The following is a 128989-nucleotide window of genomic DNA, read 5'->3' on the forward strand; positions in this document are numbered from 1 at the left end:
CTCCTCGGGAGGGTTAGGGACTCGTAACGAATCTTAAATAACATGCCCGTATTAACAAAGGATCCCAAAACCGCCAACATGCGGTGAGCCAGGGTAGGTGGTATCGGGAGTATCTGTGCAAAATGGGGGATACGGGACGCCAAATAGACGTTAGCATATCGGGTCCGTTGCAGGAGGTCTAGATATCTCAGACGGTGGTCACTTATTCCTACTCTCATCTGATTCAATAAACGCCTGTAGTTAAGGTCTGTTGAACGCTTCATGTCAGATGTGAAATCAATGCCAAGACAGCGGATTGTGTCACTGATTCATAGCGGTGCGACGCTCTCGTCGGGTAGGCCGCTGCCTATAGACAGGGCGTGTGATTTGTGGTGATTGAGATGGCTCCCCGATGCAGCGCCGTAGGTCGCCACTCACGCCAGTGCTGCACGAACATCGTCATTATTGCGAAGAAGGAGTACCAGATCATCCGCATAGGTAGTGCAGCAAAAAGTGTGTCCACCAAGGGACATACCAGTCAGGCGTTGTCGGAGGCCGCAGAGGAGTGGTTCCAAGACGAGGGCGTACAATATCGCCGAAAGAGGGCAGCCTTGTCGCACTGAACGCTGGATCTGTATCGGCGGCGTGAGACGGCCATTATATAACACCTTGGACGTCGCGCCGCGTAGGAGACGCATCAGTACATTAACTATGACGTCCGGATACCCCATGTGTCGCAGTACCTCCATCAAAAATGTGTGGTCGACTCTGTCAAAGGCCTGGCTAAAGTCAAGTGAGGCCAAAACTCCTGGCAGTTGGCGAGCTTTGGCTAGCGCGATCATATCTCTATATCGGCACAATGCTGTGCGAATATTATGGTCACCACCTAACGATGCCTGGTCCTGCGACACAACACATCGTACTGACCGCTTTAGGCGTGCCGCCAGAAGCCGGGTCACTTTGCAAAGGTCAAAGGTCCCGAGTTCGAGTCTCAGTCGGGCACACAGTTTTAATCTGCCAGGAAGTTTCATATCAGCGCACACTCCGCTGCAGAGTGAAAATCTCATTCTGGAAACATCCCTCAGGGTGTGGCTAAGCCATGTCTCCGCAGTATCCTTTCTTTCATGAGTGCTAGTTCTGCAAGGTTCGCAGGAGAGCTTCTGTAAAGTTTGGAAGGTAGGAGACGAGATACTGGCAGAAGTAAAGCTGTGAGACCGGGCGTGAGTCGTGCTTCGGTAGCTCAGATGGTAGAGCACTTGCCCGCGAAAGGCAAAGGTCCCGAGTTCGAGTCTCGGTCGGGTACACAGTTTTAATCTGCCAGGAAGTTTCATTCATCGTACTGTTCATACTAAATGTCCACCTACCTCAGTATGGCCTCCGCTCGACGTCCCTTCATTTCGCAATCGTAGGTACTTACTAGACGGCGAAAAATCAGTGTTGAAGAAAACATCACCTAATACCTACCCAGCAGAGCCCGCGTAACTAGTGGTGGAAACACTTCCTGAAAGTTCCTATTTATCAAGATTTCGGGTGGTAAGATGGTGTATTTGTTTGATTGAAATAAGGTTCCTAAAATTTCAAGACCAGCAATGTTTATTGCTTAATAACACACGTTTATGGCTATCAAGTCCACATTTAGTGAGGTACTATTCTATCATACTAAGCTTTCAGTCAAACAACAAATTTCACACCCAAAGCAGTCAGAAATCTACACAAGTCTGACCCGTTCATGTTTGCAATCTCACAGTCTCTGATTCACCACTGTTTGCGAGTTCTACATTCGGTCTCATTCAGTGGTCTTACATAAAAGACATGCTCGCCAGATACTCCATAAAAAGTAGTATACCAAGTTTCAAAACAATTGGTTGATATTTACTATGAATTATTTAGATTCATAGGAGGTACGAATACATGCTCATACTAGGTGACAATGTAGCCTGTTCGCACGGCCACATAGTGCGGCGATTCATAGCTGAGGCGTCTTACTGCAGCTTCCTCACAGCCATCAGCTCCACTGCAATGAATGTTATCCTGTAATAACTTGCGACGTCAAATCCCCCCCCCCCCCCACAAGAACCTAAAATTGCTCTTGAGTATATTTTACGGTTCTTATCACGGCAAAGTTATTATTAATGATCTCGTTAACTACACTGACACTTTTAACTATGGGATGTTCCAATGAAAATTGGTTTTAACGCAAAATTTTCAAAATAAAGAAAACATCTAAAATTACATGACAACATTATATAAGGTCACATCACATGTCAAAGGCTAGGACTTGATAGCATACAATATTAATTTACATAAAAAAAATTTCTTTTCTCCAAAAGCATATCTTCCTCACAACATTTTTCACTTGAACATTTTTCTCAAAATTTGAATTAACAAATTAATTACATTAGTCAGTATTTAAATTTTTTCTTGAAACTACAATTTTTTAACAAAATTATTTTTGAAACTTCCACATTGAATTGTAGCAGAAAAAAATATTTATCACCTCGCTTAGTCAGCGTCCAAGAACTCCACTAAACTATGGTTTATGCACTATGGGGGGTGTCCATTCTAATCTACTAATTACTTCATACAATATCACATTTTTTCAATTCGCTGTGAATGGCGTCCATGAACTCTAACAAATTATTTAATTCGCTATGTGTGGCATCTTTATATCTAACACAATTCTGACGATACTTAGGGGTTCTGACAACTTTCTCTGATGAAACACATGGGTTCTGACTACTTTCGTTCACTACTTACATATGAGTTGCATTATAGGCTCGTCACTGGGATTCATTGCCCTGCTCTCAGTCACAGACAGGGTTTCTCTTCTCTTTCATACACTCCTGGAAATTGAAATAAGAACACCGTGAATTCATTGTCCCAGGAAGGGGAAACTTTATTGACACATTCCTGGGGTCAGATACATCACATGATCACACTGACAGAACCACAGGCACATAGACACAGGCAACAGAGCATGCACAATGTCGGCACTAGTACAGTGTATATCCACCTTTCGCAGCAATGCAGGCTGCTATTCTCCCATGGAGACGATCGTAGAGATGCTGGATGTAGTCCTGTGGAACGGCTTGCCATGCCATTTCCACCTGGCGCCTCAGTTGGACCAGCGTTCGTGCTGGACGTGCAGACCGCGTGAGACGACGCTTCATCCAGTCCCAAACATGCTCAATGGGGGACAGATCCGGAGATCTTGCTGGCCAGGGTAGTTGACTTACACCTTCTAGAGCACGTTGGGTGGCACGGGGTACATGCGGACGTGCATTGTCCTGCTGGAACAGCAAGTTCCCTTGCCGGTCTAGGAATGGTAGAACGATGGGTTCGATGACGGTTTGGATGTACCGTGCACTATTCAGTGTCCCCTCGACGATCACCAGTGGTGTACGGCCAGTGTAGGAGATCGCTCCCCACACCATGATGCCGGGTGTTGGCCCTGTGTGCCTCGGTCGTATGCAGTCCTGATTGTGGCGCTCACCTGCACGGCGCCAAACACGCATACGACCATCATTGGCACCAAGGCAGAAGCGACTCTCATCGCTGAAGACGACACGTCTCCATTCGTCCCTCCATTCACGCCTATCGCGACACCACTGGAGGCGGGCTGCACGATGTTGGGGCGTGAGCGGAAGACGGCCTAACGGTGTGCGGGACCGTAGCCCAGCTTCATGGAGACGGTTGCGAATGGTCCTCGCCGATACCCCAGGAGCAACAGTGTCCCTAATTTGCTGGGAAGTGGCGGTGCGGTCCCCTACGGCACTGCGTAGGATCCTACGGTCTTGGCGTGCATCCGTGCGTCACTGCGGTCCGGTCCCAGGTCGACAGGCACGTGCACCTTCCGCCGACCACTGGCGACAACATCGATGTACTGTGGAGACCTCACGCCCCACGTGTTGAGCAATTCGGCGGTACGTCCACCCGGCCTCCCGCATGCCCACTATACGCCCTCGCTCAAAGTCCGTCAACTGCACATACGGTTCACGTCCACGCTGTCGCGGCATGCTACCTGTGTTAAAGACTGCGATGTAGCTCCGTATGCCACGGCAAACTGGCTGACACTGACGGCGGCGGTGCACAAATGCTGCGCAGCTAGCGCCATTCGACGGCCAACACCGCGGTTCCTGGTGTGTCCGCTGTGCCGTGTGTGTGATCATTGCTTGTACAGCCCTCTCGCAGTGTCCGGAGCAAGTATGGTGGGTCTGACACACCGGTGTCAATGTGTTCTTTTTTCCATTTCCAGGAGTGTATTTTCGTACCTGTAAAATACAGTATGTCTAAGTTTCCATTCTCAATACTTACATCCTAACTTAACATACATATATTTACTCTAGTCAATAATTCTTGGCTCTCAGATTCAAAAGCATAACTTTACTAAGAATTTTCAAAATCTTACTGTCCTAAAATTTTTCTTCTTATTTACAAAAAAACATATTTTCCCAGACAAATTCATATTCATTGAAATTCAATGTTTTCTTAACAGTAGTTACATATGGCATTAACTATTTGAGCAAAGAACGAATTAACATTTTTGAAAAAATACCAATAGCACCAAAATTGGCACTACAACATTACCCTATTTTCCAAAATTTATCCTACGCCTCAAGCAAGTCCCTGTTGAAAGCATTGCTCATTTTGGAAAATTTACACACATCTTCTCTATCAATTTTTCCTCTTAGCAAAAATATTTCCTCTACAGTTACTATTTAAGCATTATAGGTTGCATTATAGGCTCGTCACTGGGATTCATTGTCCAGCTCTCAGTCACAGACAGGGTTTCTCTTAGTCTGAATAGAATACAATAGAAATAGAATAGAAATAGAATAGAATAATCTGTTACATACAATGAGAATGAAAAATTATTAAACAGACTAAAAATCATTTCTTCCAACTTCTGCGGCACTCCAAGAACATCATATACATATTACACAGAGAGTACAAAAATTGTTGAAATTAGTGAAAATACTTGTTCCTACTCCAGAGGCTCTCAAACACATCATATACATATTATACAAAGCAAAAGCCGTAACATTGAAAATCCTGACAATTACTTAGCCAATTTCTATGGCTTTCAATTATACATCTTATAGAAAATTCCTTTACGTATTTAGCAGACAACTTTCTTCTGCCCCTAACACAAACATCTTACCACAACATTTTCACCTGTTTCAAAAAAACTTCTGAAAACTAGTCACATTACTGTTTTCCTTTTCGTACCACTTCCATTCCACATCCATTCTGGTTAGTCCCCTTTTAGTCATTTTCCTCACACCCATTACTATTTACAAAAAAACTCGTCTTCCTTTACTAACTCTACTCTAACACTATGTACATTATTTACAAGAGCAGGGAAGAAGGAAAGACGATAGCAAAAGTTCTGAATGATGAAGAGTGAGGTTGACAACACGAAATGAAAAGGAAGTAGTATTGCCAACATCTCTGGATGCTTGGTGTTAGTCAAACACCTGAAGACGCAAAGAATGTGCGTCCCCTGAGGCCTCCTAATTACTACTATGTGCGTCTTTCTTCAGCATGTTTTTCGTCGAAATTTGGTCAAACACCTGAAGACGCAAAGAATGTGCGTCCCCTGAGGCCTCCTAATTACTACTATGTGCGTCTTTCTTCAGCATGTTTTTCGTCAAAATTTGGTCAAACACCTGAAGACGCAAAGAATGTGCGTCCCCTGAGGCCTCCTAATTACTACTATGTGCCTCTTTCTTCAGCATGTTTTTCGTCAAAATTTGTGCATTATGCCACCCCCTTTTCTCAGAAGGACCTACTTCCTTACTTTCTCCATATCCATTCTCCTCCTCAGTATATTCTGTCGTTCGGCAATGTCATATTGGAATGTCATTTTTCTCCCGGGATACATACTGTCTTTTGCCAACAAACTGGATAGCTATTAACCTTTCATTTACTCTAATAACCACTTCATTAGTTCCAAAATTTACCCATCCTTCGTATTTTTGTAAGAAATATGCACCTAACAGCATCTCTACACTTAGCTCATTAAGCATCAAGAAGTTTTGTTCTACCTATATCCCTTCTACACAGGCAACATTATTTCCTGTTTTACAACCTTTTTAATTTTCCCAGTGGCCATAATGATATTCAATCCACTCACTCGAATTATAACTACTTCTTTACTTTCAGGGAGAGCATTTGCAAAATTTTGGGACACTGCGCGCACATCTGAACCACTATCTAATAGACAAGAAATCTTTTCCTTAAACACCGTTACTTCAGTTATGGATTTTTCTGGATATCTTTCTTTAAATTCAGACTCAGGCTCTTCTAATAAATCCTGCACCACATCTCATCCGTCGAAACCTACCCCTCCTGTGGAAATTACACACACATTTGCTGGGTCTTCTTTCACTTATTAGTAGTGGCAGCTTTAACTAGCCTGTCCACTATTGACAAATTAAAATATTTCTCTAACTTCTCACCCCCTATAATAACCTCTGGTTCTGCAATCTTTTCCAAGGTGTTGCCAGAATATTCTCTACTGACCCTTCTTCCTCACTGTCTGAAATTACTCCCCTTAATTTATTCAAAACCTCCTCTGCTCTATTATAATCTTCCTCTGGTACCTCCAAAACTTTTTCCCATATAACTGTGCTAATCCCACTGTCTCTGGTAAGCGTTTCATCTGTTTTATAGTGCTGATTCACCCCCACCTTCTGTTCTGAATCTTCACTTTCTGTATCTGGTTTCTCACCAAGATGGTTCCTAAGATCTCTATTCTGACTTCTCCTTTTACAAAATGACACTTCGTTTCGTGGAAAGACAAACTTTGTTACAGTGTCCCTCTCCCTGTATTCTTGTATTCTATGTCACCCCCATGCTGTTCATTTGGGGCACTTTTCTACAAAGGGTTTCGCTAGCAGGTTTAACTGTTGCTGTTTCAGTCTGTAAACGCTAGCGCCATTACAGACGGCAATCAGTTTCCCTCCTCCTGTACGCAGTCATTGCCCCCGAAATTCCTATCACCTGGCAGCGTCCGCCAATCTATTCCGTCAGCTGATTGCTGTGGTCGGTATTGATTGTTATTGTCTCTATCATTGAATCTGTTTTCTACGGTACACCCTCGTCCTCTGTACCTGCCTCTATAATTATTAGATCTTTGTAACCCTATCCTGTTTACTTGCACCTCGGCTCTGTTTTCCATCTGCCTAACAGGAAGCCTATAATCTCTTCTCGTACTGTCCTCCTCTTTTAAAAATATGTTTTCCACCCACTCAAGATAATGGATAATTCGGTCCATATCATCTCTGGGAGCCGATATTATTTTATTTCTCCAATATAAGGGCAATTTGTTCTCTATTCCCATAATAATCAACTCTGTTTCTACCTTTGAATTTAAATACGATAAAGTCGCTACCCCACTCTCCTTCTTGGGATCATATTTCTCCCCAGACCATTTGTTTCCTTTTTCTTCAGTAATCTTCGAAAAATGCCTGCTTGAACTCCACTAATCTGTCATATTTATCTGAGGCCAAATTTCCCAAAATTAGAGCTTCTCCCATCAAATTAGAAGTAATAAATCCTATCTTTTGCTTGTCATTCCAGGATTTTGGCAAAACCTCTTCAAAGTCACTCCAAAATTCTTTAGGGTGAACTTTTTACTAGGATCAAATCTCAAAACTTGTCTGTGTTCTACATAAGCAATTTCTGAAGAATATAGCACACCATTAGAGACAATACATCCACTGCTGTTGTTAACACTCTGATCAACTTTGGTTAGTCTAACTTCATGGTTACGCAATTGGTCATTTACATTGGTACTGAATTGTTAGATGTTAGTATCTATGTTAGTAATTTTATTTGCAACTTGCACACCAAACTTTGCACATACATATTTTCCTTCTTTAATTTGACTTTCAGACAAAGTGTGACTATCTTCACAGTATTTTCTTACATTATGGACATGTTCACGAATTTTATCCAATTCTGAATTTACTTGTTCTTTGAACTGTTTGCTATCCTCAGCAACTTGCTTAACCTGTGAAGTTAATTCACCTTTCACTGTTACAATATCACGATTACAATCTTGTTTCACTTGACTAATTTCACTTTTCACATTGTTACTGAACAATGTCATATCATTCTTCCAAGAATATCTTAATTCAGAAATTTTATTTTCCATTTTGGATTCCAACTCTACTGACAAGTGATTAAACCCTTGATTAACTTCCGCATGCAATGCACTCACTTTAGAGTCCATATCAGAGCCTAATGAAGTTTTAATATCTAAACCCATTTCCTTCATTTTTAGCATTAATATCAAATCCCATTTCCTTCATATTAACATTCATTTGATCCATTTTTTTAGATATTTACTAACATATGTGACATTCTATCTTTTTGCTCACTCGCAACTGACACTGGTTTCTGCTTCAGCTCAGTAAGAGTAACCGGTACATACTTGACATTGGGTTCTAACATATTCTGTTCATCAGCTATACTGAGCAAGGTGGCGCAGTGGTTAGCACACTAGACTCGCATTTGGGAGGACGACGGTTCAATCCCGTCTCCAGCCATCCTGATTTAGGTTTTCCGTGATTTCCCTAAATCGTTTCAGGCAAATGCCGGGATGGTTCCTTTGAAAGGGCACGGCCGATTTCCTTCCCAATCCTTCCCTAACCCGAGCTTGCGTTCCGTCTCTAATGACCTCATTGTCGGCGGGACGTTAAACACTAACCACCACCAACCACCACCAACCACCACCATCAGCTATCTCGTAGTTAGAACACATTGACTCAAGTAAACCACTGTCATCTGTTTGTGATACATCAAAACTAAAGTTACCAATCATTGAGTCATCTACATATTTTTCTTTCCCGAATTCTACCCCCAGTCTCTCCTTTACTACCTATTGATTCTTATTTTCTGCCATGTCGCACTGTTTCTTGGACATGTTCACACACAACGAAGTACATCTACATCTACATGGATACTCTGCAAATCACATTTAAGTGCCTGGCAGAGGGTTCACCGAACCACCTTCACCATTCTCTATTATTCCAATCTCGTACAGTGCACAGAAAGAATGAACACCTATATCTTTCCGTACGAGCTCTTATTTCCCGTATTTTATCGTGGTGATCGTTCCTCCCTATGTAGGTGGGTGTCAACAAACTATTTTCGCAGAACACCGCTTATCTTTTTTCTTGTGTTGTCGGCACAGTAAGATGGTACAGCGGATCCGTTCACAAAGCTCTGCCCCTGCAGGTAAATGCGACCATGGCTGCCAACTGTTACGAACTCCCCGCTGCTGCTGTAGTGTGCCGCCTCTCGAAGTTCAGCTGTCGCCGACGTCGTCTGCCACCTTGTTCCACCAGTCGTTCTCACTGCTGTTTTCGACTAAAGTTCGTTTGCACATGTGCGAATCTTTCACTTATCGGGTTCACTTTACACTGCTGCTTTTTTTAAAGTTCCTACACACCTGAACTTTCTGGTTGTTACTCCCGGACGCTAATGCACCAATTGCAGCAGGGCGGGCTAAAATATATTCCTCGAACATTCGTCCTACTGTTTATATTAAATGTCCACCTACCTCAGTATGTCCTCTGCTCGACGTTCCTGCACTTTGCAATCGTAGGTACTTACTAGACGGCGAGAAAGCAGCGCTGAAGAAAACGTCGACCAATACCTACCCAGCAGAGTCCGGGTAACTCTAGTGGTGGAAACAGTTCCTGAAAGTTCCTATTTATCAAGATGTCTGGTGGTAATACGGTGTATTTTCTTTTTTACCGAAATAAGCGTCCTGAAATTTCAAGACCAGTAATGTTTATTTCTTAATAACACATGTTTATGGCTGTTTAGTGAGGTACTATTCCATCACTCTCAGTTCACAGTCGAACAACAAATTTCACACGCAAAGCAGCCAGAAATCTATATAAGTCGTACCCATTGATGATTGCAATCTCCATACATGAATACAGAATATGCCATGCGGAATTTTCACTAAGGCCGAAAGTTCACACGTTAGTAACTTTCCAACAAAACAATCTAGAAATTTCAAACTTTCATCAAAATGTTCGTAACTGCGACAGCTTTAGTCACGCCTTGTACTAAATGCGAGAACTCAATATTTCTTTATTCTACACGTAATGAGCACCGTCACATTTACCACGACCTTTCGCATCCGATAGCTGGAGATCAACTCTCTCAATGCTACTCCACTCTCTGCATATCTAACTTTTGGTGCCCAGGAACATCTTAATTCTGACTGGCTGATCGGTCTAACTGACCAATCAGAATGATATTTCAACATCATTCTCGCGCTAGAACTTGCTAAGCCAATCACTCTTCAGAGAGTAATTTACGTAATTCTAAAGTGCCAATATTAATATAGTGTTTAAGAAAAAGTTCAAAAAGAAAAATAATCTTGAAATTAATTTAGATACAAATTACACTTCAAACTGATATTCTGGCTGCCTTCTTACAAAAACAACCACAGCTTGACATACGTCAGCAGCAATGTGGGTACAATACAGCTTTCCCACGATACGATTGCGTAATGTTTTACAAAAAAGTAGTTTAGACAAGAAGGGAATAGAGGCTTTCGAAATGTGGTGCTATAGAAGAATGCTGAAGATTAGATGGGTAGATCACATAACTAATGAGGAGGCATTGAACACAATTGGAGAGAAGAGAAATTAGTGGCACAACTTGACTAGAAGAAAGGATCGGTTGGTAGGGCATATTCTGAGGCATCAAGGGATCACCAATTTAGTATTGGAGGGCAGCGTGGAGGGTAAAAATCGTAGAGGGAGACCAAGAGATGAATACACTAAACAGACTCAGAAGGATGTAGGATGCAGTAGCTACTGGGAGATGCAGAAGCTTGCACATGATAGAGTAGCATGGAGAGCTGCATGAAACCAGTCTCTGGACGGAAGACCACAACAACAACAATACAAAATTTTACGTATATCCCACATACACACTCTCATTCATTTCCATTTATTCCCACAACAACATAATAAACAAATATTAACTTTTCATGAATTTCATACTACGAAATGCGAAATAATTAAAATTTCTGAAAATAAAAATCCCATTTAAATGATTCTACAAATTGAGAACTTTGCTTATGATTTCAGTTGATAACAAAAGAAAAACCGTTGTTGTTCCTAACTGAATTTTATAACCTAAGTGTCGGTTTTATGGTTTTTAGTTAATATTCCCACTCTCCAAAACTAGAATAGTTAAAAAGCTGTAATTCTTATGAGATCTTCTAGTGAATAACAAAAAGTAGTATACCAAGTTTGCAAACAATTGGTTAATATTTACTATGAGTTATTTAGATTCGTAGGGGGTATTAATATACTCCTGGAAATGGAAAAAAGAACACATTGACACCGGTGTGTCAGACCCACCATACTTGCTCCGGACACTGCGAGAGGGCTGTACAAGCAATGATCACACGCACGGCACAGCGGACACACCAGGAACCGCGGTGTTGGCCGTCGAATGGCGCTAGCTGCGCAGCATTTGTGCACCGCCGCCGTCAGTGTCAGCCAGTTTGCCGTGGCATACGGAGCTCCATCGCAGTCTTTAACGCTGGTAGCATGCCGCGACAGCGTGGACGTGAACCGTATGTGCAGTTGACGGACTTTGAGCGAGGGCGTATAGTGGGCATGCGGGAGGCCGGGTGGACGTACCGCCGAATTGCTCAACACGTGGGGCGTGAGGTCTCCACAGTACATCGATGTTGTCGCCAGTGGTCGGCGGAAGGTGCACGTGCCCGTCGACCTGGGACCGGACCGCAGCGACGCACGGATGCACGCCAAGACCGTAGGATCCTACGCAGTCCCGTAGGGGACCGCACCGCCACTTCCCAGCAAATTAGGGACACTGTTGCTCCTGGGGTATCGGCGAGGACCATTCGCAACCGTCTCCATGAAGCTGGGCTACGGTCCCGCACACCGTTAGGCCGTCTTCCGCTCACGCCCCAACATCGTGCAGCCCACCTCCAGTGGTGTCGCGACAGGCGTGAATGGAGGGACGAATGGAGACGTGTCGTCTTCAGCGATGAGAGTCGCTTCTGCCTTGGTGCCAATGATTGTCGTATGCGTGTTTGGCGCCGTGCAGGTGAGCGCCACAATCAGGACTGCATACGACCGAGGCACACAGGTCCAACACCCGGCATCATGGTGTGGGGAGCGATCTCCTACACTGGCCGTACACCACTGGTGATCGTCGAGGGGACACTGAATAGTGCACGGTACACCCAAACCGTCATCGAACCCATCGTTCTACCATTCCTAGACCGGCAAGGGAACTTGCTGTTCCAACAGGACAATGCACGTCCGCATGTATCCCGTGCCACCCAACGTGCTCTAGAAGGTGTAAGTCAACTACCCTGGCCAGCAAGATCTCCGGATCTGTCCCCCATTGAGCATGTTTGGGACTGGATGAAGCGTCGTCTCACGCGGTCTGCACGTCCAGCACGAACGCTGGTCCAACTGAGGCGCCAGGTGGAAACGGCATGGCAAGCCGTTCCACAGGACTACATCCAGCATCTCTACGATCGTCTCCATGGCAGAATAGCAGCCTACATTGCTGCGAAAGGTGGATATACACTGTACTAGTGCCGACATTGTGCATGCTCTGTTGCCTGTGTCTATGTGCCTGTGGTTCTGTCAGTGTGATCATGTGATGTATCTGACCCCAGGAATGTGTCAATAAAGTTTCCCCTTCCTGGGACAATGAATTCACAGTGTTCTTATTTCAATTTCCAGGAGTGTATATGGTCGTACTAGGTGACACGGTAGCCCAATTCACATGGCCACATAGTGTCAGCTGTGTGCTGATTCATAGCTGGGGCGTCTACCTGCATCTTCCTCACAGCCACCAGCTCCACATCTACATATCTTATTGCAATAAATGTTATCCCATAATAACTTGCGATGTCACAAGTGCTTCTGAATTTATCACAGCTTATTGTTTTTCATTTGAGCAGCCAAAATAAATTGATACTGTAAACAAAATTTTACAAGAAGAAGACATCGCCATTAATCAATCTGTTAACCATATCTACAAACTTATCCAGGATCAGTGTTTTTACATGGAGCTCAGCTGTAGACATTAAGGGATGATGACACTGAAATCCAGGCAATGCAGTTACCTGATATTTGTAATAATAACCTTAATAAAGATGAATTAATGATAGAACTGCAGATTTGTAAATACCATGCACTTAATTTAATACAAATTATGCCAACAAAAACCCTGAAAATTTTTTACCTTAATTTGTCAAAATGGACTACAGGTGGCAAATCTGAATGTGACAACAGCACTTAGGGATTTTGGAACAATATAAGTTCCAGTTTCATCAAATGAAAGGAGATTTAGTAAGCTGAAACAAATAAAAACATTTTTTAAAAAACAGGATGGCATAACAATTGCTCACAAACTTGAGTACTACCAGCATTCATCATCAGTTAGCATCAAAGCTCTCATACAATGCTATTGTTAATACTTCTGCAGAAAGAAAAGCTCATAAAATTAAATGTTAGGTTACTATTTTTGTCATATTGCTTCTTCTTTTTTTAGTAAGTATCTCAATACTTTATTTCTCCTAATATTTTACTTAGAAGAATGTTAATAAAATTATGTTTTACTTTCTTTTAACTACTTCTTTGTTTTGCATTAGTGTAATTTTATTATTTTATGTCTTGTTGAATTGTCTATTCAAAGGAAATTTCTTACCATTTATTTTTCACAATTCAACTTACCTAAGACATTCTGTCTAACATTGGGCATTATTTATTTTTCCAATAAATGAATGCTGATTTTGAGAAAATTGTGGTATTTTAAAATTTGATTTGACTTTCTTACCAGTGTTTATTTTTTATTTTACAGTAAATATTTTGGGTTGTTTAAGGATATTTATTGGTAAAGTTGTTTTCTAAGTTAGGCCTAGGTGCCTTTAGAACTTTTTTTTTAATTTACATCTCTACCAGTGGATGAACAATTAAAAAGAAAAATCACAGAATTATATTAAAAAAACTCTCGTAAAACTCAGTTATATGAATGTATCACCAACTTTATTTTTCCTAATATTTTACTTAGAAGAATGTTATAAAATTATGTTTTACTTTCTTTTAACTACTTCTTTGTTTTGCATTGGTGTAATTTTATTATTTTATTTCTTGTTGAATTGTCTATTCAAAGGAAATTTCTTACCATTTATTTTTCACAATTCAATTTACCTAAGACATTCTGTCTAACATTGGGCATTATTTATTTTTCCAATAAATGAATGCCGATTTTGAGAAAATTGTGGTACTTCAAAATTTGATTTGACTTTCTTACCAGTGTTTATTTTTTATTTTACAGTAAATATTTTGGGTTGTTTAAGGATAGTTATTGGCAAAGTTGTTTTCTAAGTTAGGCCTAGGTGCCTTTACAACTTTTTTTTAATTTGCATCTCTACTAGTGGATGAACAATTTAAAAGAAAAATCACAGAATTATATTAAAAAAAAACTCTCGTAAAACTCAGTTATATGAATGTATCACCAACTTCTTTTTCTGAAAATTGGAAAGATATATAGTTTCTCAAAATTAAAACCCTCATCTAGATTTTATGGTGTTTTCAACAGATTAGTCCCTATATAATAAGCCCTGTTTTATCTGAAATATGTAATGCATCACTACCTCCTCAAGGGATTTTTGCAAAGAGATTGAAATATGACATTTTTAAACCCCTCTATAAGAAATTGATGGGAGAAATGTCGATAACTCCTGAGCTGTTTCACTACTGACATCACTCATCATCATCATCATCATCATCATCATCATTTAAGACTGATTATGCCTTTCAGCGTTCAGTCTGGAGCATAGCCCCCCTTATACAGTTGCTCCATGATCCCCTATTCAGTGCTAACATTGATGCCTCTTCTGATTTTAAACCTATAACTTCAAGATCATTCTTAACCGAATCCAGGTACCTTCTCCTCAGTCTGCCCCAACTCCTCCTACCCTCTACTGCTGAATCCACGAGTCTCTTGGGTAACCTTGCTTCTCCCATGCGTGTAACATGACCCCACCATCTAAGCCTGTTCGCCCTGACTGCTACATCTATAGAGTTCATTCCCAGTTTTTCTTTGATTTCCTCATTCTGGACACCCTCCTGCCATTGTTCCCATCTACTAGTACCTGCAATCATCCTAGTTACTTTCATGTCCATAACCTCAACCTTGTTGATAAGGTAAACTGAATCCACCCAGCTTTCAGTCCCATACAACAAAGTTGGTCGAAAGATTGAACGGTGCACAGATAACTTAGTCTTGGTACTGACTTCCTTCTTGCAGAAGAGAGTAGATCGCAGCTGAGCGCTCACTGCATTAGCTTTGCTACACCTCGTTTCCAGTTCTTTCACTATGTTGCCATCCTGTGAGAATATGCATCCTAAGTACTTGAAACCGTCCACCTGTTCTAACTTTGTTCCTCCTATTTGGCACTCAATCCGTTTATATTTCTTTCCTACTGACGTTACTTTCGTTTTGGAGATGCTAATCTTCATACCATAGTCCTTACATTTCTGATGTAGCTCTGAAATATTACTTTGCAAACTTTCAATCGAATCTGCCATCACAACTAAGTCATCCGCATATGCAAGACTGCTTATTTTGTGTTCACATATCTTAATCTCACCCCTCCAGTCTATTGTTTTCAACATATGATCCATAAATAATATGAACAACAGTGGAGACAGGTTGCAGCCTTGTCTTACCCCTGAAACTACTCTGAACTATGAACTCAATTTACCGTCAACTCTAACTGCTGCCTGACTATCCATGTAAAGACCTTTAATTGCTTGCAAAAGTTTGCCTCCTATTCCATAATCTTGTAAAACAGACAATAACTTCCTCCTAGGAACCTGGTCATATGCCTTTTCTAGATCTATAAAACATAGATACAATTCCCTGTTCCACTCATAACACTTCTCCATTATTTGCCGTAAGCTAAAGATCTGGTCCTGACAACCTCTAAGAGGCCTAAACCCACACTGATTTTCATCCAATTGGTCCTCAACTAATACTCGCACTTTCCTTTCAACTATACCTGCGTAGATTTTACCCCCTACGCTGATTAAAGAGATACCTCTGTAGTTGTTACAAACTTTTCTGTTTCCATGTTTAAAGATTGGTGTGATTACTGCTTTTGTCCAGTCTGAAGGAACCTGCCCAACTCCCAGGCCATTTCAATTATCCTGTGTAGCCATTTAAGTCCTGACATTCCACTGTATTTTATGAGTTCCGACTTAATTTCATCCACCCCAGCCGCTTTATTGCACTGCAATCTATTGACCATTTTTTCCACTTCCTCAAATGTGATCCTATTTCCACCATCATTCCTATCCCATTCTACCTCGAAATCTGAAACATTACTGATCGCATTTTCACCTACATTGCGCAACTCTTCAAAATATTCCCTCCATCTGCCCAAGGCATCCACAGGATTCACCAGCAGTTTTCCTGACCTGTCCAAAATACTTGTCATTTCCTTCTTACCTCCCTTTCGAAGACTGCTAATTACTCTCCAGAATGGTTTTCCAGCAGCTTGACCCATAGTCTCCAACCTGTTTCCAAAGTCTTCCCACGATTTCTTCTTCGATGCTGCAATTATCTGTTTGGCTTTGTTTCTTTCTTCAACATAACTTTCTCTGTCTACCTGGGTTCTGGTATGTAGCCATTTTTGATACGCCTTCTTTTTCCTTTTACAGGATGCCTTGACTGTATCATTCCACCAAGCTGTTTGCTTCATCCTACTTTTACACACTACTGTTCCAAGACATTCTTTAGCCACTTCTAGTACTGTGTCCCTGTACCTTGTCCATTCCTTTTCCAATGACAGTAATTGGCCACATTCAACTAACTGGTACCTTTCTGAGATCGCTGTTATGTACTTGTGCCTGATTTCCTTATCCTGAAGTTTCTCCACTCTTATCCTCCTACATATGGACCTGACCTCCTGCACTTTTTGCCTCACAATCCCAATTTCACTGCAGATTAAATAATGATCAGTGTCATCAAAGAATCCCCTTAATACACGTGTGTCCCTCACAGCCTTCCTGAATTCGTGATCTGTTATTATATAGTCAATGACAGATCTGGTTCCCCTGCCTTCTCAAGTATACCGGTGAATATTCTTATGTTTAAAAAAGGAGTTTGTGATTACTAAGCCCATACTGGCACAGAAATCCAAGAGTTGTTTCCCGTTCCTGTTGGCCTTCATATCCTCTCCAAATTTACCCATAACCTTTTCATACCCTTCTGTTCGATTTCCAATCCTGGCGTTAAAATCACCCATGAACAGAACACTGTCCTTGTCCTTTACTCTAACAACTACATCACTGAGTGCCTCATAAAAACTATCCATCTTATCTTGGTCTGTCCCTTCGAATGCGAATATACTGACACAATCCTAATTTTCTTGCTAGACACTGTCAAATCTATCCACATCAGTCGTTCGTTTACATACCTTATTGCAACTACGCTGGGTTCCATTTCTTTCCTGATGTAAAGCCCTACACCTCATTGTGCTATTCCTGGTTTGACTCCTGACAGGTAGACTTTGTATTCTCCCACTTCCTCTTCTTTCTCACCCCTTACCCGAATGTCACTAACAGCTAAAACGTCCAGCCCCATCTTACTTGCAGCCTCCGCCAGCTCTACCTTCTTCCCAGAGTAGCCCCCATTGATATTAATAGCTCCCCATCTCATTACCATTTGTTTGCCAAGTCGTATCTTAGGAGTCCCTGGTTTGTCAGTTACAGGTGGGACTCCGTCACCTCCAAAGGTCCAAGGCATTTTGCTCTGATTATTGCCAGCATCATATTTAAAGTACCAGGGAAGCAGGTTGCTAGCCTTACTTGCCCCGAGTCCCATTGGGTTTTACACCTAACGGCTGAGGGACTAACCGGTGGATTTGGTAGTCTTTGCCGTATGAGCACAAAGGTGACCACGACTCAGAATATGTCCGAGATGCCCAGCCTTATTCCAAAATAACTGGTATCCCGACTGTCGGGACCACTTACTTGGCCATTCATACGTTGCCCGTGGTTCATGAACTAGGACATGACTACAGGAACCCACACCATGAACCACACCATGAATCACTTACCAAAATTATTCAGAAGATTATGTATTCTAATTGTATCCCACCTGACTAACAACAATATCCTCAGTAAACCACAGTCTGGATTTCACAAGGCTTGCTCTACTCAGGATGCTATTTACAAGTTCACTCATCAAATTTTACAAGTATTAAATAATTAAATACCACCAGTTGGTGTTATCTGCAGCTTATATAAGGCATTTGACTGTCTGAGTCACAATATTCCCCTTGATAAACTGAGGTTTTATGGGATTGACTGTTCAGCCAACCAATGGATATTGTCATGTCCAACCAAAAAAAAAATGCATGAAGTTGTACTTAGTAGCCCAACCAATGCAACCAGGAAGAGCGTTCTGAATGGGGAGAAATCATATATAGGTTTCCCAAGGCTCAGCCTTATGACTCCTATTGTTCCTCATATATGTAAATGGTCTTCTGTGTAATGTACAAAGAGTAGAATTAGATATTTTTGCACATGGCACTAGTATTGTAATAAATCTAAGTGCAAATACAACAACAGAAGAAATGGTAAACATTGTTCTTAAAACTATCATTTTCTGCAATGGTCTCACTCTGAATTTTAAAAAGGCACAATATATTCAATTCTGCCATCTAGTGGTACTGCTCCCTCAGATAAGTGTAGCACATGGTGAGGAAATTATAAATGAGGTGGAAACTTCAAAATTCTTAGGTGACATAATGATGGTAATTTAAACAGGAGAAAGTACTTTTTGAAACTACTAAGACAGCTTACCTCAGCCACATTTGCACTTAGAGCCATTGCAAATCTTGTGGAAAGACAGATCAATAAGTTGACATATTTCCCCTATTTTCATTCAGTAATTTCATATAAAGTAATGTTTTGGTGTAACTTATCTTAAAGAAAGAACGTCATCATACTCAAAAAGGTGCTATAACTACAATATGGTCCAAAGACACAATCATCTTGCAGGCATCCATTGCAGGAATTACACATTTTGGCAACTGCTCCGCAGTATATTCATTCCCTTATGAAGTTTGTTGCAACTACTTCACTGCACTTCAAAAGGCCCAATGATGTACATAAATATAATATCAGAAGAAAAATGACTTTCATTTTGGCACATTAAGAGTGTCTTTAGCACAGAAAAGGTGTACAATACAGCAAACAAAATTTTTGGTCACTTACCCACTGACATAAAACGTTTGGCAGACAGCAAAGTGAAACATGAAAACAAGCTGAAAAAGTTTCTCCTTGACAAGTGCTACTCCATAGGGGAATTTCTATTACTGTAATGTGTAGATGGTGCTGGGTAGGAATTAATAACCAACATCTGTATACTTTTTTCTAAAAAAAGGAGACACATAAATGATTGGCATGTAACCATGTTCAGGGTGAGTCAGGAGGAAAGGTACATGGTTTCAGGAGTGGTAGTATTAGTGATTCTGAACAAAAAACTTCGTATGGGTGTATGCCCTATTCCGAATGATTTGTGTGATACAAGACATTTAAAATCACTTTTGTACATTTTTCTTGAATAACTCGAAAACCGCACCCTCCGGCGAAAACGTGTCGCATTACAAAATTAAACTATATTACATTTCCTACAAATAAGGTCCTATTCATTTCTTTCTCTAGAACTAATGGTTTGTGCGAGGAGAGCGCGAGAATGTTGAAAAACTCGCTCAACGCCCATGAGCTGTAGCCTACATAGTTTTTGTGGGCCAATCTGAGGTAGATAGACCACAAGTGTCCCATATCAAACTGTTCATCTAAACTTGCTCTGCACTGCTGTGGTACATTGTAAACAGTGACAATGTTTGATAGTACAGAAAATAAATAACAAGGAATATTAAATGTATACTATCTTAGAAACCATTCAAAGTAGGGCATATGAAGGTTTTTATTCAGTCTCACTAATACTATCACCCCTCAAAGCATTTACTTTTCCTCCTGACTCCCCCTGTATATAAAATACACTGAGGTGACAGACGCCATAGGAAAGCGATATGCACATATACAGATGGAAATAGTATCAAGTGTAAAGGGCAATGCTTTGACGGGGTTGTCATTTGCACTCAGGTTATCCATGCGAAAATATTTCCAACGTGATTCTAGCCACACGGCGGGAAGGCAGAATGGTAGTGGGAGCTAGACGCATGTGACGTTTTTATTTCGAAAATCGTTAGGGATTCAATAGTCCGAGATCCACAGTGTAAAGAGTGTGCTGAAAAGCTGGCTGGTGTGGCCGAGCTGTTCTAGGTGCTACAGTCTGGAGCCGCGCGACCGCTACAGTCGCAGGTTCGAATCCTGCCTCAGGCATGGATGTGTGTGACGTCCTTAGGTTAGTTAGGTTTAAGTAGTTCTAAGTTCTAGGGGACGGATGACCACAGACGTTAAGTTCCATAGTGCTCAGAGCCATTTCAACCAAATTTTTGTGCTGAGAAAAACAAATTCCGGGCATTACCTCTCATCACGAACAACACAGTGACCGACATCCTTAACTTAACGACCACGAGCAGTGGTGTTTGCATAGAGATTTCAGTGGTAACAGACAAGCAACACTGCCTGAAATAACCACAGTAATCAATGTAGGACGAACGACGAACGTTCCTTTTAGGACAGTGCGACAAAATTTGGCATTAATGGGCTATGGCAGGAGACGACCTACGCTAGTGCCTTTACTAATAGCACGAGATCGCCTTCGGCGCCTCTCTTGGGATCGTCACCACAACTGTTGGACCATAGATGACTGGGAAACCATGGCCTCCTCAGATGAGTCCTGATTTCAGCGCTTAAAAGCTGATGGTAAGGTTTGAGTGTCGCGAGACCCCACAAGCTATGATCCCAAGTTCTCAAAAAGGCACTGTGCAAGCAGGTAGTGGCTCCATAATGGTGTGGGCTGAAGACGGTTATGTTCAGCTACTTGGAGAGCATTTACAACCATTCATGGACTTCATGTTCCCAAACGACGATCGAATTTTTATGCACCATGCCCCCAGGCCACAACTGTTTGACAATGGTTTGAAGAACATTCTAAATAACTCGTGCAAGTGATTTGGCTTCCCAGATCGCCCAACATGAATCCTATCGAACATTTAAGGAAGATAATCAAGAGGTTAGTTCGTGCACAAAATCCTGGATCGGCAATACTTTCGCAATTATGGACGGCTATAGAGGCAGTATGGCTCAGTATTTCTGTAGGGGACTTCCAACGACTTGTTGAGTGCATGCCATGTTGAGTTGCAGCACATTATGGGGTATCTCATGACTTTTCTCGCCTCAGTATATTTGTGATCTGCATATAAAGTTGCTCATTTCACGTAATTATGATTTATCATGTAAATGATCCATAGATCATGGAACTAACAAACTAACTAACTTCTCAAAGATCCACCTTTCTGAGAGTTTCACGTGATTGCATGAACTTCTGTGTGCTGCACTGAAGTGGGGGAAGGCTGTGCAGAGCACCTGAGCATTAAGACCACTATCTTATCCAGTCTCAAAACTTTTAGTATTATGGGTTATTGGGACTACTGATGTAACTTCCACATTAAGGCACACTTGGCAATGACTGATGTTCAGTAAAATAGCACTTTGAAGAAATCAGAAATGATCTACATTACATTATCATAATAAGTAAAGATATGTTCTTTGCCAAAGTCTACCTGTGGTTTGATCTTTGTGCCAACTTATGCAAGGTACAGTGGACCCATAAATTAAATGTCACAATGTTAGTCACAAATTTAAATTTCCTGTATTATTTATCAAAAACTTGTTTTACTTCAATTAAAACCAATACAATACCTGCCAGAGTACTATGATCAGGGCACAGCATACGCAGCAATCAGAGCCTCTCTCCCTGATATTGGACTCAGTGTTTGTATAACAATCTCGTCCAGAGTTCGAATATATCAGAGTGCAGCATATTTGGTGATCAAAGCATGCTTTCCCAGTACTAGAACCTGCGCAAAGCTTGACACTTTGCTTGTGTACATCATGTACAACACTTCTCCAAGTTGAGGACATCCAGGAATTTTAATTTTTGCTTTTGCATAGTAATATTATTAAAACATTCAGCAACCTATTTTGTGTAAGGTGGCAACTTTTCCACATATTCTAGAGGAATCTGCGTGTAGAACTTTAAGTTTACACAAGTAGCAAACTTCGTAAATGGTTTTTCTGTTGCTCGACCCACAACATCAAGACTACCACATTTACATACAATGTAACCATCCTCTTAAGCAGATCCAAATGAAGATGGAGGATTATAAATACAGTTTTCATGTATTCTCATTATACAGCTCACATCACCAATCATCAAAAACAATGACACAAAACTGTTCTTGCATTTACATCACAGTAGTATGCAAATATAATCCTATATTGCGTTACAATGTCTCACACACACATTATGCAACTGAAATTGCGAACAGAATACAAATAAATCAAAGGTTAAAACAACACTACTTACAGTCAGATGGAAGGAAACAGTAGTGCAGATACCACAAACTTGGACACTGACACAAGATCCATATGGACTTATGAAACATATGAAAATGCAAACACTGCAGACAAAGACAATCCATAGAAATCGATGTTATGTATATTATTAGTAGACACAGAGTATCCCAAGCAAATAGTAACAACAGATATTGTTGTGGGTTGGCAGGAGAGCCAACCGGTATGAGAGGAAGCCGAAAGGCACGCGTTTTAGCTCACGTAGGCTGGCGTGAGGTCTGGAACAGGACAAGGAAATTAAACTGTAGAAAAAAACTGACCTAGCTGGTGGAATACTAAACTTTAATCCATAAATGGTGAACATCGCTCTTGACGATACATGTTTTACAGCATCAATAGTAACTGGTAATGGCGCCTTGCTAGGTCGTAGCAAATGACGTAGCTGAAGGCTATGCTAACTATCGTCTCGGCAAATGAGAGCGTATTCTGTCAGTGAACCATCGCTAGCAAAGTCGGTTGTACCACTGGGGCGAGTGCTAGGAAGTCTCTCTAGACCTGCCGTGTGGCGGCGCTCGGTCTGCAATCACTGATAGTGGCGACACGCGGGTCCGACGTATACTAACGGACCGCGGCCGATTTAAAGGCTACCACCCAGCAAGTATGGTGTCTGGCGGTGACACCACAGATATAGATTTCACAGACCAACTCATAACTAATAAAGAAAACCATCCAGATATATCACATACTATATCTAAGGAATAAGCCATATAGGGAGACTTGAAGTTTAAGTTCTAGGGCTTCCTTCCTGCTTGTGGTGGTCATCATGCACACAAACATACAACATAACAGCACACATACAACATGTAAACTACATCTCGTTATAGTAACACAAACTGTGCAATGGGTATGCCCTATTTAAACACTTAAAAGGTGTAATAAGTAATACTAGTTCATTAGACAGTAGAAACAAATACACACAAAGCCATTTATAATGTACATCATTTAGTAATGTAAGAAGATGTAATTTCGTACACTGCTTAAGGTGGGACAGACTCAATGTTTCTGTTGAGGCTCCCCCAGCTGGAGTAGCAACACGAAGCATAATTTATCTGTTATACCTTGTTCTAATGGTAAAAAAGTTGCTGGTCATCCGTTTCATATTTTTCTATTATTTTCTTCATTTATTATTTTAACACTCCATTTCCTACAAAAAAATTAATTCTCTTTCTAACTCATTATTATTATGCTCTTGTTTTGTTGCTCAAAACAATTTTTGCTAGTAAAATGGAACAATGTACTATTACATGTAAAACTGTATTATGTATGACTTGCTTTTTAAAATATCAGGCAGCATGTCCCAAAATATGCAATAAATGAAATGAAATTATTTAACACATCATTTGTCTCAAAGTGAATGGGAGCTACATTTATACCCAAATGTCAATTAGTGTTCCCCAAACAACGATTGATTCCTATAACACTTATTCCCTTATCTTCCCACATACACATGAGAATTAAAAAATATGTCTTTACATATATAACAGTACATAGATGACAATACAAAGACTAAATGCCCTGATGAATTACCAAGAGAATCCACATGTGAGTATGTGCTAGCTACAAAAAGAGATATAGGGTATGGTAACATTTCCTGCAACTATACGATTGTCGCAGATGTCCGTAAAAATCTGAAAATAGTTATACATCAATATATAATATGATAACGAAAACTGCTTTAAATTTCTATATTTCAGAAGCTATATATCAGTACAGATGAACCATAATCAAGAAATAGCATTCAACTTTGGTTGCATTTTTGCCTCAGATATTTCATAAACTTCAAGAAAAGTATCACTCCACAAAACAAATAGGAAGGAGGACAGTAACACATGAAGAGAAACAAATAACTATTACAGTTATTCTTTCTCATAACAATGTATAACTGAAAGCAATAATACAATCCTTTCTCTGCTTTCACCAAATTAAAATTTCTTTCTGCAACAGAGCGTCAATTTTTATTATTTACTGCCTGCAATTTCACAAATGGCTTATGCTTGCAGCATTTTGCATACTTCAACATCCACATATAATTCATATGTCACTTTCACACAAAAATATATCACATTCACCAGTTACACTATCAATTAATATAAAATGCTCTGCTGCTTCATCAGCATGTGAAATTAATCTCTCCTCCAAATTCAGATGGTGAGAGGAAAGCTGTTGAAAACACAGCACATAGACATAGACAGGCTATCAAAGTGTACATGAAGTTAATGTGCTAAAACTACAGACAAGATCAAGAGTAGTTGCATTATCAAAACTAAGTTGAATTCCAACAAGTCCTGCTATTGCTTACCTACTGTATATCTCTTTCCTTTGAAAATTAATATTAATGCTTACAAAACTCCAATTCCACATTAAGTTACATATAATCCTGCAGTTAGCATATTTTAGATAAGAGAAACTTTGTATAAACCAGAGACCTCACAAAGTTACTAAAAAGAGTTTCCTAACCTAAACCAGTTACTGAAATCTCAATGCAAGAACTTTTAGCCACATATGTCACAATTAATTGCAAAATTTGATTCACATCCTGTATTCATTGTTCTTGTCTAAACTTCTAGTTCAAACGATTAAGTAAACACTAACACAATTTATTAGTTTTGAATTAATGACAATAAGAGCAAGTATATATGTAAACTGACCTTTATGTACAACTTTTATAAATGTAAGCAGACTCACCAACTGTAACACCTATAGGTGTATTTGAAAATGGCGCTATAGCTGAAAGAATCTTGTAGTAAGCAAAAGGCACTACTACTTAAATTATTTGCAGCTTGCCTTGAATCATTCACTATAAAATGATAATAATTAATGAAAGCCAGTGTAGTATTATTAACGTTTTTCGATCTGTTCCCAACTCCTCACACTATTTTCTATCATACCAGTCATTTCAAGTTTGGGAATGATCGACCTACTCTCCAGGACACACCAGACATTTCCCTTGGACAGAAGACAAAATGGTAACTGAGCAGGGTAGCACAATGCTTAGCACACTTTACATGCATTTGGGAGGATGACTGTTCAGACACACATCCAGCCATCACTTACAGCAAATACTGGGATGGTTACTTCAAAAGGATCCAGCCACTTTCCTTCTCCATCCCTCCCTAATCCGAGCTTGTGCTCCATCTCTAATGGCCTCGTTGTCAATGGGACATTAAACACTCATCTCATCCTCCTCCAAAATAGCACATTCGGTATTTTCTGTGACCTATCTAAGGTCTTTTACTTTATGAATCACAATACTCCCTCAGATAAAATGAAATTTTAGGGAATTAATGGTATACCCAAACATATTAAACCAAAAAATGCAGAAAGTTGACTTAGTAACTCTACCAATGCGAACAGGGGAGACTCTTCAGAATAGAGAGGAATTGCTTATGGGGTTCCACAAAGCTCAATCTTAAGGCCACTATTGTTCCTCACATTTGTAAAAGACCTTCTGTCTAATACATAACAAGTAAAATTAGTTCTTTTAGCTTTTGTTGTAATCAATCCAAACATACATAAAGCAACAAAAAACTATAAATAATTTTCCTTAAAGTGTTATTGGGTGGTTTTCTGCAAATTGTCTTGCTCTCAGTTTCAAAAAACGCACAACATATTCAGTTCTGCACATCGAAGTGTCATGGTTAATACGAGAAGAAAGAATACTATATTAAGTAGTAATATTAACAACACACACTGTCGTAGATTTGAGAAGGCACAGTGCACATGACTGAGAAGTGAGGCAAACATAACAGTTTCCCCACACAGAGGCTAAAGCAGTACATCACAGTCACAGTCACTGTCAGAGAGCTGTGGCAAAAGAAGGAAGTGCCTGCAAGGCTGACACGTTTGAGATTCATTCCAACTAAACTTGGACCCTTTCAGATTGTTCAAGAACCTTCTGAAAGGTTCTGGAAAGATTTCGCTCGTTGGGAAGACCTTCGGTAGCAGCAGGGGAAAGCCAAGTTGTGAGAGAAACTTATCCAGATGTCCTTGAAAAATCAATATGTAAATGATGAGCCCACAGGGCCAAGTCAGTTGCAGTCACAGTCACAGTCACATCTGGAGTGAGAGTCACAGTCATTACCAGGGAGCAGCAGCCGAGTCGTTGAGAGCAGTTACTGCAGAGCGACAGTTCAAAGCTGCTGCAGTAAACTGCGAGGAGACTGCACACATTCAAGAGATGGCAAGGGAGTTTCGATAACTATCCAACAATAGCTTATGTTGAGTTTTCTAACTGTTAGTACAGAACAATCTCTGTGGAGTTTTGTCTAGTAACAGCAACGAGTAATAGTATTTTCTGTGTATCAGAATATACGGCGGAAAAAGTGCCATCTTATACTTGTCTCCTAGAGTGAATAACGTCTTTAACAGTGTGGGCTGCAACAAATAGGAACTGCCTCACACTTGTATGAGTCATAATTATGAGGCTTGTTCAGAAAGTAGGTGTCCTGTGACCTTAACGGGCTGTGGTTTTTTGTTTTTTGACGATTGGCAACACTTAGTAGTAGTGTGGGTCTCTGGACCACAACATGTATCACAGGAAACTCCATTCGAAAAATACATTTTGGAACTCCTAAACCAATTTAGTTCAGCCGCATTTGCATGTAGAATCATTTGAATTCTTGAGGAGAGGCAAATCAGTAAGTTAACATATTTTGCGTTTTTTCATCATGTAATGTCGTATGCAGTAACGTACTAGGGCAACTCATCTTTAGGAAAGATACCCTTCACTGGTCAAAAATGTGCTGTAACAATAATATGTTGTGCTCACCCACGACTCTCTTGTAAACATGTCTTTAAGGAATTCAACATTTAGGCTACTGCTTCACAGAATATTTATTCTTTCATGAAGTTTGTTGTAAATAACCTGCTACAGTTAAAAAGGAATACTGATGTACGAAATGACTATACCAGAAGAAAAAAAGGCATTCATTGTTCGGATTAAGGTTGTCTTTAGCACAAAAAGGGTGCACAATGCTGACACCAAAATTTTTGATCACTTACCCAATGATGCCAAATGTCAGACAGACCACAAAGCTAAATCTGAAAATAAGCTAGAAAAGTTCCTCCTTGTCATCTCATTCTGTTATGTAGAAGAATTTCTATTTTTGTAATGTGTAAAAAGGTGGTAGACAGGAATTACTTATTCACATCTGTATATGAAAAAAATAAAAAACATTTGTAAATAGTTATCATGTAGCCATATTTTCTCATGAATGTGTGATGTGAGTGTAAAATGACTCATTCCACATCATTACAACTAGTCATACAAAAGATACATATAAAACTAACTGGTTTCACACTGAGGATAATTTACATAAAACTATATGTTATCTCAATAAATTTCGTCAACATCTACATCTGTAGTTCACAAGTCTCCTTATGGTAAATAGCAGAGTGTACTTCTGGTATTATTATCTTTTCTCCCCTTCTGTGCAAATCCTGCATGGGAAGGATGACTATCACTAAGCCTCCATATGAGCTCTTACTCTGATTTTCTTATCATGGTCGTTTGATGAGATGTTTGTGAGAGGAAGTAACATCTTTCCAACTCCTCTATGTACGAGGGTGAGTCAAATGAAAACCTTACATTTGTAATAACAAATCGAAATTTATCCTGTAAGTTGGTAAGCGTGCTACTAACAGCGTGCAGAATGGCCTGTAGGTGGCAGCATAGTGCAGATGCACACATACCGTCGCAGTATCAGTTTGGCCGCCCCACTTGCAATTTGCACCAGGGAAGAACAGCGTTCTGTTATTAGGTTTTTGCGTAGTGAAGGTGTGAAACCTATTGAAATTCATCGACGAATGAAGGCTCAGTAGGGGATGCGTGTTTGTTACAGCAGCAAGTCTACGAATGGAGTAGGAAGTTCGCAAATGGTGTGACTTCAGTGGAAGATGCTCCTCATCCAGGTCAGGCACAACGAGTTGTGTTTCCACAGAACATTGCAGCAGTTGAAGCCATAGTGAAGGAAAACTGCCAAGTGACACTGAATGACATAGCAGCATGTTTATAGATTAGTCATGGGTCAGCACAGCACATTGTCCACGATGTGCTCTAGTTTCACAAAGTGTCTGCAAGATGGGTGCCACAGCAGCTGACTCCTGAAATGAGAGAACGACGTGTTGTTGCTTGTGAAGAACTTCTTCGGCGCTTTGAACGAGAAGGTGATGGCTTCCTTCCAAGAATCGTTACTGGGAACGAAACCTGGGTTCACTTTCACTAACCAGAAATGAAGAGAGCGAGCAAGGAATGGCGCCATTCCTCATCACCAAAACCAAAGGACCACTCAAAGACGCAATGGGAGGAAAGAAGTTCCGTTCTGATGAAGAGGTACGCCACACAGCGCATGAGTGGTTGCATGGACTACCAAAAGAATTTTTTCTAAAAGAATTTGTGCACTTTGTAAGCACCGGAGGACTTGCATTGAGCGTGGGGGAAATTTGTTGAAAAGTGATACAGCTTTGTACCACTTCTGCACAATAGATAATATTTTAAAAAATATTTCAGGCTTTCATTTGACTCACCCTCATATGTATACTTTCAGCATTTCACCAGCAGACCTGTCCATGATGCTCAATGCCTCACTTACAGAGATAATCCACCATGCCCAAGCCATTAAAACATTTAAATGTGTCCTTAAGATGATCTATGTGAAAACCTAATTTTTAACAGGAAGTTAGAGGCAAATCAGATGTCTACATCCATTTATCCACATATTATTCTAGGGATGACTCTCTAACAAAAGACTCACGGTGAGTATATAAACAAGAAAGTTGCTGCATAAAGTAATACTTTTAAAAATCAGACTTTTGGGAAAATGGTTGCAAATCCCTTTGTTCTGTAAGCATCCGTAAATGTCTCCCAGTAAATTAGTATGTTTATCATTCTGGGAAGAGATATCTTCTTTCATATTAAGAAGATGTTATTCTTGATATTGTTTAGTATGTCACACAAGAACCAACTATAAGGAATTCTACGAAAAGTTAAATTAACAAACATGTGTTTCTATTCTAAAGAGACACGCTGGTAATATGTACAATTCAAGAAAATCAACAACCAGAAATTTGCTTTCTGATAGATGCAATACTTGTCACAGTGCCTCATCGAAATGAACTTAGTTAGTTACATATTCCATAGATCGTTTGAACGATTCTTTTATCAAAATGTTGTGGAAGAAATCAGTTTATGCGATATTCACATATTATTCGTGTTAATATTAACGAGCACATTATTTTTTAGTCCTACTCGTGCAATTACACTTAAAAACAAGAACTTTTTATTTTATTTTTTATGGGTTGCCAGCTTTTAAATATAAATTCTTGCATGGAATAGAAAGAGGTGTTCAGGAGAAATTATTTTATGTTAGATTTACCAATCTAGCATACATTTTACGTTTTTGGGCAAATTATCAAAAAATTTTGTTACTGTGTATTCAACTCTTTTCTGAGCCAATAACAGCTTTAATTATGGTTAATAGAGGTAATTTTTTCCTCTAGTGTAAAGGGTATGGACATCAATGTCCTTCTCAAACTGTGGTGGATTATTTAGGACGAACTTCATTAGCAAGTATATGTATTCTGAATGTGCAGTTAAAATGCCTGATCCCTTTCCAGAGGTGCATAGATGACAACCACGACTGAACACTGCTCTCTTTTGTGCAATCAATACTTTTTTCTAAGTGATGAGTTTCCCCAGAAAATCATCCCATAAGACATTATCGATTGCAACTATGCAAAATATACCAGAAGGCTGATTCGTTTGTTTCCAAGACTAGCAACTATATGAAGAGCAAAAGAAGCTAAATATAACTGCTTGAGAAGTTCAGCAGTATGTTTCTTCCAATTTGTTTTCATCAATACGAAATCCAAAAATTTGAAGCAGTTTGTCCTATTTACTGACTGCTGTTCTATGTTTCAGCTGTTGGTATGTCTGTATATGTTGTACAGAAATGAACATAGTATGTTTTCTCAAAGTTAAAGGAGAGCCCATTTCACAGAACCAGTTAATAATTTTTTGAGAAATGTCACTAATAATTCCTTCTGTTGCTTTCTCATAGTGAGATTTACGTATTATAACACTAGTATTGTCTGCAAAAAGCAGCAATTCTGCTTAATGAATGTTAAGCTTAAAGTTTTTGTATATATGAGGAATAGGAGTGGACTAAAAATTGAACTCTGTGAGACTCCCTTTGTGATTTCTCCACATCACTAAAATTACTCTCACTTAAACATGGTTTGAATTACTCATCATAACTGTTTGCATTCTGTTTGTTAATTAATATTCAAACTTGTTATGTACAAAGTCATCAGATGCACAAAGCTTAACTATTTCTAAGAGAAGAACATGATCTAAGCAATCAAATGCCTAGGAAAGGTCACAAAAATACCCACTGGCTATATTTTATTATTTAAGATACCTAAAGTTTTTTGAGTTAAGTGCAAACAGCATTCTCAGCGTAGCAACCCTTCTGTAATACAAACTGTGATATGATAAGGAAATTATTTCTACTGAAATATGATACTACTCTTGAGTTCATTACTTTTTAAAATCTTCTGGAAAAAGATTTCAGTAAGGAAACTGAATATTATTCATTTAAGGCTTTCTTGTCAGCTTTCTTATGAAGTGATTTGATAACTGTGTATTTTAATTTGTCTAGAAAAATTCTCTGTGCCACTGGCGCATTACATGTATGTCACTAAGGATCTTACTTGCTAAATTGTAACAACTTTTAAGAATTCTGTCTGAAATTTCATCAACAGCATATGAGGTTTTATATTTTAGAATTTTTATAATTCTGTTCATTATATATGCTGGTGTTACTCTAGTTCCTTAAAGTTTTGTAGAACTACCTTTTAAATACATTCTCTTGCTTCTTAAACTGAATCGTTTAATCCTACTTTTGCTGTTACATTTAGAAACTGATTGTTAAAAATACGCACCACTTTTAAATTATCAGTTACAACATTGTCATTTAGTTTGTTATGATACCTTGCACGCTGATTGGCTGTGCTGTCTCCCATTTAACAATACCCCATAAGTTAATCTGCATTATTAATTTCTGTCAGGAAATACTTACTTCTGTGTATTTTAATAACTTTCCTTAAAACATTATAGTATTTTTTGTAGTAAGCAAGTAATGTTTTAGTTTTGTGTTGAATACTAACTCTCTCTAGCATTGCAGTAACGAATAATACTTGCAGTGCAGAAATGGCTGGTATGATGACCTCTTACACAAGTTTTTTCCTCAGCTTTTCCATTATTTCTGTGACTGACAATAAATTTGTACATATTTATACGGTGATTTGTTATATAATTTTTAAACTGGAGAGCTATTAAAAAGCTTTGTTATGGTCTATGTCTTTATTCTTCTGCTATAGTCAGACAGTATGTATCAAAATTCTTATAAGATGCACAACATAGATGGCACTGGTAGTAAAAAAGCGTAATCTGCCCAAGTAGAATGATTGTTAAGGTGTGGAATTTTTTTTTTGGGGGGGGGGGGGGAACTATCTTGGAAGTAGCAACTGCATTGTAATTCATAAAGTATTACTTGAATCTGAAATTACAACTTCCAGAAGCTCCTGCAAACCATTGTTTAAAAAAACTTAAACTTCTTAATTTCTCTTCCATATATTTTTTGAAGATGACTGTACTTATGAAGAAAATTATAGAGATTAGAAACCAGCTTATTCGAACAATTCAAGATATTCACACACACAATACTAAACAGAAGCTTTGGATCTATACATCATTTTGACGTGAAGCAAAATGAACCATTATGAGCAGGTATAAAACTTTGCAATAAAATTATCTGTTTATATTAATGCAGAACAATACATTACATATTTCAAATCAACTCCTGAAATGTATCATATAATGAGTGCTTTTACAGAGTATATCAATTGTTTGTGTGTTTAAGAGCTACATGTTGATGATCTTCTACTTGCTATTCTGCATAAAATTTTCAATACCTTGTAAATAGTTGTTGCATTGCTTGCTACATTGGAGTTCAGTTTTTTCCTTGTGTTCTTAAACTGCGAATTGATAATATTCAAGTACCTTCTTAGTTAACATAATGTTCTGTTACAGCTAAATTTGTTTAGATAATTCACTATATAGTATTTTAAAAACTGTTTTATTTTCAGTTTTAACTATAACACAAATGTATTTATAAAAGGAGCAGGAAAACTGTACTCATCAAGGCCAATTCACACTGACTGTCACCCCACATCATGTCACAGCACTGTCACAGGGTGGAGAAATTCATATTCTCCTTCATGTCACATCACACCAATTCACTTAGCCCAGTACCAAACAGTGAAAGTGAAGTTATGAGATACCATTCGTAATACAAACAGTCAGAGGGTGGTATTGGAATTGAAAAACAAATGATAAAGTTGATTAATAACCAATGCAAGCTTCATAATGTATGTTCTTGATAACTTTTTTGTCATGCAGAGCTGATTAGCGAAACAATATTTCAAAACGTAGACATTTATTTTCTTGCGAAAATATATACATAGAAATATATCAAACAATGTCTGAAGGGGGAAAAGTAGAGCCTGCTTACCTTAGACGTTACGAGTTTTTTCCTTATGTAACTAACAATGTCATAAATAACGCTATTTTTCTTCTTAATTAGTGCCAACTTCTTCACTTAAAACGTTATTTAATGAAAATTGCTTCGTAAACATATGTCCTTATTTATATTACAGTGTGGACACCAGCTTTGTTTCGTTGCTGTAAAACCTTAACAATTTTTCGCTTTCAGATATCTGACCTTGCTTGTGGAAGTTGCAAATATTTATATTGCAAATATTTAGTGCTTCTCAGGTTGCACTGCCTTCAGTAGAAGTGGCAGACTGGATTACAGGAAGTAGCAACAACTGATTCATTTAAAGAGCTCTTCCAGACCATTAAATCCACAGAAGACCTAAAACTGTCCTGTGAGCATGTCACAACACAGGCGAAGTTTAGTGGAAGAAAAACCATGGTATACTGGTGAAATGAACAAATTAAAACGCATTGTACTGCTGTTACATGATCGTTTCAAAACAGAAATAGATCTCAAAGCAGAAGAAATGTTTTTGCAGCAAATATTTACAGATAAAAAGACTTTAGAGAAAGGCTTCAGAAGAAGCTAAAAGAAAAGCAACGATAGGTTCATTGAAGGCGCTCACTACCCATGTAAGCCAGCCTAGGACCTGATCAATGAACACAATAAAAAATTCTATCTCATCCTTAAGCTTGTGCAGTACAGATCACTTCAATAATTATTTTATTGAGATTGTGGAAAACACTACACATGCAATATAGACTGCACAGCTGCTGCAAGAAATGACGAAAAGTGCCCCATAATGAAGTGGAAGAAATTACAAAAAAATAAACAACAAAGACTGTAAAATCTTGTAAGCCTTCTAATAGATATACACTTATTAGCCAGAACATTATGACCACCTACCTGATAGCCAGTATGTCCAGCTTTGGCACAGATAACAGTGGAGACGCATCGTGACATGGAAGCAGTGAGACCTTGATAGGTCGCTTGGGGGAGGGGGAGTTGGTACCACATCTGCACACACAAGTCTCCTGATTCCCATGAATTCCGGGGAGGGAGGCGATGAGCTCTGATGCCACATTCAATCACATCCCATGTGTGTTCGATTGTGTTCACATCTGGCGAGTTAGAGGCCAGCACATTAACTGGAACTCACCACTGTGTTCCTCAAACCACTCCATCATACTGCTGTCCTTGTGACATGACGCTTTTTCTTGCTGGAAAATGCCACTGCCATCTGGTAACATGGTCGTCATGAAGGGGTATGCATGATCTGGAACGAGTGTACAATACTGCTTGGCTTTCATTGTGCCTTGCACATGCTCCACTGGACCCATGGATGTCCATGTGAATGTTCCCCAGAGTATAATGGAGCCGCCACCAGCTTGTCTCCATCCCGCAGTACAAGTGTCAAGGAGTTGTTCCCCCTGGAAGACGACGGATTCGCGCTTTCCCATCAACATGATGAAGAAGATGTCAGGATTCATCAGACCACACAATGCTTTGCCACTGCACCAACGTCTGGTGGTGATTGTCACTTGCCCATTTCAGTCATAGTTGCCGATGTTGTGTTAACATTAGCACATGCATTGGTCATCGACTACGGAGGCCTATCATTAGGCATGTTGGGTGCACCATCTGTTCAGACACAAGTGTACTCTGCCCAGCATTAAATTCTGATGTCAGATCCACCACAATTTGCAGCCTGTTCAGTTTTACCAGTCTGCCCAGCCTACGGTGTCAAACATCTATAATGAGTGGTGGTCACCCAACCTCACAATGTATGGACGTGGTTTCACCTTGGTTTCGCCTCATATTAAAGACACTCACCACAGCGCTCCTTGAACACCCAACAAGTCATGCAGTTTCCGAAATGCTCATGTCAAACCTCCGGGCCATCACAATCTGCCGTCGGTCAAACTCATATAGATCGCGCCTGTTCCCCATTCTACACATGGACAACACACCCTCACAAAAGTCGTTGAGACTGCAATGAAAGATCAGATCCCTAATTCCATTTAAATTAAATAGCTATTCTCAAACGCACAGTATGGTTTCCAGAAAGGTAAATCTATAACAGCACCACTAGATCTGGTTGCTAAGACAGAGCACAGTTCTGAAAGAAAAAGAATCCTTAGCACTGACACTTTTTGCCCTTAGTATAGCATTTGACTGTACACCCCATAAGGTCCTTCTGAATATGCTCAGTCAGTATGGAGTTGGAAGCGCTGCTCTGGCAGACCTCAAATCTTATCTCTAAAAGAGATGGCAGATTGTGTCACTCAAAGGAACATTACCAAGTGAACTGAAGTTGAAATATGGCTTGCCACGGAAATCACTAATAGGCCCCTTCTATTCCTAGTTTTTATCAATGATTTAAGCTCTCATGGAGAGTTCCTGCAATTTGCAGATTACACAGCTTTGCACTCGAAAGCCATCAATGGCAGCAATACCCAAGGAGAATTGGACACTTCGTTTGAAGTGACAAAAGACAGGCTTCTTACAAGGTGTAGAAGTATGAAACCGCGATTTGGTTGCAATAATTACGCATCTGTTGTCTGAAACTGATGTTGTTGTGGTCTTCAGTCCAGAGACTGATTTGACGCTGCTCTCCATGTTACTCTATCCTGTGCAAGCTTCTTCATCTCCCAGTACTTACTGCAACCTACATCCTTCTGAATCTGCTTAGTGTATTCATCTCTTGGTCTCCCTCTACAATTTTTACCCTCCACACTGCCCTCCAATACTAAACTAGTGATCCCTTGATGCCTCAGGACAAGTCCTACCAACCGATCCCTTCTTCTAGTCAAGTTGTTCCATGATCTACCCATTTCCCATCTAATCTTCAGCATTCTTCCGTAGCACCATATCTCGAAAGCTTCTATTCCTTTCTTGTCTAAACTATCGCACATGTTTCACTTCCATACATGACTACTCTTATTTTCAGAAAAGACTTCCCAACACTTCAACCTGTGTTCGATGTTAACAAATTTTTCTTCTTCAGAAACGCTTTCCTTGCCATTGCCCGTCTACATTTTATATCCTCTTTACTTCGACCATCATCAGTTATTTTGCTCCCCAAATAGCAAAACTCATCTACTACTTTAAGTGTCTCATTTCCTAATCTAACTCCTTCAGCATTACCTGATTTAATTCAACTACATTCCATTATCTGCATTTTGCTTTTATTGATGTTCATCTTATATTCTCCTCTCAAGAAACTGTCCATTCCGTTCAGTTACACTTTCAAGTCCTTTGCTGTCTATGACAGAATTACAATGTCATTGGCAGACCTCAAAGTTTTTATTTCTTCTCCATGGATTTTAATTCCTACTCCAAAATTTTCTTTTGTTTCATTTACTGCTTGCTCAATTTACAGATTAAATAACATTGGCGATGGGCTACAACCCTTTTGTACTCCCCTCCCAACCACAGTTTCTCTTTCATGTCCCTCAACTCTTATCACTGCCATCTGATATCTGTACAAATTGTACTTCCTGTATTTGATCCCTACCACCTTCAGAATTTGAAAGAGAATATTCCAGTCAACATTATCAAAAGCTTTCTCTAAGTCTACAAATGCCAGAAACGTAGGTTTACCTTTCCTTAATCTATCTGCTAAAATAAGTAGTTGGTCAGTATTGCTTCACGTGTTCCAGCATTTCTGTGGAATCCAAACTGATGTTCCCCAAGGTCAGCTTCTACCAGTTCTTCCATTTGCCTGTAAAGAATTCATGTTAGTATTTTGCAGCTGTGACTTACTAAACTGATAGTTCGGTAATTTTCACTTCTGTCAACAACTGCTTTCTTTGGGATTCGAATCAGTATATTTTTTTGAAGTCTGAGGGTATTTCGCCTGTCTCATACACGTTGCTCACCAGATGGTAGAATTTTGCCAGGGTTGTCTCACTCAAGGCTATCAGTAGTTCTAATGGAATGTTGTCTACTCCCGGGGCCTTGTTTCGACTTACTTCTTTCAGTGCTCTGTCAAATTCATCACACAGTATCATATCTCCCATTTCATCTTCATCTACGTCCTCTTCCATTTCCATAATACTGCCCTCAAGTACATTGCTCTTGTATAGATCCTCTATATACTCCTTCCACTTTTCTACTTTCCCTTCTTTGCTTGGAACTGGTTTTCCATCTGAGCTCTTGATATTCATACAAGTGGTTCTCTTTTCTCCAAAGGTCTCTTTAATTTTCCTGTGGGTAGTATCTGTCTTACCCCTAGTGATATATGCCTCTACATCTCTACATTTGTCCTCTAGCCACCCTTGCTTAACCATTTTGCACATCCTGTCGATCTCATTTTTGAGACGTTTTTATTCCTTTTTGCGTACTTCATTTAGTGCATTTTTATATTTTCTCCTTTCATCGATTAAATTCAATACCTCTTCTGTCACTCAAGGGATTCTACTAGACCTAGTCTTTTTACCTTCCTGATCCTCTGCTGCCTTCACTATTTCATCTCTCAAAGCTACCCATTCTTCTTCTACTGTATTTCTTTCCCCTGTTCGTTTCCTAATGCTCTCTCTGAAACTCTCTACAACCTCTGGTTCTTTCAGTTATCCAGATCCCATCTCTTTAAATTCCCACCTTTTTTGGAGGTTCTTCAGTTTTAAACTGCAGACCGAGTGAGGTTGCACAGTGGTTAGCACACTGGACTCGCATTCGGTAGGATGATGGTTCAATCCAGGGTCTGGCCATCACGATTTAGGTTTTACATAATTTCCCTAAATCGCTTCTGGCAAATGCCAGGATGGTTCCTTTGACAGGACATGGCCGACTTCCTTCCCCATCCTTCCTAATCTGATGAGACTGATGACCTCGCCATTTGGTTTCTTCCCTCAAATCAACCCAACCCTTTAATCTGCAGTTCATAACCAGTGTTGAAAATAATAAACAATATTTTATTCAAAATAACATTCACTGCTATTTATACATTCCTCCCACCTCTCCTGCAGGCTATGAATGCCAGGCCAAAAAAACAGTTCTTCTTTTGAAGCAGACCAGTCAGTGAGCCATTTTCGTACATTTTCATAGGAACCGAAGCGTTATTCACAGAGAGTGTGTTCCATTGATGCAAATAGACGATAATCGGATGGAGCCAAATCTGAAGAATAAGCTGCATGCCCTAGTATTTCCCAACTGAATGCATCGATCACTTCCCTGACCCATTTCTCTGTGTGTGATGGGGCGTTATCATGGAGCAATATGACTTTGTGTTGCGTTTCGCCATATTCCGGTCGTTTTTCACGTAATGCTGGATTTAAATTGATCATTTAGTGTTGGTATCGATTAGTGTTAACGGTTTCACCACGTTTTAGCAGCTCATAATTGGTGATACCCTTCTGATCCCACCAAACACAGAGCATTGTCTTCTTTCCAAAGCGTTTCGGTCTTGAAGTGGATGTCTATGGTTTGCCTGGATTCATCTATGATTTACGACGGTTAAGATTCTCAAAATATATCCATTTTTCATTATCTGTCACCATTAGATGGAGAAAAAACTTTCTTTTGTATGTGGCGAGTAGCATTTCACGAGTGACCTTTCGATTTGCTTGCTGTCTTTCTTTCAGTTCATGTGGAACACATTTCCCCTCTTTCTGCACCTCTCCCATAGCTTTAAACATTCAGTTGTGCCGAGTTCCTGTTGAGTTTCGTCCGGCAGTCCTGATTAAGGTTTTCCATGATTTCCATTAATCGCTCCAGGCAAATCCTGGGATGGTTCCTTTGAAAGGGGACGGCCGACTTCCTTCCCCATCCTTCCCTAATCCGACGAGACCGATGACCTCGCTGTTTGGTCTCTTCCCCCAAACAATCCAATCCAATCCTGTTGAGTTTGAGTATCATCTTGATCCAATAAGGCCTGCAATTCGTTGTCTTCGAACTTCTTCGGTGGTTTCCCACGCTCGACGATTCTCATCTCAAAGTCACCACTTTTCAATTTTTTGAACCATTCGAAACACTGTGTTTTCTCAAGAGCGTGTTCGCTGAAAGCTTCGACAAGCATTCGATGCCATTTTCTTCAAATGATAACAGAAAACTAATGCTGTCGGCAAATCTTAGGCGCAAAATCAACATATTTACGGGTTTGAAACAGATATGATTTATGGAACTTGGGTTACTGTGGGTTGACATTCGTCGTCACCCATTAAAGGAAGCAGATGGCGCTGCAGATGTGGTCTCAAGCGCCCTACACTCACTGCTAGCATCATCGATAGGGAAATTCCGGTTTCATACTTCTACATCTGGTACAAACAAAATGAAAATCAATGAAGAAAAACCGCAAAAAGGATACCTGAACTTTGTAGGGTTAATGAAACTTCTAGGTTTCATGGTTGCAAAAAACTCATATGACGAGAACACACTGCACGTGTATCTAATAAACTGTCACAATTCGTCTACCTCCTGAGAAAACTGAAACATTTTGTAACTGATCAGTATCTGCTAATAGTATATTAATCAGTGTTTCCCAGCCATACCAGCTACGAGCTATTACTATGGGGTCACTCAACAGGCTGCTAAAATGTTACTACTACTTAAAAAAAGCAATACGCGTCATAACATCGAGTAGGAGACAGGACTACTGCAGGCTATTGTTCCCAAAATTGCGAATAATGATTGTTCACAGTCACTGTGCATTTTCGTATATATGGAAAATCTAGATTCCTTCAAAAACAGGCATGAGATACACCATCAAAACATCCACAATAAAGAAAACATAACTGTACCAACCTCTCGACTCTCCAGAAGACGAGACAGCTTTCCAGCAATTGCCCTGAGAATGTTCAGATCACTACCCATGGAGATGTTCAAGAAAAAAATTTCAAGAGACAAATCTACGTCCACTGCAGTCTGTCAGGAATTTTTTGACTGTGATGAAAGTAAATGGATTTACTGAACTTTCTCCTAAACTCGTGCCCTTTCAGAGGAACCATCCCGGCATTTGCCTGGAGTGATTTAGGGAAATCACAACATGAGGGAGGGTGTCGAAAATACGTTAACTTCCAATGTCAGCAAACGACGATACCATCAAAACTTTCTTCTTGAGAAACGTGTCGGCCTGAGTGAATGCCGCTATTTTAAATGCATTGTGGAATGTTTTGACGTAATGTGACCACCAGTGTGAAGTGGCAGTCATACCATTTCACTAAATTGTCCTAAAAATATGAAGAACTCCAATTACGTACACAACAGTACTAAACTGTTTTAGTACTGATATTTCCTTTTTCCTCCTTGGTCATTATTTGCACTGGTACATTGATTAAATAATCAGTGAATGGTTCTCTTGCTGTCGAAATTATAAAATCAGTGATTTCCAAAGAGATCTGATCTGATACATTATAAATGGTTTTTGAAAGCCTGCGACTATAGAAACAATAGGTTTGTTTATAAATAAATGAATCTTCTGCTACCAGTCACGATTTTTCTTTATTTTACTATTCGCACGACGCGTTTCGAGAAATAATTCCCATTTCCAATTTTAATACACACAAAGAACGCAGTTGAAAATGGGAATCATTTCTCGAAACGCGTCCTGCGAATAGTAAAATAAAGAAAAATCGTGATTGGTAGCAGAAGATTTATTTATTTATAAACATACCTATTCCAAATATATAATATAGTTTATATCTTTGGTTATCTCTTGCTGCATATAATCAACTATCTCTGCCGGCGTTGTTTAAACGAATATCTCTGTCAATGTTTATGTTTGGTAGTAGATGGGGGAAATTGATTAGGTTCACGTGTTGTATTTGCTAACTGTGAACGTGCGGTGTACTTTTTTTATTTTTTTTTAAATATTTATTCTGTGGAGGAAAAGTAACTAGGACTCGTGTTCTTCCTTTTTGTGTGTTCACATCATTGATTAATATGCTGAGGAATTCTTCCATTTTTTTTAACGAATGGTGTTTCGCTAGCAAGTACACGAGTCTTGAGAAGAATGTAAACAGAAGACTATTTGAAGCGATGTTCATTCGGCTTCGACCTTGTAGTTTATGCGGAGGTTTTCTTCGGTGGAGATCAAATGAACCCGAGGAACATCGTAAGAGAAAGCGACGCATGACTCAATCTGAAGAAATAAGTAATTACTTTCAGACAAAGGAATCTCTTCGGAATGTACTGAAAGATGTTCCGGGGAAAATTTTAAAAATGCGGAGAAAAATTCCAGAAGCATTGTATCTTGTTGATGACGATGTCGCCGGTAAGAAGGGGACCCACAGATTGACTTGGTTTGACACTTTTTCTTGCACACTTCCTTTGTAAGTTTATATATCAGCCAGTCTGTTTAACGGGCTGTCTAGTACCGATATTTCTAGCAGTTATTGAATATAACATCTTGGTGATCACAGTCAGTTGTAAGCACATGACAGCCATTACTAGAGGTGTCAAAACTTGGACACTCCGTTCTGCATCAGATGTTTTTAATTGTTTCAAATGTTTTAAGAATCACGGTACTTGAGAATACAAACTGGTTTATCTATTATGGGTGAATAGTTGGGTAGGCCCATTATTGTTCGATTATGCTATTCTTAATCAATCAGTAGGCATAGTCACTTTTGTAAAACATTTCGGACTGTCTGTCTAAAATGATTTAAGATGGAGCAATCAAGTAAAACAAGTTTTATAAATGGCAGATGCCAGATTGAGATTCATTGGACAAATTCTGAGGAAATTTAATTCAAATGTAAAGAAGATTAATCACAACACTAGTTACACGATTCCTGACTGTTGTCCGTCAATTTTGGATCCATGCCAGTTCAGAAATAGGGGTGATTGAAAGCATTCAGCATGGAACTACACATTTTGGCAAGGATTCTTTTAGTCGTCGAATGAGTACCATGAAGATTGTCATCCACCTACAGTGGTAGAGCATTTGGGAGGATGACAGTTCAAACCTGCCTCTGCCAATTTTGATTTGTTTTTTCCCTGATTTCCCTAAATTGCTTCAGGCAAATGCTGGGATGGTTCCTTTTAAAGTGCACAATCAACTTCCTTTCCCAGCCTTCTCTAATCGGATGGGACCGATGACCTCACTGTCTGGTCCATTCCCCCAAATCAATCAATACAGCGCCGGCCGTGGTGGTCTAGCGATTCTGGCGCTGCAGTCCGAAACCGCGGGACTGCTACGGTCGCAGGTTCGAATCCTGCCTCGGGCATGGGTGTGTGTGATGTCCTTAGGTTAGTTAGGTTTAAGTAGTTCTAAGTTCTAGGGGACTTATGACCTAAGATGTTGAGTCCCATAGTGCTCAGAGCCAATCAATACAGTAGTAGATGCTCCAAGATTGGTGAGATGAACTTCAGAGACCTTAATGTTAATATTGTGCTAATGTATGCTCCATGGGCAAGTCTTGTTGGATCCTCCCCCTACACTGAATTTTTGGTGTTTGTAACAGACTGCTCTGTAATGTAGCCCGAGGTATGGGTTTAGTTGAAATATGATAATTGGTTGTGAGTTGGAAAAGCCAACCACTGTGAATGTGAATAAAATTTGTGATAACAGATTGACGTATAATGTAGCCTGATCTTTACATTTGCACTGTAGCTATACACTGAGTGGCATAGTTTATGCATGTTTCATCACAAAAAACTAGAACTGCAAGCTAAATTCATAAAGTGTATCTTAGACAATTGACAACTATTTTATGCATGTTATGTATGTATATGATATAAAAAACCATGAAAAATGCTAGGATAACCACCACATAACTTTCATTGTTCCATGAAGAGTCAAGTGGCATATTTCTTCGTGGCATATATATCTCATAAAGTGGCTGGTAATAAAAATCAGTGAAATTGTAGCTTATACGTGAGCCTTCCTTCAACAATCAGTTTTCCCACCTACCCTTCACCTATTATTATTATTATTATTTATTATTGTTATTATTTCTTCATGTGGGTCATCTAAGGACCACACACCAGTTTCAATGCTTCCTTCTTTGTTGTTCTTTCTTTTTCCTCCCGTATTCTTTCATCGTTTGACTATGTATCCTTTTTCTCTTCTCAGACCATTTTGACCCTGTCTCTCTTCTACATCTTGCCTTGGAATCCTTCCATTTTTAACAATTGGCTCTTGAAAATATCCCTTCCTGTTGCATCTCTTTCACTTACGTTGTTTCTTTCCAGATATTTCCTAACTTCGTGAATCCAGGCTATTGTTGACTTCTTGTCCCAAAGATATTTAAAAATCTGTTTGGTTAACCTGTTGTGGATTCTCTGTAAGTGTCCTAAAAATAGCAGTTGCCTCTTTCATAGTGTTTCATTTATGTTTTCTCTGTTGCGATAAATTTCTTCATTGCTTCTTAATTTCCATACCTATGTATTTTTAGGTGCTATAAGTATTTTTCAAATGATTTTTCTTTCTAGGACTTCAAGTTTGTTTAATTTGTAGTTCAGTACTAAACATTCACTTTCATAAAGACATTCTGGTTTTACTACTGTGTTGTAGTGCTGTATCTTCAAATTTTTAGACAGACATTCCTAATTATTTCATAAGCTCTCTCCATTTTGTGTACTCTTTCTTCTCTAGCAAATTTTTCTAAGCCATTTTCTTGGATAATTTCTCACAAATATTTAAATTTATTTATCCTCTTTATCTGGCCAATATGTGTTGCTAGGAATTCCAGAGCATTTTTTATATTTGTCATGTTGTTGTTGTGGTCTTCAGTCCTGAGACTGGTTTGATGCAGCTCTCCATGCTAATCTATCCTGTGCAAGCTCCTTCATCTCCCAGTACCTGCTGCAACCTACATCCTTCTGCATCTGCTTAGTGTATTCATCTCATGGTCTCCCTCTACAATTTTTACCCTCCACACTGCCCTCCAATGCTAAATTTGTGATCTCTTGATGCCTCAGGACATGTCCTACCAACCGATCCCTTCTTCTAGTCAAGTTGTGCCACAAACTTCTCTTCTCCCCAATCCTATTCAATACCTCCTCATTAGTTACGTGATCTACCCACCTAATCTTCAACATTCTTCTGTAGCACCACATTTCAAAAGCTTCTATTCTCTTCTTGTCCAAACTATTTATTGTCCATGTTTCACTTCCATACATGCCTACACTCCATACAAATACTTTCAGAAACGACTTCCTGACACTTAAATCTATACTCGATGTTAACAAATTTCTCTTTTTCAGAAACGCTTTCCTTGCCATTGTCAGTCTACATTTTATATCCTCTCTACTTCGACCATCATCAGTTATTTTACTCCCCAAGTAGCGAAACTACTTTAACTGTCTCATTTCCTAATCTAATTCCCTCAGCATCACCCGACTTAATTCGACTACATTCCATTATCCTCGTTTTGCTTCTGTTGGTGTTCATATTATATCCTCCTTTCAAGACACTGTCCATTCCGTTCAACTGCTCTTCCAGGTCCTTTGCTGTCTCTGACAGAATTACAATGTCATCGGTGAACCTCAAAGTTTTTATTTCTTCTCCCTGGATTTTAATACCTACTCCGAATTTTTCTTTTGTTTTCGTTACTGCTTGCTCAATATACAGATTGAATAACATCAGGGAGAGGCTACAACCCTGTCTCACTCCCTTCCCAACCACTGCTTCCCTTTCATGCCCCTCGACTCTTATAACTGCCATCTGCTTTCTGTACAAATTGTAAATAGCCTTTCGCTCCCTGTATTTTACCCCTGCTAACTTTAGAATTTGAAAGAGAGTATTCCAGTCAACATTGTCAAAAGCTGTCTCTAAGTCTACAAATGCTAGAACGTAGGTTTGCCTTTCCTTAATCTTCCTTCTAAGATAAGTCGTAAGGTCAGTATTGCCTCACGTGTTCCAACATTTCTACGGAATCCAAACTGATCTTACCTGAGGTTGGCTTCTACCAGTTCTACCATTCGTCTGTAAATAATTCGCGTTAGTATTTTGCAGCTGTGACTTATTAAACTGATAGTTCGGTAATTTTCACATCTGTCAACACCTGCTTTCTTTGGGTTTGGAATTATTATATTCTTCTTGAAGTCTGAGGGTATTTCGCCTGTCTCGTACATCTTGCTCACCAGATGGTAGAGTTTTGTCAGGACTGGCTCTCCCAAGGCCGTCAGTAGTTCTAATGGAATGTTGTCTACTCCCGGGGCCTTGTTTCGACTCAGGTCTTTCAGTGCTCTGTCAAACTCTTCACGCAGTATCGTATTTCCCATTTCATCTTCATCTACATCCTCTTCCATTTCCATAATATTGTCCTCAAGTACATCGCCCTTGTATAGACCCTCTATATACTCCTTCCACCTTTCTGCTTTCCCCTCTTTGCTTAGAACTGGGTTTCCATCTGAGCTCTTGATATTCATACAAGTGGTTCTCTTTTCTACAAAGGTCTGTTTAATTTTCCTGTAGGCTGTATCTATCTTACCCCTAGTGAGATAAGCCTCTACATCCTTACATTTGTCCTCTAGCCATGCCTGCTTAGCCATTTGCACTTCCTGTCGATATCATTTTTGAGATGTTTGTATTCCTTTTTGCCTGCTTCATTAACTGCATTTTTATATTTTCTCCTTTCATCAATTAAATTCAATATTTCTTCTGTTACCCAAGGATTTCTACTAGCCCTCGTCTTTTTACCTACTTGATCCTCTGCTGCCTTCACTACTTCATCCTTCAGAGCTACCCATTCGTCTTCTACTGTACTTCTTTCCCCCATTCCTGTCAATTGTTCCCTTACGCTCTCCTTGAAACTCTGTACAACCTCTGGTTCTTTCAGTTTATCCAGGTCCCATCTCCTTAAATTCCCACCTTTTTGTCATAAATTTTGTTTTTTTTTCTACAGATATTCTCAAACCTGCTTTGTTGGCTATTTCTTCTAAGAGATTGATTTGTATTCCAGCATTTGTTAGGTTTTCAGAAAGAATGACAAAATCATCCGCAAATGTTAAACAGTGAATTTCAATACCTTTGTTTTAGTTCCCAGTCTGATTGGTGATAGTGTCTCTTCTTTTAGTTTTTGTTTTCATTCTCTTACTATTTTCTTTAGTATGCAGTTAAACAGGAGTGGAGTCAGGCCATCACCTTGCCTTACACCTGTTTTAATGTTGAATGCCTTTGATATTTCGTCCTGAGACTTTAATTTTGATTTGGTGTCTGTGAGTGTTTCATGAATAAGGTTTGCTAATTTAGATTTTATGCCAAATTCTCTGATCACTTTATCTATAGTGTTTCTCTATCAACTGAGTCAAATGCCTTTTTAAAATCTATAAATGTTACAACTATATCTTTGGAGTTTGTAAGTCTGTGATGAATTATGGACTTTAGGTTGAAAATCTGTTCTGAGCAAGATCTGCCCTTTCTAAATCCACTCTGGTATTCTCCCAATTGGCTATTAAATGTTGCTTCTACCTTGTTTAGCAGGATTGTTGAAAATATTTTGTAGTCCACTGACAACAAAGATATACCTCTGTAGTTATTTACATTTTGCTTATCACCTTTCTTGTGCAAGGGATGGATGAGAGCCACTTTCCAGTATTATTATTATTATGATTATTATTATTATTATCATTATTATTATTTTCCTGTTTAAAACATACATAAAACACAGTCTATACAATTGTTGACTGATCAACACAGCACCACAGTTTATATAATCTGTGACCAAAAGTTGGCCACTTCCAGTGCATTTTCCATTGCCTGGTACAGATCATCATTTTTGCAGGTGGCTGGACACAATCGACACTTAAGCATATATTGAACAGTCTGTTCTTCCCTAACAATCACATTGTGTTTTGTTTTCTTCAGTGTATCCCCATTTTTCCAGGTTAACCCGAGATCTGTCCACTTTTGCCCCCCTGCGGGTTCGGGGGTTAGAATAGGCCCGCGGTATTCCTGCCTGTCGTAAGAGGCGACTAAAAGGAGTCTCACATGTTTTGGCCTTATGTGATGGTCCCCTCTCGGGTTTGACCTCCATCTTTCTAAATTATTCCGAAGAGCGAGCCAATTGGGGAAGGGCGCCTTACATGGTGCACTGTATCCGTCGTGCAATTAGACCTTTAGCCGGCTTTCACGTCGTTGCAATGGTGTCCCGCTCGTTTTCGATCTTTAGGGCGGGGATACGTCCCTGGGTGCGATTACCACGCTGCCCTCTGCAGTGTTTCTTTTAACTGCGACGACGACCTTGGACAGTTTTGCACCTAAGATCCAGCACGGTAGCCAGTCCGTTGTGGTGGGGCCGCCATGTACCCTCTTGGTTGTAGCCCCCTGACAACACAGGGATCGCTCTACTGATGCCTGCGCCGTTAACTCCCCACGTATGCCAAGGAGTAGATGCCTATCCTCCTGGGGTATCAGGACTCCCGGCAACGGCCATCCTGCCAGGTGGCCTTTGCTGTGGCTGGGTGGCGCCCGTGCGGAGGGCCCTTGGTCGGAGTAGGTGGCATCAGGGCGGATGACCCGCAATGAAGCGTGGTACATCATCTCTCGCTGGCGGCCAGCCGCTAGCAGTCTCTAAGCGTTCTCGGGCTCAATTTAATGCTCAGAAGTACGATCCGAAAACGTTCCCCTCCCTGGCCACGCCGTGGGAAGAGCGTAAGTCCCAGGATGGAGGTAACAGTTATTCGCCCCGATTCTTAGTTTGCACGAGAGCTGATGGGGAGTCTTTTCTCTCCACAAAGCCTCAGTTCTTCGTCGAGCATTTAGAGGACAAGTTTGGGGAGGTGGAGGGCTTGTCTAAAATGCGATCTGGCTCAGTACTGATACAAACGGCATCCTCCGCCCAGTCACGCAGGTTACTTGCTTGTGACAAGTTGGGGGATGTTAACGTTACTATTACTCCACATAAGAGTTTAAATATGGCCCAGGGTGTTATTTTCCATAGGGACCTCCTTTTGCAGTCTGATGACGAGCTGCGCGCCAACTTAGAACGTAGAGGTGTTCATTTCGTCCGGCGCGTTCATCGGGGTCCGAGGGACAATCAGGTTGCTACCGGTGCCTTTATCTTGGCCTTCGAGGGTGATACGTTACCGGAAAAGGTCAAGGTGATGGTCTACCGATGTGACGTCAAGCCCTATATCCCTCCCCCGATGCGGTGCTTCAAGTGCTGGAAGTTCGGCCATATGTCTTCCCGCTGCACTTCCAGCCTCACATGTCGAGATTGCGGACGCCCATCTCATCCCGATACTCCATGTGCCCCGCCTCCCATCTGCGTCAACTGCGGGGAGCACCATTCACCTTGCTCGCCAGACTGCAGAATATTCCAGAAAGAGCGCAAAATCATGGAATATAAGACCCTGGACCGACTGACTTATACTGAGGCCAAACGGAAATACGACCGATTACATCCAGTGAGAATGACAACTTCCTACGCCGCTGCTACAACACCTGTGCTAGCCCCATCAGTTTCGCGCCTTCCGGCCGGATCGACGAGTGGTACAACTCCTCCTGCCCCCTTGCCAGTGGGGGGCTCTACCCACCGGGTTGCTCCTGTGCCACCTACCTCAGGAGCAACACCATCCCCCCCATCGTGGACGTCGGTCCCCGCTTCTAAGCCGGAGAAGTGTCCAACTTCTTCGGCTTCTCACGCTCGCAAGGGGTCCCTTGGGTCCCTCCCTTCCCAGGTTTCCACCGGCGGGAAGGCTGACGATCAACAGTGGCGTAAGTGCCCACAATCTGCAGGTCGAAGGGCTTCCCGATCCTCCTCAGTCCCGGAGACTGAATCGGTGAAGCCCTCCCAGCCAGTTAAACCCAAGGAGCAGCGTGAGAAATCAAAGAAGAGCAGCTCTAAGCCCAAGGAACGCGCGGTGGTAGCCACCCCATCGCAACCTTCTAGCTATGCGTCTGAGGACGAGGTGGAGATTCTGGCGTCTGCTGAGGACCTCGATCTCGCCGGTCCCTCAGACGCCGTGAATAGCAATAGCACTAGCACGGGTGCTCAATCGGAGGCAGCAGGTGACCCAGCGGCGTAATCTGCCGTCCCAGTCCCGGCACGCCTTTCTCAGCCATGGACAAAACCATCCTCCAGTGGAACTGCAGCGGTTTCTTCCACCATCTAGCTGAGCTCCGCCAACTTATCAGCCTTCACCCTTTCCTCTGCATTGCTCTGCAGGAAACTTGGTTTCCAGCAATGCGCACCCCCGCCCTCCGTGGCTATCGGGGTTATTATAAGAACCGAGCAGCTTATGAAAGGGTGTCTGGTGGCGTCTGCATCTATGTCCTTAACTCTCTTCACAGCGAGTCTGTCCCTCTACAAACAGCTTTAGAGGCTGTCGCTGTTAGGGTGTGGACGCCGCAGGCTCTTACCGTCTGCAGTCTTTACCTTCCACCGGAGGGTGATGTCGCGCAGCATGTCCTGGCTGCGCTGATAGCCCAATTGCCGCCACCTTTCTTATTACTGGGCGACTTTAACGCCCATAACCCTCTGTGGGGTGGGTCAGTGGCAACAGGTCGAGGCGCCACCGTTGAGCATTTATTGTCGCAGCTCGATCTCTCGATTTTGAATGATGGTGCCTCCACACACTTCAGTGTGGCGCATGGCACCTACTCCGCCATTGACCTTTCAATCTGTAGCCCTCGCCTCTTACCATCTGTCCACTGGAGTGTGCATGACGACCTGTGTGGTAGTGACCACTTTCCGATTTTTCTGTCACTACCACAGCGTCACTCTTCTGGGCGCCCTAGCAGATGGGCTATGAATAAGGCTGACTGGGACTTGTTCTCCTCCACTGTCGCTATTGAGCCTCTCTCAACTGATGCCATTGATGCGGTGGTTACATCAGTCACCGCCGGCATCGTCACTGCCGCCGAGTCTGCCATTCCCCGTTCTTCTGGGTCCCCTCGGCGGAGGGCTGTGCCTTGGTGGTCGCCTGAGATCGCTGAAGCGATTAAAGATCGCCGGCGGGCGCTCCAGCGTCACAAGCGACATCCCTCCATGGACCACCTTATCGCCTTCAAACGGCTGCGTGCGCGGGCCCGCCTCCTTATCCGCCAAGGCAAGAAGGAGTGCTGGGAGCGGTATGTGTCCACCATTGGACTCCATGTCACTCCATCGCAGGTCTGGGCCAAGATTCGACGGGTCTTCGGCTATCGGACCCCTGCCAGCGTCCCTGCGCTCTCACTGAATGGAGCAGTTTGTACTGACTCCGACGTCATTGCAAACCGCTTAGCAGAGCATTTTGCTATGAGTTCCGCTTCTGCGAATTACCCCCAGGCCTTCCGCTCCATTAAAGAGCGGATGGAACGTCGGAGCCTTTCTTTTCGCACCAACGCTTCTGAACCCTACAACGCTCCATTCAGTGAGTGGGAATTTCAGAGTGCCCTTGCCTAAAACCCTGATACCGCTCCCGGGCCAGATCGCATCCACTGTCAGATGCTGAAACACCTTTCAGTGGACTGCAAGCGACGCCTCCTCGACCTTTACAACCGTCTCTGGGTCGAGGGTGAGTTTCCGTCGCAATGGCGGGAAAGTATTGTCATCCCCATTTTGAAACCTGGAAAAAACCCTCTGGAGGTGGACAGCTACCGTCCCATTAGTCTCACCAACGTTCTTTGCAAGTTGCTTGAACGGATGGTGAGCCGGCGCTTAAATTGGGTGCTGGAGTCTTGGGGCCTTCTGGCTCCGTCTCAGGGTGGGTTCCGTCAAGGCCGCTCCGCCACCGACAATCTGGTGAGCCTTGAGTCGGCCATCCGTACAGCCTTTGCCCGCCGTCAGCACCTGGTCGCTGTCTTTTTCGACATGCGGAAGGCGTACGATACGACATGGCGTCATCACATCCTTTCTACGCTTCATGGATGGGGTCTTCGGGGCCCTCTGCCGATCTTTATCAGAAATTTTCTGTCGTATCGTACCTTCCGCGTGCAAGTCGCGGCCTCGTATAGTTCCTCCCTCGTCCAGGAGAACGGGGTACCCCAGGGCTCTGTCCTCAGTGTCTGCCTGTTTTTAATTGCAATAAACGGTCTCGCTGCGGCAGTAGGAAATTCTGTCTCCGCTTCCCTGTATGCTGACGACTTCTGTCTTTACTATAGTTCTATTAGCATTGCAGCAGCTGAACGTCAGCTACAGGGCGCAATCCGCAAGGCGCAGTCTTGGGCTGTAGCGCGTGGTTTTCAGTTTTCGGCTGCCAAGACCCGCGTTATGCATTTCTGCCGGCGCCGAACGGTCCATCCTGAGCCGCGGCTTTATCTTGCCGACGAACTTCTTGCTGTGGTGGAGACCCACAGGTTTTTGGGTGTCCTTTTTGATGCCCGGTTGACTTGGCTGCCTCATATCCGGCAGCTTAAACAAGCGTGTTGGCGGCATCTCAACGCCCTGCGTTGTTTGAGCCACACCCGCTGGGGCGCCGACCGATCTACCCTGTTGCGGCTCTACCAGGCGTTAATCCAGTCTCGCCTGGATTATGGGTGCCTAGCTTATGGCTCAGCATCCCCATCTGCGTTGCGGGTGCTGGACCCAATTCTCCACAGCGGGATACGCCTTGCCACTGGTGCTTTCCGCACCAGCCCTGTGGACAACGTCCTAGTGGAGGCAGGTGTACCTCCGCTGCGGTTCCGACGCCAACGTTTGCTGGCCGCTTATGCTGCCCATGTTTTTAGCTTGCCCGGGCATCCAAATTATCGTGTCCTGTTCCCCTAGTCAGTCGTCCATCTGCCAGACCGTCGGCCCCGGTCGGGTTGTCCGATCGCCGTACGCATCAAGGAGCTTCTCTGCGGGCTTGGGTTTTTCCCAGTTCCACCTCCTTTCCGGGCGCCTCTGCGTACACCCCCGTGGTGTGTTCCTCGCCCTTGCCTTCGGCTCGACTTGGCACAGGGCTCGAAGGACTCGGTCCCTCCAGAGGCCTTCCGCCGCCGCTTTTATTCCATCCTGGCCACGTATCAGGGCTCTGGAATTGTTTACACTGACAGTTCGATGGTTGCTGGTCGTGTCAGGTATGCGCTAACTCTAGGGGACCATTCCGAACAACGGTCCTTGGCGGCTGGCTGCAGCGTTTACACTGCTGAGCTAGTCGCCATCTTTCGTGCCCTAGAGTATATCCGCTCCTGCTCAGGTGAGTCCTTCGTTATCTGTAGCGATTCCCTGAGCGGTTTACGAGCTCTCGACCAGTGTTTTCCTCGTTCTCGTCTGGTGATGGCTATCCATGAGTCCCTGCATACTCTTGCGCGTTGCGGCCGCTCTGTGGTTTTTGTGTGGACCCCCGGTCATGTCGGTATCCCGGGCAATGAACATGTTGACCGCCTGGCGAAAGAGGCCACGAGTAAACAGTCTCTGGACGTTGGCCTCCCAGAGACTGATTTGCGGGCAGTCCTCCGCCGAAAAGTTTTTGCGCTTTGGGACGCTGAATGGCGCAATCGGATCATGCCCAATAAACTCCGTGCCATCAAGGAGACGACGACTGTGTGGCGGTCATCCCTGCGAGCCAACCGCAGGGACTCTGTCATGCTTTGTCGGCTCCGCATTGGCCACTCCCACCTGACACACAGTTATTTACTGCGCCGGGAGGACCCTCCTGTATGTCGCTGCGGGGCGGCTTTGACAGTGGCCCACATTTTGTTGGCCTGCCCCCTTTTAGCTGTGGTCAGGCAGACATTTGCGCTGCCTGATACGCTCCCTGCCCTCTTATGTGATGACCCTGGTATGGCTGACTTAGTTTTCCGTTTTATTCGGGCAGGGGTTTTTTATTATTTACTCTGAGTGTTTGTTCTGTTCTTTTGTGTTGATTCTGGCCATTGGCCTACGATTTTACGCTGAGTTTTTAATGTGTTCTCGGTGGTTGGCTTTTCCTTTTTATCTCTATGGTCGGCCAACCACTGTCACACTCTGTGTGATTTTAATTTGTTTTGTCTGATGTCTGTAGGAGTATTTCTTGTCCTGTGTCGTCTGACGTCTTTCCTGTTGTTCGTTTTTTATTCTCTTTGGGTAGTTTTACTTTTTTTGGAAAAAGGGACCGATGACCGTCGCAGTCTGGTCCCTTTAATCCCCCCCAAACCAACCAACCAATCCACTTTTGACTCTAGCCTATTCAGGGACTTCCAGATTGGCCAATTCTCATCATGACCAGGGGGTAAAGAGTCTGAAAATCTTTTGCAGCTACGAGAGTGGGATGTCTCAGCCCTCCATAGTTGCAGCCTGGCTTATCAGTAGTTGTTAGTCTCTCTGATGTTGTGAGGAAATTTTCCTTGACCTGAGTCATTCTGAGTAAGATTGTTGCCCATGCAGGGGGGGGGGGGGGGGGGGGGGTTCCTGCTCCAGTTTCGTTCTTTGCCTGTTTGCTGCTATTTCTCTTGGTGCAATTCCTGCAAGGCGATAGATCCATTCAACTGGAGTTGACTTCAGGCAGCATGTTATAATTCTGCATGTGTCATTCAGGGCAGTATCCACCTGTTTGGCATGTGATGACTCATAGCAAACAGGACAGGCATACTCTGCATCAGTGTAGCATAATGCCGTTGCAGGAGTTTGGATGGTTTCAGCTTGATTGCCTCAGTGTGATTTGGCAAGTTTCCTCAGTAGGTTTTTCCTGGTGGACACTTTTGATTTGAAATTCATGCAGTGTTTTTTGAATGCTAGAAATCTGTCAAGTGTCATTCCTAGGTCTTTTGGAGTATCACAGTGTTCCAGTTTAACCCCTAAACATTGTATCTTTAACTTGTGGGTGGATTCCCTATTGCTCAGATGGTAAGCACGCACTTGTGTCTTTGATGGGTTTGGTTTATTCTGGTTTATTCTGTAGTATTTTGACAGATCTTCAAGAGCACTCATTAGGGTGATTTCTATTGAATCAAAGTTTGGGCTTTGGGTTGCCAGGGCGAGAACATCAGCATACAACAAACTCCAAAACTCCTGCAGTTGGGGACTATGGGTTGGTCGTTAGTACATACATTGAGCAGAATTGGAACCAATACACCTCCTTGGGGAAGGCTATTTTTCTCTAGCCTCAATCGGTTATGCTGTCCTTTGAGGTCAACAAAGAATCTTGGGTTCTGCAGGAGATTGGCCATGAGCCTGATGAGGATGAAATCCTTGTTTAGGTTGTAGACCTTATTTAATAATAACTTGTGGTTGATGGTGTCATACACTGCTGTACCATACATGAAAGAAGGCTCTCTGAAGATTGCGATTGAGAAAAGCAGTTAGGCATACACTGGGTGTCAAGAAATTATGGCTGATCCTTTCACACCAGAAACATCCATATATAAGCCCTTTTGAGAGCCACAGCTAAGCATTATCTCAATCATGTTGATTGAGATAATGAAGGAATGACATCAGCCAGAGAAGAACTTTTACAAGAACTTTGCAGACAGCACCAATGTCATGTACCATTTGCAAATTGAACAGGATGAGAGAGAGAGAAGTAGGGAGGGGAGGGGTTGATAGTGGTACATCATATACCTTCTACTATTTAATGTAACATGATGTGTGGATTGTAAGTGTAGATGTGCACGTGTTGGCGTGTGACTTGCTTGAACTGCATACCTATCGTCGACTTCACTGTCCCATACTGTGTGAAAGTTACGGGATTATGGAAGTGTCCAATTCCACCCATCTACTTTGACCCATAACAACATCAATATAGCGGAAATGGCTATTCTGAGCGTCTGCAATATGGCGCCTATGATGTCACTACATACACACAGCAACAAACACGAAAACACGTATAAATAAGGCAATAACATCTCCCTCCAAAAATATGATCAAACTAACGGGAAATTGGGGGTTTTAGGGAGGGGTCAACATAAATATAACAGTAAAAGAAAACACACCACAATCCCAAAACACACAAAATGAAGAGAAAAAAAAATTAAAAAATCTACAGGAATTGGGCACTTCCCTTGATCTATGTAGGTCTACTGCAGCTGACAATACCAAAACGCCAACGCCTCCATCAAAAAAACTACAAAAATTGGAATCAGACATTTCCCTTGACCACAGCTGACGATACCATAACACCAATATAAAACTACGAAAATTGGAATTGGCCATTTCCCTTGACCATAACTATTGATACGAAAATCCGACACCTACAACTACAAAAAATAAAACTAAAACCACAACACCTCAAAAATTCAAAAGTCAAACATCCCTACGTAAATTAAAATACATTCAATACACAGTAGATACACAAAACATTAAAACTCGGGACAATAGGCCCAAAAACACAATTACTTACCACCAACAAATTTCGCCACTGCAAAGTAGGTCGGCTATCTCTCTCTCTCTCTCTCTCTCTCTCTCTCTCTCTCTCTCTCTCTCTCTCTCTCACACACACACACACACACACACACACACACACACACACACACACACACAGGGCGCCATCAAACATAGCAAGACGACATCAACAAACACAACCAACTCATAAACTCTGCACCATAATGACGTCACACGCCAGAACACCCTTACGTCATGGCTCAAAGCAGATGGGTGGAATCAAATGCTTCCGTTGACCTGAAAGTTATGTATTGCATCCCCTTGCATTTTTCAGTATGGTGTAGATGGAACCATTAGGCTTTGTTATTGGTCAATTTGTTACCACAACCATAATTTCTGCTTTCACATTTGTTGGCTTTGCCAACTCTCAACCAAAGTGTCACCTTCCAACCTAATCTAGGCCTCAGGCTGTGCTTCAGATCAGTCTGTCACCACAGCCAAGATTTCAGGGGGGGGGGTCCAATACGTAACAGTACATACAGTCTTAATACAGAATGTGAAAAATGTGGTATTACAGACTGATACAGTGACATTTCCCCTAACACAGTTAGTGCAAATTTAAACATTCTTGTAAGTAAAAGCACCATATGTGAAATAAGCTTCATATAACACATTGTAGTTCGCTGGAACAATATGTGCATGTGATTTCGTAAAGTGAAACACACCATAAATTACACAACCATACCCTAATAGGACAAACTACAAAACGCATGCTCATACCTGTCCACCTAATCTGGAGGGAAAATTTTCAAACAGCCTGTAAATATCTTATGAAGCAGTATGTTTTATTTATCCTAAATTACTGTCCCTCATATTGTCATCAGTGACCATATCTTTTTCTAAGTTTGGGTATTATGTTTTTTTTTTTTTTTTTTTTAAAAGCTTTATGATAATAGTGTTGTACTGGTTTTTTTAAACCTGTTAATCACCACTAATTGAACCGCATCATCCTCTTCAAAAGTTACTGCACAAGTGTATTCATGCAACTTTGAAAACAAGTGAATTTTTTTTGTGATATCTGGGTTTTAGGAGTAATGTCCAGAACTCTCCACCAGAAGAACTGCAATAGTGCCTGTTGCCACTCATAATGATGGCACAGATGTTCACATGTAGTCAGCAAATTGCCAGTGTCAGCATTTCTTGTCATTTGTTTTAATAGGTTGGTGGATCTTCTAACATCTCAGGGTAGATAACACCGTTCTCAGTTTGAGGCAAAGAAAATAATCAAAAAGACAAAAAATAAGTTACTGTTATTCTTTCCAGTTAAATCTAAGGCTTGAGATATTTCTCTTCTGTTGACTGCCTCGCATCAAACCATTGATGCTCATTCTTAGCTGTCTAGTGTGTTACCTAATTTCATCACTTCCATCCTGAAAATTGACTCATGAACAAGAAATGCCTTTACGAGAATCAGTCAATTTCATTTATCTCCTTTGGTCAGCATATTCCCCACTCAGCATATGCTCAGCTTCCAATAGTGCACTCTGTTCATTTCATGAAGGACAATTTATGGATTTCTATCGTCTTGGATGTTCTCTTCAATTATTTGGATGAAAATTGCTTTTGTTTCCTTTTAATATGACACTACAAACACAATGCATCAGCAAGGGACGACGACATGCAGTTTTAAATTCAAAACTCCATGTTGTCGCAGTTGAAGTATTTATGGTGTTTTTATGTAAATAAATTGTTGATGAGTTCCTGAAGTTGTTTCCCTTTTTGAATACAGGAAAATAATTGCAGGACTAAGATGTAAGCTCTAATTTCTCAGTCAGTCATCCTTTCTGCTCAATGTTTATGAATGGAATGAGAGTAGAGAATAATGTTATTGGTACAGTGTACACCATACAATGGGCTTCAGGATTACACAGTTAGAAGTACGTTCTATTGGATGACACACAGAGAACTTCCTCTTTCATTACAGAAACAAATTTCTTTAACTAAACTCTCCTCGCTGATACTTTCCCCTTGCATTTTTCAATATGGTGTGGATGTAAACATTAGGCTTTGCTACCACACAATTTGTTACTGCAGCTTTATTTGACTTTCACATTCATCGACTTCGTCAACTCACGACCAGATTGTCATCTTTCAACCTAATCAAGACCTCAGCCTGCACTACAGCTGAGTCTGTCACCACAACCAAGGTTTCAAGGAGGAGGTGGCGAGACATCCTATACATAGCTTTACCCTAATTGCAATTGAACAGCTGTAATTGTTGTTAGTTTTGTGGAAGAAAACACTGAAATGAAATGGTTGTTATTGAAAAAAATTGTTTTGTTCCAAACAAGTATAATTTTACAGTAAGCGATAGAGTGTAGCATAGTTACATAAACTGTACTGCATAATTTCTAAGTAAGCATACTATATAATGTACTTTGTTTCAGATGAGATAGTGACAGCCATTAACAAAGAAGTTGAAAGCTTAAACTCACCAATAATAGAAGCAAATCCAGGACTTGGACTTATAACTAAAAGATTGCTTAATTGTGGTGCACACAACTTGCAGTTATATGAATCCAGTGCTGAGTTTAAAGCTCGTTTGCAGGTGAATTATATAGTCAACATTTTTGTACCAGTTCTCACAATTAGTGTATTACCTTCAAACCTAATTATGGGTTGTCATATATGAACTATAGTGAACCAACAGTACTATCATAGCAGATTTATTAAGTTAAATTTATTATCCATTATTACTTGTCACATATATTTGTCCTTTTGATTGATGTTGATACTGCTTGCATAGTAACTCTGTGAGAATACTGTTGTGTTAGACTCAGTTTAGTCACATTAATGCATCTTCTTTAGGCCATTGAAGAAGAAAACAGGAGTCGTGTAACACTTTACTCAGCAGATATTTTAGATCTTGCAAAGTTCAAATTTCAAGACAAAATGGACAGTGGTAGCAGAGTTGAAACTATTATAAAACGTGTCCCTGCAAGAAGTTGGAATGACGGTATGTAATTGTTGAGAGATAGCCGTGGAGCTTTATTTTACGGCTTCTAGAATTTTTGTATTTGTTTTCAGGAAATGCACCCAGTACAGTGTTAATATTACAAAAAAATTGTTATAATTACCTTAGTTTTCTTCCTGCAGTACCTGTAAAGTACTGTGATACTGCGGGAAGAATGCTGACAGAGCTAAGTCAAACCAAGCCCCTGGAGTAGACAATGTTCCCTCAGAACTTCTGATATCTTTGGCAGGGCCAGCCATGACTAAACTATTCCAAGTGGTGTGCAAGATACATGAGACAAGAAATATCTTCATACTTCAATTCCAGTTCCAAAGAAAGTAGGTGCTGGCAGGTGTGAATCATACATTGTCTTGAAAGGAGGACAAGAAGAGAACAGTATCTTCTGAAATGTGCTGCTACAAGAATGCTGAAGATTAGATGTGCGGGTGACCTAACGAATGAAGTGGTACTGAATAGTATTGGGGAGAAAAGAAATTTGTGGTGTATTTTGACTAGAAGAAGGGATCAGTTGGTAAGAAATATTGTGAGGCACCAAGGAATTATCAGTCTAGTATTGGATGGAAATGTGTGTGAGTGGGGGGGGGGGGGGGGGGATTGCAGAGGAAGACCAAAGCAGCTTCAAATGAATGTATGTTACATTTGTTATTCAGAGAGGAAGAGGCTTGCACAGTATCAAGTAGCAGGGAGTGGTGCATGCATCCACTCTCTGGACTGAAGGTAACAGCACCACCACCATTTAATCTGTTATAAAAGTCAACTCACCTGACACTGACTATGGCGATTATTGAAAGCTGAAAATATCATTTAAAACTTGTACAGCTGGAAAACTTGAATAATTTTATCCAAGAATATTGATCTGGCAGGGCTAATGGATAAGTTGGGATGCTAAAATTTGTTTTACATGCCTCTTAATTTACCTCCTTTCTTACATCGAGCGAGGTGACGCAGTGGTTAGCTTGCCAGTGTGTACATCTGGACTGGGGTTACTGTACATTTGTTTTCGTGATTGCAACAAGCAGCTCACAGCAGTAAACAAGACATGGCACCTTTGCAGCAATTATGATAACCAAGATCGGGGACACTGACAGTAGAATCAGCAACATGTGTGTGCTAACCGCACCAAATTCCGATCTTACACTTGCACAAGATATCAACACAACACTGCTGCCTGATCGAGAAACGTGGTGAGTGGATCACAACACAGTGTGTAATTGAGGTCTACATCTGCGAAAAAGGATGAAAAAACACCTAATCTGAATCTGGAAGGTAATGAGGTCCCCACTCAGTACAGCCCTGCATTCACATGGAGAAACCATGTGAGCAACACTGAAGTCCTTGATAAAACAACGATAAAATGACACGAGCACTAGAAAGCTATTTAATTGCTTTGTGGTAGTGTCTCTTGGATACTCTATCACACTCACAGTCGGTTTAAATCACACAGCTAACACGGAGCTGATTTAGGTTTTCCGTGATTTCCCTAAATCGCCTCAGGCAAATGCCGGGATGGTTCCTTTGAAAGGGCACGGCCAATTTCCTTCCCCATCCTTCCCTCACCCGAGCTTGTGCTCCGTCTCTAATGACCTCATTGTCGACGGGACGTTAAACACTAATGTCCTCCTCCTCCTCCTTTCTTACACACATTTTCCATACTGTAACATCTGGGCTTAATGTTACCACACATTATCAGGTCAAAAGCATTATGAACTTTAGTATGGGTTCTTTCCACCCTTCGCATTTGTGATGGCTTGAACTCTGTTGAGGACATCTTCAATGAGGTGTCTGAATGTCTGTGGAGGAATGGCAGCCCATTCTTCTTCAAGTGCCAAAACCAGAGAAGGTTGTGATGTTGTATGCTGGGATCTAGGGGAAGCGTACTGTAATGACTAAATGATGGTGGGTTGCAAAAATGATCATCTAAATATGAAAATTAGCTGTAAGTCTGGTAACTTAGGTAGAAACTTTTGGTGAAAGCCACTTTTGTCAGTCCATTAAGAGAACACATGCGGGGGGGGGGGGACTACTGATTTCGCACTCACTGTTTGCAACTTGGAGATAAGAAGTGATGCAGTCACCTATTATCTACAAGTAGAAAGCTCCAAATGATGTATATAGAGACCCTCAAACACCAAGCAAGATGGAGTTCAGCAGAATTTGAGAGTCCCAGCCAATGACAACAGATTCGAATGAACAAGCCTACAGCAGATGCTATGTAAGTGAGCATCAGATTCAATTAACTTTGTGCAATCAGAAGGACTTGCAAAAGCTTGCCAGTACGTACATCTGGACTGGGGTTACTGTACATTTGTTTACGTGATCGCAACAAGCAGCTCACAGCAGTAAACAAGACATGGCACCTTTGCAGCAATTACGATAACCAAGATCGGGGACACTGACAGTAGAATCAGCAACATGTGTGTGCTAACCGCACCAAATTCTGATCTTACACTTGCACAAGATATCAACACAACACTGCTGCCTGATCGAGAAACGTGGTGAGTGGATCACAACACAGTGTGTAATTGAGGTCTACATCTGTGAAAAAGGATGAAAAAACACCTAATCTGAATCTGGAAGGTAATGAGGTCCCCACTCAGTACAGCCCTGCATTCACATGGAGAAACCATGTGAGCAACACTCACCCTTCACTCGCTACACATACAGAAGCTTGCAGCCAGTAGTTACACTATGCACCAATTCACAATGCTCACTCACTAAGTGTCAGGCAAGCGGTGTGGATTGTCCTACACCGACCTTCTGCCACTCACTCGTCTCACGATTAAATTGAGCGAGTAAACTAATACAATCCATTATAGTTGATAATGTTAATGGTACTGACCAGAAAGAAGTAGTAAGTGTAAAGTTTAGTGGTAAACGTAGCGCATCGCACATGCTCACACTGTAAATTCACTGCCAGTATGCAAATGATTTCAAAAGCCTGGCACCGTGTAGTGGTAGATAAGCACATGATTTATTCACGGCTGTTAAGAAATGCTTACTCAGCTGCATTATCAGGCAAAGTAGCATCGGTCATCTTTGAAAATTGCCGCCAACATTTGCAAAGGGTATTTTCCATCTGTCTCTCACACTGCACCCATGTGCAGGCCATACAGGTGGGCTGTATGCCTGTCAAGCTCTTCTGCTCAGCGTGTAGTCTTGTCTAACACATTGATGTTAATCCTGAGAGCTTTTGGTGGAAATAAAGATGAACTTGGGGAGTTTGTGGACTAGTGTGACCTAGCATATAACACCAAGCCATAGTGATAGTGTGGTATTAAAATTTGTTAAAACTGAAATTGTGGGCACAGCTCAAAGTAAACTACTCTTAAATTATTTAACAGCAACTTGGGCAGATGTGAAAAATGGACTCTGGATTACCATGTGTGTTTATTATTCTCTAGTTAACAGAAAAGAGCCGAAAGCATGGCCGAATGGGTGAATCCTATTAATACATTGCAACATCAATTTCTAGAAGCTGTTGAGGGAGTGACGAGGGCATCAGATATTCCAGGTAGCCATACTCTAATTGGGAAAATGCCATAAGCAGTGTTCGTACAAGGTATCAAAGTTAGGATGATTAAAACAGTGTGAGAGCAAGAGGAGAGAATTTAATGTTAGCACAAATAGTATATCTAGTATTAACAGAAGCAGCATCCATCATGTCTAGTAAAGAAAAGTTTATTGAATACAGTCACCTGAGAGACTACTGTTTTAGGTTAAGAGAGGCAGCCACCATGCGAGGAACTGCACTATGGACAAACACATCAGGAAATGAGCAGAGAAACAGGCACCACTGCCGAAATGAATAGAGCAAACTCTGTGCAGAGGTCATTACAGAGAAATTGGAAGCCTGCGACTGACGCGGTGTCATCGATGCGATCTTTGGTGGCATCTGTGGCCGTGTGCTATGGCGAGACCTGTGACGTGTTATTTTTTAAATGAACACACCACCATTTGACTGTAGTGTTGTTTACTTAATTATGACCCAGGTTTCGTTCTTTTATGCCATTTTGAAGTGATTGAGTTTATGTCATTAACATATATTGCAGGACATCAAACTCAAAATTGGCCATCAATTAAAAAATGCTACATGTAAAACCACCATCTAGTAAAAACATTATTTTACATCTGGCAGTTTGTGGGGAGTGAATATTTTCCTTAATTTATGGCATAAAAAAGGCCAAAACCAGATTTGTAATTAAATAAACAACAATACAGTCAAATGGTGGTGTGTTCATTTAAAAATTATTGTATGACTATTATTCAGCAATGTCAAAAACTGTGATGTGTTGAGTTTATAAAGAACTGGGACATTTATCCCAACAGTGTAGTGTCAGTGCTAGGCTAATGAATATGAAGATTCAGAAACTAGGAAACGAGTATGCAATCACCCCATGTCACAAAGTTGTTTTAACTAGAGTGCAAGTGCAGGAGTGATGATGTAAATATAAGATGTGCTCATGGAAGTGTGGGAACGGCAAGTTCCATAGTAGATACTACTACTCAGGTTAACGTAATAAAGGAATCATCACTGAAGAGTACAGTGGGCAGGAGTGCTGACAAAAGAATAAAACTTGAAGGAAAGAGGTAATAGACACTTGGCCTGAGGTTAACGCTGAAGACAGATGACATTGGTGTGTGTGTGTGTGTGTGTGTGTGTGTGTGTGTGTGTGTGTGTGTGTGTGTGTGTCACAAGTGAGTATGTGTCAGATGTATTTGAAGGAATTTTAGGCAGACTTCTGCAAGAGTTCAAAGTAATGATAGATTTCACAATGAAGAAGATGCTGTGGGTCAAGGGCAGACCAGTACAATTACAGATGGAACTGGAAGCGAAATGGCGAATCTTACTTACTGGAAGAGAGTGACAGAAAAATGAGTGGTGTCCCATCGTATGGACATTAGGCAGCCGAGAGAAATGGCTCACAGTGGCAAGTGTATCAGTAGGAATCCAGGTAGAATCGGACATAGAGCCAAGAAGAAGAGAGACTGCCAGAGCGAGGATTCACAAGAATTAAGAAGTGTAGGAAGAGATAGGACATAACACGTGAAGTAAAAATTGAACAAAGATGAGCAGCAGATGGAAAGAAAAGAGACCCTGTGTAATGGTATCCAAATAGGCCCATGAGAAAAAAAGATTTTAAAGATTACAGTGCAGAACACAGATCTGACCTAAGGAATAATGGATAACCAACAGTTGCAAACGGGAGTATATTTATCTGCAGCATTTGTAACTGTACAGAGAGACGATGCGTGAGGAATATTTTGAATACCACAGAAGAAGTAGTAATATTTGAATTTCACAAAGTGAAATGTCAGATCCCTTAATCGGGCAGGTAGGTTAGAAAATTTAAAAAGGGAAATGGATAGGTTAAAGTTAGATATAGTGGGAATTAGTGAAGTTCGGTGGCAGGAGGAGCAAGACTTCTGGTCAGGTGACTACAGGGTTATAAACACAAAGTCAAATAGGGGTAATGCAGGAGTAGGTTTAATAATGAATAGAAAAATAGGAATGCTGGTAAGCTACTACAAACAGCATAGTGAACGCATTATTGTGGCCAAGATAGACACGAAGCCCACGCCTACTACAGTAGTACAAGTTTATATGTCAACTAGCTCTGCAGATGACGAAGAAATTGAAGAAATGTATGATGATATAAAAGAAATTATTCAGATAGTGAAGGGAGACGAAAATTTAATAGTCATGGGTGACTGGAATTCGAGTGTAGGAAGAGGGAGAGAAGGAAACGTAGTAGATGAATATGGATTGGGGCTAAGAAATGAAAGAGGAAGCCGCCTGGTAGAATTTTGTACAGAGCACAATTTAATTATAGCTAACACTTGGTTTAAGAATCATGATAGAAGGTTGTATACATGGAAGAACCCTGGAGATACTAAAAGGTATCAGATAGATTATATAATGGTAAGACAGAGATTTAGGAACCAGGTTTTAAATTGTAAGACATTTCCAGGGGCAGATGTGGACTCTGACCACAATCTATTGGTTGTGACCTGTGGATTAAAACTGAAGAAACTGCAAAAAGGTGGGAATTTAAGGAGATGGGACCTGGATAAACTGAAAGAACCAGAGGTTGTACAGAGTTTTAGGGAGAGCATAAGGGAACAGTTGACAAGAATGGGGGAAAGAAATACAGTAGAAGAAGAATGGGTAGCTTTGAGGGATGAAGTGGTGAAGGCAGCAGAGGATCAAGTAGGTAAAAAGACCAGGGCTCTTAGAAATTCTTGGGTAACAGAAGAAATATTGAATTTAATTGATGAAAGGAGAAAATATAAAAATGCAGTTAATGAAGAAGGGAAAAAGGAATACAAACGTCTCAAAAATGAGATCGACAGGAAGTGCAAAATGGCTAAGCAGGCATGGCTAGAGGACAAATGTAAGGATGTAGAGGCTTATCTCACTAGGGGTAAGATAGATACTGCCTACAGGAAAATTGAGGAGACCTTTGGAGATAAGAGAACCACTTGTATGAACATCAAGAGCTCAGATGGAAACCCAGTTCTAAGCAAAGAAGGGAAAGCAGAAAGGTGGAAGGAGTATATAGAGGGTCTATACAAGGGCGATGTACTTAAGGACAATATTATGGAAATGAGTTTGACAGAGCACTGAAAGACCTGAGTCGAAACAAGGCCCCCGGAGTAGACAACATTCCATTGGAACTACTGACGGCCTTGGGAGAGCCAGTCCTGACAAAACTCTACCATCTGGTGAGCAAGATGTATGAAACAGGCAAAATACCCTCAGACTTCAAGAAGAATATAATAATTCCAATCCCAAAGAAAGCAGGTGTTGACAGATGTGAAAATTACCGAACAATCAGTTTAATAAGCCACAGCTGCAAAATACTAACACGAATTCTTTACAGACGAATGGAAAAACTAGTAGAAGCCGACCTCGGGGAAGATCAATTTGGATTCCGTAGAAATACTGGAACACGTGAGGCAATACTGACCTTACAACTTATCTTAGAAGAAAGATTAAGGAAAGGCAAACCTACGTTTCTAGCATTTGTAGACTTAGAGAAAGCTTTTGACAATGTTGACTGGAATACTCTCTTTCAAATTCTAAAGGTGGCAGGGGTAAAATACAGGGAGCGAAAGGCTATTTACAATTTGTGCAGAAACCAGATGGCAGTTATAAGAGTCGAGGGACATGAAAGGGAAGCAGTGGTTGGGAAGGGAGTGAGACAGGGTTGTAGCCTCTCCCCGATGTTATTCAATCTGTATATTGAGCAAGCAGTAAAGGAAACAAAAGAAAAATTCGGAGTAGGTATTAAAATCCATGGAGAAGACATAAAAATCTTGAGGTTTGCCGATGACATTGTAATTCTGTCAGAGACAGCAAAGGACCTGGAAGAGCAGTTGAACGGAATGGACAGTGTCTTGAAAGGAGGATATAAGATGAACATCAACAAAAGCAAAACGAGGATAATGGAATGTAGTCGAATTAAGTCGGGTGATGCTGAGGGAATTAGATTAGGAAATGAGACACTTAAAGTAGTAAAGGAGTTTTGCTATTTGGGGAGCAAAGTAACTGATGATGGTCGAAATAGAGAGGATATAAAATGTAGACTGGCAATGGCAAGGAAAGCGTTTCTGAAGAAGAGAAATTTGTTAACATCGAGTATAAATTTAAGTGTCAGGAAGTCATTTCTGAAAGTATTTGTATGGAGTGTAGCCATGTATGGAAGTGAAACATGGACGGTAAATAGTTTGGACAAGAAGAGAATAGAAGCTTTCGAAATGTGGTGCTACAGAAGAATGCTGAAGATTAGATGGGTAGATCACATAACTAATGAGGAAGTATTGAATAGGATTGGGAGAAGAGAAGTTTGTGGCACAACTTGACCAGAAGAAGGGATCGGTTGGTAGGACATGTTCTGAGGCATCAAGGGATCACCAATTTAATATTGGAGGGCAGCGTGGAGGGTAAAAATCGTAGGGGGAGACCAAGAGATGAATACACTAAGCAGATTCAGAAGGATGTAGGTTGCAGTAGGTACTGGGAGATGAAGCAGCTTGCACAGGATAGAGTAGCATGGAGAGCTGCATCAAACCAGTCTCAGGACTGAAGACCACAACAACAACAACAAAGTGAAGATAGAAGCAGTACCTGACACGGGGGAAGGTGAGGAATGCCACATACGTAGTATAGTTACAGTAAACCAAGAGAGAAATTCATGAATTAGCAAATTAAAGGAAGTGGTGTGAGTGAATTGCGTAAACAAAAAGAAAAGGACTTTCATTATGTAATTGTGTTTTGCATATCATGTTGTATTTCACCTGTCTGGAGATAGATCAACGTACACGGAGATGGTGAAGCATGAAATTAAGTTGAAACCAAAGGTGCAAGGTAAAATGGAAAATGTCTGGCCGTATCTCCTACCAGAGATGCAGAAGGAAGCTATCTGAAACAAGATGGGAGCAATATTAATGGAGGATATCATTAAACCAAGCATAAATGGTTGGAATTTACCGTCACTAATGATTCAGAAGAAGATGGATGCGTCTTGGGTACAAAAGTAGAGAATAGTTGCAGATTACCAGAGATTACATGACATCTTTATTAGCTCTGTGTTAGCTGTGTGATTTAAACCGACTGTGAGTGTGATAAAAGAGTATCCAAGAGACGCTACCACAAAGCAATTAAATAGCTTTCTAGTGATCGTGTCATTTTATCGTTGTTTTATCAAGGACTTCAGTCGGATAGTGAAACTTGTGTGAATTACTGAGGAAAGGAGCAAACTAGGAGTGGTTGACTCAGCAGATCGCAGCTTTCCAAAAATTAAAGGAGGAAATAACTAGCGCCTGATCTTACAGTATCCTAATCTTGCAAAGCAGTTCATAATTACAATGGATGCTAGCAAGCAGTCAGTCAGTGCCTTACTGAGTCAAGGAGAATAAGGACAGGATTCAGCTGTCGCCATTGAATCCAGAATGTTGGACTGTGCCAAGAGAGGCTATAGTATGACCAAGTGAGAGCTCTTAGCCATTGTGTTGGCTGTGAAACACAACCGACCTTACGTACACAGAAGAAAATTCATTGTATGTACTGATCACATACCCTTGAAATGTTGGCACATATAAGTGGTCAGTCTTGAAGATTAATGAAATGCAGGATTAAACTGACAGAATAGAACTTTGAGATAATATGCAAAAAGGGATCAAAAAACATAGCTGCAGATGGATTGTCACAGATACCAGAAGACCCAGTTATAGTCATCAGGAATGTGGAAGAGACTGATGAGGAAGAGCAAGATGACCAGCAGCCAGTGATTAGTGAAGAGGAGAAGCAAGCTATTCTGAAGCAATTTCACAATTCACCGGTTGTTGGACATCAAGAAACCAGCCACCCATATGACCATATTAAAAGGTATAAATAATGAAGAGGTATGAAGAAAGGCATAGAAGAGTACATTCGAAGTTTTGAGAGTTGTCAGAACAACAAGATTACGCAGAATAAGGTGAAGATGCCGTTAGTGCTGATGGAAATACCCAACCAGGTTTTTGCTTGTTGTGATATCAGTATAGTTGGATTGCTTCAGATAACAGAGAGAAGTAATAGATTCATCCTAACATTTCAGGATCCACTCTCAAAATTGATTGTAGTAGAGCCCATAGCTCAATAGGAAGTTGACGCAATAATTAAAGTCTTAATGCAAACAATAATTTGTAATTATGGGATACTGTCAGTACTATTGAGTGACCAACGATCAGACTTCCTAAGTGACACCTTAAAGAGGGTTTATCATGTACTGAGAATCCGAAAGATCTAATATTTTGTGCGTACCATCTGCAAACAACTGGAGCACTTGAAAAGATGCATCAAACATCTACACCATTATGTGGGAACGAAATGCAACATTCCCGGGAACCTACAGTGGGGTCTAGCCAAAATACAATACAACTATGAGGATTACTTAACAGAGCTAAAGTAAAAGATGCACTGCATACACCAGATAGCAAGGAGATTTAATAAGGAATGTAAGGAGAAGAATAATGAGTATTATGGTCACACTCGAAACCGCGAGGAATTCAAGTCAGGAAACAAGGTATTATTACATGATGAAAACGTGAAAAGATGGCATCAAAGAAGTTAATAATCCCATGGGGGGGACCTTTTCGTGTTGTAAGGTCTCATGGAACAAATGTTGTACTTCAGTTAACAAATAAGACTTTTGTAACATTACATGTGAACACATTCAAGCAGTTTATATAACATTAGAAATATGAGGCTGTGATAAAGTCGAGTCCATTTGTTCTGAAAGATAAAAGAGAAAGAATAAACAAAATTCCATCTTTAAACTCATTTAATAGGATCTTAGGTATAGAAGTTCTACAGGTGTAGGTGAGGGAGATGTAATCAGCACTTGGAGACAAGCCAAACACGTGTCAATTTGCCTCTATTAACCTAACCGTGGCAACAGTAGCAAACAGGAAGAGAGGACATAGATGGAATATGTCAGTGAGAAATATAAACTTTAGACACCTGAGCTACTGCATCCATTACAGAATGTGGAAAGATGAGAGGTGTTACAGCCATATGCATGTGAATTGTGATCCAGCTTATGGGAAGAAAAATATCCCAAGAAGTCAACCCCCTAAGTGAAAAATTATTCCTAACTCCATTGCTTTGTCTCCAGATACACAAAATCACAGATGAAGGTTGGGGAAGATGTGATTACTAATTGTATATGTATGTGTTACAGGGATGCATTAATTGTATCATTGGAATTTTTTACTCATCAAGTTCCGTAGGACCAAATGGAGAAGCAAATCTCCAAGGTCATGGAACGTGTCAGTACATGAACTTACAACATAAAAGTAGTAACACATAAAAAATAAATGTTCATGAACCTGAAAAAAAGTCTGTCCATAAGTTTAAGTAAACGCTATCAGCAGTACAATAAGAATCAGCTTAATTTTTCAAGGAACTCCTCGACAGAATAGAAGGAGTGACCCATGAGGAAACTCTTCAGTTTCCATTTGAAAGCGCGTGGATTACTGCTAAGATTTTTCAATTCAAGTGGCAGCTTATTGAAAATGGATGCAGCAGTATACTGCACACCTTTTTGCACAAGAGTTAAGGAAGTCTGATCAAAATGGAGGTTTGATTTCTGCCGAGTATTAACCAAGTGAAAGCTGTTTATTCTTGGGAATAAACTAATATTGGTAACAAGAAACGACAATAAGGAATATACATATTGAGAGGTCGATGTCTAAATACCCAGACTCGTGAACAGAGGTCGACAAGAGGTTCGTGAACTCACACCACTTATTGCCCGAACCGCCTGTTTCTGAGCCAAAAATATCCTCCTAGAATGGGAAGAGTTACCTCAAAACATAATACCATAGGACATAAGTGAATGAAAATAAGCAAAGTAGACTAATTTACTTGTCGAAGTATCACTCACTTTTGATACTGTTCAAATAGTAAACATGGCAGTATTAAGTCTTTGAACAAGATCCTGAACATGGGCTTTCCACGACAGCTTACTATCTATCTGAACACCTAGAAATTTGAACGGTTCAGTTTCACTAATCATATTCCCGTTCTGTGGGATGAAAACGTCAGGTTTTGTTGAATTGTGTGTTAGAAACTGTAAAAGCTGAGTCTTACTGTGATTTAACATTAGTTTATTTTCTACAAGCCATGAACTGAGGTCATGTACTGCACTATTTGAAATTGAGTCAATGTTGCACACAACATCAGTAAGAGGTGAACCAAATGTGAGCTACTCCCCTTATTCCGTAATGGTCCAACTTCTGGAGCAATATTGTGAGATCAACACAGTCAAATGCCTTAGTTAAATCAAAAAATACGCCAAGCGTTCGAAACTTTTTGTTTAGCCCATCTAGTACCTCACAGAGAAAAGAGAATATAGCATTTTCACTTGTTAAACGGCTTCTAAAGCCTAACTGTGCATTTGATAGCAAATCGTGTATGAATAATGATTATGTGTAAAATAAAAAAAATAATAAAAAAAAAAAAAGAAGGGGGGGGGGGGAGGGAGAGAGAGAGAGAGAGAGAGAGAGAGAGAGAGAGAGAGAGAGAGAGAGAGACTCACATATGTACACACCGTGAAGCTTTTGTTACAAAGAAGTGTAATAAGGGAGATGTAATGACCGAATCATGAGGAGGTTCCCAGCTGTAAGTCTTGTAACTTAGATCAAAATACAGTGCAAGCCAGTTGCATGCTCGCTGACTGCGAATTGGAGGTAAAAAGTGGTGCAGTCATGTATAATCTATAATCAAACAGCCCCAAATGCCATATAGGCCTATAGAGGTTCTGAAACACCAATCAAGACAAGAGCTCAACAGAGTTTGAGAGTTCGTTGGAACAGCAGCAGCCTTGGATGAACAAACCTATAGCAGATACTATGTAACTGAGCATGAAACACTGTTAACTTCATGATCTCAGGACGACTTGCCCAAGCTTATCTGTACGAACCTCTAGAGTAGGGTTACTGGTTTCCATTGTACGTGTGGCCATTGTGACATGTACTCGAACGTAAGGGTTTGATTAGAACAGTAAAATCTGACACTTCCATGGATCATGGTCTGTAGTATCATACATGACTGCATCTTAACAAAGTTAAAGGCCAGGGTGGCCATTTGTTCTAGTGAGCATCATCTGTGTTCTTGTAAACCAGTGTCTGTCCTCTTCTGCTTGTTCATTGCTAATGCATTGAAAAAACATCCAAGCCTTTCCGTACTGTTTCCAACCACAGAGACCAGAAAAATCTCCGCTTGACCCCGTCATTATTTCATTCCTGTCCACAGGCACTCGTGTAGCAAGAAACAGATGACCTCAACATCCCGCTTTACCTCTGATCTGAGTGTGAGCTTTTAAGTATGTATGTCGCGACACATGTCGGGGTGCGACACTACATTCTAACTCATCTCAAAGGTAAAACTTTTGTGAGGTGACTGGCTACAGCTGTTAAGTATTTTGAAAAAAGCACATTTGTAGCATCAGCTGTACAATTTTATATTTATTCTCAACTGGTTTCAGTTATAAAAACAGTCTTCACAGGAGAAAAAGTGTATACATCTGTATATCGAAAATACATTTTTGTCAGATAGGACATCCATTGATGTATACTGTTTTTCTCCTGTGAAGATGGTTTTATAACTGAAGCTGATAGAGAACAAAAATAAAATTGTACAGCTTATGGCATGAATATGTTTTAAAAAAAATCATCCCAAAAGTATTTCATTGGGTTCAGGCTGGGACTCTGGGCAGGCCAGTCCATTTCAGGAATGTTATCATCTACAAACCATTGCCTCACAGTTGCTGCTTTATGGCAGGGTGCATTGTCGTGCTGATACAATCAATCATTGTCTTGGAACTGTTCCTCTGCCCTACGCAGTATACAATGCTGTAAAATGTGTTCATACCCTTCCCCACTAAGCATTTTCTTACACGCAATAAGTAGAGTACACGCTAAGCACAAAAAATATCCTTATACTGCAACATCACGTACTCTGTACTTCACTGTTTGCACTACACATGATGGCAGGTAACAGTGTCCAGGTACTCACCAAACCCTTCCAAGCAGTTGGGCTTGTGCTGGAACTACATGATGACACACATGCAGTGACATGTCTTCCAAGAGCCTATGCAGCATGCCATCCAAGAATCACAGGTACGAAGCCCCCTCTCCCCTCCCCCTGACATATGGTAGAAGAAGGTATGGCCCAGTCACACATCCATCCAACAACCCTGCCGAAATGTTCAGACCATATCATTCCTAAAACCCATGGGGGCACATAGTGTGGGGGTTTCCATCAAACACATGTGGCTGTTGTGGGAACTGAGAACACTTTTCCTGGTGAACTTTGCTTTATCCATGAAAAGGATCCACCATGGTAAGTCAGGCTTTCCACATTACCTTCTGGGGCTTGTACAGGTGTATCTGCTGCTCATGCAGAACACACCATACAGTTTGGTGATCCACAATCAGTCTGCCTCCTGTGTTTCTCGTACTCATCGTTGCATCCACTTCCACTGCATGGAGTACAACCTCTTCAAACATGGGTGTGCAGCACCCCCATGGAGCACCACATGTGGTGAATACCTGTCTCCGAGGGCTGCTGGTGCACCGTAGCAAAGAGCGACTGAGAACACTTTTCCTGGTGAACTTTGCTTTATCCATGAAAAGGATCCACCATGGTAAGTCGGGCTTTCCACATTACCTTCTGGGGCTTGTACAGGTGTATCTGCTGCTCATGCAGAACACACCATACAGTTTGGTGATCCACAATCAGTCTGCCTCCTGTGTTTCTCGTACTCATCGTTGCATCCACTTCCACTGCATGGAGTACAACCTCTTCAAACATGGGTGTGCAGCACCCCCATGGAGCTCCACATGTGGTGAATACCTGTCTCCGAGGGCTGCTGGTGCACCGTAGCATAGAGCGAGAGCAGAAGTGTCTGGCGGTGTGGAAAACACTATGCATATAACTGTGCTTCAGCACACAGTAGTAGTATATCGGTGTATTCCACAAACATCTAGTTCACAGTGGTCAACAGCAACACACTAAAAATAAAATGTACACACAGTTTGCATTCTCTTGTGTAGTGGATGATTACTACTTTAAAGCAGTGCAGTATGAACAAAGACCACAAGCACAACAGCGGGTATGAACCTCACTGGGCAAATCACAAACTCAACTGAATAGCATGTAAACAAATGTTTAGTGGGTATGGGACATCAGGTCATCAGTGAATGACATATGAAATACCCTAGCCAGTGGTGCCAAAAAAGTGGGAGATTTGAGCATATGTTGTGGTGTTTTGTGTGTAGTGGGGAAAATTGAATGTTTCTGGACATGTGTTCCTACACTGAATTTAACTGTCTTGGTCTCCACTACAAGTCCTCAATGTCTGTAAAGGGAATTTAGTTACACCCTCTATAGCACATTACCTTTGTTTACTCATTTGTCATATGGTTGTAACTGTATTTCGTTGATACCCTTGCACTCTACTTCATTCTGTATTGAAGCTGATGTTGCCTATTTTATGTCTAGCTGTTCTCTGCACTAATTATGTTACTTTATTCCTTTCTTCAATTATTATTTGTCTGTGTACAATACTTAGTGGATATCACCTTTAATGTGAATGATACACACTGTCCTTGCCTCTGTTTATATTCATATGTTTGTACAGATTGTGTATGTTAATCCTTTTATTTGTCTGAGAAAACATATCATTGTGGAATGATCCTAGGGTGATTATATTACTAATTCAAATACTAATAGTTTTTCATTTAGTGCATCATTTCCTATCATTTCACTATATGAACAAATATTCCTAGTCCAGAAATTGATTTATTTTTTTAGATGTAGTACATCTTAAAAACTCTTGGGTCACTGAGCAGACAGAAAGATAGTGTTAAGTATAAAAATAAGAACATACTTACAGGTTTACTGAGTTTCATAATGCATTTTCAGTTAATTTGTGCTTCATATCAAAAAATATTTTGTATATATGTTGTGATGCTTTTGGTTTTCTTTTTATATGTTTAAGATTCATTGAAACATATTTTTGTATCATATAATCCTATCACCTGATCTTCAAATATCATTTTCATTTCAGACATAGCATTCAGAGTGGTCGGTGTGCTGCCATCATTTGGTTTCTTGAAGTACCTAATGCTGAGTCACATACTACAAAGTGGTCTCATGCTGCAAGGTCGGCCGGAGCTTTATGTCGTCATTAGTCCAACCCTCTACCATGTAGGCATGTTATATTTGTTTCAGAATGCTTGTAACATAAATTTGCCAGTGTGTAATTTTGTAGCAGATAGTAGGATGCTATGGAGTTACTGCAGCCAAACAGGGTGTCCCACGAGGAATGGTCAGTATTCAGGGGTATGACAGGAACAATCATTTGAAGCAAAAAAGTCTGGTAAATGTGGGCTCTGAAATGCGTACCTTAAGAGCTATGAGCTCTACTTCATCTTCACTACTGTGAAATACATCTCTTTCACTGAACAAGTGCTCATAGCTCTCAAGATATGCATTTATAGCACGTTTACTAGATATCTTTGCTTCAAATGACTGTTCCTGTCACCCTGAATATTGACCATTCCTCCTTAGACACCCTGTAAAGTGATTATGTGGCTTATTTTATAATTTTCATTTCATTTTTTCCCCCATTTCATGTTTTCTTAACAACAGTGATCTTCCTTGACTCAGTAGCTTTGTTTGTACTGTTACTTAAGTGATCTTTTTACAGCCTGTGCACTCTTTTTAATTAACCTAAACACTGTTTCTACTAATTACATGCATATCTCAAAGAACAGACACTGTTGACAATCTACAGCTGTATGAAATAATTCCAAAATTAATTCACTGGCTGCAAATTCCTTGATGGCTGTGTTTGGTATAGAACTACTACCCAACAGTGACATATGAATATTTGTACTGCCAGATAAGTGGGAAATCCAGGTTTGAGTCATGGTTTGGTACAAATTTTCATGTGTTACCATTTAGTGGTAGATCTGGACCTAATACAGCTAATGTCAAGGAAATTGTAATCAGCAAATTAATTTCAGAATAACTGATCGTACTGTTTTTTGAATGTACTGGAGTCACTGCAAGAGGCATATCAACACATTTGTGGACAAGGAGTCACCACCGGGTGTCCTTAGTGAGTGCAGTAATGAAGTATAAAACGGTTTTTTTTTTATGTTATAAATTATATGGAGCAAATTGTGCATAAATCAGAGAACATTGTATAATAGTGACAAACACAATGAGACAATGCAGTTGTTGAGACAATGACTTCATATTCAGGGTGGTGATGTTTGCTCTGTCCAATCATTCTCATTTAGATTTTCTAAATCATTTGTGGCACATGCTGGGATGGTTCCTTCATCAAGACCACAGCTGACCACCTATCCTATCCTCATAAAAACATACTTATATATTATGTATGTATACATTTTGAGTTATTTATTTTCGTTGTTTTATGATGACAAATCTTATATCATTGTGGATAAATAAATGTTTCGAAATAAATTAAATCTGTTAGTGAGTGTAACTAATTTACAAATGTGGATGAAGACAACATGTATCACAGTCAATTGAAAGGATTACATAACAATAATGGAAATTCCTGGGCAGAGCTACACGCAAAATAAGGGAAAGGCAACCACTCACCTATAGCGGTTGTGTTAGTACACTGGACTTAAATTCTGAAGGATGGCGGTTCAATTCTCCATTCGGCCATCCAGATGTAGGTTTTCTGTAATTTCCCTACATTGTTCCAGGTGAATGGTGGGATGGTTCCTTTGAAAAGGTCACGGCTGATTTCTTTCCCCATCCTTTCATAACCCCAGCTTGTACTCCATTTGTTACGACCTCACTGATGATGGGACGTTAAACTGTTAATCTTTCTTCCTTCCTTCCCTCATCTGATGAAAATTTAGGTGTCCCAAGATTATACGTTAGTGTAGGTTCAAGAAAAATTAATTAATATTGCAGTGTGTAGAATTTTGTTATGGAATTAATCAAAATATGATTTTGAGTGTCGACCAGATGAAAGTGTATCCTCATTGGTTGACTATCTTGTGCATCTCAGAAATAGCTTTGCATAATTGTGGTTGAACACAATCAAACCATGCTTAAGAATTGACTTTCTTTTCTTCAGTTTAATTTCATCAGGTCCATTTAATTTTTTTCTCTGCTCAAGAGTATAATGGTAGTCCCATGTTTCTCCATAGTTCCGAATTGACAGTAGAAATCTATTTGGTGACATATAAGTCACAAAGAAACAGTACTTCAAACTGTCTTTAATTTTGGCTATTCCTTATCAAAGGTTTGCATTAGCAATGTGTGTCATGCAAAGGTCTACAGCACATTTAATATGTTGTCTAGGATATGCTACATGCTGCTAAACAGTTTCCTACTTTGTAAATTATTTACTGGTAGTCAGTTGATGGTCTTCCATAATCACATTGCAGATATTCCAGTCACTTAAGATGTGCTTTCCTTAACTGCAGGTCCAGTGCATAATTCATCAGTTGATGTTCAGATCAAATACATTCATTTATTCAAAAGAGAATTCTGGTGTCACCGCCAGACACCACACTTGCTAGGTGGTAGCCTTTAAATCGGCCGCAATCCGGTAGTATACGTCAGACCCGCGTGTCACCACTATCAGTGATGGCAGACCAAGCGCCGCCACACGGCAGGTCTAGAGAGACTTCCTAGCACTCGCCACAGTTGTACAGCCGACTTTGCTAGAGATGGTTCACTGCCTACTTACGTTCTCATTTGCCGAGACGATAGTTTAGCATAGCCTTCAGCTACGTCATTTGCTACGACCTAGCAAGGCACCATTATCAGTTACTATTGATATTGGGAATCATGTACCGTCAAGACCGACGTTCATCATTAATGGATTAAAGTTAAGTATTCCACCAGCTACGTCCGATTTTCTAAATTCTAATTTCCTTGTCCTGTTCCAGACCTCACGCCAGCCTGTGTGAGCTAAAACGCGTGCATTTCGATCTCCTCTAGTAACATGGTGTTGGCTCTCCTGCCAACCACAACAGGAATGATCTTGTTTGAGAAACTTGTTTGCTTTATCCACCGTGTCTGTGATTTGAAAAGTCATCATTTTTCTCCAGTAGCTAACTACCGTCACTGAAAGGCTAGTTTGAAATTCTTATCACATTCAAATTAATATTTCATTATATTAAAAGGCAAATTTCTGTTCAAAAATATCTTAAATTCACTAAGAGACAGACAGTTCGGATAATATTTGACTACATCAAAATAAATTATGAACGTGCTCTTAGTTTCTGCAACCATGGCGCCTTTCTCCTTAGGAGAAAAAAGGAAATACCAGTAATTAAGAGTGGGGTGAGGGTGGGGGGTGGGGGGGAACATGGCACTAAGCACATAGCTTAATGGCATATCTTACATAGCTAAATAGTACCACTTGTGATTGCAAGGCAGACTATTCAGTTCCTGTATTGTCAGGTTAATTGTTTCCTTTCAGGGGAAGGATAAAGGCAATTTCATTTTTAACTGCATGAGAATCGGTAAAAGTTTGTCTTTTGCAGTAAAATGGTTACCACTAGAATGTGAAGTTGTAAATTGTGTACTCCATTACTATCAATCATAATGATACTTTAAAAAATGAGGATGGATTACAAAGCATGGGTTAAATGAAAATGTAGTTGTGATGTTTCAGTTTTTACTATTTCTTTTTCATTTCCAAACTTCAAAATTTGCACAAAATGGTGAAGCAGTAATCTTGATTATTAGTCTATTACATAGTTCTACATACACTGATCAGCCATAACATTATGACCACGGACCTACTATGGATATAAACCCACCCAGACAATAGTAGCATCACCTGGCAAGGAATGACTACTAGTCAGACACACACATTGTGCATGTAGTAACAGTGAGTCTGGTGTGTGTCTATAGAGTGGGGAACCGCGTGGTCTATCCGAGTTTGACCAAGAGCAGATTGTGATGGCCCAGAGTCTCAGCACGATCATGTCAGAAAGTGCATGACTTGTCGGGTGTTCTAGGAGGGCTGTGGTTAGATTCTTCAGCACATGTCAAAACCAAGGTGAAACCACTTGCAGCCATCATGGGGTTGGGCAACCACCCCTCATTACAGATGTCAGACATCATAGGCTGGGTGGACTGGTGAAACAGGGCAGGTGGCAAACTGTGGCATAGCTAACATCAGGCGTTAATGCTGGGCAGAATACACTTGTGTGTGAACACACAGTGCACCAAAAGCTTGTAACAATGGGCCTCTGCAGCCGATGACCCACGCGTGTGCTAGTGTTAACACCATGACATCGACAACTATGACTGAAATGGGCACATGACGATCGGCACCGGATGTTATCTCAGTGACAGAGCATTGCACGGTCTGGTGAATTCCAATACCACCTTCATCATGTTGATGGGAGGGTGCAAATCTGTTGTCTTCCAGTGGAACAGCTCCTTTGCGCCTGTGATATGGGATGGAGACAAGCTGACAGTGGCTCAATTGTCCTCTGGGGAACAATCATGTGGGCATCCATGGGTCCAATGGAGCTCATGCAAGGCACCATGATGGCCAAAGAATATCATACACCGGTTGCAGACCATGTACACCCCCACGATCATGTTTCTCAACAGCAGTGGCATTTTTCAGCAAAATAATGTGCCATGTCACGGGCCAGTAGTGTGATGGAGTGGTTCAAGGAACATAGTGATGTTCCAATTGATGTGCTGGCCCCACAACTTGCCAGATCTGAACTCGATCAAATACATCTGGGATGTTCAGAGTTCATTGCTCCCCTCCTCGGAATTTATGGGAATTAGGTGACTTGTTTGTGCAGATATGGTGCAAGCTCCATCCAGTGACCTACCAAGGCCTCATTGCTTCCACGCAATGATGCGTCGTCACTGTTATCCATGCCAAATGTGGACGTAATGGCTCTCAGGTAGGTGGTCATAATGTTCTGGCTGATCAGTGTATGCTCATCTTATATGTTGCTAGATTTTATTTGTCAAAGTAAATTTTATCTGCTTATTGTTGTAGCACCTCACATGTAACAGCAACGCAAGTTATCGATATTATCGTTCTACAACCGTTATCTTTCAACTCATCTTTGAAGCAATGCTGTTATCAAAGGTACCACGAAAAGCCTTTTTCCCGTGGATAACTAGGAATATGGGGAAGAAGAAGTTGGATGAGGTGAGTTCAGTGATACTAATACTGAATAGGATTAGAACCTTTCCTTTCAGATTGCATATTCTTTTGTACCACGAGTGGCTTGGGACTTCATTTGCAGAATCATGATAATCACTGTTTCAGACTGGTGTTCATATGCATGTATGGTACAATGGATGTGATGCCATTGGCCCCAGTACAGACTGGTGAAATTTGTACACTGGCAGAGTCATTTCTTGTGATATATATTGGGTTTGTTGGCCCTCCTGTTAATGTCAGTTGATTGTCACATGAAGGACTGCAAGTTTTCGTGGAGGTTACATCCCAACAGATCTAGTGATTATTCTGGTTGAATAATGGACTTAGTGGTGGAGCAAATAATGTTCACACTGTATTGGGTGCGCATCCCATATAAGTTTGAATAATAACTCGCTCACCTGATTCCCCTATAATTTGATTTGATGGGGAAACATGTTTGTATCCAACATCATTTTCATTAAAATTAAGAGATGATGTCAGCAGTTAATGCAATACTAGGTCTCAATACTTATCTTGCGAATCCCATACAGTTTGTGCCATCTTTGAACTGAAGAAGTCCACTACAGCATTACTTATCAGCACCATAAATTATCATACAAGTGTAGTGTGTCAGTTTACCACAACACACTTGCAGAGTCAGTGTATCATGAGTAATGTTCTGACAATCTTTTTTATAAGAGTTTTTGAATAGCAACTAAACAGTTACCATTTCATTGTTTACCACATTTGTTAATTTTCTGTTTACAATTACATTGTGTCCTGTACTCCTCAAGACATTTTACAGTATGCCACAAAGGATAAAGGATAATTGGTATAACACTATAATTTCCTCCCTTCCCCTCACCCTTCCTCTCCCCCTTCAACCATGGCCAGTTCACAAGATACTTGTGGTAGAAGTAATATGTTGCTTGATTCTTCTAGGGAAGTATAATCTCAGAATTTTAACAATACATTTCCCTGTGATGCTCAATACCTCCCAAGTAGTGTCTGCTATTGGAGTTGGAGAGGATCTCCATCTTGCTCTCCTGATAAGTAAACAAACCAGTGACAATACTTGATATTCTTCTCTGTTTCTTCTGTTAATCCTATCTAGTAAGTGTTCCAGATTGAGAAGCAGTCATAAAGCATCGGACATACAGGGATAATGTAAGCTATCTCCTTCATGGATGAATTACAACTTTTTAGACTATTTCCAGTAATCTCAGTTTGGCATCTTCCTTTCCTACAGCTAGTTTTCTATGGTTGTTCAGATCTTTCTTTCTATTTATGTGCAATACTTTCCATTTGTTTACACGGGAAGTTAACTGTAATTCATAGGTGTTTTAATAGGTGTTTATAATTCTATAGGTGTTTTTGCATTACCTACAATTTTATGGCATTTAGATTTTCTTACATACATTAACACCATCCACAAAGAACCTCATGGAGATTCCAGCATTATTTACCAGGTCATTGTTATGTATTTTGAAAAGTAACAATCATATAGCATTCCCTGGGAGGTACACCGAAAGTTACTTTGACAAGTTCTGTTGAGTGCAATGTGCTAATTTCTACATTCCCATATTTGTTTGGCTGCCTAATAGGGAAATATAAAAATATATTAAGATACCTATTTCGAACAGATTGTAATGATGATACATATTTTAATACTAGTATGTGTTCCTGTGACTAAAGCAGCACTTCAGTGTGAACATCCTTTCATGGTAATAGCAGTGCTGTTATGTTGTTAGTTCTGTATAAGATGTCATTGATAATTTTATAAATTTACAAGGGAATGGTCAGACTTGTCATGTCGAAACCTGTGTTGCTTTTTTTACCACTGTGAGTTAACATTGCAAGAAGTCTGCAGAATTTTAGCTGCTGACATGACCTGAGAGCCTGTAAACAATTTTATGAAGTAAGACATTATTGTCACATGGTTTCCGTGCTTACAACTGCCTCTTGTACAACCCTGACCTCTCTCACTACGTTATACCAACACCATCTAGGGACAAGGTGGCGTTAGCTATGTGCCGCTCTCTTGCCACAGCAGTGAGAGAGCTGATTCCCCCAGTGAAAGCGATCATATGATAATTAAACATTCATTGACAAATGTGGCTGATATGTTATCTACAACATTCTTTCCAAATAGCTATGAAATAGACACAAGTAAAAATACAGTTTAGAACACATCCAAATTTTATTTCTTGTAATTACCGCAAAAATGCGAAATATTGATACAATGTTCAAAACATAGGTTTTTTGCGCGCTAAGAACATACAAGCAAAGACGAAATATGACAGCCCTGCGAATAACAGACGTTGTTAAATGTCCATAGACAAAACTGGACTGGTGTTAGGAATGAATCAGGCCTAGTATCAGTATATTTCGAGGAGTGCCACGCATATTTGATCAAATTCTGAAACCATGGGGACGAAAATTGATAGTGTACTACTGATTGCAGCTTGAGAATATTGTTACGGTGATAGACAGGAAATTGTAGTGATCTGCACACAATAATTTTCTCTGTTAGTTTTCTGTAAAATGCCCTCCACTGACAGAATAATTCTCTGTTTAAAGGTTGAATTACGTTCGTCATGCCAAATGGAATCTGAACTATCTCTACTTCTTTGTCAGGGTGGCCTCGAAATACAGCTTTTAATGAATCAGGCCTTTTATGACCTGACCACGAATCTAGAAGGAGAAGAGATTTGTACCTGCAGAACGGAAGAAAAGCATAATGCATGAAAAGTGTAACGTTTTCATTTCCCATTTTTCCAGACTTCGATGCGTCTATCACAAATTGTTTGCGTAGAACATTGTTCTTTTGACATGTGGTCCAAAACGTCCAGTTGGTTCTTGAAGACACACATATAGTTTAGGCAGCAATGAACCATCCAGGCTAATTATGGGCATTATAGTGTATGAATGGGTGAGTGCAGTCGTGGACTGCGCAATCGCCTCAATATGTTTTTCCCCCTTGAATGACAGTGTTCTTTTCGCACGCATTTCTTTTTGAAAACCTGACTGATCTGCATGACTGATCTGCATTGTACACGTACGATTCACTAAAACTAGCGATCTTATTTTTTGCATTCGTAAGAAAAGCTTCTATCATTTCGATTTGTGTCACTTCATTTTCCGACCTGTTTCTCGATACAAATTTTGTTATTTTTCTTGCCACAATTTTATGTGATCTTTTGAAGCGACTAATCCAACTTTGAAAAGCTGTAAATACTTTAGTGCCTATCGCGTTGGCAATCTCTAACGCCCAATCACGCAAAGTTGTATCACTGATACTAAATGACTTTTGCCTGGCATCGGTAAATAGCTCAAAAAGTCGCGCATTAATCTCCGTCGCAATTTCCAGTCGACTCTTAACATCGTCCAGCGACTACCTTTCTCCATCTATACAATTCACGTTCAGAACGGACAAAGCGATACTTATTTTGAACAGTACGACTTTCGTTCAACCAATACGTCACTGCTTTTTCTTTGGCTGATAAGTTAATTGTAGTTGCTGGTGTTACTTTTGTAGATAATTGATGATGGTACGTGGCACTATCACTTGAAGAGTCTTCATGAGTAAAATTTTTGTCGGTGTCTTCGCCGTCTGTAGATTCATAGTCTGCAATATCGAGTGTTTCAGTTGTTTCTAGCCACATGTCTGCACCATTTACATGCTCGTCTAGAAGTTTAACAACCATATCACACAACACATAGTCTTCACGCGTGCTTTCTGTTGATTGCTTCATTTGGCGTCTGTGGTATATCCCCATGGCAAGCAGCAAAACATTTACAGGGTTCGCCATCACCTGTGAGGGGAGATTTAATGTTCACCATAAAGTGGCTTGCGGAGTATAGATGAACATGTACAGAACATCTTTCACATCTCTAACCAGTTTCAGGACGGTATGTTTTGAAATACGTACCAGAAATTAAAAGGACGTGCATGCCACAGAAACGAATATTTGTTTCCCCTTTCCACCAAAACCGTGCAGCGATATTCCCCTTTAGTGAACGCTGCAATATGACAGCCGCACTTCCCGACCATGCCCACAACGCTCGCGACTTGCCATTTCCAGGGGTGGCCAGCCGTCACTGCAAGCGCCAAGCAGGAAACACAACCATTGTCGTGATTTTTTTCAAGTGACTTCCAGTTCACGTCAGCAGCTACAATTTTGCATACAGATCTTTTGCACAGTTAAATAACAATGCTAAAAAAAGCAATACATGTTTCGGCATGACAAGTTTGACCATTCCCTTGTTAGATGTGAATTACGTAACTGCTGTCATTAAGTTTTATCTATGAACACCAAAACCAGTGTATAATTCATGAAACAATGTAATGATTCAAATAGACCTCAGTTTATCATGGTTGTATCATGATAGTAGGAGTGAATAATTATTTTTAATCAGTATAGTCACCAGCTGAGTTTAAGATTTTTGCAGTACATTGAAAGATATGTGAGCTTTGTTGAAACTGTATAATACAGACAGACTTGGATTTTCATCACTCCCTCCCATCAGAAATAAAATCATGTTCATTGTTTTTATCATGCAAACTGTTAAGAGGGCAAGAACCTGTTTACTATTTGTATCTCTCTGAAACTTGTCTGTGTTTACCTTCTATAAATAACTTAAAGATAACAATGTACCAAATAGATGACGTGTTGAGTAGTTGATAGCCACATAAACAAGATTGAAGCTTTCAGACAAATCCTTACTCAGAGCTTGTATGTTGTCAACAACATCAAAAACAGTGTGAGTTGCTGTCATGTTGTGCAGTATCTTCTTATATTACCCTACCATGCCTTCCCTGCAAGTGATCGACTTTACTATTTCCTTACACAGTTTAAGTGATGTGCTGCAGTGGTAAGACAGTGTACTACATTTCAGGAGGACCACCATTCAAATCAAAATCTGGTCATCCAGGTAAAGGTTTCCCATAGGTTCCCTAAATGCAGGCAAATGCCAGATTGTTCGTTTGACTAAGATTTTGCCAGATTTCTCCACCATTCTTCCCCAATTCAGGCCTGAATGACATGTATAAAGACATTGTTGTTGAAGGGAGGTCAAACACTAATCTTTTCATCCTTCATAGTTCCGAGGGAATTTTGCAACATTATTTTTTAGTTTCTGTATATTTGAACACTACATATTGTGTCTGGAACAAATTGTGTTTTATGTGGTTATTCAATTGAATTATGGCAAAAATAAACGTACGACATATATTTATTGGAAGAATAGTAAGGAAAAATTCGATAGGCATTCAGTAAATAAAGGAACAATATTTTTTATGAAAGCTGGTTGGTTTTATTCAGGATTCCAATACACCATGTTATTCACCACTATTTCAGCTATAAAAACCCTGTTTTTCAATGTAATCTCTGTGCAAGGCAATAGCCTTTCATCACCTTACTGGCAGGGCCTATTGCCTGCATGGTACCATTCTACTGACTGACATCGGACCCAAAATCTTGCTGCATCAATAACCTCCCCATCATCCATGTACTACTTCCTGCGGAGTGCATCCTTGATTGGGACAAACTGATGGAAGATGTGAGATCCAGGCTGTAGGGAGTATGACAAAGAACATTCCAGTGAAGTTTTGTGAGCTCCTCTCAGGTGCGCAGACTTGTGTGAAGCCTTGCATTGTCACAGAGAAGAGGTTCATTTGAATTTTTGTGGTGACAAACATGCTGAAGGCATTTCTTCAATTTCCTGAGGGCAGCACAATACACTTCAGAGTTGATCATTGCACAATAAGGGAGGACATCAGACCACCGTAAGGGAGGACATCAAACAGAATAACCCCTTCAGAGTCCCAGAAGACCACCACCATGACTTCGCTGGCTGAGGGTGCGACTTCGAACTTTTTCTTCGGAGGAGAAGTGGTGAGGCGCCACTCCATGGATTGCTGTTTTGTTTTCAGTTTGATGTGATGAACCCATGTTTTATGTCCTGGGATGATATTTAACAAAAATTTGTCACAGTCAGCCTCATAATATGCAAGCAGTTCGGCACAGATGTTCATTCGTTGCTCTTGATGGTCTTCTGTTATAGTCCAGATCACAAATTATGGCAGTTAATGGAGGTCGAGTCATGGATGGGGACTGCATTGTTGACAGTTCCGAGGGACAGTTGCGGTATGCATTTAAATGTGTTTTGCCCATGAACAAAACATGTATCCTGAAAATTATGTCTCACGCTTGCTTACGTAGAATTCGTCACATGCCACCACCATCAGCAATGACAACTCATTACAAATGAAATAAAGATTTAGTAACTGACTAGCTAGGATCATGTTTAATGCTTGCAATAGCTATGACATTCACAGAAGAGTACTCTGAATACTACAGAATGTTTTCTGGCTGTCGGAATTTGTGTGATGTAAGTGCACAGAACAAGCTGAAACTCAACCATCATTTGTGACTCCAACTTTAGGTGACAAGGAACTCAGCAGGCACACACCTTTGAGTACCCAACTAGTGGATGAGTCTTTCAGCACTACCAACAGAGACATCCAGTTGTGCAGCGAGGTGATCCATTGATCATCCCAAAATGAGTGTGTCCACTCCGCTTACCAACATTGCAGGAATCACAGCTGTGTGTGGTCGGCCAGCATGCGGAAGATCGGACAGGTTTGCACGACCTTGTTGTGATGATGACAGATACCTCACCCAACGAGTCACCTTGCTTTTTTTCACTGCCAGATCTCCGTAGACATTCTGCAGCAATCACCTATGAGTATCTGCAATACTGTGATTTTCCGGTAAAGGAAACTTAGTGATAGCTCTCTGCTTAGAAAATACCTTTGCTACAGACACCATTTTGAAGGCTTCATGTAGCGCTTTCACCTATCAGAACTTCATGAAACTGTAGCAGTTTAAGTGGGAATATTCCATGATGCCCTAAAACAAATTCCACATTTTTTCAACCAAAATTGGCTGAGAAAAAAAAGTGTTGCCTTACTTATTGACTACTCCTTGTAATTCACCGATAAAAGAGTTCACAAATAAAACTTTAGTTTCAGGCATCCTTTAGTATTTCTATTTTCTGGACCCTTATCAAGTTGGATTAATGTAAGACAGAGAGAAGATCCAAACAAGGAGCTGCTACAGTGTAAACTTTTGCAGCTAGAAATATCACACTTATTTTAATATATCGGGCTATTACGCCATTGTCAGATGAATATTGTACTGAAACCGAACATGTCATCCCCATCTGCTGAAGACGTCTTCAAGAGGATTGTAGCTTCTTTGAAGGTCTGAAGCACACCTGTCTCACTGCTAACTGAAGTGAAATTTCAACCACATGCTCTCGCCCAGAGGTGTGACATCACATGTTTTGAATACTTGACCACAACTGACCGTTGTCAGTTGCTGTCATCTGCTGTTGTCATCACCCCATTGTGGAAGACTCGTACACATCTTCTTCAGCTCTGGAATCCAGGTGTCATTCAATTTTAAACCCCCTTCTGTCCGATTAAAAATATTGTGGTGTTTAGCAGTTGCCATGGCCTCCCCTCCCACTTTTATAAAAAATGTGTCCAGTGGTCTCCTGGCTGCAAAGCATGTACCACAGCAACTGATCTGTTTCTCCCCTTCTGCGGTTGCCCTTGTGTTGTTCGAAGTCAATTTTCAACCATTCTTTTGATAGTGCCCATGTACACATCCCCACAGTTACACAGAATTCTGTAAATTTCTTCTTTTTCCAGCAGTTTGTAAACATCCATGGCCAACTTAAGATGTTCCTGTATCTTTCAGGTGGGTTTGTAGATCATAGCAACATTCCATTTTATCAGGATTTTTCCTATGTGCTCAGTAATGTCTTTAATGAATGACAGGAAAATCTTGGATTTCACAGGCACCTATACATTGCTATGAGGCCATTTCTACATAATAAAAACATATCATCTACATAATGGCACCAAATATAAACTGCCAACAAAAAACTGAATCCATGCTTCCATCACAAAGGTGATATTTTTGTGTTGTGGAGGCATGGCAGAGAGGAACTAGGTTGTTTACATGCACATCTCAATAAGATCAATACAAAGAGTCAGTTTAGTACGGAAGAGAAGGTAAATGGAAGATTACATTTTCTTGATGTGCTAGTCTTCAAGAAAGAGGATGGTAGCTTTGGCCACTGGAAAGTGATGCACACAGACCGTTACCTAGACCAGGATTCAAATCACCACCCATGACAAAAGCAAGGTGTTATAACAAACATTAGTGGATAGAGCAAGGAAGGTCTGTGAACTGGAGCTGCTCGATGTGGAATTGAAATACCTCACCAGTGTGTTGCTCAAGAACAGATATTCATCCCTTGAGATATAAAGAATGTTAAGACAACCATGAAAAGATCATAGCGGTCTACAGACTTCTGTGGAATGCAAGGTTTTCTTGCCATTCATTAAAGATGTTACTGAACACAGGAAAAATCTTGATCAAACGGAATATCACTGTAATCTACAGACATGCAAAAGATACAGGAATGCCTAAAGTTGGCCAAGGACACTCATAAACCACTGGGAAAAGCAGGAATGTACAAGGACCCGTGTAGTTGTGGGGACATGTACATGGGTAACACCGGAAGAACAGTCAGAAAATGAATAGAACGATACAAGGGTAACTATTGAAGGGGAGAAACACACACATTAGCTTGCAAAACATGCTCTGCAGCCAGGAAACCAGCAGATTTGCTTTGATAAAGGTCAGGTACTGGCAGCCACAAGCCGATACCATGAAATACTATACAAGGAGTACCAATAGAAATTGTTTAAAAAAAAGAAACAATATTTTACTTAGAAGGCTCGGAAGGAGGAGAGTGTAAATCTGAATGACATCTTGATTCCCTTGCTGAAGCAGATGCGTACCAGTCTTCCACCGAGGGATGACAGCAACCGACAATGGACAATTGTGGTCACATATTCAAAACACATGATGTCACACCTCTTTGTGGGAGCACTTCAGTTAGTAGCAAGCCAGGATGTGCATCAGACCTTCAAAGAAACTACAGCATTCCTTGAAGATGTCCTCCACAGATGCGTATGAAACATTGGGTTTAAATATGAAATTCATGTGACCACAGCATAATAGCCTCAATATTGCTGTTACACACTTCACCACAAGTTTGTAAAATTGGCAATGAACTCCAGTGGGAGACACTATAGGAGAGGCACTGTGTAGTATGTAGTGACTTACTCACAAAAATTGTGAGAGCTCACCTTTCAGTTTACATCTAGAAATATATGCTTCAGTTGTTCCAGTACACTATATATCCTCTGCCACACAGATACATGAGCCATGCATCAAGCCTGTGCGGCCTGCCTGGGACTGTAGCCACGGCTGCCAGGTGAGCCTCGACTTGCACTTTTCGGTCAACCGGTGGAGCCGCACTGAGACCCGCTGGGCTGTGTGGTGCCCCACCAGAGCCCAAGTCTGCCCGGGAGTCGATGTGACTCAGCTGCTTGTCAAGTTGAGCACCCATCAGGCACTACACTATTATGGACGTGAAATGAAATCTCTGTGGCCCGTTTGCAAGCAGTTTTTTACTTCACACAGTATTTACAGATACAGTATTTTACCTCAGGTCTTGTATTAAATTAACTGATGGCTGTAACATCAGGAACAAGAAGATTCCCTAAATCTCCTCCATTGCTTGTAACTGGTAAATCAACAAATTGTTACATGCATGTGAAAAAACTCTGTACCTTACGATGCATTGAAAGTAGGTAATTTTTTTTAAGGACATCCTACCAGTTATCGGAATTTTGCAGTACTGTGTGAGGAAATGGCAAGAATTTAGAATTTTTTATTGATATACAAGGAAATTAGGTGGTTATTTTGTGGCAGAACTGTTCTCATATTGTATTAAGTGTATCTTTTTCTCATTAGCTACACTTTTCCCAGGGCACAGTCTGGTTTCAGATTGTGGCTTATTTGGCAACAATTTTCTTAAAAATCAACAGTTTAAATTTATTACAGCAGGGACCATATGCACATATTTGTACTGTGCAAGACCATACTGAATTGTTCATTAAAAACCTTACAATTTGGGAAAGCTGTTTGAATTCCAATGAAATTTAGTGCTTCGGCACTCTTCGTGATTTCCTAACAGAAATTCATCTGTCAGACAAAAATGTCAAGACTACAATTAAAGAACATATGAAAGGACTATTTCCATGTTCTGTGTAGTAGTAACAACTGGATTCACAATCTCTTGGGAGAAACAAGAATTTTAGAATCCACATTAAGTGTAAATTAAAATGAGCAGCTTCTCAAAAATCTCCAGTGACTTTAAGTTATAAAGTGGTAAAAGCTTCGTTACCTTTTTTATCCACAAATTCATGCAAAAAGACTTTTCCATGTTACAGTTTTAATAAAAATAAATAAAACAACAAACTTCTCACTGAAAGTAATTTTGTAGTTCCTGACTTCAAAGTTATGTGCCTTGCAAAGCAGGCAGATCCTTCTCATTAAATTCCAAGAAAGGATTGAGCCAGTTAATTCCATAATGAAAACTTGTAGGTTAACAGAAATATGTAAAATACTTTAGTATTGCCTACTAAACTTACTCATTGTATTAAAAGCCCCTAATTGAAATGTAAACTTTATAAAATCATTATGGCTGTTAAACCATTTGCTTGCAATTCAGTTATTTGCATGTTACAGAAAATAATTAAAAAAGATAGAGGGGGGGGGGGGAGAGGCAGGGGTTTGCACGTATCAGATTTTTGCGAAACAGTGTCACATGTCGAAAAAGTTTAGAAACTGCTGCTCTTAGGTACCTGCAAAAATATATATATGACACTGCAGTTGTACGAAGCAGCCCCTAAATTATCTCTTGGGTACAAATATATTTGTTAAAATTTAATGCTGAAATAGTGTAAGAGCACAAACTACAGACAATAAATACGTACAAACTTCATTGAAAATTTCCTTCTTCAAGTAAATAAAGAAATATTCCTCTTCTCATAATGCTATAACAGCCTCCTGGAAATTTATTCCCAAAACAAGGCATTAACCTTAGAGGTTTATGATAATGAAAATAGTGTGTTATGGAAATGAATGTGAAACTTACATTGCTACTTTAGTGCACCATAAGTAGGTCATTCACATTTTCCATAGCTATTCTATTACATTTATTGTGAATAACAACCACAGCTCTACTAAATATCCTCTCACTGGAAGCACTAGACACAGGTTTACATAGAACTTCTTGTGCCTCTTGCAACGGTCCAGGATAAGTTGTTGCTCTTGATTTCCACTTCTCCTGAAGTGACTGTCCCTGATCTAGTTTTCCCATTAACAGATACATGGGAACTTCGACAGTTTCCTCTTCCTCCTCATCCCAATGCAAGTTTTGAAAGCATTGATGGTGAGGCTTCATCCTCTGTATTACATTCTGAAATTAATACAACATTCCTGCATGGAGGATAAATATGTTATATCACATAGCTGCTAATAAATTTGGTGCAGTGTTCGCACAAATGTACATCTTTTCACTATTATATGATCAAACTTAAATTTGCTTAGCAAACCTACATAACATTGCATTTACCTTGAAGTGCACCACACTTGAAACATGGGTGTGGATGGCGTGAACTTCCTCTTTCTTTGTTACTGAGAGTTGCTTCATGTGATGTGCCTGTGTTACTAGAAATAATGCAAGCAAATGCACAGGCTTTATTTCCATTTTTTCACGTAAGAAATTCAGAGTCCATGCTTTCAGCAGCGCTATTTCCTGAAAATAATTGACAATATTGAGGCACACTGTCTTCTTCAAATATAATCTCTCATCCTGTTGCAGGTATTTAAAATATATGACCAAAAATTTAAATTTTATGTGGTTACATATCCATTTTTCATATTTGTGTGTTCTTATCTCACTGTCTGCTTCATTCTCAGCCAAGTGCTTCTGTAGTTAGTACACATATGGCACAACCAACTTCAGGGTTGGGGGTTGGGTTGTTTGGGGGAAGAGACCAAACAGCGAGGTCATCGGTCTCATCGGATTAGGGAAGGAAGTTGGCCATGCCCTTTCAGAGGAACTGTCCCGACATTTGCCTGGAGCAATTTAGGGAAATCACGGAAAACCTAAATCAGGATGGCCAGATGCGGGATTGAACCGTCGTCCTCCCGAATGCGAGTCCAGTGTGCTAGCCACTGCGCCACCTCCCTCGATAATTAGAGGGTCAGACCACTGTTAACTTTCATAGCCTCAGTACTTCTTGAAATACTTCAAGAAACTGAATGAATTTGTCATCCACCTGGCAATGGCAGCTTTTGAAAGTGTATTTTTCCGAATTCACATAAAACTTCAGCATTTTGTTCGTGCTGCAGAAACATAGATTTTAGTATGACATACAAAGTATTTCAGTGAGTACGTACATTCTGCTTTATGGTAGAACTGCAACTGTGAGTTTTTCGTATGGCCACTACTTTTTAAATAAGTTGCAACATTTTTTGTTGTTGCTTCCAATGACACTTATACATTAGGACTCTATTCTTGCAACCATTTATCCTTACGAGTGTGGTGTAGAACAGTGCTAAGGGAGTAAATATTACACAGAAGGTGACAGTAGTTCTCAGTTGCCTTTTCCACATCCCCCCCCCCTACCCCCCCCTCATCCCCCACCCCCAACACACACTTGGTAATGAATGTAACCCTTAACAGGTGGCTTGCAAATATTCCTAACTTCCTCATGTTAGTTTTAATTTCCTCCCGTATATTTATAGCACTTTTCTCCACAACAGGTGGGAACTCCACTATAAACAGTACCCTAATTTTCCACTGCAACTATCGCAAGACTGAATGCATAGTTAGTGTCAAATAATGCATTTTCGTGTGTATGTGTCTGTCGACATGTCAGCTGTACATGCGCACACACCCATTCTCTATATCCTGCAATACGAGGAGGACCATAGCCACATGGTATTCATCTTCTGTTCTTTTAACAATGTGAGAAATTGTTGATGTGTGAGGAAGCACATCTCTTCCACTTGCAATACGGTACTGTGCTCCTAGTTCTATCAGTATCTGTGCAAGATCTTGAAAGCCTTCCCCTGCAACTATGTTGAATGGCCACAGACTTGTGGCACACATTCTTATGCACTTGTTCAGGACAGCGGATTTTGCTGATGCTGGAATGTTGCTATTATTATTGACGTGATTATTAGGAGAAGCTTTTCAGGTATTAAAGTGTCGTAACAAGGGTACTGGTACTCCCAATGCGGACAGCTAATAACATACAGCAGCCACTACAGCCTGCAAAACCTACAGATTTACTTTAATTATCTACAACCTGTGTAAAAAATTTTCCTGTCATACTATCTCCTGATTTCTTCAGACGAGTGTAGTTCCGTTCTCCAATTTCAAGGAAACTTCTTTTTTCTCTTCCACACATTCTCTAATCATTGGGTGATGGGAGGAGCTTTGCTGTTCAGTGTGTATTTCTGACAATAATAATAATAATGTATGATAACTGAAAAGCACTATCAAGAAAAACAAAACAGTTGTGAGTCGCTTACTCTCTGACCACTTCAGTCTCTTGTACTGAACTGTCTCCGTACGGCTGCATTACTTGGTCACATACAAGCAGATTTTAGCAACAGAGAACAGATATTTCCAGTGGATCCTGGAACAGCTGCAGTCCCTGCCTCTGTGTCAGTGGAGCCTCAACATTGAGGCCGTCAGCTGCAATTATCAGAACTGCTGATCTGGCCTCATCAGCTGGGTGCACACATGTGGATTTCTACAGCAACAGGCCAGGCCGCTACCAGGAAGTCTCTGAGTTTTCCTGTGATTTCCATATGACAGCAAGTTCTAGTTGCTTCCAGTATGGTGAAGGAGTGACCATGTCAAAAATCTTATAAAATTATACTGCAAAAGTTTGTAGTTGTGGTAAATGACCCAGGAACATTACAAAAGCTAGAATATAAAAAAAATAGGACAGAGGAAGAGCTAGATGAAACATTTATAGACAGTAATTCAACTGTGGTCCAAAGAGCAATAAAAACTTAGCTACAAAATTTGAGATAAAGTTTCAGAAAATATCTTAGGAAGGTGAATTCCTTAGAAAGAAGTGATAAAGGAAAGGATGAATTGTATAAGCCAGTAAAAAATTACTTGTACTATGTTCGGTATTGTATTTCTCATTACTGTGTTACATCCATTATTTTACAAGTATTAAGAGCTATTTCACTTTGTAGAGGATCAAGAACATTCTCCTCCTAGCATGTCAGATCTTCACAATTGTCAAATGATTCAAAATGCAAATCTGCTCATTTGTGGCCAGTCATTCCCAGTGCTGTTTGTTTCTCTGTTGCAATGAGCCTTGTAGATTCTCATGCTTGACCAGGTAACCGAACAATCAGCGGGCCTCAACAATGCCTTGTGGCCCAAGCGCTCTATTCCCAATACAGTTGAGCTTGACTACTCGTGGTGCAGGCAACAGAACAGAATGGTTGGCCACGGATGTGTTGCCACATGATGGCGTATAGAATACAGTTCTAAATAACAACTGAAATGTTATTCTAGTGTTCCTACAAAAGTATAGCTTAGATTTTTTTTACTGACTCAATTTTCACTTATGTTTCCATATAATTATGCAAACATTTTAAAATGCCACAAGAAGAATATAAATGAAACGTAACTTTCAGTTCAAAGCAGCAGAGGGAGAATACATGTACCTTGTAAAAATAGTGGCACGCAAAGATTTCTTTGAAAAGGTAGTGCCAGTGGAGCATCTGCAGCCCCTTTGGTACTTCTTACGAACACACATGATGAGTCGCCGCAACAGGATTGTGCCACAACTCGAGTAAGTTGCAATTGTTAAAAATTTTTGGCAATCAATAACTTTAGGTCACTAGATTTTTTTCATTCAACAAATAAATGTATGTATAATGTGGAAAATGAATACTTTATTATTTTATTTTTTTATTTATATTTTCCTCATGTATCAAAAATGCTTTTTCTGTAGGCAATGGATTCCTGGTTGTGGGCCTCGCCTAATAATCAAGGGTAGAAGTATATTCGACCAGTTTGGTGATTTAAACCCACCTGAACTGTTATCATTATTTAAGGAATTTATTAGTTGGCCTGAGTTTTATCAGAGTAATTTCTTGTCGTCCATGGAAACAAATTTCATGAAGACAGAACTGATGTCAGATGAAGTTGACAGCTCATCACACTACCCTGCTGATGGAGATGCTGAACCTGAACCTGATGCTGATACTGTGTTACAGTGTGAAGAAACATAGTGTGAAGTTATGTTATACTTACAGTGTTCATTGTATTTCATCATTGTACACAGAACCCTAGAGATCAAATGTATCTTTTTAATAAAAGAAGTGGAAGAAATGTAAATTTGCTGTTGTACAGCACAAAAAATTAAAATTATGTAACCATATTACCAAAAACCTAACAGTATTATTTTTAAATGAAAACGTTAAGCCTTTGTCAGAAGCTGAAAAAGAAAACAGGATACAGAACAATAGTATTTACACAGAAGGTTGTTGAAAGTGACAAACATGTGAAGTCTGAGAATAATAAGAGTGTTAAGAGCAGAACAAAATCCAAGTAATAGAATGCAGTAGCTAACAATCATAGGTAGCAATCCACTAGTGAGATGAATATATTTTAATTCCAAAGAGAACTAAATAAAAAATAAAAATGTATTTGGAGGAATAGAGGGGATGGGGGGGGGGGCTGAGGTACAGAGAGCAGCAAGGTCATTTCTTTAGTAGTAAGTTGTCTAACATTTTCTCACACTAACATACAAGAGGTAAATGAAAGAAAAGCATCAAGTGAAGGTAATGGTAGGTAGAAGAAATGAAATTAAGAGCAGTGACATAAATTTTCAAGTTTGCAGTAAAGTTAATATTGATATATGTGCTGTTTCAGCTGCTTCCATAGCTATCTTCTTCAGGTTTGGTCTTAGTTGCTCTCTGTCTGCATGCCAACCAAACTGTCCAGGCAATTAGAAATTTATATCTGCACTTGTTTAAGGATGAATGCTAAGGAAGCTGTTAAAATTTTGTGTTATATAATATTAATTCCAATGAAAACTCTAAAATCAATTAATTATTAGGTTTGCTGAGAAGGTTAAATGATGAGCTTAGTGCAAATTTAAGCCTTAAAGGCTAGGAGAAACTAGATTTTTATTAGAAGTTTTGACTGCTCTGCAGTTTCAGTGCATTTATGAAATGATTAGTGATCTGACTGAGTTGGAAGTAAATACATTCTGCAGCACGAGACTGTGTTTTCAGCAGAGAATGTAAAACTGTGTATCATCATTGAGTTTCTTATGGTGGCCATATCAATGTAAAATATTCTGCAGAGCTTACACTTGAATTTATAGGCTACTTACTTTGCTTCCCATGTCTGAACAAGAACTTCTAAACTCTCATCTTCCAAAACATAGCAGGTTTAATAGCCTTGTCATTGCATAAAGGTACATTTTTTACTCTGAAAGCAAATTCCGTCCTTGGGCGCATGAGGAAATGTGCAAATGTCTTGTTTCTCTGCATTCACACTATTCATCTTCAGAGCAGTCCCATTTAACCATGTTTGCTTTTTTTGTGACTTGTGCCCATTTATTCTATGCCCTCCATGTACCATACTGCAGTTGTTGCCAAAATGTGATTTCCTCTTTGGGATGCAGGTTCGTATTTTGCAGAGAATCCCAAGTTAGTTTACATGTAATATTGTTACACATATTTTTCCATTAAAGTCAATGCAGATTTTTTAAAATGACATAGTATGATTTAGGCTGTCTCCCAAAGTATTTTGGGTTGGAGCGATGACTTAGTCTAATCCCTCTCCATTCTGTTTCCAGCTGTCTCCTGGCTTCTCTATTACACAGGTGAAATGCACTTATTCAGGTTTTTACTTGATTAGGTTACAGACGATTTTCCTAATAGTTTTTCCCCAAGGTTTTCGAAGCCTATACCAGTTTTCTTTCAACCTCTTCAAATGTTCGTCGTTGAGGAGTGATAGCAGTGTTGTCTGCATATATGAATCCTTGAATTTCTGGCTGGTGTGGCTGGTCATTTGTGTATGTATAAATTGCACAGAATAGAGGAAAGTACACTCCCTTGGATTCTCCAAATACTTTTCTTCCATTGGAGAGTTACATAAAATCTTCTATTCTGCAGCACCTCTCGTAGCATGTAAGTCAGTCAGGTGTCCTATGTTATTTCATAGACCTCCATGAAGAGCCATCACTGGTTTACTGTGTCATATGCAACAGAGAGGTCAGCTAAGACAGCAGCAGTTATAAATTGCTTTTCAAAACTATCTTCTGTGTGTTAAATCAGATTTAGTATTTGACTACATGATTTCCCTGGTCTAAAACCAGCTTGTTCAGGGATAAGTTTTGTATCAATTTTGGTTGCTATTCTTGACAGATTCATCCTTTCAAATAGTTTGTATAGGTGGCAGGTTAAGGAAATAGGATAGAATTATTTGGCTCAATCTGCTCTTTGCCAGGTGTTGTAATGATACTACATGTGCGTTCCTCCACAGTTTTCCAAATATCTGTTCGTCATCCTCACTAGCCAGTCTTTACTTTTTGGACCAAACTGCTTTATTTGTTTAGCTTGTATTTTATCAGGGCCTGCTGTTTTTCCAGTTCTAGTATTGCTCTTCCCAGTTCTTTAGGTAAGATTGGAGTGTCTTGAGATTCACTCCCTCTTCCTATGCTTTGCTCGAGATTCAGTCTAGTCGCTTTCTGTCTTGTCTTTCTGTTCAGTAGCAGATGGTGAGCAGTCTGGTTCGGATTAGCGTTTGTGCTCAGCAGCAGACTTCTAGCGTCATTGATAACAAATTTTATTAGTTTCCATGCTGTTGACTGTTCTGTTCCGTACTCAGATCAAATAGTAATTTAGCCCATCTTTGCCTTCTTTGTTCAGTGATGTTTCAGAGTAGTTCTTCTCCTGCTTCAATTCTATGTACTGAGAAAGAATCTGCGTTGTATTTGCTATGATAGTCGCATTTGGAAGGTGCATACTCTGACAACTCCAGAAACAGTACAAGAGATGAGACAATGTCAAAAAACTTGGGTAGCTCAGATGGTAGAGTACTTGCCCATGAAAGGCAAAGGTCCCGAGTTCGAGTCTCGGTCCAGTTTTAATCTGTCAGGAAGTTTCATATCAGTGCACACTCCACTGCAGAGTAAAAATCTCATTCTGGAGACAATGTTTAGAGGCACCTGTTTGTGGTGAAAACTTTTGCCCAATTTCATCATTTTTAAAAAGTTATTTCGGTATATTTTTCGCTGGTTTCTTTTCCATTTCTTCAATAATTTCGCTAAATTTTATTTCCGCTTTTCAGCAGTAAAAGGTAAAGGAAATACATTTATGGCACATTTGCAGTGAAAAATCTTTTATTTTACATAAATTGAAAAAGCATAAAAGTTATAAATCTTATTAAAACACAAATACCAAATCATGAAAGTTTGGAAAACATTCCTGTCCTAGTCTATGTACACAACACACAAGTCAGTCTGAGAAAGACAAGGATACCATGAGTTCCATATTACTGGGAGTCAGATCTGTTCTCCTGTCAGACATTACATTGCAATATCTAGAAAATGATCTCTTACTATCAACATTACTGACTGGGATCCACAAAGCCTTCACTGCAGCTTCCACAAAAAGTCCATACTCTGCTTTCAGGGAAAGAAGAATACCAATCACATCAACATCTTTACTTTCTCTACAAGAACTGACTGCTAAATCCCTAAACAATGTGTATGGTACAAGAAATTCTGACGTTGGAAGTTCTTGTAGAATGAGAATTTTCTTTATCAGCTGAGAGATTTCAGCACTGTCTAAATTGCCTTTTATTATGTTTCTCGGATCAAACAATTTACCTATAGAAGAAATGACAATTTTTCCTGTATCACACTCCAAGTGGTGTAGTTCCGTAAGACTTACTCTACCTACAGACTGGAAGAGTGATGTTAACTGTACTTGCATATGCTCTGGCAGTTTAAGAAGTTTTTCTGAGGTTGTCTCGAAAAAAAAAAATGCATCCTCTAGGAACTTAAAGCTCTTTGCAAGGTCACCAAGCTTAGACTGCAGAAGATGAATTAACGGTATCTTGGAGCCCTCTAATGTCAGCAGCAAATTGCAACATTTTGAGCAGTGCTCAACAAGAAAAATAGCTTGGCATTGAATTTTTTTTGCTTCAGTAGAAGTCAAAGCTTTAAAATAATTGACAGCTACATTCTCGTCTTCAACAGTTTCAACAAATTCTACTGTATTACAGAGATATTCTCCAAGGTACTGAACACCTTCAAACTGTGAGTTCTATCTGGTGATGACAGGAATAGGGAAAAGTTTAGCTTTTGTGGGTACACCTACATATTTCTGAGCTAAGAACTGAATGTATGCATGCTTTCTCTTTCGGGTATTAAGGAAGATGTGTTTTGTCTGCAAAACACAATGGTTCAAATCACAAAGTTGCATAGCCCACATATTGTCAACCAAATTTAATTTATGAGCCCAGCATTGTGTGTGTACTAACCCTTCTGCAACTAAAACCCTAACTGCATTTATACACTTGCCCATACAATGGGCTGAATCTGAAGTTATAGAAACTACATTTCTGTACTGAATTTCAAGTTTCTGTATTATACTCATAATTGCTTGCGCACATTCTGTAGCATTTGCATTAACTTTCACTTCCCCTGACAAATAATTTCTGGACTGCACCATCGCCACAACTAAGTACTTTTATCAGAACCACGAACACACACGCCCTTTTCTGTCTGTCGTTTCATCACAAAGAATTGAAACTCTTTCGTCTTTCACGGCTCCTTTTAATTTTTCTTCTTCTTCTTTGATGATTCGAGGTATGTAACATTCCCGTAGTCTAACAGGTGAGGGTAAGTCTCCAGCACCTTAAAAATGTCAATAGAACTGCTATTAGAGTACTATGTAACGAATTAAATTACCACATTACCCAATTATAAGACTTTTTTATGAGGTTGCTCGAGGAAAAACTATTTTTAATATAGGCCTATTCTGACCAACAAAAATTATTGGCTATCGAGATTACCTAATCTTTGCTGCGATTAGCAGACGGTAAATTAATTACTACACAAACCTGGTATGTACACTCCTGGAAATTGAAATAAGAACACCGTGAATTCATTGTCCCAGGAAGGGGAAACTTTATTGACACATTCCTGGGGTCAGATACATCACACTGACAGAACCACAGGCACATAGACACAGGCAACAGTGCATGCACAATGTCGGCACTAGTACAGTGTATATCCACCTTTCGCAGCAATGCAGGCTGCTATTCTCCCATGGAGACGATCGTAGAGATGCTGGATGTAGTCTTGTGGAACGGCTTGCCATGCCATTTCCACCTGGCGCCTCAGTTGGACCAGCGTTCGTGCTGGACGTGCAGACCGCGTGAGACGACGCTTCATCCAGTCCCAAACATGCTCAATGGGGGACAGATCCGGAGATCTTGCTGGCCAGGGTAGTTGACTTACACCTTCTAGAGCACGTTGGGTGGCACGGGATACATGCGGACGTGCATTGTCCTGTTGGAACAGCAAGTTCCCTTGCCGGTCTAGGAATGGTAGAACGATGGGTTCGATGACGGTTTGGATGTACCGTGCACTATTCAGTGTCCCCTCGACGATCACCAGTGGTGTACGGCCAGTGTAGGAGATCGCTCCCCACACCATGATGCCGGGTGTTGGCCCTGTGTGCCTCGGTCGTATGCAGTCCTGATTGTGGCGCTCACCTGCACGGCGCCAAACACGCATACGACCATCATTGGCACCAAGGCAGAAGCGACTCTCATCGCTGAAGACGACACGTCTCCATTCGTCCCTCCATTCACGCCTGTCGCGACACCACTGGAGGCGGGCTGCACGATGTTGGGGCGTGAGCGGAAGACGGCCTAACGGTGTGCGGGACCGTAGCCCAGCTTCATGGAGACGGTTGCGAATGGTCCTCGCCGATACCCCAGGAGCAACAGTGTCCCTAATTTTCTGGGAAGTGGCGGTGCGGTCCCCTACGGCACTGCGTAGGATCCTACGGTCTTGGCGTGCATCCGTGCGTCGCTGCGGTCCGGTCCCAGGTCGACGGGCACGTGCACCTTACGCCGACCACTGGCGACAACATCGATGTACTGTGGAGACCTCACGCCCCACGTGTTAAGCAATTCGGCGGTACGTCCACCCGGCCTCCCGCATGCCCACTATACGCCCTCGCTCAAAGTCCGTCAACTGCACATACGGTTCACGTCCACGCTGTCGCGGCATGCTACCAGTGTTAAAGACTGCGATGGAGCTCCGTATGCCACGGCAAACTGGCTGACACTGACGGCGGCGGTGCACAAATGCTGCGCAGCTAGCGCCATTCGACGGCCAACACCGCGGTTCCTGGTGTGTCCGCTGTGCCGTGCGTGTGATCATTGCTTGTACAGCCCTCTCGCAGTGTCCGGAGCAAGTATGGTGGGTCTGACACACCGGTGTCAATGTGTTCTTTTTTCCATTTCCAGGAGTGTATTTGTTCATCCTTTCTCTTAGCTTCGGGTGATCAACTTTTTACATCGGAATGTTAGCCTCAATGAAAGCTCGAGTAGTCGATAAAATTAATTTTTCTTTATCATTTTTCGCTCGTTTTGCCGCTGCAGTGACTTCTGTGAGCTAGCTTGTCTTTTTATACCAGTAGTTGTTAGCGCCTTCTCCTTGTTCTTCTTATGGGAAGAACTGTTATTAATGTGTTTCAGGCACGTGTCCTTCCTCAGCCACTCAATGCGCACATTGCAGTATTTTCACATAAGTATCTTCCTACTTTTGTCGAAAACATAAAATCCTTCTGACGAAAATTCCTTTTCTCGATCGAAAACTGTCATTACCATATTAATCATCTGTACCACGAAAACAAAACACAAAATACCACACTCAATGCACCGGCAATCCACAACGATTTCCAACATGCAATACTGCTGCATACACCGCCAGAACATTGGACATTGCAGAATGTCTTTGGAATATTCGATATATATATATATATATATATATATATATATATATATATATATATATATATATATATATATATATATGCAGATACATTAACGTCGAAACGATAGTCGGCACCTCCAGAACTCAAACAGCTGCCAAAGAGCCTGGTACTACGCATGCGCTAATCGTCAAAATAAGCGGCAGGCGACAAGACGACAGGAAATGATAGTACTGCGTATGCGCGAGTTCAAATGTCGCTCATACATGTCGCATATATGGCCAAAAAGCAATATACAAAATGTATACGCGACATGTATGAGCTCGAGGGTCCGCATACAAGTTCTGTGAATTTTTGTATGAGGTGATGTATCGCGACATGTCAAATTTACATGTCGCTCATAAGGTGCGTTTACACTGCGATTTGTATCGGCACATGTATGAGATACATGTATATGCGACTTTGCGACATGTATCGCGACTTGTATGAGTTGACAAGTATCAATTTCATACATTTAAGAGCGTGCGTTTACACTGATTTTGTATCACTGTGCGATGGCTTCCGACGACGATTTGGAAGATTTCACATTTTTATGTGCTGGTACACTTGCTCTTTTGGAAAATGATAGGAAGAAAAGGCGGAGGAAGCGTAGATGGTGGCAGAGAGAGTTTCTTCGCAAACGCGCTACTCACGAAACTTACGCAATGCTCGTTCAGGAATTAACGCTAGAGGATGGCGCATATTTTAGAAATTATGTTAGGATGAGTATGGAGGATTTCCGCGGTTTGCTATCTCTTGTTGCTCCTCTTGTGTCCAAAACCAACACAAACTTTCGGGAAGCGATTCCACCAGTGGATCATTTTGCAGTAACACTCCGTTTTTTGGCCACTGGGGATTCCTTTTCGACGTTAGTGTATCTGCATAGAATATCAAAAAGTGCCATATGCAACATTATTCTTCGTGTTTGCGAGGCCATTGTGTAAGTTTTATCCCAAGAAGTGAAGGTAAAAGTTTTATATATATATATCAAAGTATGTAATACATTATATAATTTTTTCATGCATCTGGCACGTATATCAGTTTTTTGCTATTATTCCGGCGGCCTCGCGTGATAATGTTGACAACGGATGCTAATGCCGACAATCGTGTGTGAGACGTTGGCATTAGCAATCGCGCGACAATGCAAATGTTTTGTCATGAAATCTTCGTTTTAAGAGGGCAATTACTTTTAACGAGCGGACGAGGGTACATACAAGTAACTGTCAACCAGGAACACCAGCACAAATTTTCTACCGCGCCGTTGATGTTGCCAACATAACCACATAACATGGAATAGGAACTAAAATTTTAACGGCACATACATTTTGCAGCATAAATTTCTCAAATTTTGCTGAAATGGGTTAGCTTTTAGATATTGGATCGACTGACATGCTTCACTCAGTAATACAATATCACAATTTCTGAGGACACTTTCTTCACAGTAAAGATATCCAACAACATTAATTTGTATTTAGTTTTATTAAGTAGTATTTGACAGCACATTACATGCATATTTCAACATTTATACATGTTTTTAAGGAATCCAAAAAATTATGATGCATTTGCATCTATTAGTTCATCGTTTGCCTCCTGCAAACATCTGTATATTCCGTTCTCAAGTCTTGCCATAATTCTAGTATGGCCATTTTCATAAAGAAATCGGAGCTTATTGGCGACCAAGTCACCCAAGTGGGTAAACTGGTCCCTTTTTCTGCCTGCTAAATTGTCGCCAACTTTTCTTAAGGTCTGTAAAAGACCTTATCGGTCTTCATCCAGGTGTCTCCTGGCTCTCTTCAGTGCACTTGATCCACCACTTCCACTCGGACCTGAAGTGGTACAGGATGACACGGTTGCACATCCACTTTCATGTGGAGGCACAGAGATGACTGGAGTGGTTTCCACTTCCACAATGTCTTGTGGGGACGTGGCAAATGTCACCTCCTCCATTTCTGTTACATCGAAAGGGAAACTAATGCTTCCTTCTCCTTCTCCTTCACCATCTCCTTCTGTGGCTGGGGCTTCCATGACCTTTAAAATACATAACACATTTCTAAGGCAAAGTGAGCTATATGTTATACATACATTATAATCAAAGTATCTTAATGTATTTAGAATTTTTTGAGTGTCCATGCGTAAATTAAATTAAAAGAGTAACAATTTTCTTTCCAGCTTCCTGCTACTGCAGAGGAATGGCTGAAAATTGCCAAAGAATATGAAGAAAAATGGAATTTCCCCAGGTGTTTGCGAGCTATAGATGGGAGGCACATTGACATTCTGGCACCACCCAACAGTGGAACAGTTTATTTTAATTATAAAGAGCGCTTCAGCATTGTTTTGCTAGCAATTGCTGATGCTAATTATAGAATAATTTACGCTGATGTTGGCACGAAGGGAGGATTTCAGATGGTGGTGTCCTTAAAGACACCACATTTTACAAAATGTTAGAAACCGAAACTCTAAATATACCACCATCAACTCCTCTTCCTGGTAGGAGCAAGCCTGTTACATATGTTTTCGTCGCTGACGAAGCCTTTGGCCTAGAGGAAAATATTGTGAAACCATTTCCAGGTCTGCATGAAAAAAATAGTTGGCAACGTATTTTTAACTTTAGAGCATGCAGGGCAAGAAGAGTAATAGAAAATGTATTTGGGATTATAAGTGCTGTTTACAGAGTGCTGGGGAAGCAAATGCTTCTCAGTCCGGAAAAGGCTACAGTGGTGGCACTAGCCTGTGTTTATTTACATAATTTTCTTCAAAACAGAAAATCTCAAAGTTATTGTCCAGCAGGAACATACGACAGAGAGGGAGATGATGGCAACGTAATACCTGGGTCCTGGAGGGACACCCCTACTGTGCTGGAGACACTGCCCAGAACTGGCCGAAGAACTTCATTGCTGAATGACAACAGAAGAGAATATGCTGAATACTTCTGCAGTATTCAGGGCTCCATCCCATGGCAGTATGGAAAATAAGTTCCACATCATTGTTAAATGATGACATAAAGTAATATGCTCTATTCTTCTGCAGTATTCAGGACCCAAACCATAGCAGTATGGAGAATCATGTTTTTCAGTGAAATTGTAAATATTCACATTATGTAAAGCATTAGCACGAGAAAATGTTGCCAAATATATGATTAATAAAATAATATAACAAATTTACTTACTGGTACTATTTCATGTGTGCTCCTATGAGAGAGTGGTTTGTAATTGTCTCTTATGAACTGCATACTTTCAAAAGCATACCATGAAGAGTGGTACACATTGCTTGTAGCACTTCCAGTTCCTTTGCTGCTCTTCCTTTTCGCTAACTCGCGACTATATTGGCTTTTTAAATTATGCCACCTGTCCTCACATTCCTTCCTTGATACGTTAAATGCCTTGGCAATTTCCTCCCACTCGTCGTACCTTTTCTGGGTGTTCTTATAGTCTCCTAGTTTCACATCCCATATACAGGGATGCCTGCGCACTGCCTCTATAAAATGGAGTGTATTTTGTTTTGACCAAGAAGTCATGGCAAATTTTAAAGTATTACATGTGGGCACAACACACGACACAATACACAAATAACTACACAACAAACGACAGTCAGCACCTCCAAAACGCAAACAGCCGCCAAAGAGCCTGGTACTACGCATGCGCTAATCGTCAAAATAAGCGGCAGGCGACAAGACGACAGGAAATGATAGTACTGCGCATGCGCGAGTTCTTAAAATGTCGCTCATACATGTCGCGTATATGGCCAAAAAGTGATATACAAAATGTATACGCGACATGTATGAGCTCAAGGGTCCGCATACAAGTTCCGTGAATTTTTGTATGAGGTGATGTATCGCGACATGTCAAATTGACATGTCGCGATACACGTATCCCAGTGTAAACGTACCTATACATGTCGCGATACATGTATCCCAGTGTAAACGTACCTTCAAATTGACATGTCGCTCATACATGTCGCGATACATGTATCCCAGTGTAAACGTACCTATACATGTCGCGATACATGTATCCCAGTGTAAACGTACCTTAATATATACAGTCGCGACACTTACTGCTGTGAAAGTTGTTACCATTTATTTATTTCTTTATTTATTTTATTTATTTATTTATTTATCCACCTTTAAGCATTTACATGCAATCGATGTTGTCATGAGCAATGTACAATTTACATATTAAGAAATATAACTATTGTGAGGTATCACAATCGATGTTGTCATGAGCAATGTACAATTTACATATTAAGAAATATAACTATTGTGAGGTATCACACAAAGCTAAAGTATACATTTTAAAAGAACATACATAATAAAGGAATACATTTGATACATAAAGATATCCCACATAACTAAAGTGTGCATTTTAAAGAATGTGCATAATAAAAAAAATACATTTCATACATAAGGATTTCTCCAGATGTTTAACAATTAAATGTGGAACTCCAGAGACAAAAAAGCTTAGGAAGAGGTTCAAACAGAGTTGCAAGTTGTTTCGTAAGTCAGGTCTATTTTTGAAGAGTTTTCAAATTCTTTAACACTGTAAAAAGCTTTGTCTTTCAGCCATTTTTTAGTCTTACTTTTAAATATATTAAGAGAGGCTCAATGTGCCTGCACAGGTAATGTATTGAAAAGCCTTATTCCCATGTATTCATAACTGTCTTGTGTTTTCTTGAGTCGAGTTGTTGGTATGTCTGTCTTAAATGTTTGACGGGTGTTATGATTATGAACGGACTGCCTAAGGTTGTAACTGTTAAAGTTTTCTTTTATGTATAAAAGGCAGCTGTATATAAAAAGAGAAGGGACTGTCATTATCTGTAATTCCTTGAAGTATGACCTACATGATACGTTATTTTTGGTAATCCCAGAGATGCTCCTGATGGCTTTCTTCTGCCAAATAAAAATTTTCCTTGACCATGGAGAATTACCCCATAGAAGAATACCATAGCTAATATGGCAATGAAAGAATGCATAATAGGAATTAATCAGTAGGCTTTCAGAAACACAGGTGCATAATTTTTTCAGTAGATAGATAAATCGTGAAAACTTTCGAGATATGTTGTCTATGTGACTCTGCCAGGTTAATTTCGTATCTAAGTATATGCCAAGAAGTTTGGTAGAAGTGTACTCAACATCAGCATTGGATAAGCTGAAGGATATATTTACAGTCTTTTCATAGTTAATAGCTAACTCATTTGCTTCAAACCACATATTGGATAATCTGAGAAAATCTTTACTTTGCTCCTTCAGTTTATTTATGTCCTTCCCTGAATTGATGAAAGTTGTATCATCTGTGTAAAGCACAGATTTGCATGGCATATTGCTGGGCAGGTCATTTATAAATATTATAAACAGTAATAGCCTCTAGTGACATTCAGTAGCTGTAACTTTTGACCGTTGTAGCTTACAGTTTGCTTTCTATTACTGAGATATGATTTAATGAGGGAGAGTTCCAGATCCCTAATGCCATAACACCATAGTTTTTCCAGCAGTATTGTGTGGTTTACAGAATCAAATGCTTTGCTTAAGTCCACTAGTGTGGCTTCAGCAGATAATTTGGATTCAAAAGAAGATTGAACAATAGAAACAACATTTTCAACAGCATTAATTGTTGGTAACTGGGCCCTAAAACCATATTGAGACTTAGTCAGTACATTGTTTTTTGACAAATGCATGTTAATTTTCTTTTGTATACAATATTCGATTATTTTTGAAAAAATAGGTATCAGAGAAATTGGACAATAATTATTAGTGCAGTTTTTATCGCCCTTTTTGTGTAATGGAATTACTACTGTCTTCTTTAGACATTCTGGAAAAATACCACTGTCAAATACCCAGTTTATGAGTGTGCAGAGAGGGAATGATATCAAGTCGATTATTTTTTTTAATCACAAAATTTGAGAGGCCATAAATATCTTCTGATCTGGAGTCACTTAACTTTGCCACTGGTTTAATTACATCACTTATTTCCACATGTCCCCAATTACAGGTTGGCACAGTATCAGCAAAGTTTCGAAAAAACTGGTTTATATAAGTAGATTGTGAATTTGATTTTGAACTCTTCTTATGAGGAGGTGAGGGATTAGGGTATGCTGCATTGATAAAAAAGAGGTTAAATTCATCTGGGGTGACATTAACATCAGTTGTAACTTTTACACTATGACTACCTGTAGCTAATTCTGCTTTAATGACCCTCGACGCAGCCTTACCTGTACACTTATTATTGGAGTTTTTAATGAAGATATCATTTGCTCTACATTTTGCTAATCTGATTTGTGATCTGTAGTGTCTCTTGAGGCTAACATACATTGCATTGTCAACACTACCATTTCTTACCTTATCATAGCATATCAAAACCATTAATCTTAGCTTCTGTAAATATGGTGTGAACCACCTATGTGGAGTAGCTCTACCATGCTTTCTTGCCATAGTTTTGTTTCGTTTGGTAACCATTGGACAGGAGGTATTGAAAATTTCAGATAGAGTACTAACAAACCTGCTACAAGCCTCCTCAACATTGTTGGAAGCATATATTATATTATTCCAGTTTAGTACCTTCAGCTTATCCCTGAAGCTATTTATGCTTTTATCATTTAATAACCTGACATACCGGGTTGGTTCACAATCCCCCATTGTTTCATTAATTGTTAGTTTTACCCATATACCTTTGTGATATGTCAGATGGTCGACATTAAGGAGTCCCAATTCAAAATCATCTTTATGTATATTTGTGATAAAATTGTCGAGACAAGAAAGTTGTCTTGTGGGACTATAATTTGCACAGAAGAGATTATGGGATCTTAGCATGTTAAGCAAATTAGTATTTTTGTGTGTTTTCTTCCGTACATCAAAATTTAAATCTCCTAAAATTACTGTCTTGTGTTTGGTATATTTTTCTGTATGGTGAATAAGTTTATCTAAACACTCTACAAATTGATCAGCATCACTATCAGGAGAATGGTATATTGAAATAACTGTGAGTTTTAATGTTGGTAGTAGCATGACAGACGCTTCAAGAATGCCTTTAACACATATGTCCATAACATCAAGCACAGTATATCTTAACCCTAGGTTGTCACTTATATATATTGAGGAACCCCCATAACCTTCATTGGGTCTGCAGTAACTTGTAATTAAATTAAGACATGGTGGTACATACAGTTTTATCTCCTCTTCTCTTAACCAATGTTCATTAATACATAATACTATTCTATTGTTTCCATTCAATACAACACCAAGTTCATCAGCTTTATATTTCAGAGATCTAATATTTATGTGCATGAATAATATTGATGTTTCACAGCAAGAGGTAAGATGCGTGGTGTCTTGGGCCCAACTGGATGCACACAGTTCAAGTGACACTAGCGCCCCTAGCGGTCTGAAAGCTCGCCTTCCTCTGACGGCAGATGCGACGTAAAAATAATGTTTGTTTTTAATTCGTTTTGTACGTAATTTACAAAATAGTTAGTATATTTTTGCGGCACATGTGTTAGGAGAACAGCGAGAGACATAAATGATCGTGAAATATAAGTAAACAGAGCACAAACTATTGAATGAAGTGACATAAGCTGCAACATATTCTTGAAGAAATAATTAAGAAGTAGCATACAATCGCACTTATTCCACTGAAAGTAAGAGAATACACACTGTATATCCCACATATAAAGTACATAGATGATCTTCCTTGTGTAAAAATGAAGCGACACAGCACTTTTCATTACGTTCTGCTTTGCAGGAAACCTGCGTCCAAAAATACAAGTTCCATCTTATTCTTTGTGGTATCAGGTTATCTCAATAAAAAGCATGACTGTTTTAAAACTTTATTATATCCCATTGATACATTTAACGAAAATAAAATTAAATGAATGAGTCAGTCCTAACACTTTGGCAATCCAAATGAGCCAGCTTCATCACTTTTTTATTTCTTCTCTTGCTCCTACAGACTAAGTCTTGATTCCTGAATTTAATAATGTAATAGAGCCTCACTTTCACAAACAGTCTTATTAACAGCAGCTTGGTTTCAGCACAGCAACCAGCTGGAAAATTGGGATGTCCATCAACATGTTCACAAAGAAAGCACCACAATTACTTATGTGAGCATATTCATCAAAAGTAGAAGTCATCTTAGTCTCACAATGAGTTAAAAAATATTTGACATCTTCTGTACAAATAAATTGGCTTCCAAAGTTGCCTTCATAGCTTTTAAAAGACAATAAACTTTGTCATTTACATCGAAGTCTTGGCTGCCATCTACAAGTACTGTCCTACATTTATAACAGTCATAAATTGTAAGCAGTTTCTTTAATACATAACCAAACATGTATCTCATGCTGTTTGCCTCTCCGAGGTCTGTTTGGACTTCCACATTTGGTAGTTTGATCACTGAACTCGTGTCACTAATGTCCAACAGTGGTGAAACATGTAATCTGGGCGCTGCTTTCATATCCACTATTGTCTGACCCCAGTTGATCCCCTCACAATTGGAGGTAGCTACACTGTGTGTGTTCATTAATTTGCTTAAAGCACAATTATTGAATGCAGCACAAAACTGTCGTGGTGATGGGTTGCTACAAAAGCCGCCTTTATGCCTTATCACTGAGAAAAAGTTTTCCAGTGGATCTTGATTAATTTTGCGTGTTAATAAATATAACTTGGTTCCATCCACAACATCATCAACAAACATGTTCAATGCGCTTATGTTACCCAGAAGTCCTGTAACACACTTAATCGTAGATGAAAAATTTTTCCCATCAACATCTACAAATTTCCATGACTATATCCATGGCTTCCGTGTCTTTAATATTTCCAAATGTCTTGAGGCACTTGTAATGCAGTTCCTTAAGGATACAGGCCCTTTAACACTATATGCATTAAATATGTCAAAAATATCATTTACTTTTTGGCAAAAATCTGCAGTAGCAGTAGCAGATGATGATATGGTGCCACAAGTAACAAGTGTCTCAATGCCTGCTGCTATTGTATGACTCAACACACATACTGCAGTGCTTACCTTCATTTTTGAAAATGCTAGCAGTTGGACAGCTCTTTTAGTGAGCTTAGGGACCAACTTGCACTTCTTTTCACAATCACTTGAGTACAACTGACAGATGTCCTTCCATGAAGCAGTGCCAATCCCTCCATCATCTGTTGTGTGGATAATGTTATACTTGAATAAATAATTATGTATGCTTTTTATCAAGTGTGGGGTGTCATAAAAAAAATAGATCTTACTCCCTTCGTGTACTAAGCATGGATTAACTGGTGTGATACCCAGTCTGTGCCTTCACTCCACAAAATCCGAGCCTTGGTCAGTCACACATGTGTTTACAACCAAACCAATCTCTGTGAGTTTTTTGACGACTTCAAAAATATGCACGTCAGATGGGTGGTTCCTACTGGTCCTTTGGAGAAATAACATACTAATGGCTGTTTAAAATTTGAGAAGATGCCGTTAATCATTATAACTAATGCAGTATTGGCAACCACAGATGTACGTATGAAACCCATGTCTTCAAATCCAATAACACGATCCCTAGAGCTCTCATATATCAAATTTTCCATTAGTGACATCTCATTCATAGACAAATTAACAATTAGATCTGTTTCTGGTAACTGCTGCACTTTCTGCTTTAAAAGAAGAAATATGTTATACTTTGTCCCACAATTTAATTGTATATCTTCCCCATACCTTTGTAAGGTACATACTGATGGAAGGCTAAAACAGTGTGAAAAAACTGTGTGCCTGAGTACTATAATACAACAAATTAAGTGCAAATAATTTAGTTTCATCTTACCATCTCGCACCACGTTTTCCATTCAATGGTATACTGATTTGGCTTATCAATAAATCGAGAACATCTTTTTTCAAGTACTTGGAACCAATACTTTTTAAAATGAGCTTGTCCTTTTGTACTTGTGTCCTGTGACGTTGTAGTTGCACCTTATTTTTACGATGGGCACTTTCCTAGTCACATAGTAATTTTGTACGAAGTCTAATGATTTGCACGTTTTTACATGTCACACGATTTTCCCACACACGAATAATTTCACGTAATCTAAGCATTTCATCTTCAAAAGATGTCTGTGTTGCAAATTCCGTTGTTAGTGATTTTATATGTGTCTCTCGTGTAGTAACACTTGTGGTAGCTGTTTCTTCTGTGTCGGGAGACAGTTTTATTGTTTTTGCAGTAACACTTTCATGTTTGTATGGCAATTTTGTCTTCATCATCACTAGTTGTGGCTTATTCGGCACGTCAAATAATGTAGGAACTGCATTCCATACTAATTTCTTCTTTTCCGCGCTCATGAACTGGTTTGACTCGAAATGTAATGCACAAAACTTCACGTTATTGTGCAAATAAACGACATCTTTTTGCAGCAGGTCCTGTCTCCTACCATTTATTAACCATTTCTTGCTCCTAAAAAAGAAAAACAAATTCAGTAATTCAATACAGTTTAGAAAAAAATCGTAAATAAAGAGCGCTTTAATGTGATGTTTCATACCTCTCAGGATCCTTAGGAAACCTGAAGAATGACAAATGTGGTGTCTTCTTCCTATTATTACTGCAATTTATTGCACTACATACGTTGCCTTTCGTAAAAATCATCTTAAAAATGAATATAAACGATACTGTTTACATTTACTGCATACCGTATTCAGCAGCGTAGCTTCTCCACCTCTTGGGGCGCTGTTCTCGCTGTGTATAACAAAAATCAGCGAGAGTGTCGCGACTGCATATACTAGACTGTGGTATTACCATAACTCCAATCGAATTTCCGCAGTTAAGTTCAAATGACGAGATTTTGGAAAGTTTCGTCAATATTTCGCGATTTGGCTTAAAAGTAAATAGTTTCGCGTTTTCAGCAAAATGTGTAAAATTTCGTGAAAATTTCGCGATTTCGCGCTTTGCGAAAAACAGGTGCCTCTAACAATGTTGCATCCTGGGGGTGGATTCTTCTACTCTTTTTGTGACAGGGTGTACAATGTACTCAGTAATGAAGATATTATCAGGATTGTATTCTCTGTACCATCTGCCGCTGTTAGGTGCTGGTCTAAGTTTGGGGTCAAAATTAAGTTTTAGTTTCTCTCTCTCTCTCTCTCTCTCTCTCTCTGTCCAACTTTCTAGTTTTTCCCCATTTTTACCAACCAAGCTGTATTGCCAGTTTACACGCTGATAGTTTAAATCTAATACAGTCTCGATGGTTTGGTTATGAAAATTATTTGGCTTGTGCAAGGTAAAAATCAATATTACGTAGTTTGTAGACTGACATAATACTACGCGATTGCACCTCAGTTGTTAAAATTTCAGTGTTCTTTGTGTCCATGATACTTGTTGCCTTAACCTCTATATCTGTTCTTACAAAGATAGTGGTTATCATTTTGTTCATTAGGGGATTCTAGTACCATCTTGACCCCTTCAGTTTTTGGTCTTCAGTCTGTACCCCTCTGTGTGATTCTTGCAATGCTAAAATGTCCCATGAATTTTGTTTTCACTTATGTAATTTCTTTCTCTGTAGACAGTCTCTCAACATTTCATGAAGTTATCGCCATTTTTGATCTTGAAAAGGACCAGTTGTTTGTGTTTGTTGAACTTATAGAAATATAGGTTCCCTCCCAGTCAAGTTTTTGCTATTTAGTGCATTCTGATCAATTTGAATAATCGGAAGGACAAGTTGTAAAGATACTTTAGTGTTCAAAAAGTGCATTTTAAACTGAGGACAGATTCATATGGACAATTTAGCGATTGTCAAAATTAGAGCAACTATAAAAAAAGTGCTGTTTTTCATGCTTTGTCTTTCAAAGTGTACATTGATGAGAAAATAGCCCCTGACTTCTTCCATATTTATGTTTTATAAGGTATCTTCTGACAAACTAAATGATGCTTAGTAGTAGTATCATATCCAACTTTCTCACTCAGCTCAACAGCAGATTCTGGAAAACATTTTACTTTATATGTTGCTATGTACATCCCAATTCCTCGTATTTGATAACTAAAATTTTTGCTGTATGAAGCTTTAGTATGTTGTAAGACTGTGTGTTAATGTAAAGTGTGACATATTTTCTGAAGTGTCATATCTCGGCCCATTTTTCTGATGAGAAAGAAAGCCAACCACAGTTTTTAGAACACTTTTGTCAATATTATATGAGAACCCCAGAGGTCAAGGGGTCTAAGTGACAAAATCATAGTTTCGAGAAAACGCAAGTCAAAGTTAAACGGTTTTCGTAGGAGGATATATGAGATTTTCACCATTTCGAACATTTCAGATGAATAATCGGGTCCTTAGCCTCTTATTACCAATGATAATAAATAAGTAGAACATCCGGTTTATAGTTGATACATACAAAGACTGGGCAATACGCACTTAGACCCCTTTACTCCTCACTTATAGTAGAATAAAATGATAATGCTCGGAGTACATACTCAATATAACATACATTTATTGTTATAATAGGATACAGTATTGCATCAATAGGGTACTGATTGATTTACAAAATACAAATATTCGGGTTTAACACTTATCAACATGTATCACTATCATCATCTGTGTCATAGATGTTGTTACCCAAGTTCATAGAGTCATCATCATCATCATCCACACGAGTACTAGGTGCAAATGGTTCACCAGTCTTTGTTTCATGGGATAAACGTTTATAAATTTGGTGGTGTATCAGTGGCACAAATTGCAGAAGTTCCATCAGGTCTTCATATTTTGTATACGAGGGTATATCGGAAAGTAAAGATACACCGTACTCCAGAGGAACAGAAGAGTTTTGGCGAGCAAGTTGGCAACACTGGTGTTAACTTTGAACTGTTAGCTTTCTCCTCACGGTTGTTCGGCAGCTGAACGTTGCTTCTGGTTGGAGTAGGTCGTGTTTAAAATGGCTGCGCCGATTCAGAATCCCGCCAAATGCGAAGTGCGCTCCGTCATACGTTTTCTTCATGCGACCAGCGGATATTCACGAAGAAATTGTTTCTGTTTATGGGAACATTATGAATCGACAAAATGTAACGAAATAGTGTCGTCATTTCTCTGAAGGTAGGACCGATGTTCATGACGAACAAAGAACAGGTCGGCCATCTGTGATCTTTGATTCCCTACTTCGGAGAACAGAGGAAGCAATTCGTGCGAATAGACGTCTCACATTGAAATAATTGCATCAGATCATACCGGACGTGTCAATGACAACTCTTTATGATGTTGTGACTGTCAAGTTAGGGTACAGGAAATTGTGTGCGTGCTGGGTTCCAAAACTGTTAACGGCAGAACACAAAAAGAAAAGGATGGGCTTTGCACTCGACTTCCTCACACGCTATGCTAAAGCAGGTGATGAGTTCCTTGATCACATTTAAACGCAAAATGTCGATTTCAGCGAAGAAAATAATGGCTTCTGTTTTTTTGGACAGACAAGGCATTCTTCTGTTGGAATTTATGCCTCCTGGAATGACAATTAATGCTGCTGCATAATGCCAGACTTTGAAACGTTGAAACAGCCCGGACCTTGCGCCCACCGACTTCCATGTCTTCCGTTTCCTGAAGTCACATCTTGGTGGAAAATCATTCCACGCCGATGAAGAGATCAAAGATGAAGTTGAAATGTGGTTCTGTCAACAGGCGGCAACCTTCTATGACTGTGGGATACGAAAGCTTGTGCACCGACTTAACAAATGTTTGGATAACGGGGGTGATTATGTCGAAAAATAACAAATAATCCAGTTAATAAGATGTAACTGACGTTTTCTAAATAAATGTTCTATTTAAGGACTGCGAGCCATTGTATGTTTACTTTTCGAAATGCCCTTGTATTTTAGTTTCGGCGTCACAGAAATGGATTGAAGACTGGGAAGTTGTTCAGGGCATTTTTCCTGTTCGTTGTTTTCTCATTGGCAGTTTCTGGTAAGGCAGAATACCTTCAGCTGATGTTGTCTTATAAAAAAGGTTATTTGGGTTTGCCTTTTCAAAATGAAGTACCTGCATTGCTTGTATCCATGGCACAGTGTTCCTAAAGTACCGGTTTAGTAGTTGAATACCAATGACGTCTTCATCCGTCATTTTAGTAACAACAAATTTTCGACTTGCTGTGGCAGCTAGATTCATCCAGTCTTCTGGTATATAAATGTCACATTGGTTCCTCTTCTTTTAAGTTAAGTGATTCCGAAGTCCTGATCACATTCATTGTATGAATGTCCAGAAACGAGGAAATAGTGATCAACTGTTTCAATTTGGGTGTTTGTAACAATACAATACAAAAATTTTAGTATTAGATGGCTCTTGTTCTGGCGTCCACAGTTGTCACTGAAGACAGATGTGCTTCACAGTGTGAGAAAGACGCTGGATATACTTCAGCAGGCAAGATGCTATCTCCTGGCAACTCCCACTTGCCTGTCTTTCATGCCACATAAATGTATGGGCAGTACCACTGATTAAGTTATGCATATTGAGGTTGTAAGTCCACAACTGTTGCATATAGTAGGCTTTCGAGTTTGTCGCATGCAGTTTCGGTAACATCTTTTGAAGATCAAAGCATATTGTAACTTGGTTATCGTCCTTTAATTCCTTGCATTTCCTTTTGGCTTCTTTTCTTGCTTCTGCCTGCCTGAGATGAAATTCTTTTTCAACTTCAGCTGCCTTTTTTTCATCAGGCGTACCATGTACAATATTCATTTGCAAATTGTCACAAGTTACACAGGTATCGGTATGAGACCTGTCAAAGCTTAGGTTAAATTGTGTCCTGAATATATTTCTGTACAAACTTTCACTTTCAGGTTTCACTTTTTTGTCTTCATGGCAAACTGTACTTTTGGTTTGGAGCCTTTGCTCTACTATAATGGTTTGAGTACATTGGGAATCTTCTTATATGCTTCTTGATTATTGCAATTCTGTTTGCTGGAATTTTATTTGGGGGCTCCTTCTTTCCCAGTTTGTCGTGTGGCGAAATGCCAGATTTTTTTTTTTTTTTTTTTGTTATTGATAATTTTTGTTATCCTTTTGTTAGATATGTCAAACATTTTTACAAAAAAAGTTTTGCACACACTAAAACCATCCAGTTTATAACTACATGATATGACTTTGTGCATAACAGCTGTTGTTTCCTTCCTCAACACAGGCTGTACGTCTATGGCACCATTCAAGAATGATGTCTGAAGTTCCCAGCTACCTAATTTCCCATAATCTTTAAATATTACTTCCCTCTGCTCATGGGGAACATTAGTACCTACACAGGTGATTGTATTCACATATCTCTTTATCCCCAAGCAGCGTCATATTATGATCAACATAAGCCTGTCCTGTGTTCCTCAATGTCTTCCTCTTCTGAGATTTCCAGGTGTGTTCCCTTCTTACCCTTTTTTTCCTGGGCTGAGGTTCAGGGGCAATAGCATTGGCCGGCAAGTCCTCAATTTGACCAGGTCTTCATTCTGCTTCTTCTTCTGTGTCATCTAAAATTAATGTATACTAAATCAGGGTTTTTGTAATGTCGGCTAACAGTATTGTGGTATCTTAAATTGTATTAAAATGTAAACCAAAAAATAAACACGTTACATATCTAGCTTGAGACATATACAACTTACAGATGTAACGTACCTGAAGAAGCCTCACGGGTTTCATCGTCGTCGTCGTCATCACAAGGGTTCCAATCACTTTCTTTATCAGAATCATGACCGTCTCCAAACAGTGATGCATCACTGCTACTACCAATATAACTGTCATTGTCATTATTGGTATTGCCATGACTGTTTCTATTATCAGCCTTGGGCATACGATCTGGAAACAACTACTCTTTTAAAACAAATTCTTTCATTGTTTGTTGCTACACTGATGAGAGGCCTAAAGTTTCTGTACTTCTACTACTAAATAACTAAATTGTTACCCAGATATAAATATGTAAGCAACTAGAAAAAATAGTATTGTAACAAAACTTACCAATCATTTGCAGCTTAAGTTGAACGTCTTTCTCATTCCCAATCATTGTATACAAACGATTTATTTACAATTACTTTGTATGAAACACGCAAATGTGACTAAACACAGCACCAAATGGTCACATGTCAGCTAGTCTTGTATGGAAGAAAATGTGGTGACACACTTTGTCACTAGCACTAGGGGTCCTAGTAATATTTGACCTCTAGTCCCCCACTGTTTAACTACAACCCACCAAGTAGTCAAGGGGCTTCACGCTATGGGGGCACATACTGTCGATAAAATCACTAGGATCCCTTTACTACCAAACAGATTAGTATTTTCACGTCCCATTCCTGTACCCCATTTTTGTCAAAAATGTCACTTAGATACTGTTATAATCAGATGTAATGCATAGAAAAGTCTTTACCTATTTTCACATTAACTATAAATTAAAACACAACTGCTTTCTGGTTGTGTTCTGACCTTGGAAAAATTGAAGCCTCAGCATGCTCTTCATGATTCCTAGTATATTATTATCTGCATGGAGTCACATTATTTATGAGACTCATTAGAACTCAAGTAGTCATATTCCATGGTGGCTGTATTCAGTAATTTTATGTTACACAACATGTACAATACCTTCAATAAAATCTTCTAAATTGTTCTCTTTTCCTTTATCTTTGGGATCGCAGAAGCTAATTCTTACCCTTCTGAGGTGATTTTCGTGTTCATGCACAACAGCTACTGCTTGTCAATTTACTGTTAATTTAATTATTTCTCCATGATTACTCCTATAGTATTTGCTTGCACTGTCTACCCTCAGTTCTGCTGAGCCAGCAAAGTGCAGCAATTGGATATCAACATCACTTCTGTTGTCTTGGGTGATTGTCGTGCCACTGTTACTACACTATCTGACAAAAAGTATCTGGAAAACTATTAGTGGACATAAGCATGGAGTGTGTGTACTCTGTTGGGGACTCCTTTAATACTGGTGAGTCAACCTCTCTTGACAACTAGTAGTCAGTTCCACATTACATATTGGTGTCCAGATACCTTTGATCTGACAGTGTATAGTCCACTCACCTTCACAGAATTGCCAGGTGGCAAGAAGCATTGGATAGAGCTTATGCCACATACTGTTGGGGGTGAGCACAGCCAGCAGGAAAGATAGTTGAAGGCATCTGACATAGCACTTGAATGCCCAATGTTGCCAATGGTATTAGTCACAATGTATGGTACTGCATGCTGACAAAGAAACCTGCATACTTGTTCAGGGGTAGAAAGACGGTCTGTCTACATATGCACTTGACAAATTCCATTCGGTTCATGCGTTGTAAGTTTACTCTGTGTAATAGTTTAACCAGAAACACATGGCATTTGTAAACATTTCAGAGAGCTGTGAACACAGACATTTACTGCCAATAATGCCATTTACCCTAAAAAAAAGCAAGTCTTAAAGCAGGGCCATTATAACTAATATTTCAGGTGTACTGCCACCTAGAACTACACCAAGGACACATTGCAGAATATACCAATACCTTTTGTGGCTGGAGATTTAGTTTTCTGTGCTTCACATAACTCTTAACTGTACAACACTGCATTTGTAATTCTCAGGTTTTCATTGGTTTTGCCACACCATTATCCCGTACAGAAATAAAGTGGTGTAATTGTGAACCCAGATTCTTGACTTTTACAAATATTTGCTGTCTTTTTTTTATAGGATAATTAACACCAACAGTGATATAACTTAGTTTGTTGAGTATGAGACTCCAGTAGCATGTGCACTTAAGTGATTTAAATGAGTACAGATGCATAACTACACACTTCATGTACCAATGAGATATAATGTAATAAGAATGGAGTTTTTTTGAATCTACACCCTTGTGTTTGTTCAGAACCAAACGCTCTATTGATGTTTACGAGGGTTGTCCGTAAAGTAAGGTCTCCAACGAGCTCCCATCAGGACAGAGCGAAATCTGACGACAGCACCATGTTCCTTGCTTCCCACACCACTATTCGTGCCAGTTCATTCTTGACATAGCAGCCTTTAAGGATGGAAGGGAAAAATCCACACTCCCACCGAGTGTGAACTGTGTTCTGTGATTCGATTTCTGTGGTTTCAGGGGTCAACCCTTATTGAAATCCATGCCAGTTGACCAATGTGTATGGATGTAAAAAATGTGTATAAGTGGTGTAGGGAGTTCGCAGATGGCCATAAAAGTCCAAACTGTCAGAATCCGCAATTGGTTTTGCGATAAAACGCTGTTTACTACATGAAAAAGCATTGTAGACCTTAATCTATGGACAACCCCCATATTTCAACTTCTGCTGAGTCCTGGCCTAGCTTAAATTTATAGAGTAAAAGTCCTTATTGCCTGTATGTGATCATGAAGGATGTTGACTCTAGCCTCGTATCTCATTAACATGTGGAAGTATTTGCCCATTTAATAGCATTTGGCAGTATTATGAAGCATACACTCAATGTTCTACAAGTTGATATTATTATAAAATGATCTAGAGGCATGTTTTACTTTTAAGTCGAAATGTACACTGAAACATGTCCGGCAATATTGTGACATGTGGTACAATGATATGTCTCTACAAAGTCTACCGGATGATCAGCCATTGCCTGCGGATAGCACTTACTGTGTGCATTTCATCTCTCCCACTAATATACAGAGTATCAGTACACAGTGTGATGTCCTTTCATGGCAGTATAGGAGTCACACTGGCTCTCTGTGCTGTGGATCAGACCATGTCCCAAAAGCTCCCACTGGAGGGCTTCTGTCCTTCAGCATTGCATTATATGCATTTTCAGTCTGATTGAGATCCAGCTAACAAGTTGACCAACCTAGACGCATCATGACCATATATTGCAGTCCTCATCTACTGGACCAGTCCTGTTTAGTCAAGCATTTTCACCCGCCAGATGAAACTCAGATTCATCAATACAATGATAAAACTCATGTATCGCTACAAGATGTCAACCATGAAGGCTGCATTGATCAAAGTACTCGTAGGAAAAACATATAGTAACATAGGCTCCTAAACCTTAGATCTATCAATCCCTTCCCACTATATAGGCAGGATTGTAACATGTCTGAGTGGCACAGCACTTTCTTCACTATGTCCAGTGTTTTAATTTTATATGCAGTCTTTTGTATACTAGGCACAAAGTCCCTTTCTTTCTTAAGAACTTATAGTATTTTCTGTAAAGAGCCACTGCATATGGTTTTGATGTACTATAAGCTTCGATAAAATTCCAACTTTTTATGTGGTATTATAATACCTTTAGTTATCCTCACTGGATACATGTTAATGCAATTCAATAAAAGTGTATGGACATATTGTGTCTATCATCAAAGTGATGGGCTCTGTACTCTTCATGCAATTGATGGTCCTTCAAGAGTTGAATAACTTATTGTACTGTAAATGAATTAGTGACTAAATGTTGCATATCTACATAGTCCTCCAATGTGAGACTAATGCCTTATAGACTTACTACCCAAAAGTAAGTCTCTCCACATCAAACCTAATGAGATACCAATGAAAATATTGTCCATTGCTCTGTCGGGAATGTCGTAGTTGACAGTTAATGGTGAAGAAGCTGCTCCACTACCTTTTTCTATGTGCAGTGACCACAAAAGTCCCTGTGTATTACAAAGTATTATACTACTGTATTTCTTGTAAATAAAATGTTAATATAGTTTCAGATTTGCTCACAAAGATCTGTAAATCACTGTCACTAAAATTTAGCTTCCCATCTGGCCATACAAATTTAGGATTTCAATGAGTTCTCAAAATGGCTTAAGGCAAATGCTAGGATATTTCCTTTGTAAGGGCATGGCCGATTTCCTTCCCCATCGTTCACTAATCCGAGCTTGCACTCTCCCTCTAATGACCTCATTCCTGATGGGATGTTATACAATAATCTTCCGTCCTTTTTGGTAACATCTTAGTGTGTGTATCAGACAGGTAAAATTTCTCAGCAGAATTTCTAGATTTTATTAATCGTGGGTGACACTAATAACTGAGGGGAGGAGAATTCTTTCCTGCAGACTTTCCCAACAACTGACATGAATGATGTATGACAACTATGAAAACATTTCTCAAAAGAAGTGCACTGATTTGGTTGGTTGATGCAGAATGAAATTCTTCTAAAACACATGCTTTCTGCCTGAGAACAAAGTTGCCACTTTGCTTTGTGGTTTGATACTCCCCCCCCCCCCCCCCCCCTCTCTCTTCAGATTAACTGAAATTATGTTTGCTCCGACTGTTATTTGAATGCAACATTCATGTCTGAAGCCATCCAGTGACAAAATGGAGAACATATATGCCATGCCCTTTGTGAATGTAGTAAAAGTAAAGAAAGATAAAAATGGGGAGGAAAGCACATGCAAGTGTCAGTTTTAGGTCTTTTATAGAACATGTCAAAATCCTTCTGCACCACTATACTCACAATTTATAAAATCTTAATCAGCTAATTTAAATTTTGAACAGCTGACTGTAGAATTTATGAAAATTCTACCTTTGCACTAATACCAAAACCATTGTTTTCTCTCACTTCTGCATTCAGTCAGTCACTGAGATCAAGTCCAGGCATTTGGCCTTCCCTCCTGATGGATACTTGAATTGTACTGCTTCAGTATTCCGTCACTCATGGTTACATGCCATAAGTAGCATTTCCACTTTCCACGAGTCACTGTTGCTCTAAAGCTACTATGTTTTGATCAACTAAACAAGCATAATTTAGTGAGGCAAATTTTATCAATAAAATTGTATAATCATGTGCTAAGATACTGATAAGCTGTTTAGAGTGTGGTAGGTGGCCGTAGGAGAGAGCTGAGATATTAAAGCATACAGACTGACGTGATGGAGCAAATTGTGTGGCAGATCACCATCTGGCAAAGCTTGCTCCGTTGGTGGCCCCATCTGGCCCACCACATATGACAACATGTCCTATGCACATGGACTTGGATACAGGTGTGAACTATGCAGATGGTCTTCCTAATGTGCCACAACACTAGTTTCAGCTGTCAGAAGAAGTTTAGAAGTGTCAAGAAGCATCAGCAGTGCTGATCCACATGGACAACAAAAAGCAGGACAAGTGGCAAACATTAACCAAAGAAGAGGCAGGGGACTGTCACTACTATTGGAAGGAAAAAGCATTCTGTTGCAGAAACTAGTGCTGTGGGCCTTGTCTGGATGACCGTGGAGTCCAAATGCGTGGCTCACCTGGCACAAATACAAACCAAAACCTCCTCCACCAACCCGTTTCAAGCATAGTTGGGGTAACACAGGTTGGCCGTACAAATGGCCACCAATCCTCCCATTGCAGAGGAGACCAGCTCCCACATGGTGTGTGGAGCTAGGAGGTTTAAGCAAAGTCCACCACCAGTCATCACCTAAGTAAAGGAAGTCTACAGAGGCTTCATGCAGTGCCTCAGACAGTGAATGACTGCAGCCTATAATGTGAGGGCTTCGGGAACAGATATGGTGTGGATACAGCTTGATAATACTGAAGACTATAGGAGACTGACGAGTAAAGTGGTAGCACACTCACAGCTATTCTATAAAAATGCCACCACCCCAAGAGAAGCTCATCAAAGCAGTTTTTAAGGAATTCCCACATCTCGCAAACCTTGAGCCCTCAAAGAAGAGGTGAAGGACCTCGAATTAGGTGTACACTTTGTGGTGTGCACAAGCCACCTCTAACACACAAAGAGATCCAGACACTCGTAGTTATCACAACCGATAACCTCGAGAAAATGGAACACTCTCAGGTGACGCAGATAGCCAATACAGTGGTCACCGTTGAGTCACTAATGCACAGGACAGGCTCACTGCAGTGCTTCCACTGCCAAAGAGTGGGGCATGTGGCACACAACTGTTCCTTATATGAGGCATGTGTGAAGTGTGTAGGCAATCAGGCAGGTACACAATGCCCACATCTGAAGACTTGCTGAGATATAAGAAATTTTGCAACAAGTAAATTGCGAACTGCAGTGACTGTGAGAAGTTTGAAGCCTCGCTAGCTCACCAGTGCGGCATACCATAAGAGCTAAATGCTGTGCCTGAAGTTCACACACACATGCACTGACAGCAGGAAAATTGGCCAAAACCACCAGCCTACAATGACGCCAGCCAACAAAGATGATACAACTGCTTCAACTACAGGAGGCAGCCTGTACGCACCAGAAAGCGTGTCGGGCCCAGCACGCAAGAGGGGCAGTGAGATGATCTCCCAGGGGCAGCCCCACTGCCCAGAGAACAGAGAGGATGTCAACAATCTGGCAGGCAGCAGTAATGGCAATGCTACAGCTGCCATTTGTGCTGAAACACCACCCACCCTCTGCATCCAGTATGATCTAGCTTTGTCCCACCCTCTGCATCCAGTATAATCTAGCTTTGTTAATCACCATGCTAATTGCAGTTCTTGAGATGGTTTTACACCTTGTTGAGACACTGCAGCAGGTCTCTGGGGCTGTGATGGAGGCTCCCCAAGAAGCCCCATTGCAGCCCACTCCCAGTGTGCTGATTTCCACAGTGCTGGCTGCCCGCCTATGAATGAGATGGATGGAAAAGGAGAAAAAGAGATGACAATACAACAAGAGAAGCTAAAAATGTTCTACATTTACGGATCATGGAGGCTGAGCACTTTGTGCTCAAATTCTGTCAATACCAGGGGGAAATCGTCCCATGAATGAGATCCTCAGTCTGATCAGCTTCAGAATGTAGAGCCTAACAGTGAGGAGGTAAATTTCCACTCTGCATCTTCTCTCATGTTTGATCTTCTATAAGTGTATTGCAGTTGTCTGTATGAGAAAACTCTTGGTAAAAGAAAAGATTTTGTAGTTTTTATCCTAATCCAGCAGTTCAAAAGTTAAGAATCGGGTGCCCTGTTTTGCTGCTACTGTTTCTATAACAAGTGCACCACTCTGTAGTCTGGTAGTTTGAAAAAAAGGAGAGACTTTACTTGGGGTACCACTGTCCTTTTTTCAGGACAATTGGGCTCCTAACATTTTTTTAATGGATTGGCTGTTGTAATCTCCACTGTTCCTTACCCTCGACACCATAATGTGTAACATTGAGTCTAATACTTCTGTTGTTAAAGAAATGTCTAGGAATCACCAAAAATCGTAAGAACAAGTATTCATCACAATAGCCTCCGGCAGTTACACAATATCATTCTTTAAATTCATTGAAACTGTACAACTACAGAACAATACTGACCACATAGTGTGTCTGAGATGCCGCATGATGTAATATGACTAAGTTCTTGCAGTGTTGTCTCAGCACCCATTCAAACAAAACTAAGAACAATAACAGTGATGATACAAGCTCATTGCAACTTCAAGCAAAATGCTAGGATTACTATTATTAAAGTTAATATTATTTTAATTATGATAGATTATAAAATTAATAACAAATGAACCACTGGTACAATCTATGCATATGATGTGTCACATAAAAGCTATAACATTATAAAAACCACAACAAGCCTAATTTTAAGTTGTGTGTGTGTGTGTGTGTGTGTGTGTGTGTGTGTGTGTGTGTGTGTGTGTGTGTCTAAAGAATTACATTTGAGTTCATTAGAAGTTGATATGCAAATGTGCCAATACTATCAATCCTCCACAGTAACACAACACGAAGGCAGCACGAGTTTCCCCGGAGCCTTACCTAATATTTCTAGTGTATGAGTACCCTCAATGTATTTGTAAGTTTCGTCAGATTCCTAAACTGGACGTTTTGATGCATCTGTTAACTGTGTGCCGTGCGGGGTAGCCATGCGGTCTGCGGCGCCTTGCCACAGTTCGGCTCCCCCCAGTTGGAGGTTCGAGTCCCCCCTCGGGCATGGATGTATGTATATTGTCCTTGGCATAAGTTAGTTTTAGTTACATTAAGTAGTGCATAAGCCTAGGGACCAATGACCTCAGCAGTTTGGTCCCATAGGAACTTAGCACAAATTTCCAAAAATTAACTTTGTAAGTAAATTGTTTCACACTGTGTTGATATTTTAGTGAGAGCTCACAAAATGACAACAACAATTTTTTTTTTTTTTTTTTTTTTTTTAGTATCGTATATCTATTTGTAATTCACTTTAAATTTGAATGGTGGTCATTATTGAAGTATGCAACTTTGATTCAGTAGTGTGTCTGACATCACAGAGGCATTTACATGCAAGCAAAAAGGAACACATGGTCTTTTGTCAGTGAGCTTTTGTCGGTGTTGGTAAATGTGTTTTTGTTGAGTGTCTGTGTAACCAAGCTGCCACTTGAGTTAAATGCTGCAACATTTGTGTGGACTTAGAATAATTTTGTTAGCACAAATTATGGACCACAACTTTTCATGGAACTTATATTATTTGATTGAGTTACTATTGCACACTTTTGATAGAGATAGAACAGAAGCAAGCTTTGGAACATCCTGGAGAAAATGAGGGTATCCAAGACATTTAGTAAAAGTTATAGAGTTTGTATCAGCATACAGAAATTATAATAAATACAGGGAAAGAGCAGACAGGACCAATAAAGATTAACAGAAGACTGGAACAAGGGTGTAGCCTTTACATACACTTTCAGTATATATTTTGTTAGACAATGGAAATGGGAAATTAAATAAGATGTCAGGACACATACACATAAATACTCTGCTCTTTGCCAAGAAATACCACCTAAAAATTTAGGTAAAACACTAAGGTAATGGCCTTCAAAGGGAAATCAGCAGTTCATTCCACATTAGTAGTACTTCATGTACATAAATAGAACAGGCATTGCATTTTCAACTGTTAGGTTGTGATATTAGCTATGAATATGAAAATGATGCCACTGAGGGTGCATAAAATGGAAACAAATATCAACAAAAAGGGAGAGGGCAGATTAGTTAAACAAGTAATTATAAACCAGCAGGAAAGAGATGTAGGGCAAACAAGGAACAGATAGCTTCAGTGAAGATGCTACAAGATGTAAACCTACTCCTTGAAATGAAAAAGGAATCACCACCTCTCAGCCCCTAGTTAGCACCTCTCAGCCTCTTGTTAGCAAATAATGACAAAAATTTCTAGAGCATCAGGATTTAAACTGGCTTTCTGTGTGTCAAACATCATCAATACACTGACATCATTAAGGATCTTAAGGTGTAAAGCCAGATTCTGAATGTGATGAAGACAATACAAAATCAAGCTTAAGTTACCTGCTTTCCTTATACACTTTTTAATTGTTGCTATTGAAATTTGCATGTAACTTAAACATGATAGGAGACTAGCAGTATTAATCAATGCTCACATTCAATGAGTCATACTTACAAATTTAGTTACTATTCCTGACAGATTTTCTCACGCAACCATTACAGGCTAAGCTCATATCACCTAGGTGGTTAAAATAGCTTCAGGAGTAATATGGAACTAATAAGCATCACACCTAGTGTTGCAAGTGGATGTAGGAATCACAAAAAACTGCATCTTTTTGTAGGAATACACTACTTCCTCCAAAAAGCCCCGCTTTAAACTTAGTTCAAATGATGGTCTCGCCACTCTGTTAGAACATTGTTGGAAGCATCATCTGTAGCTTGCATATACTAAAAGTAGTTCAACTGTATGACCATAAAGCAAATAGCCTGTTTGTAATATTATCTATTAGCATTTGTTTGATAATCTTTCAAACAGTGGGTATGTCACATTTCCAAATCAAGCACCATCTCAACCAGACATGAGCTGTCAGCATACATCTGGAAGGTAACAGTGGACAATCTAAACTGCCTAAGCATGTTAACTGCACCTTTCTGCTTTTTATGATGTTGCACTGCCTGTGTTATTTTTAATTATTATTCTAAATTACGATGCAAAAGTCCTTCGGACATGCATGTGTGTTCAAAGGAACAGGCACTGTGGTGACTACAGCTGTTGTGAAATACATTAAATATATTTGCAGTTGCAAATGTGGACAACCATCAGCTGTATAATAGAATGAAGACAATGAAAATTTGTGCCGGACTGGGACTTGGATCCAGATTTCCTGCTTATCATGAGTGGTCACCTTACCATTTGGCTATCCAAGCACAACTCGCAGCTAGACCCAAACTTCCATATGTCATCAACCATGCATCTGCAACCTGTACTCATACATCCATATTCTTGAGCAGGGGAGACATTTTGCTTGCCTGATGCATGTCCAAATGAACATTTTATTTAATTCGGAATAACACAGGCACTGCCAATATTGTATGTATCCGCTGACACCGGGCAGGTGACTTTCAGGAAAAATTTCTCCCCTGTATTGGAATATACTCAATGGATGTACGAGTACAGATTGTAGACACATGGCTGATGACATGGAATTTTGGGTCTGGTCATGAGTTGTGTTTGGAGAGCCAAATGGTAACACGACCGTTCACAATACGTGGGAAATCCAGGTTCAAGTCCCAGTCGGGCACAAATTTTCATTGGCATTATTCCATTACACAGCTGACAGTTGTCCATTTAAGCAACTGTGAACACATTTAATGTGTGTTTCTGCTTTGTAGTCTACGTACTGATTGTTTTCAAACCAAGAGAACTCACTCTTGAAACTCTCAGGGGAATATAAAATGCATCGCATAGTTTAACAATGAATCTGATTTTTCTCTCATTACTACATTTCTGAAAGGTATCTAGTCCCATTTAAAACTTTTTTGAACCTGAATTACAGAATACCAAATACATTTGAAAATAGCCTGAGAATTTGATCAGTCGATTTGAGCTTTATAATTGGTCTGGCACGGGTAGAACAGTGTTGTAATAAACTCAATACTTGGGAGTGCATATTTATGACCACCAAGAGGAAATCGCGGGCTTGAGAATATTTCATGGATATTCTAGAAAATAATGTATGTCGTCATATTTCTTTCTGGTATATTAGTTTTGAAAGCCAAAATACAATGTGAATGATTCGCCATTTAAAGAACACTGAAATATTTCATGGCAGTCAGGCATCAACTAGTAGTTGTTCTTTGTAGGTTACTAATGCAGGTATGACTTATACCAACAGTATGTTGCCATTTTCTGGGGGTGAAAGTTTTTTTTTTCTTTCTTTACATGTGTTAGTAATATTTTTTTTATTGCATCACTATTTATGGTACCTATACATGGATCAGTTTTCTTTGTAGTACCCTTATGTAATTACCAACTTCCTTATTCACCTCTGCTTTACCTTCAAGTAAACTATGAGTGAAATTTATTTGAACACACATATATTACAGCTTTGGAGCCTGTTTAGAATACAAGTCAGTGTGTTAACAAGAATATGTGCCACAGATTGTACTTACTATAGTATTTGGTTTACACATGCAAAGGAAACGGTGTGTCAAATAAAATAAAATAAAGCTTTAAGCAGCTTTCCATTTCAAATGTGCAACATATATTTATACCCTAGGGTTTTTTAACTGTTTAAATTCTCATGATACATTCAGTTGATGTTATCTGGAAAAAGGTGTTCTGGCGTGAAAGCAATTAACGTTTACTGTCACGTGGGGTGGGGGACTTCAAGTGTAGAAGAAAGACCTTTTGCATCAAAAAGTTAATAGGTTCTATGAAGATGTCAATAACAGCCATTTGATGGATGGTAAAAAAGATTTTTTTCTGTGAAAAAAATGGTATTAAGATACAGAGACAAAAAGTTAATATTGTATAATTTAAATGAACTATTCACTGAATTCAAAAAAGAAAATCCTGACATTAAAATTAGAAGGTCGAAATTTTGCGAGTTGAGACTGACATGATGTATTGTTGCAGGGGCGCCTGGCACCCATAATGTTTGCACTTGTTTGTATCACCAGAATGTAAAGTTGATAATAGATGGGGCCAATCTTAAAGATGACTATAAAAACCTTTTGGAAGTTCTGGTTGGCAATATTGACAGTTACAATTGTATGATCACAGAAAAATGTCAATACTGTCCAAGCAGACAAGCTTTACTTGACATGGTTGAAGAACTGGATGCTTGACAATATAGAATACAAGAAATGGGTGACC

The 128989-nt window shown here is 40.0% G+C and overlaps 3 protein-coding genes across 3 annotated transcripts; 1 reads left to right on the top strand and 2 right to left on the bottom strand.

Annotated features, from left to right (window-relative positions):
• Window positions 1-40892: 40892 nt before the first annotated feature.
• On the top strand, window positions 40893-94437 carry LOC126184648 (dimethyladenosine transferase 2, mitochondrial). The gene is made up of 7 exons (XM_049927123.1): window positions 40893-41396; window positions 57723-57883; window positions 58144-58291; window positions 73927-74066; window positions 78895-79050; window positions 93714-93871; window positions 94034-94437. Exons 1-7 carry the CDS (start codon window positions 41066-41068, stop codon window positions 94311-94313), a joined length of 1374 nt encoding a protein of 457 aa, XP_049783080.1. The 5' UTR covers window positions 40893-41065; the 3' UTR covers window positions 94314-94437.
• LOC126184649 (uncharacterized) lies at window positions 89806-91603 on the bottom strand. The gene is made up of 2 exons (XM_049927124.1): window positions 90613-91603; window positions 89806-90456 (listed from the first exon to the last, which is right to left on the bottom strand). Exons 1-2 carry the CDS (start codon window positions 90745-90747, stop codon window positions 90142-90144), a joined length of 450 nt encoding a protein of 149 aa, XP_049783081.1. The 5' UTR covers window positions 90748-91603; the 3' UTR covers window positions 89806-90141.
• A 16586-nt stretch (window positions 94438-111023) lies between the features above and the next one.
• LOC126183221 (52 kDa repressor of the inhibitor of the protein kinase) lies at window positions 111024-111727 on the bottom strand. The gene is made up of 2 exons (XM_049925003.1): window positions 111586-111727; window positions 111024-111500 (listed from the first exon to the last, which is right to left on the bottom strand). Exons 1-2 carry the CDS (start codon window positions 111687-111689, stop codon window positions 111047-111049), a joined length of 558 nt encoding a protein of 185 aa, XP_049780960.1. The 5' UTR covers window positions 111690-111727; the 3' UTR covers window positions 111024-111046.
• Between the last annotated feature and the right edge of the window lie 17262 nt (window positions 111728-128989).

This window comes from Schistocerca cancellata, chromosome 4 (assembly GCF_023864275.1).
Source record: "Schistocerca cancellata isolate TAMUIC-IGC-003103 chromosome 4, iqSchCanc2.1, whole genome shotgun sequence".
Lineage (NCBI taxonomy): Eukaryota > Metazoa > Arthropoda > Insecta > Orthoptera > Acrididae > Schistocerca > Schistocerca cancellata.

Bases quoted from the DNA above. Each gene is read 5' to 3' on its own strand.
- LOC126184649 (XM_049927124.1), bottom strand. From the start codon at position 90,747: ATGGAAATAAAGCCTGTGCATTTGCTTGCATTATTTCTAGTAACACAG. The intron at 90,457-90,612 runs GTAAATGCAATG...TATTAATTTCAG, and splicing joins CAAGTGTGGTGCACTTCAAG to AATGTAATACAGAGGATGAA.
- LOC126184648 (XM_049927123.1), top strand. From the start codon at position 41,066: ATGCTGAGGAATTCTTCCATTTTTTTTAACGAATGGTGTTTCGCTAGC. The intron at 41,397-57,722 runs GTAAGAAGGGGA...ACTTTGTTTCAG, and splicing joins TGTTGATGACGATGTCGCCG to ATGAGATAGTGACAGCCATT. The intron at 79,051-93,713 runs GTGAGTTCAGTG...CGTAACTTTCAG, and splicing joins GGAAGAAGAAGTTGGATGAG to TTCAAAGCAGCAGAGGGAGA.
- LOC126183221 (XM_049925003.1), bottom strand. From the start codon at position 111,689: ATGATTTTTACGAAAGGCAACGTATGTAGTGCAATAAATTGCAGTAAT. The intron at 111,501-111,585 runs GTATGAAACATC...TTTCTTTTTTAG, and splicing joins TTTCCTAAGGATCCTGAGAG to GAGCAAGAAATGGTTAATAA.